Source organism: Stegostoma tigrinum, chromosome 2 (genome assembly GCF_030684315.1).
Source record: "Stegostoma tigrinum isolate sSteTig4 chromosome 2, sSteTig4.hap1, whole genome shotgun sequence".
Classification (NCBI taxonomy): Eukaryota; Metazoa; Chordata; class Chondrichthyes; order Orectolobiformes; family Stegostomatidae; genus Stegostoma; species Stegostoma tigrinum.
The window spans coordinates 76476681-76620859 of NC_081355.1; the positions used below are offsets into that span (position 1 = coordinate 76476681).

General features: G+C 39.9%; 2 protein-coding genes across 7 annotated transcripts in view; one reads left to right on the forward strand and one right to left on the reverse strand.

Moving 5' to 3' along the window:
* Positions 1-2003: 2003 nt before the first annotated feature.
* LOC125461933 (alpha-1,6-mannosylglycoprotein 6-beta-N-acetylglucosaminyltransferase A-like) lies at positions 2004-80865 on the reverse strand. Of its 5 annotated transcripts, XM_059654743.1 has the most exons (22): positions 78890-80801; positions 78715-78770; positions 78283-78326; positions 77490-78111; positions 71354-71457; positions 69305-69425; positions 66528-66900; positions 61680-61847; positions 56465-56529; positions 50716-50805; positions 46164-46235; positions 42563-42724; positions 38438-38607; positions 35041-35175; positions 33441-33574; positions 29347-29477; positions 28441-28590; positions 26459-26605; positions 24626-24742; positions 17445-17519; positions 13339-13496; positions 2004-9127 (listed from the first exon to the last, which is right to left on the reverse strand). In XM_059654743.1, the coding sequence occupies exons 7-22, from the start codon at positions 66763-66765 to the stop codon at positions 8911-8913; spliced, it is 2229 nt and encodes a 742-aa protein (XP_059510726.1). In that variant the 5' UTR covers positions 66766-66900; positions 69305-69425; positions 71354-71457; positions 77490-78111; positions 78283-78326; positions 78715-78770; positions 78890-80801; the 3' UTR covers positions 2004-8910. The 5 variants fall into 5 exon arrangements, with proteins under 5 accessions (XP_059510726.1, XP_059510733.1, XP_059510723.1 ...); XM_059654750.1 differs by lacking the exons at positions 71354-71457; positions 77490-78111; XM_059654740.1 differs by lacking the exon at positions 71354-71457 and having other exon boundaries at positions 77490-78326.
* Positions 80866-85293: 4428 nt separating this feature from the next.
* The window catches only part of fam221a (family with sequence similarity 221 member A), a 60749-nt gene continuing 1863 nt past the window's right edge, over positions 85294-144179 (forward strand). Inside the window, exons 1-6 of one of the 2 annotated variants that reach the window (XM_048563637.2) lie at positions 85294-85420; positions 100422-100595; positions 115277-115467; positions 119913-120119; positions 135536-135646; positions 138860-138945. In XM_048563637.2, the coding sequence (XP_048419594.1) occupies positions 85356-85420; positions 100422-100595; positions 115277-115467; positions 119913-120119; positions 135536-135646; positions 138860-138945 (834 nt within the window). In that variant the 5' untranslated portion in view covers positions 85294-85355. Of the gene's footprint in view, positions 85421-85693; positions 85751-100421; positions 100596-115276; positions 115468-119912; positions 120120-135535; positions 135647-138859; positions 138946-144179 lie in introns of those variants that run through there. The other variant, XM_048563644.2, reaches the window with a different exon arrangement.

Here is a 144179-nt window from a genome sequence, read left to right on the forward strand (position 1 = left end):
CTGCCTGTGGTTTCTGAATTGCCAGCAAAATATCAGCTTCATGTCTAGATAAAACAAGGGAGTGTTTTCACACACTCTAATTCAGATCTGGATAAGACATAACAGTATGCAACAGGTGCAAGTCACTTTTAAATTCTATTTGACATTGCAAAGAAGTTACCACCATATGGACTCAAACTGCAGCAGTATCCATCAGTTGCAGCATAAATACACAACTGAATTAGTCAAACATGTCTAAGTTTAATCCATGCATTCCTCCCAAATAGTGCCATAATAACAATACAATTTCATTTCAATTTACATTTTTAAAGTACCCCTGACAAGACAAACCCTCAAATAACTAAATTAGAAATATTCCTCAGCTATTTATTTCTGTATAATTTATGTTGTAACTAGGATAATTGAACATTTGGTTACACCTCCTCAGATCAGTGTAAATGTGCAAATCATCAGACAACTCATTCATTTTTCTTCAGATATTTTAAAATGATTTATAGTTACATAGCATAAAAATAATTACAAACATCCTGAAATGAATTAGCTCAACAGCTTAGCGAGCAGCTGAATCATACAGACGTTATGTGTAAATGAACTTTGGGTGGGCTTGGCTGTGTTTAGCTTGCCAATGCTTACTATAAAAGATTCATGTGAATTACGTGTTCAACGACACAAGATGCTCGGCATCTTTGGAACCGTATCCCAGCAACAATTCAATTTCTTCAGCAATCAGGAGAATTGGCAAAAGAAACTGATAATCAAAGGAAAACTAAATTCAAGTGATAAATTATTATTTTGTTTTCTGCAGTTAAGTGCTGTTAGTGCAAGGTTAAGATTTACTCTATGGTGAGGCCAGCCAGTATTTAATTAAAACAAGGCCAACTAAATAGCACCAGAGATAATGGGAACTGCAAATGCTGTAGAATCCAAGATAACAAAGTGTGGAGCTGGATGAACACAGCAGGCCAAGCAGCATCTCAGGAGCACAAAGGCTATTGTTTCGGGCCTAGACCCTTCCATCAGAGAGGGGGATGGGGAGAGGGAACTGGAATAAATAGGGAGGGAGGGGGAGGCGGACCGATGATGTAGAGAAAAGAAGATAGGTGGAGAGGAGAGTATAGGTGGGGAGGTAGGGAGGGGATAGGTCAGTCCAGGGAAGACAGACAGACAGGTCAAGGAGGCGGGATGAGGTGGTAGGTAGGAAATGGAGGTGCGGCTTGAGGTGGGAGGAAGGGATGGGTGAGAGGAAGAACAGGTTAGGGAAGCAGAGACAGGCTGGGCTGGTTTTGGGATGCAGTGGGGGGAGGGGAGATTGAAGCTTGTGAAGTCCACATTGATACCATTGGGCTACAGGGTTCCCAAACGGAATATGAGTTGCTGTTCTTGCAACCTTCGGGTGGCATCATTGTGGCACCGCAGGAGGCCCATGATGGACATGTCGTCTGAGGATTGGGAGGTTCGCAACAAATCACTGCACCTCCCAGTCACCAACCATTTTAACTCCCCCCTCCCATTCCTCAGACGACATGTCCATCATGGGCCTCCAGCAGTGCCACAATGATGCCACCCGAAGGTTGCAGGAACAGCAACTCATATTCCGCTTGGGAACCCTGCAGCCCAATGGTATCAATGTGGACTTCACAAGCTTCAAAATCTCCCCTTCCCACACTGCCTCCCAAAACCAGCCCAGCTCGACCCCTCCCCCCACTGCATCCCAAAACCAGCCCAGCCTGTCTCTGCCTCCCTAACCTGTTCTTCCTCTCACCCATCACTTCCTCCCACCTCAAGCCGCACCTCCATTTCCTACCTACCACCTCATCCCGCCTCCTTGACCTGTCCGTCTTCCCTGGACTGACCTATCCCCTCCCTACCTCCCCACCTATCTTCTTTTCTCTCCATCATCGGTCCGCCTGCCCCTCTCTCCCTATTTATTCCAGTTCCGTCTCCCCATCCCCCTCTCTGATGAAGGGTCTAGGCCTGAAACATCGGCCTTTGTGCTCCCGAGATGCTGCTTGGCCTGCTGTGTTCATCCGGCTCAACACTTTGTCAACTAAATAGCACAACCTTTTTCTGGTAATCATTGTAAGTCACTAACGGCTTTCTCCATTTAAACCTCAACATAATTTACATTTAAATATTGGGGTGAACAATTATAATAATATTTATATCTGAATATTCATCTTCAACTGCAATTCTTGTATCCCTTAAAGAGAAAAATAAGTTGCCTAAATAAATGTGGCGCTAAAGCCAGTAAATAACTGAACATACGTTAAAAAAACAGAATATACAGTACTATAATTTACTGTTTGTTGTAAGGAAAATCACTTCAGTAATCTGTTGTATTTTCTTGGGTGAATTTAGCTGGTTGTTTAGAAGGACCAATAAAGCTAAATGGATTTAAACATCTATTTAACAGAATTGTAGTAATTATAATAGGAAGTATATATCTCATAAATACAGCTTCTCCTTGAAAATATAAGAGTAGACATTTCTTTTATCTACAGGGGATGGAATGCAAAGGTTTAGACAGGTTGGCATAAGTGATTGACCTCACCGATTGCCAGTTTTGAGTGGTTGTAAGTGAAGGTGGCGGGGGCAGCATCTATAGTGCAGTCTATGTTGGAAGACTGCATATCCAGGATTTCTAAGTTAATCTGCATTTGCACTAAATCCTGAAGTTATGGTCAAATTCAGAGAGACAATACTGACCATTTGCTCTTTAAGCTCACAAATTAGTCAGAAAGGTCTGATTTGTTCCTCAACCAACCCCCCATATTAAAAGTAGTGAAATTCTGAATGTGATTCTCTGCTAGTCAAATGGGAATCTCAACAATGTTTGACAGTGCAGCTGAATCATCTAATGTCCACACATACAGTAAGGCCATTAAAGCAAAACTGAAATGGTAGTTCTGACATATTTTCTATTTCTAAACAAAAATATTGAGGTCAACTGTCAAAAACTTATATTACTGAAATTAACTGATAACAGAGAACAAAAGATCAAATTTGCAACCTTCCTGGCTTAAAAGACTCAGCTACTCTCTGGAGAAACTCATTACGCTTTTATAATACCCTGAGTAAAACATAATATTCCAATTAACTGCCCAGCAGTCACAGCAGAACAAGTGCAAGAATACTTTTAAAAAACTGTAAACAGATCCACAGTAGATACAGCAGAGTTATAGCGAAAAATAATTCCAAATATCTAATTAAATATGAAAACATACAATATTTTTAACACAATCAATATTTCCAATTAACAGAACAAAATACAATACCAACAGCAATTGATATTGGATTAACTAAGGTCTAGATTCACTTTGTATATTAAATAATAACTCAATAGTGTGCTTGAGTGTAAGTGGTACAAGAGTATCAGTGAGCAGTAATGGAACCTTCTTTGGTTTGCCTATTGACTCCTGGTCTTACATTAAAATAATGTCAATGAGGAGTAACCATAGTAGCACAATGGCTCAGTGGTTAGCTCTGCTACCTCACAGCTCCAGGATCCCCGGGTTCGATTATACCTTAAGGCAACTGTCTCCCTGTGTCTGCATGGATTTCCTCTAGGTGCTATAGCTTCCTCCCACAGTCCAAAGGTGTGCAGATTAGGTGGAGTAGTAATGCTAAAGCTAAATTGCCCATAGTATCCAGAGAGATGTGCAAGCTTGGTGGAATAGCCATGGGAAACGTGCGGTGGGGTTGGGGTGGGTAAAGAGTTCTTGATGGGATGCTGTTCAGAGGGTCAGTGAGGACTTGATAGGCCGAATGACTTGCTTCCACACAAGGGATTCAATGAAAATACTCATTGAGATTTGTTAAAAGGTCATCATGAGAGAATGTAAAATTGTTTGAAAGCCTGTTAAAATTAAATTCTGAATTCTGTTGGTTACTTTCAGTTATTAAGATGAAGGATAATATTTTAAGGCTTCATCACTAATTGTTTAGTGATTCAAAATAAGCGAAAGGTACAATGACGTCATGGATCGTTCAGATTTAAATCCTAATAATGTCGTTAAATAACTAGAATGAATGACAATCTTGTGTTGGCATGTGGTACAACTATTATGAACACAAATGTAAAAAAATTTTTAGTTAATCTAAACATAACTGATTAATACCTTATTTGCCCCTGTATATTACCACAGAAAAATACAAACTTATGAATTAATTGGTCACACTGTGATAAAGGTAAGAATTTAAAGCATTATATTTCTTATATTTCAGATGGGAGAATTTATTATCCCACATGCGAATATTACAGGGGAATTGTCACAGGAATGGAGTAGCTATTGCAGTTGCATCACAGTCAATCGTATGATACAAGGGCAGGAAGTGACGCAGGAGTGCAAAAGGCATAAGTGCATAACTCTTAATTTGTCCTGTCCTACTATCTCACACAATCTAAGTTCCTTTTGTATTGTTTTAGTGCCTGACAAATTTCAGATTGACAATAAATTATAGTTCCTGGAATTACTAAGATTTGCAAGATCACAATGTATGGCTATTATGAAGCTATCCGTAGGCAAACTATCTTTGCTAAGACAAGTGATTCGGCATACTTGGAGCCAAAGGTATAGCTATGGTGCTAAACCAACATATTAGCATCTTGAGTGAGCTACCTCAGCATGATAAAGGAGCATTGCATGAGTTCTGGTATCTGGTACATAAAGACTCATAGCAGAAAATAGGGTCAAAATGGTAAAAAGGCAAAACAAATGACTCTTCAATGCACAGAGTGTTTGGAACAAAATTAATTAATAGCACATGGAAAGGTTAATAGCTATGATCTTGCAGCCATTATGGAGACATAGTTATAAGGAAGTCAAAACTGGAAACTAAATATTCAGTGCTGTGTGATGTTTTGCAAGAACAAGTAGGAAGGAAAGAGTGGTGGGGTAGCGTTATTTTAGTATAATAGAGTAAATAGGATAACAAGAAATTGTCTTGGGTCAGATGACGTAGGATCCAAATTGATCAAGATTAGAACTAACAAGAGAAAAACGACATTGGTAGGAATTGTCTAAGGCCCCTAAACAGTAGTGATACAGTAGGATGGAGATAATATCAGGAGATAATGAGGGTAGGTAAAAAAAAGGCAGTGTATTAATCATTGGTGAATTTACTCTTCTTGTAGATTAGCAAAGTCAAATTGATAGCCATTAGAAAGAATTGATACAGTATATGAGTAGTGGGAATCAGTGTTAGGCCACAGTTAATGACAATATTTAATGAGTTGGATGACACCAGTGAATACACTTACAGCCAAGTTTGCAGCTGCCATAAAAATAAGCGGGAAGGCAAGTGCTGAAGATGATAGAGTCTACAGAGATATCTAGATATGTTAGGTGAATGGACAAGAGCTTAGCTTAATTTGGGGAAATGTGAGATAATGTACTCTGACAGGGAAAACAGAGAAACTGAATATTATCTAAATGAATAAATCCACAGAATGCTTCAATGCAGAGTTCTGGGTGTGTCCTCATGCACATGTCACAAAAAATTAGCATTTAAGCTCAACAGGTAATAGAGAAGAAAAATGGAATGTTGGCCTTAATTTCAAAAGAAATGGAGTATAAACTATAAATATATAAAGCACAAGTTAGACCACACCTAGGATACTGTGAACAGGTTTTGTCCCTTATTTAAGGGAAAACACATTGGATTGGCTGCAGTCCAAAGGTTAACTAGGTTCAGCCTAGGTCACCATGGATTTTCTTCCAAGAGGTTGAACAGAGGCCTACACTTATTGGAGTTTAGCTGTCGAGGTTAGGTTTCTCAGTATATTTAAGTTTAGGTAGACAGATTTTTAGCCAGTAAAGAATTCAAGGGTTATGGGGAAAAGGCAGGAAAGTGGAGTTGAGGATGATCAAATCTGCCAAGATCTTGTTGAATGGCAGACCAGACTCAATGGGCCAAAGATTACTTTAAGATGACAGGGGCATTCCAGTTCCCACACAGAACAGGTCAGCATGCAGAGGTATCGACTTCTTGCATAGCGACCAAATATTTTTGCACAATGAAAAAATAAACTAATTGGCCAAAATAATCAAAAAGTATGACAAAGACTTGTTTTTAAACGGGAAGGGTTGAAGTGTTCTGCAATGCACTGGCTGGAAAACTTGGTTGGAGCACATTAAGTCAAAACCTTCAAAGGGGAAAAATATCAATACTTGTGAAGATTTGCAGGGCTTTGGGAAAAAGAAGAGGTTGCATAGTTCTTTTATACATCTCACTGGTGCTGCGATTGGATTCTAATACTTTGTGATGTCTCCATTCAAATACTTGGATGGTGGAATTTTCTGGCCTGTGGAATAATTCTAGACTACCTAACCACAAATGCATGAACTGGATATAACTATTTACCTGAGACATAAATAGTGACAAAATATGAAGCACTCAAAAAAAGTTTCAATTTATCTAAGTTCACTAAAAGAAACAAAAAAAAAATCAAACCTATACTCTGGATTTTTTCAAATCTACAGTTTCATCACAGTGATGGTGCGTGAGGATGTATGTGTGGTGACTGTGGCATCTTGCACAGATCTTCTCGATCAATAGGAATATTGAGAGAGTTGTTAGCAAAGCGTATGGGAGCTTGGCTTTCATAATTTGAAGTATTGAGTAGGAATATAGGGTAATTATGCTGCACCTTTATAAAGCTCAAATTAGGCTACAACTACAGAATTACATGTAGCTCACAGCAGGAGAGCAGTTAGGTGGCTTTTTAAAAGTGTAATCTTACTGTTCTATCTTTGTGAATTTACAATAGAGAGTAGATTGGGTTCCTTTTTGATGCTTATTGAGGTCTGCCTCTTAATTAGTTGTTAAAAATATAAAACATAGGTTATGAAGTTAGTTTGGAGCAATTTTTTTTAAAAAAGAGCAGTCTGTGCTATTTTCTGGCTATGTAGGTTAAGGTGCAAAAGATGGCCTTTAGTAGAGTGATGTGCTCTTCCTGTCAGATGTGGGAGATTAGGGAGAGTTTCCATATTACTGATGATTAACGTCTGCAGGGAGAGTGGTTGTGAATCCTATCGGATTACGTGGATCAGTTGAAGCCGCAGTTAGAAGCAATGAGGAATTTACAGGAGCTGCGGGTGTGATGGATGGCAGTTACAGGAATGGAAATAAAGCAAATATACAGTCAGGTAGATGGGTTAACTGAAGGAAAGGTAGGGGAGGGAGGAAGGTAGAATAGGAGTCCCCTGTCGCTGTCCCCATCCCAAACAAGTATGCTGTTTTGGAAAAATATAGGAGATGATCAACTCTCAGGTGAATGTAGCACTGACAGCCAGGTTTCTAGACTGTGATTGACTCTAATGTAACAAGAGGTACGTCAGATTCCGAGCGATCAATGGTGATACTGGTGTTAGAGAGACAGTTCTCCGGCCCACAGTGAGACATCAGAATGGCATGTTGGCTTCCTGGTGCCAGAATCAAGGACATGTTGGAGATCGTGCAGAATATTCTCAAAGGGGAGAGGGACAAGCAGGAAGTAACAAAGAGGATTGATGATGGCAGAGCGACAGACGTGATCTATATGGACGTCGGTAAGACGTTCGACAAGGTTCCTGATGGTAGACTGGTTAGCAAGATTAGGTTACATGGAATACAGGGAAAACTAGCCATTTGGATACAGAATTGGCTCAAAGGTAGAAGACAGAGGGTGGTGTTGAAGAATTGTTTTTCAAACTGGAGGTTTATGACCAGGGGTGTGCCACATGGATCAGTGCTGGGTCCACTGCTTTTCATCATTTATATAAAATGATTTGGATGCGAACATAGGCGGTATGGTTTGTAAGTTTACAGATGACACCAAAATTGGAAATGTAGTGGACAGCAAAGAAGGTTACCTCAGAGTACAATGGGATCTTAATCAAGTGGACCAGCCAGTGGCAAATGGAGTTTGTTAGATAAATGTGAGGTGCTGATTTTGGAAAGGCAATTCAGGGCAAGACTTGTACACTTAATTGCAAGGTCTTGGACTGTGTTGCTGAACAAAGATCTTGGAGTGTAGGTTCATAGTTCCTTGAAAGCAGAGTCACAGGTAGATAGGATAGTGAAGGTGGTGTTTGGTATGATTGATTTTGTTGCTCAGTGCATTGAGTAAAGGAGGTGGGAGGTCATGTTGCAGCTGTACAGGACATTGGTTAGGTCACTTGGAATACTGCATGCAATTCTCATCTCCCTGCTATAGGAGCAATGCTGTGAAACTTGAAAGGGTTCAAAAAAGATTGCCGAAGATGTTGCCAGGGTTGGAGATTTTGGGCTACTGGAAGAGCCTGAATAGGCTGGGACTATTTCCCCTGGAGTGTACAAGGCTGAGGGGTGATCTTCTAGAGGTTTATAAAATCATGAGGGGCATGGATAGGTAAATACACAAGGTCTTTTCCCCAGGGTGGGGGAGTTCAAAACGAGTGGGCATAGGTTTAAGGTGAGAAGGGAAAGATTTAAATGGACCCAAGGGGCACCTTTTTAATGAAAGGGGTGGTGCATGTATGGAATGAGCTGCCAGAGGAAGTGGTGGAGGCTGGTACAATTACAATATTTCAAAGGCATTTGGGGTATATGAATAGAAAGGGTTTAGAGTGACATGAGGCAAATGAGAGCAAATGGGATTAGATTTATTTAGGAAATCTGGTTTGCATGGATGAGTTGGATTGACGGGTCTGTTTCCATCCTGTACATCTCTATGACTGTGAAGAACAGATAATATTGTTAAGATGCCTAATGGCAGTGGAAGACAGACTAAGTTTCAGTAGTTTCTAAGTTACCCATGATACCACATGATTGAAATAAGGCATTGAGGGAAGCGGTTTCTGGTCCATCTCTTGTCACCATTGGCATCATTATGCTGTTCCTGCAACAACACTGACAGATGGATTCTTTCATTTCAGTAAACAAGGCAGCTTAGTTATGTGCTTCATTTTTCAAACAATCCTGGCAGAAAGCAACCTGTCCTTTAACATAATCTCGACATGGACAGATTCGATTGTAATGTTCATGTGATCCTGCACAGCTGAAGAGCAAGTAATCCGACTGGAACAAGCACATGTTGTTTTCCGGGTTAAATGCTGGCAGAAACAAATCACTTTCTGTTTTTAAAGAATTGCAGTATATTTCATATCTACAAAAGAAAATAAATAATTTTCACAAATCTCATGTTGACAATTATGCACATAAATTTCAAACATTAATTTTAAAATGGGTCAATATATTTTTGATGGCCAAAAGTATTAAAGGATATCAGGCAAGTCTCAGCCAATTCATGAATGGTGGGAAAGACCTGAAGGGCTAAATTACCCATTCCCATTCCTATGTTAGCTTCATCCTTGTTCGTAGAATATCAGGAAAATACTTGATTAAGTTTCTGATAACACATGATGTTATGTCTCAGTATATGCAAGTTTTCTTGTTTCCTACAATCATACAACAGCAAACATTGAAATAAAACAGGATCATGTGACATTGACTCTCAAGATTAAATGACCTGGATGAAGGCGTAGAAGGATGGATTAGTAAATTTGCAGAGGTCACTAAAGTTGGTGGAATTGTGGATAGTGCGGAAGGATGTTGCAGGTTACAGAGGGACATAGATAAGCTGCAGAGATGGGCTGAGAGGTGGCAAATGGAGTTTAATGCAGAAAACTGTGAGGTGATTCACTTTGGAAGGAGTAACAGGAATACAGAGTACTGGGCTAATGGTAAGATTCTCGGTAGTGTGGATGCGCAGAGAGATCTCGGTGTCCACGTATATAGACCCCTGAAAGTTGCCATCCAGGTTGATAGGGTTGTTAAGATGATGTATGGTGTATTAGGTTTTATTGGCAGAGGGATCGAGTTTCGGAGCCATGACGTCACGGTGCAGCTGTACAAAACTCTGGTGTGGCCACACTTGGAGTATTGCGTACAGTCCTGGTCGCTGCATTATAGGAAGGATGTGGAAGCATTGGAAAGGGTGCAGAGGAGACTTACCAGAATGTTGCCTGGTACAGAGGGAAGGTCTTATGAAGAAAGGGTGAGGGACTTGAGGCTGTTTTCGAGAGAGAGAAGAAGGTTAAGAGGCGACTTAATAGAGACATACAAGATGATCAGAGGATTAGATAAGGTGGACAGTGAGAGCCTTTTTCCTCGGATGGTGACGGCTAGCACGTGGGGACATAGCTTTAAATTGAGGGGTGAGAGATATAGGACGTCAGAGGTAGGTTCTTTACTTAGAGAGCAGTAAGGGCGTGGAATGCCCTGCCTGCAACAGTAGTGGACTCACCAAGTTTAAGGGCATTTAAATGGTCATTGTATAAACACATGGATAATGGTGGAATAGTGTAGGTTAGATGGGCTTCAGTTTGGTTTCACAGGTCAGTGCAGCATCGAGGGCCGAAGGGCCTGTACTGTGTCGTAGTGTTCTATGTTCTATGTCTTAAGATAAAAATGAGTTTTATTTTGAATCATTTGCTTTCTGTTTTTTTTAATGTGTAATGAAATATCAAATTAGGAGCAAGAGTAGCAAAGCCCTCTTGAGCCTGCTGTGCAATTTGTTAAGATTATGGCTGATCTGACCTGACTGCGACCTTGACTTTCCTTTTGTGTCTACCCATTTAGGAGTTCCTTATTAGTCAAAAATCTATCAAACTCAGCTTTTGAAACCTTCAACAACATGGCCTCCGCTGTTCTCTAGGGATGAGAATTCCATAGATTCATGACTATCTGGGAGGACAAAAATCTTGTCACCATCCAACCCCCGTAAGTTCCAACCATGTTCCCTAGTTCTAGTTGCTGCACCCAGAAGGGGATAAGTCCTTTCAGCATTCACTTTGACATGTCTCCTCAGGATCCTATCTTCATTAGGGTCAGGTCTCATTCTTCCAAAATCCAATGACGTTGGCACTACTAGTTCAATTTTTCCCTCAAGATAAACCCTCATTCTAGGAGTTAGTTAACTGAACCTTCCTTTTCTGTTTCCAATGCAATTATGTGCTTTCTTAAATTTGGAAGTCAAACTGCACACAGTACTCTAAACATAGCAACACCAGTGTCCTACATCAGCAACACTTCCCTACTTTTAAATTTTATTTCCTTTGCAATTTTAACATTAGCAATGTTCACCAATCAATCCTCTATTCATGCAAATCTATTACCTTCTATACCAAAAATTCTTACTTTGTGTAGCAACCTTCGATGTGACACATTGTCAAATGCTTCTAGAATTCCAAACAAATGTTTACAAATTCTCCGTTATCCAAATTACCTTTCTTAAAGATTTCTAATGAATTAGTCAAACAGAATGTGTTTCATTCAAAGCACTAATTGAAAGCACTCAATTCGTCACATGAACACCTCAAAATATGACTACCTGTGTGTTATTTCATATCTCATTCAATATTCATAACAATGCTGGTTTGCAGTGGTTATAATGATAATGATGTTGCCAATGCAGCTGGAAGGCCTTACTAGAAGTATATTTTAAATAGTTGTTGCTACAATTATTGCTGAAATAAATTGCTAAAAAGTTTATTTTAAGTTGTTCTTATCACTTTGAATTTGAAACTGCTTTCTCATATTCTTTTAAAAGAAATATCTTATTCAATACTATATGCTGAGGATAATTTTCTTCATCACTTTTCAGACTGATTCTCTCTTTTTGGGTGGTGACACGATTCACTGACATGCTGTATTTAAATCCATGGAATCAACTGCTCACAAATTGAGTCATGATCAAGTCATACGTCCATATCTCGTACAGGTACTTTAGTTGGTTGTTTATTTTCTTTCTCTCATGAGAAACACAATGGTTGATTCTGTCTTTAAAAATAGCTAAATTATTTTGTTTTTATTTCTCTTCAAAATTCAATTCTGTTGTTAGCTGGATAAAATCATAAAGTTAGAATAAAATTGGTAAGTCCAGTCACTTAGATTGAAGAACGAAGTTTTGCTTCAACAGAGAGAAAAGACAAGGAGTGAACCTGAGTCCAATGTTAGAATTTCTGCCTCTGAGTTGAAAGGTTATGGTCACACAGACAAGTAGAAATGAGTGTTCTGTTCTCTGACCTGACATTTGGTACAGTATTCATGTCTGAGTACAGCTTTTGCGCAATCCAGCTGCACTTGATTTCCTCTCTTCAGCTGTTGGTAAACTCTCAATATGAAATGAAGTAAAGTCTGGTAAAACCTATCTACACAAACTCCAAATACATTTGGCAAGTAGAAGTTCAGTGTATTTGGTGCTTACATAATATTCTTGAGGTCGTTTGTGAAGCTGCCTAACTCATAGTTGGGAGGAGTATCAACAAATACCTGCATAGTCAGTTACCAGGCTGCATGGCACCAAAGGCAATTTACCCGCATCAGTGGCAGTCATCTATTTTACTGCTACAGAAAGTTATATCACTGTGTTGCTTCATAGAGTGACTAGGGGTGACTTTTGTGGGCATTTTCTCATAAGTTTAACTAATCTCTCCAAGAAATAAGGATCTACACAATTGGAAGATCTTGTGACTGTTTAAAACCAATATTCAAATCGGTGAAGCTAGAAATGATTTTATTGTGAAGTATGGATTTCAATATTTCCAAAGCAGCATCTGAAACAACCACAAGACATAATCCAGTGGTACTTAATTTTACAACTAGATTTTTGACTGTGGATACTAGTAGTTGCCATATGGTCAAGAGGCATCTATAGTCCATACAACTACTGCATCATGACATTATTCATATGGCTGTTGTATTAGTCACTTAGTGAAAATAGGGATCAATAAAACAAAAAAAAACAAACTTTCCCAGTTACCTAAATCGTGTCTTTGGTTTTATTAGTTTACTTGTCACTTACGGTACTTATCTATTTCATGAAGAACTGAGGACGGGACAGTAGCTCATTGATTAGCCCTGCTGCTTCACAGCGCCAGGGACCCGGGTTCGATTCCATCCTCTGGCGACTGTCTGTGTGGAGTTTGCACATTCTCCCCGTGTCTGCGTGGGTTTCCTCTGGGTGCTCCAGTTTCCTCCCACAGTCCAAAGATGTGCAGGCTAAATGGACTGGCCATGCTAAATTGCCCATAGTGTTTAGGGATGTGTAGATGAGGTAGGTTATTGGGGGACGAGTCTGGGTGGGATGCCCCACCGGTCGGTGTGGACATGTTGGGCTGAAGGGCCTGTTTCCACACTGGAATTCTATGATTCTAATTTAACTTGTGATAGGATAGTAAAAGCAATTTTGAATCAAGTCATTTGAATACCTGTATGCACAGTATTTCTGTTTTCTAAATAAGATTTGAGCATTAGAATTTCCCTGTAAGAGGGGGTGGTACAGTGATGATATTAAGGTTAGAGGGGAACTCTTACCTCTGCAGCTCAACTTCTTTGTTGAGTTGATAGAAGAAGGCAGGTTCACACATTAATTGCTCTCTTTGGCAGGCTTCAACACATGACTGGGAAGGTTTGGCCATTTTAACTCTAAGTGCAGTTAGCGGTGGCCATTTTTCTCTTTGACGGCAGAAATCCTGTAGTAAAGGCATGAAATTTACAAGATCAGATTCAAAGCAAAGCATTCTGGATCAACTGCAGTAAATTGAACATTCAGAATCAGAGCTATGAATTGGGATATTACAATTTTGGGTCTCTTGGCTACCGTGGTGCTATCTATTTTTATGAGCATTTTAAACTATCTTAAATACAGATGTGTGACGATACTACCCCAAAATCTAAAACAAATGTGATTACTTGAACGACCAAAATGACAGCCCAAACATTTGCATTAGGTTAACAGGCCACAGGAAATTCCACCACTGATATTGTCACATTCTGTGCAGTGATGTCAGCATCTCAGGGGGAAGGTTTGATGAAAAGACTATAGTAAGGGGCCAAAGGGGCACAGAGAAGATGATGTTTCACCTCCTTAGCAGGGAGGTATGCTGGGGACAGATTATAAATCCTACAAGCGAGTGACTATCAGTGCGTTTTTGGCTGGGTAGAAGGAACAGCTAGACTCGGTGGCTCTGAAAATGTTTTCTATAGGCCGCAAACCCTGGAATATACTTTTAAACAGAAATCACAGATGAGATTCTTGGAAGCTGCAGTTTCCTCAAGTTGAGCTGACAAGGACACTGCAAACCTGAGCATGCATGAGCACTGTGCCCCCTAGTGGTGGTATTAACAATAAATGCAGTATACAATTTGCCCCAATTTGCATCTCAGAGGGGGTTAGGAGGATGTTTTAACAATAGAACCACTTGATGATCAGAACTGAATATGACACCTTTTGCAAATGCCTTCACATAGATTTATCCAACCACTACAAACTGCAACTTGGAACTTTCAACTGCTGGTAATAGCTGCCTGAGATACTAACTGACCTGGTAAAGAGACTGGCGTGCACAATCCTGAAACAGCGGAGCAGGCAACAGATAAAGTGATTAAAAGGATATCAGTCAGTGCAGAGAATACAAGTCTTCGGGGAAACAGTATGAGAAGCAAGATAACAAAGTGAAGCTGGATGAACACAAGTGTGAGGAGCAATCTGTCTTTCAGTGATCAGATTCCAAGACTCTGAGCTTGGAGATTAGATAACGTGGGCTTCAGAGTTCAGAAATAGATCAGGGGAATTACAGGTAGCAAGTCCTTAATGGCACTCTATCAGAGAGTTCAAAATAAGGAGATTGAGTATAACTGATATTCTGCTGTTGAGGATGATGGTTTCTTTGGAATTAGTGTTAAAGACAAGTCGATGAGCATCAATGGTGGTAGTACATGATGGACAGTATGGGATGAGGATGGTCAGAAAAGTGTTGCTGATAGAGGAATTTCATAGTTTGCAGAATAGACAGCAATTTCTGTTGCTGCAGATATGACTCCAGAGTGGTATCTTGCTTCCCTATACCAGGGTGCAGGTTGCCTCTAAGTGACTTCAGAACATTCAGAAGGGGGATGATAGACCACAGGATGAACCACCAAAAGTGATGGTCCGTGTTTATGTCAACAGGATGTCAAGAGGTAAAAAGGATGATATTAGGAGGAGGAAAGAACATGCAGAGCCTCAAAATGTCAACCTCCAGATCAATTTTTTTACAACATGCTCGTGAGGAGAAACAGGAGAATAACACATGAACCAATGTCTGGAAAGATGGAGCAAAACCTGGACAATATTTAGGTTGGTCTAATAAGTGGCAAGTATTCACATTTCCATCTGGAGAAAGTCTAACCATTTCCCTTTAACATTCAATGGCACTACTATCATCTTACCTCCTAACATTAAACAACATTATTACCAAGCATGGGTCATGACAGAAATGTAAATACAACAACCAGATAAATACTGAGCTACCACAGGCTGGGTATTCTATAGTAAATAAAGCCCTAAAATCTTTGCATACTCTTAATTTATCTGGACAATCACAGCTACATCAACATCAAATATGCTCAAAATAAAAATGGGCCACAGAAACCTGCTTTATCAGCACTCTATCCACCACCTTAACCGTTCACTCCCTCCAAGTCACAGACACAATTTGTTGCAGTATGTACTATCTAAAAGACGAACTGCAGCAACTGACCGAGGCTTCTTTGACAACACCTTCTGGACTCATGACTTCAAATGCCTACAACACAGGCAGCAAGCATGTTGGATCACCAATTCCCCTCTCCTAGACACTTGGAAAGATACCACGCCTCCTCTGTTACTGGATCAAAAAAACTCAGAACATCCCTATCAAACAATATTCTGGGTTTCCTTGGACCAAACGCTGTTGCAGTTCAGGAAAATGACCCACTGCCATATTCTCCAGAGAAATTAAGAATACTGCAAAGGTTTTCAGGACTTATTTACTATAGAACACCAGCCTCTGGTAGCTCAGTATTTATGTGGCCGGTGTGTTTACATTTCTGATTGTCATGAGCAATGCTTGGTAATGAGTGTTGTTTGATGGTGATATGCAAATGACAGTAAGTCCATGGAATGTTAAAGGGAATTGGTTAGCCTGTCCTTTTAGAATAGCTAGAATTATGTGGCACTTGAGTGGTCCCAAAATACTTGCATTGTCACTAATAATGGATAAGAAATGAATGCTGACCTTGACAGCAACCTCCATACTCTATAGTTCAATGAAACAAAAACGAGGCAAATATGAATTGGACAGTAAGCACAACATAAACAGAAAAACACTCAAAGTGTCATGCCTGAAGCACAAAGGCAGAAATTTCAAAAACCATGGAAGAATCCAATCTCTGTTTGTAGAGAAGAGGAGCTCAAAAACACACAGCAGAAATGTCTGGAAAACCAAAGCATAAACTACAAAAGTATTTCACAATTACTGCTTAGGGGCAGACTGCTGGATGCTGTTCCACGGGACACTCTCTGGTCGCTTGATAAGAAATGCAGAGCCATAAAGTGACATTGCAGCTTGTATTGATCACTGCATTGTGCAATGTGCTTTTCCATGAGACAAGTTGCCCAACATTATCTCAGACAAAAAGGAGACTGACAAAACTGCAAGGATAAATGGGAGCAGATTTTAGAATTCTGATGATAACTTTCTTTTAGAATTTCCAGAAATGTTTACATCTGTAGATGTATGCTCAGTTCTATTCATAATGAACACCATATTTTAGTTTCATAAGAATATATCTTCAGGAAGGGGGATGGGGCATTGATTTGATTGATACTGACAAATCCTACTGATGAATTACAAAAAAAGCATTCTACATAATGTGACAGAGTATAAATAGAAGGGCCAGTCAGACAGCCAACTAACAGTGGAGGTAACATCTGGTTCAGCAATGGAGAACTCTTTTCTCAAGTCCAGAGCTAATCAAAACCAGACTATTAACTAGAAATGTTAATTAAAGAAGCCTACAGCAAGGAGCGTGTGGCATACTTGTATAAATGTTCCAGTTTATTTTGAGGTTTATATAGATAGTTAAATCCAGAAGAAACATGATTACATTTTATACTTTGCATATTGATTTGTTATTGGTAAAATAAAATAAAGCACCTAAGCAATTGATATCTCACCCTGCTTCGCCGAAGTATTTGCAGGCAGCCATTAGAAAAACTGATGAATCATGAGGGTATGTGCAGAAGTCATGACATCCAGTTCATTAATACACTGCGTTACAACTATCATGTAGATATTGGCAATAAGGGAACAATATGGATCCTGATTACAGGATGAGCACACAGTTCCAGTTGCAACTGGGCTAATTTTCCTCAAGTCACATCTCATAAAAAAGCTCTTACTACCAACTCACCAGAGATCTTCTAACTCGCTTCTAACTGGAAATCAAAACAGAACTTGCTGGTCTTTATGTCTTAGCTATATACTGGGTATAATTATCAAATCATTGGAGATTTTACAAGTTCTTATAAACTGTATGTTAAGCATTTTTACAACCCAGATCCATTTGGAAATATGATTTTATAATGATAATATTCTCACGTCAAATAATATACATACTTGTTTTTCGATAAAAACATTTAATCTCTCCAGCATTCCTTCACTTGTGAATTCATATGGCAAATATGGGTCAACCTGTTCGAAAGAAAAAGCAGACAATGTTGATTATGTTATCACGAAAGGAAGAAAGAAATTGCATTTGTTGAACATCATGACCTCAGGCCATGCCAAACCACATTTCAACCATTTAAGTATCCTGTGGTTGGTTGGCTTACCAAGCTGATTCGTTGTTCCACAAACGTTTCATTACCCTGTTGGGTAACATCAGTGTAGGCCCCAATAAAGCACTTTTGCGTTTTCCTGTCTGGTATTTAAACTCTGGTATCTGTTGAGCTGGGTTACCTCAATTCCAGTTTTACTTTGCAGTGCAGCATATATAGGGTCTAGCCCTGTTTGTTGATGGCCTTCTTAGTGGAAAACCAGGCCTCTAGGAATTCCCGTGCTTGCCTCGGGATCCTGGTGTTGTCCCAATCAAACTGGTGGTTTTCCTTGTCCGTGTGGATGGAGGTAAGTGAATATCGGTTGTGTATTTTTGTTGCTAGTTGGTATTCGTGGCTAATTTTCTTCCTGCCTGCCCAATGTAATGTTTGTCGCATTCTCTGCGAGGAATCTTGTATATGATGTTGGTTCAGTCCATAGTGGGTAACGAGTCTTTGGTTCAGGTTAGCAGTTGGCACAGGGTTGATGTGGGTGTAAGCACTACTGTGATGACCAGTGGTCGTAGGAGCCTTGTGGTTAGTTCAGATATGTTCTTGATGTATGGTAGCGTGATGAGTGTGTCAGGGCATGCAGTATCTTCCTGTTGTTGTTAGTGTAATAGGCATTGTCTGACCTGTTGTTCAGGTATCTGTTGTACTTGAATACTTGGATGAGCTACTACCCCAAAACAAAGTATCTCCAAGTATTCAAGGACAACAGATACCTGAACAACGGGTCAGACAATGCCTATTACACGAACAACAACAGGAAGATACTGCATGCCCTGACATCATACATCAAGAACATATCTGAACTGACAATCCTCCTACAACCACGGGGCATCAGAGTAGCGCACAAACCCCCATTAACCCAACGCCAACTACTAATCCGAACCAAAGACACGTTACCCACTATGGACAGAACCATCATATACAAGATTCCTTGCAGAGACTGCGACAAATGTTACATTGGACAGGCAGGAAGAAAATTAGCTACAACAGTACACAAACATCAACTAGCAACAAAAAGACACGACTGATACTCATGCATCATCATCCACATGGACAAGGAAAACCACCAGTTTGATTGGGACAACACCAGAATCCTGAGGCAAGCACGGGAATTCCTAGAGGCCACTAAGAAGGCCATCAACAAACAGAGTTTGACCATATGTATGCTCCACTACAAAGGAAAAACCGGAATTGAGGTAACCCAGTTCAACGGACACCAGAGTTTAAATACCAGCCAGGAAAACACAAAAGCACTTCATCAGGGACTGCACTGATGATGTTTCCCAGCAGGATAATGAAATGTCTGCAGAACAATGAACCAGCTCAGGGAGCCAACCAACCACAACATGCAAAACCCAAGCTATAAATCTACACAAAAACATTTGAGTATCTATTTGGAAAGTGGTCACCATTTCAACTGTAGAAATCCAGTGAACACTCAGCCAGGTTTGTTTAAGTTTTTAAATGTCGTTAATTGAAAGTTAACTATTGTCCAAGACATCAGACAGGATCCTCACCCATTCTCCAAACAACCAGAGAGCTTTTCCATTGTATGAAGAAAGCAGATAGAGCCTCAGTTTAATCTGAGCCAATACCATGCTTCCACAATAGTGCACCACAGTATCTATGTAGACTTGATGCTTAAAACATAAAAGCAGAACTTGAACCCATAGCCTTCTGAATGAAAGGCGAGAGAGAGGCAGAGCTCCAAAAACTGGGTCTCTATTGCATTTATAACTCAGCAATACTTCACACTAATAAAACTAAGATAGTAGTGCTATATTTGTGTGCTTGACTGACGGGTCATCCTTTAGGTAACAGTTGAATCTAGGCTCTGTCCTTTTACATGAATTCCAATTTTAGAATCACCATTTGTATTTCAGATATCTGCATGATATTCAGCATTTCTTGTAGTGTCTTCAACTTGGCTCCCATTTGTCATATTGTTGTAATGGCTGTACCAAATATTTGGTGGAGTTGGAGGCTGGAAATTCATTATCAGCAAATGAGCTGTTGGGCTGATTCACAGGCTGACCAATGCCCACCTTGTCCTCAGAACACGCAGGGTCATTCTTCTCCTTGCCGGATTTTATATGCTTCCTTCCCCCTCTGCTGTTCCACTATAGCAATTTACACCTGGTCTAGAAATTTTTTTAAAAAAACCTTTCTCATCATGAATTCGTTTTGTTTTGCACCAAAACTGCTAACTTAATCACACCTGTCTTCACCTTCTACCTTAACACAGACCTTCCCTTTTCTGTTTTCCTCCTCCTTGCATTTTTCCTGGCTCAACACTTGCTAATTATCTTTCATCAGAAGAAAAATGTTAAGTAATCATGTTGATGTGTTAACCCAGCTTCTGTCAATTTGTATAGAAGCTCTCCAACCTCTGGAGTGTTTTCCATTATTTTAGTTTTTTTGTTATAAGACAAAAACAATGTTGATATTCTAAAAATCTGCCTGTTTTACCAATGTCCTTTAAGGAAGGGAATCTGTCATTCTCACTTGGTCTGACCTTAATGTAATTCTAGACCCAGTGCAGTACAGTTGACAATTAAGTGCCCTCTGAAATGCCCTAGCAAGCCAACACATTTAAAGGCCATTAGGGATAGGTACTTGCAGTGACATCTTTCTTTTCTGCATGGATTCGATGTCAGTGGCCAGACCCACAAGCATCCGTGACCAGTTTGAACTGGCTTTGGAAGCCTTGTGAATTGAGGCAAGGCCATGTTTGAGAGGAACTGGGCTGTTAGATCCTTCACCTCCTTCACCATCAGATCAGATTACCTGACGGTGCTGGGCATATAATTTAGAATGTTTTACTGGCAGTTCGCAAGCCTATACACCAAGACAAACCTAACTGCACCTGGAGGACCAAACTGGTCAAAGATACACTGCCTCAACTGAATACTGCATACTGCTAAATTCCAAAGTCCGGGTTTACCTTCTGTGGGCCAGACTAGAAGAATGGAAGTGCAACTTATTATCAAAATGGAGGGAAACTTCAAAGTGCTTCAATGCTGAGGAATCTGAGTAACTTTGTGCATGAATCACTGAAAATTACTATGTCGGTAAAAAAGATAATAAGAAAAGCAAATGGAATTTTGGCAATTGTTGCTGAAGGAACAGCATAAATATTTAGGGAAATGTTACATAACTGTACAATTCATTTGTGAGACTGTACTTTAAGTACAGTGTAATAGGTTTGGTCCCCCTACTCGAGGAGGGATCAAGTTGCAATGGAGACAGCTCAGAGGAGATTCACTAGATTGATTCCAAAGGTGAGGGGTTTGTCATAACGAAGAGATGCAGCAGTTTAGGCTTATACCTTCTAGAGTTTGGAAGAATGAGAGGAGATCTAATGGAGTTTTATAAGCTGCTAAACAGGGGTGGCTGTGGGTCTTTCCTCTTGTGAAGCAATCTCGAACATGAAGTCATACTTGTTAGATAAAATAAAAGTAGTAAATTTGCAACAGATGGCAAGAAATTACTTCTCTCAAAGAATAGTCAATCTATGGAATTCAGTACTCCAGAGTGCAGTGGATGCTGGGACACCAAGTTTAAGGAGAAGGCCAGATTTTGAATTAGTAATAGGTTGAAAGGTTAGGGGGCAAGCTCAGGAAAGTAGAATTGAGACCGAGATGAGACCAGCCACGACAATATTGATTGGAGGAGAAGGCTCGAGTGCTGAATTGCCTACTTCAGCTCCTAGTTCCAATGTTCTCATATTAAAGCATGGGGCAGCCCCTGGCAAAGCACAGTGAAGAAAGTCCAAAAACTGATGTCTTTCTGCCATAATATACTATAAAATCTGTCAGGGTGTATGCTTGTTTTATGATGCTTGTAAATCTTAACATATTTAGCACATGTTCCAATTTTGTATTTGGTTTGAGATACCGAAGACTGCACGGTGTTGCCTGACAAACATAATATTTTACTGCACCTTTTGCAATGTTTGATTTGAATTGTTTTGTAATGTACTTAGAGATATTTTAATGAACAAAGGTATATTTTTGCAAATCAAACATTACCGAAGGGCAACAAATGCCAGTGATATTTGCACCCTATAAAAGATAAACAAAAAAAAATACGTTCTGCACTGCTGACTATATCACAATAAAGGCAGAATGGGTCAACGATTCAGAATGGTACAATGAGACCATTATCATTAAAATGGTTCTCTATTTTTTAAGTGAGAATGGCAAAAGAACTCCAATAAAAATGACATTAAAAAGTTAAATATTCCTCCAGTGAAAATAATCAAGTTAAAACTAACAGCCTTTAGAGGGAGCTACAGTACAACAATGAGTTGAGTTATTCCTGTTCTACATTAGTTACACCTGTTTCTCAAAAAGTACAGTATATTAACTTGAATATTTACAAATCTTGATTTGGAGAAAATGAAATTAATCAAACATAAGTGGTACACAACGCAGACAGTCATAATGGCACAGAGTGAGACTATACGGCAAATCCTATGCTAGTTCTCAGTAGAGCAATCTGGCCAGTGGCAACTTCATTTGGAAATCATTTATTCATCAGCTTTACTTTCACTACTCTCTCAGCATTACAATTTGCTTACAAAAAGGTTCTTTCTCACACCATCCCTGCAAATGTAGCTCAATTTTGCATCCTCCGGTTCTTTGAGTTACCTTTTACAATCAGTTAACGGGAACGACTTTTCCTTGTCTACTTTATATAATCCTGTCGTTATCACAAACATATCTATAACATAATTCCTCAGATTCTGTTGCTTCGTGTAGATTAATTTAGAATCTCTACTTTAAATTTGTAGCATCACTGGAAACATTCTGGTAAATTTCCTCTGTACCTGCTTAATGATCTTTAGATGTACTTTAAAGTGTACTGGCCATAATTCGATGCAATACTCTAGGTGTGGGTTGACACATGTAGGTAAGCATAGTTCTTTTGCTTTTGTACCCCCACCTCAACCCCAGCCCTAGTGTCTCTCTGTTCCTGTGAACCAGAATGGTGTCATTTAGTCCATATGGTTTTATCCTACCCCTTGTGCCAAAATGGCATAATCTTTCTGTTAAATTCCATCCATCACATATCAGATATATCCAATGAAGGATGAAATCAACCTACACTCAAAATCATGGCTGGTTTTTAAATTATGTAGGAGGATTGGTCTGCCTTGCTTCAGTGATTTGTTGTAGAAGAATGACACAACACAGTGGCCAATCATACTTGTGTCAGCCTTCTGAAATAGCTATTCATTTAGCGCCACTGATATTTCCGCTTCAAGTTATTATCCACTTGTCTTATCAAAGTTGTTATTAAATCTACTTCCATGGCACTCTAAGACAGTGCATTCATATCAAAGTGTTGTACAAAAATTCCTGTTCCCGATTGTGTTTTTTCCAAGTTACCTTAAACGTATCTCCTTTGGTTACCAAACATTATACCAAGAACAAAGAAAATTACAAAATAGGCCCTTTGGCCCTCCAAGCCCGCAACAGCATGCTGCCCATCACAACTAAAACCATCTCCCCTTCTAGGGACTGCATTTCTCTATTCCCTTCCTATTCACGTACTTGTCAAGATGGCCTTTAAAAATCACTATCGTATCTGCTTCCACTACCTACCCCAGCAGCGAGTTCCAGGCACCCACCACCCTCTGTATAAAAAAAAACTTGCTTCGTACATCACCTTTAAGTGTTGCCCCTTGCACCTTAAACGTATGGCCCCTTGTAACTGACTCTTCTACCCTGGGAAAAAGCTTCTGACTGTCCACTGTGTCCAGGGCCTTCATAATCTTGTCAACCTTATCAGGTCGCCCCCTCAACCTCCATTGTTCCAGTGAGAATAACACAAGTTTCTCCAACCTCTCCTCACAGCTAATGCCCTCCATACCAGGCAATGTGCTGGTAAATCTTTTCTCCAGACTCATCATCCACCAAGTCCTCTATGGTGAATACTGACGCAAAATACTCATTTAATACCTTGCCCATTTCCTCTGGCTCCACACAAACTGCCTTCCCTGTCCTTGAATGGGCCAACCTTGTCCCTGGCTACCCTCTTGCTGTTTATACATGTATAAAAAGCCTTGGGAATTTCCTTAATCCTGTTTGGCCAATGACTTTTCATGACCCCTTTCAGCCCTCCTGACTCCTTGCTTCAGTTTCTTTTGACTTTCCTTGTATTCCACCCTTGCTTCGTGTGTACCCAGCCTCCTAGCCTTGATAAATGCTTCCTTTTTCTTTTTGATTAGGCTCACAATATCTCTCATTATCCAAGATTCCCTAAACTTGCCATACTTATCCTTCATCCTTACAGGGACATGTGGTCCCGCGTTCCCAGCAACTTACACTTGAAAGCCTACCACATACCAGATATTGATTTGACCTCAGACATCTGCCTACATTCTATATTCTTCAGTTCCTGCCTAGTATTGTTGTAATTAGCCTTCTCCCAATTTAGCACTTTCAACTGACAATTATATCACTAGAAATAGTTTCTCCAGATTTATTCTGTCAAAACCCTTTGTGACACTGAGCACCTCTGTTAAATCTTTCCATAATATCATTTTTGCTCTAAAGAAGAATGACCTTAGCTTCTGTAAACTCTCCATGTAACATCAGCCCCACATCACTGACAGCATTCCAGCATATCGTATCTGCACTGTCTCCAAGACCTTGACCTTCTTTCTAAAATATGGCTTACAGAATTAGACACATTATTCCAACTGTGATCAATAAAGGTGTAGCACGCTCCTTATGTTCTGCCACCTTCAAAGCTTTGTCTACTCTATATTCCCAAGTCTCTATTAAAATTATACCATTTAGTTTATAGGCCTCTAATTTTTCCTACTACAGTGCATTATTTTACATTTCTGTGTTAAATTACTGCCCTGTCTATGTCCTCAGGTCTCTTCCAATACTCATTACTTACAGTACAATTAAGTATGAATGTGCAACAAGTGTGTACTTAATATGATTTTCCTCTTACCTTCTGTTCCATTATTTGACGCATTGTTTCCTTTACTTCACTGGGGTTGTCAATGTCAACTGTCCAAACATGGGGCTTCCCAATATAAACCTCTGCATATGGATGCTGAGATGAGAGCTGTAAATAGAAGTGAAGATTGAGTTTTTAATTTCAGAAGCCTGCTGTAATTGTCTAACTGATTTCATAATGGCCAAATTACTCTTTTTGTTTTTTAAAAAAAAAAGAATAGGGCATTAAAACCGATTTGTAAAGACATTTGAAAGTGTAGCAAAATAGATTTACAGGAAAGTAAATGGAAAATCCTTGAAGAAAAGGAAAATCTTCTCATCTATTCACATAGTTCTCAAGAAAATCCCCATATAAAAGTGAATTGACAAGAGAAGAAAGAAGTTGACATCACTGGATAATCAGATCAAGTGTTCAAGTTGAATTATCAAAATTAACACCTAAAAATTGTTTCGCACACAAGGTTCATGATTTGCCTCCTGCTTAATGACTTAAATGCTTTCTGCCTGAAGTTCAGCATGTCCCAAGTTGTAGGCTAGCTGCAAAGTCAGCTGGGAACCTAACATTCTGCAAGGCCTAACATGTCCCAGTTAGCCATCAGCTGGGGAACTTGCACTGAGCCACAAGGGGTTGTGTCTGATTTCTGGCACTACAATCCCAAACAAAGGAAACTGAACACCAGAGTAAAAAGAAGTGTCCACAGATCACAACTGCAGTTGCTCTCCTGCAGAGTGGACAAATGGAGAGAAGCAGAGACTTATTTCCACATGGAAGGTAAAATTGCTATAGTTCTACCAACCACTGGCTATTCACATATTAGAGAGATGAAATCATCATGAGTCATGTGAGGAGAACAAAGCCTCAGGAAAGGGAAACAGGTTCAGAATGAGTGTTCTTCATGGTAACCTCAGCTGACGTGGGAACTGAATCCACATTGTTGACATCACTCTGCATTGCAAATCTGCTGCGCAGCCAACTAACTGGCTCCTAGTAACAGAGGGTTATGGTCAAAGGACTAAGCAGGCTCACAACCGTTAAATGTGGCCAAAATTCCCACACTCTAGCCTCAATGACCTGACAGGAGTAACAGAAGATGCTTAATAAAATGGCACGTGGGGTGTCAGTGAACGCAGCGTGTGACATCTCCTCCCGAGCACATCACTAGTCTGCTCAATGTACCACATTATCAATCATCTACCAGCAGTTCATGCACATCTACCATTCAGATATTCACAAATTTCAGGAAGTACGTGGCAAATTGGCTACAGCAATTGATCTGGATAAGCAAGATCTCCACTCAATCTCCCTCTCTCTGACTGACAATATTACAAGCTCAAGCCTCAACATTTACAATCTTGTTTAACAATTTCTTCCCATTGAGCAATATTAAGCCCCCTAATAACTTTTCACACTTCCTTCATTTTGTATCCTCAACCACAATTCAGTTATTTCACTTCCTCTAACATTTAACCCGAAAATTTTCCTCTGACCAGAAGATCCCATTCCAGCCAGAATATTCCCTTCTTCCACCGTATCTTCAACCTACCAGCGATTCTATGTTTCTCTTCCCTTGCTAGCTCTGCATATTGGTTCCTCTGCACATTATACTTAATCCCTACCTGGTTTGTCCTAAAACAAATTGTATAGATTACCCCATGCAATATCTTTGGAGATTATACTAAATCAGTATTTCATTAACTATTTACAAAAGAAATTAATGAAACTCATTTTCTCATTGCAGTATAACATTTATAAATGACAAATTTAAATTATAATTCAACAACTCTACAACTCAAAGGTGAATGATCAATATCTTATGTACAACACCTCTCTGAATGTTGGTTTCCCTTGGAAGAAATTAGTGTTTTTCCTGCTCTTTGGAGGGTTAAATTTTGGATTCAGAAATATGCAGCCATTTGCAATTGCTTCAAGAGGTGCTGGGCCTTCATAGGGAAATCCTAGTCCTACAAAAATCTAAAGGATGAAACCATTATTTCACACATTAATACTTTATTCATCACTTTGATCATATGAAAAAATTTTTACACATTTTCCAAACATCATGCACTGACAAGTTTTTTTTTAGCAGAAATGTTGGTCTCCTTAGGGCATGGAATGAATACAACCTGAAAGCAGTGATGCTCGCAGTTGGGAGTGGGCTTATGAGTGCAGGTGGGCAAGAACTTGAGGTGACACTCATTTCTGCTTCTTCCCAGCCTCATTGATTAGTTGTTTTATTGGATGTACAGTCACCGTATATGGACCACACGACATAAAAGTTTTACAGCCATCAATGAGAGATTGATCACCATTTGTGAATTAATAAAACATCAAGGAACAACCTTAACTTTACAACTTTTATCTTGGCTAGATGAATGAGACTGTCCCTTGACGGAGGAATGTCTACAATCATTAGCAATTTAGTATCCCCAGAATATTAATAAACAAACAGACATCAGTGTTCAAACTTGCATAATCTTGAAGGGGGAAGTATTTTGTTTCTTCAATATCTACAATTTCATAGCTCAGGGTTCCTAAACCTTGGTTTGCGACTCAGGATGAGCAATGGGGTCATGAGCTCCCATTCTCCCACTCAGCAAAATGTCAATTGTGGAGATGAAATTAGGTCCTGATAGATGGAATGTGTAAAAAAAAAAGTGTTGCCAGCACTTGGTTGATATGTAAATGTGACATTAATATGACAAAAACACTCATGTTTAAAACAAAAATTCTGCACTTGTAACAGTGGCACAATTTATATCATTGCCACTTGAGCTAACTAACATTAGTTCAGTGTTGTGAAACAAACAAGTTTTTGAAGATACTGCATACTTTTAAAACGCAAGGCAAAATTTAAGTTAGCATTTGTATACAGATTACTAGCAAAACTTTCAATTATTTTAATGGCTAAGAAAATTTGATTCTCTTCTTAAGCTTTAGGAGTGTCTGTCATGTCTGTGAAAATATTAGGCTATTAAAAGCACCTTCTTTTCCCCCACACCTGCCCACCGCACCACAGCCTTAGCTGGTAAAATAAATCTCATGCACCAAGACTTTGCACTCAATCTGTGTAAAAAAAAAATCGAGGCGCTTCTTTCAATCTTCATACAGATGATGGGTCATGGAAATATATAACACTTGTATACTTCTTGAAATACTAGTGTCCTGAAAATACTATACCAAGGAAAACAAGTGATTGAGATGTATAGTGTAATGTATTGAAGAGATATTTTAAAGTCAATGATTTGTTGATTATCTTGTTAAAGATCACAACTGATGGGCATTGTTTGATTATAGACAAAGATCCAAAGACACCTGGGGTGTTCTTTGAACTGCAGAAAACTACATTTAATGGAGTGTATACTTTCAAAACAGTTTCCATTACTTCCCTCTGAAGGATGCATAATTTGCATATTTAAATTGGAGCTCTGCCTGCCTTGCATCTTTATGCACGTAAAGAATCCAAAGGTTAATAAAATAACTGGTATGGAGTACTTGAGCTCTTTGCAACTTTTTCTGTTAGATAATAACTGACATTTTCTTGCTTGGAAAGAGTTTGATTCATCCATATTTTATGTTATTTATGTTTCTTGCCATTTGATAAGGCGTAAGTTGCAATCTCATTTCTATTTGACTACCTTGGGACAATTCTTGCCCAAAGAATAGTCCGCTAGACTTTGAATTAATATTTCTAATTGAAAAGGTACATTTGTCTTCTCTCAAATGTTCCAAAGAAAATGACTACATAAATACCGACATATCCATAAAATTGATAACCAACGATCATAAATTGTTAATATTTGACAAACCTTTGTCTCTCTTAGCAAGAGATGAAGGTCATGCCCACTGAGGATCCCATGATTAATTATAAAATCAGGTAAAAGGAGATGATTTTCATTATGAAAAGTACCATGGATCTCAGCATAATTTTTGACAATATCCAGGAAAGACGATTTGTCCTGTAAAAATCAGGAAGCATAACTAGAAATAGAACATTCCACACCTTGGCTAACCAAAGCTTCTAAAACAAAACATTCTAATTAAATATCATTAATGTAACTTCACTAAGTTACAGCAAGTGTTTAGAAAAAGGCAGGTATAATTTAAAAACATTTTTGCAATGGCTTCAATCTTTTATAATTACTTAATTTTCCAAAAAAAGTCACTTTATACAGGATGTATTTAAGCCTACAAGAAAGACATTATACATTCAGAAAAAGAGTAAAGTCATCTGAAAATGGTTAGATATAAGGCTACATACTAAAATTCTTGCAAGTAGCTGCTGGATAAGAGATATGTATAATCAAGGCAATTTCACAACATTCACTCAAATGACTAGCAGGAAATGGTCAGAGAGATCGAATAGCTTGCAGATTTTCCAATCGGCTGAAAAATCCGTCTTAGTACAGAAGCTAGACACAGAAAAAATAGAGAATGTTGTTTCTGTTACGGTAAAAATCAAGTCATTCATAGAGATCTACAGCAAGTTCACTACTTCCACACCATTTGTGAATGATATAGAACAGGATACAAGAAGCATTACAAAATTTACTGATAACTTATGAACAAGTAATTAGCAGTAACAACATTGCTAGTGTTCAGAAGAAAGTACAAGTCCAAAGATTTTAGCACATGGAATAAGCAGTATGTTTTCCAGAATTAAAAAAGCAATCGAAATATCAACAGTTTAAGGGCTAAAAGAAGACAGTACATACCTTCCAATAGCCTGCCAGTTTACCATAAATCAGAGCTTTATTAGTTCTTGGTATCTTATTGAGTGTAATATTATTACTGTCGAAACGCTGCTCCACCACAAAACCCAAAAAACTGTTATCAGGTGTATGGGCTGCAAATATGTTGGAAAATACAGTAAATTAAACAGTGCTGAAGGCATTAATTGGTAACATATTAACAAATATTTATCAAAAAACCCGAGAGGCCAGTAAAGATAGGAGCTGATATCATGTGGTTACTTGAGTAGTGATAATATGCTGTGGTAAGTCCATGTTTGAAGGAAATATACCACGTAAAACTGATATCACTTGCTATCTTAACTTGTATTTAGCTTGTGACAAAAGCTTAATGAATTGGGCTGCTGTTTATTAGTGTAAATCATGAAATTCATGTTCACAAGATAAATGAATGATATTTAAGTACTTCCATTTGTCACATTATTTTTCCATTATAAATGACAAAGTCCACATTTATATTGTTTTATCAAAAATTAGTCAAAATATTTGCTCCCATTAATACTTTTTGCTCAGTAACTTGAAATGTTAAAACAAGCAAAAAACTCAAACTGCTGCACCAAAACTCTCATATTATGCAATAAAAATAACTTTTAATACATTACGTTTTTACTAATGAGGTATTTTCCAAAAGCTTGGTTTTGAATTTTTTTTATTACAACTTAATGAGCTGAATTTCAGTTTCGCAGTCTTACCATATGCCATTAATCTAATGTTCCTGGATAAATGAAAAAAGCTAAAGAACAACTGAAAATTTATATTTCATCTGAATAAAAATTAAAAAGTTTACTTTAAAACAAAAATGTGCGTGGGAGCAGTATAGTGTTGTACTTGACCCAAGATGAACTTATGATGACATACCTATGCCTGTTTCCACCTCTGCAACATCACCGGACTTTTTCCTCACCTCAATTCGTCTATTGCCAAAACCCTCATCCTTGCCTTAGTTACCACTAAATTTTGTTTCAGAACAACCCTGGCCCAAGCTTGTCCCAAATATTCTAACGTCCCAACATTCTTCAGAAAAGGAAATCTGCTTTCTTTACTATTTCGGGCCTACATTTGACACCAGACAAAGAAATTGGTTGACTCCTAACAGACCTCTGAAATGGTCTTGTAAGCCACTCAATTGTATCAAACTCCTACATTCAAGTCAAAGAATAAAATAAAACTGGACAGACCACCCAGCATCAATTTAGGAATTATAAATTACAAAGTCACACCTACCAAATCAATCCTGAAAAGTCCCCCTCGTCAGTATCAGGGAACTTGGACTAAATTTGGGAAAGCTGTCCCATAAACAAGCAATAGCCTGATAGCGACATGGTCATTGAATCACACCTTATAGCCAATATTCTAGATTCCTCCATCTCCAGCTCTGGGTATCCCACTGGCAGCATTGATCCACCAGAGGTGGACTAAAGGGTATACAGTTAGGAGTGGCATCAGAAGTTCTCAATATTGGCTCATGGAAACTCATGGCATCTGGTGAAACATGAGCAAGGACACAGCTACCTATTATCAACATGCCCACCTTTGACTGATGGAATGAATGCTCCTTCGCTTGAGCACCACTTGGAAGAATCATTGATTGTAACAAGAGTACAGAATGTACTCGGGATGAAGAATTTTCTGATCAAGCCGATCATAGTTATTATAACATACCTCTGAAGCAGATAGTACTTAGACCTAGGCCTCCTGACTCAGAGGCAGGGACACCATTACTGTATCACAAGATCTCTTAGTACCTCAGGATAGTGTCCTAACCTGAAAAACTTCCAGCTGCTTAGCTAATGATCTTCTCAACATTATCAAGTCAAAAATGGAGATTCTCAATACCATCTGTAATTCCCCGGATAACGAAGTAGTCCACATCTGCTTGTTCACAAAAAATTTCAGACCTCAGGCAAATGTTAATGGACCACTAGCGAGTTTTGAGAAGATTTGTAGCTCAGGTTGAAGTTCCAGATGTGAGTTTGCTCGCTGAGCTGGAAGGTTCGTTTTCAGACCTTTTGTCACCATTCTAGGTAACATCAGTGAACCTCCGACGAAGCGCTTTCTATTTATCTGGTTAGGTTTCCTTGGGTTGGTGATGTCATTTCCTGCGTTGGTGATGTCATTTCCTGTTCTTTTTCTCAGGGGATGGTAGATTGGCTCCAAATCAATGTGTTTGTTGATGGAGTTCCGGTTGGAATGCCATGCTTCTAGGAATTCTCGTGCGTGTCTCTGTTTGGCTTGTCCTAGGATGGATGTGTTGTCCCAATCAAAGCGGTGTCCTTCCTTATCTGTATGTAAGGATACGAGTGATAGTGGGTCATGTCGTTTTGTGGTTAGTTGATGTTCATGTATCCTGGTGGCTAGCTTTCTGCCAGTTTGTCCAATGTAGTGTTTGTCACAGTTCTTGCAAGGTATTTTGTAGATGATGGACCAGTTAATGGACCACGCAAGCAACAGACAGTGACTGTGTCCAACAAGAGGGGATTTAACCATCTCATCATTCAATGGTATTACCATCCCACCATCAACATCCTGTGAATTACCACTGACCAGAAATTGAACTGTACTATTCATTTAAATACTGTAGCTAAAACACATTGCCAAAAATAAGGTCTGAATATCATCAATGCAGCAACACTCAGGAATGTGATGGAAGTCTTCATTTGATTGGATGCATGCAGCTTCACCAATAACCAATAAATTTGATCCTCCAATACAAAACAGCCCACCATTTGTACTTTATGTACCATCCCAAACATTCAGTCCCATCATAAGCGATACAGAGTGGGTGAACACTGTACTATCTACAAGGTGCACCACAGCATCTCTTATTACAGGCTCTTACCACCTTCTAAATTTGCAACCTCTATCACTTAAAAAGACAAGGATGACAGCCAATATTAAGACTATCACCTGCAAATTTCACTTCAAGTTATTCATTATGCTAACTTGGAACTGTTCCGGAAAACAATATTGCAGAATTTCGTCCCAAACTGTTTGCTCATTTCAATGCCATTCATATTCATACAAATCACAGAAGGATCTATCTGCAGTAACAAAATTAGCTTTTTCTCTAAGAGGGGAATCTAGCCATCTTTCCCTTGAAATTGAATAGGATTATCATTGCCACATCTCCACTATCAACTACCTGGAAATTAATTTGGATCAAAAACAAAATTTGACTGGTCATTTAAACACTGCAGCTACAACAGCAGGTCAGAGGCTAGAAATCCAGCTGGAAACTCATCTTTGACACCCTAAAGCCTGTCCACCATCCTAACAGGCACAAGTAAAGAGTATGGTGGGATATTATCCATTTGCCTGGATAAGTGCAACTCCAGCAACACAAGAACCTTGACACCATCCAGCAAAAGTCTCCTTGAACGGCCCCATGTCCTGAAACATTCACTTCCTTCATCAGCAATACACAATAGCAGCAGTGTGCACAAATTCACCAAGGGTCTTTGGATAGTCATCATGATTTTGGAACGTGCTATCATCTCAATGGAGAACGGCAACAGATACAATTCCTTTCCCCGTCACTCATCATCCTGAATTTGAAATATATTGCTGTTCCTGCACTGTCATTGAGTCAAAAATCCGAGAACTCCCTCCCTAACAACATTGTAGGTGTACCTACATCAAAACAGGTTGCAACAGTTCAAGAAAGCAGCTCACTACCGCATTCTCAAAGACAGAGGGTGACAATATACGTCACCCAACCAGCAAAACCTACATCTTTAGAATGAATTTTAAAAACACAAAAAAACCTCAACATTATAAAATTTTTTTTTGGTTTTATCATGTAGAGTTTTATGTTGAATTGATCTAAAATCTAGATTTGGGTTTGAGCAAGCAAATTATGTACAAAAAAATGCAATCGACTTGCTACAAAGCATGCTTTATATGAAAATGTTTGCAGAGATTGCAAAAATTAGAACAATCTAGAGCTGCATATTATGTGTGGTATACTGTGTCTGTGTGTGTGTGCCTGTGCGGTAAGACATACTGTAACTTATTTGAAATACAAAGCCCTAGAATGAGTTCTACATGTATTTACTTACGGAACATATTGTAAAACTGCTTAGGAATTAGATTCAGTTTGCCCCAGGGGGATCCATGGTTTTTCTTCTTGGCATATTCAGCATGGTTAAATTCTGGTTCAGTTCCAAAAGAATCAAGAACCCTCAACAAGCATCTAAGAAAGGATGCAAGAGGTATGAAAAATAGTGGCATGATGATCAAAATTGCTAGATTATCAGCAAGACAATGAATGTTCTTTAAGAGTCAGACAGCACCTAAACAGACCCTTCAGTTCAACTAATCAATGCTGAACATAATCTCAAACTAAACTAGTCCCACTTGACTGCTCCTGGCCCCTATCACTTTAAACCTCTCCTATTGGAGATCTATCCAAATGTCTTTTAAACGTGGCAACTGCACCCACATCCACCACTTCCTCAGGAAATTCATTCCACACATGAACCACCCTCTGTGTAAAAGATTTGCTCGTCTTTTTTAAAATCTCTCTCCTCTCACCTTAAGAATATACCCCCTAGTCTTGAAACTCCCCCATCCCAGGGAAAGTCAACTACCATTAACTCTATTTATATTTCTCATTATTTTATAAACTTCTATCAGGTTGCTTTTCAACCTCCTACACTCCAGTGAAATAAGTGCCAGCCTGTCCAGCCTTCCTTTATAACTCAAACTTTCCATTCCCAGCAACATCCTGGTAAATCTCTTCTGAACCCTCTTCAGCTTGATAATATCCTTCCTTTTACTGGGCAACTAGAACTGAACACTATTCCTGAAGAAGCCTCACCAACTCCTGTACTCAAAAGGATTGAGCAATGAAGGCAAGCATGCTGAATGCCTTTTTAATCATCCTGTTTTCTAACCTTCCAAAGAATTGCATACCTGCACCCTAGGTCCCTCTGTTCTACGATATTTTCCAAGGCTTTACCATTAATTGTCTAAGCCCTACCCTTGTTTGTTATACCAAAATGCAATACCTCAAAAGACTGCTTTATCAATTTTGAATACTTAATTCTGAAATTGCAAAAAATGTGTGAGAATGTGGTGTAATTTAAAATTCTCATAGCATTCATGTAACTATTGAAAATGCTATGATGACAACTGTTTCAAATTTCTTCCATTGGATACACCAGATTTTGGAACAAACCACTATCCTTTATCTGCACATTTTAGTAGCACTTTGCAAAACTCTTGACTTCAAAATTACTTCACCCTAAACACTGAAAGAAGAAAGCTCAATTCAGTTCTTCACTTTATTTTTGTTGGAACTACTTGCCACCATTCAATCAACTGTGTGGTCAGTATATACTATCAACAGTATTTCAAGACTGTTTTATGAAACAAACAAACTCAAATTTCTGGAAGAATTTAGCAGGTCTGGCAGCATCTGTGGAGAGAAAGCAGAGCTAGTCTGTCAGTTCCTGTGACACTTCTGAAGAAGACCCTTGTCCAGACCTGAAATGACAACTTTCCTACTCCTCTGATGCTGCCTGGCCTGTTGTGTTCGTCCAGCTCCATGCTGTGTTATCTCTGACTCCAGCATCTGCAGTTCTTAATATCTCAAAGGTAGAATATGCTGTTTTCTATCATGAAATTAACAGAAGCATAAAGATGGTATAGTCTTACCGATAGTGGGTGAAAGATCCTCCGAGTACAGTTTGCAGTTGTTTTAACCCAACGATGTCAATGTATATTAGGTCCAATAGCTTTGGTCCCCTGATTGGACATCCATCTTTATTTCCAGTCAAGATGCTTAAGTAACTAATCAAATTAAGTAAAAGCACCGTTACATTTGGCAGATGGCAGGTGTTAAATACTGCACGATTTGAATTAACTTGCAGATTCTATGTACATTTGCAATGCCTTTATTATCCAAGGTACTTTAAATCATGGTCTTTATGACAATGTGCCCATGAAGTCAAAATCCATTTTGTGGGGAATTTGTTGCATGGCAGGCGAGAGAAAGTAGAGATAACAGGTAGGTACTCAAATTGGCAGGATGTGATCAGTGCTGGCCCACAACGATCGGTGTGTATAATAGAGGCCCTAACATTATTTGTAAGGACTTAGATAATGGCATAGAAAGTCAGATATCCGAATTTGCTGATGACAAAGTTAGGCAGCATCATAGACAGTGTATTTGATCACATTAAAATTACAAAGGAATATTGATAGATTAAGTGAGTGGGCAAAATTATAGCAGTTCAATGTAAGTAAATGTGAGATTATCCATTCTGGACCAAAAGGAGGATGGATCAGGGGACTTTTTAAGATGGTATGTTGTTGACAACATCAGCTGTACAGCCAGACTTGGGGGTTCAGGTACATAAATCTTTAAAGTGTCATGAACTGTTGCAAAAAATAATCAAGAAAGCTAATGGAGTGCTGGCCTTTTAATCTAGGAGGACTGAAGTATTGGGATGCAGAGGTTTTGCTGCAGTTATAAAAATATAACCCTGCTTAGAATCTACTTAGAGTCTGAGCAGATCTGGATATTACACTTTAGGAAAGATATATTAGTTTTGGAGGAATTACAACAAAGTTACAAAGATCATATCTGGACTTCAGGGTTTAAGTTATCAGGCAAGATTATACAAATTAAGTCTGCTTCCTCTAGAATTTAGAAGGTTAAAGGGTTATCTGATTGAAGTCTTCAAGGCATTAACAGGAAAAGACAGGGAAGACAAAGATAAAGATACACTATTTCCACTGGTTTGAGATTCTAGAACAACAGGCATAATCTGAGAATTAGGACCAGGAGAATTAAGACCACATTGTCGAGGAGAGATGTTCAGAAGCACTTCTTTACATAAAGGGTGGTAGAGGTTTGGAATTCTGTTCCACAAATGGCAGTGGATGCTGGATCGGTTGTTAATATTATGTCTAAAATAAATAAAGGTTCGTAAAGCAAAATGGGACATGGGCCAAAGGCAGATATGTACAGTTTGGCCATGAATCATCTATGATGTCATAGAATGGTGGAATAGGCTCGAGTGGCTAATGACCTACTCCTGTTCCTATGCTAGTTAATCAATCTGATTAGTTAGTTAACCTGTTAACAGGTTTTTGCCACTTCTACATCAAACTAACTTCTAGGAAACATGCAAGTAGTTTGCAGGGCATTACCCCAACTATGAAGAGCTCAGTCTTTACTGTACATATGTAATGAAATGTAAAACGAATGGCTGAATTTTAAGGTGGGGGAGGGAGGAATGCATATTGTTCATTTCTCCCTCATTTAACATTACAAAAGGCTGTTTCAAAGTGACCAATTTTAAAAAAGGGCATCCCACAGTGGTTTCACATTGTGGGTAGCTTTAATGAGCAGGAAGAGGTACTTCCCTATCAGAGAGAGAGGAATTGTTGTCCTTGATAACTACCTGCTAATCAATCAGATTAGCTAACTGCTCCAGGAGTACCAGAACCTCATACTGGGCAGTGCAGGGATGCAAGGAATACAGCAATGGATCTCAAATTAATGTTAAGCACTGGACTTTCAGGGCAGGAAAGGCATCAGGACAGACATTAAGGAATTGGAGGGGAAATGGATTGGGAGCTCAAGCAGGGCCTCAAAGCGAAGGTATTGTATCATCTTAGTGCTTGCTCCCAACCCCACACAGCACCCCATAAGAGATACACCCAACTTTCCTTCCAACTGTAGCAATATGTCAGCAGAGTAATACTTGGAACAGTTGGTTTGCTGACAAGTTCAATTCATTGTTAATTACATTTTTCAAAAGGGCAGGAAGGTTGCTTATTCTGGGGACATGGTCAGGACTGAATGGGCAGGCAGTGGACGAACCACTGATCATCTTTTATTATGTAAAATCCAACCCAAGGAGTCCATTGGGTTGAAACTGTTTCCTATCATCAACTTCATAACGCACTGGAGGAATAACATACAGCAAGACAAGTATTATTAATTTACATAACAGTATTTTTAAGAAGAAAAAAAGAATTGGAGAGTAGTGATAAAATGCATCTTAAACTTTAGAGAGGGCCAAAATGTGTTTTATGACTTATGTAATTAAGAAAAGGAGAATTTGAGGAAAAATAAACATTTTCTCTTCAATATGTGGGAGGTAAACAGTGAAGTCACATACCTTTCCATAAAAATATTATTCAACGTGTCAGTCATTAACGTTGCATTACTTTCTATACCACAGTTGTCTACCATCTGTTGCTACATTTGCTCTAAGTTTATGACAGTCATCAGAAAGCATTTCAGTGATAATTGGTTAGGTTAGATTAGATTATTTTTGTGGATAGGACACAACTGAACAACTTTCTGTTGCCAGGAAGAAGCCAGTGTAATAGCTGTCCTAAAACAACAGTTCTGGTAGCAGTTTGCTCCGAGGCATGAGTCTGTAATGCCAGATGAGATGTTGTCAGTGCATATGGCCTCACACTGTGAACAATACACTCACCTGCTTCTTAATGCCACTTTATCCATCCAACAAATAACATATAGCATGAGTATGTGTATTATAAATTTAAACATTCCATCAGTAAACATACTACGTTTGTGGAACCGCCTCAGAGTGATGAGACAACACTTTCGAACTGAGAGGAGGAGGAATTTGTTCAGCTAGAGTGTGGTTAATCTGTCAAACTCATTGCCACAAAGGCCAAGTCATTTGAGTGTATTTAAGAAATTCTTGTTTGGTAAGGGAATCAAGGGATATGGGGAGAAGGCAGGAGAATGGGGTTGAGAATCAAATCAGCCACGATCAAGTGGCAGAGCAGACTTGATGGATCGAATGGCCTAACTGTTTCTATATCTCATGATCTAATTTCAGTTATACTCTATATTTAGTCCCACATTTGTTTTTGCATTTATGTAAAGAAATAGTTTCAACTTTATTTTTCAGTGTTAGCATTCATTACATCGTTATTCACAGCACGATAATTTTAAGTTGGGGTTGTACCCAGCTGAAACATGTCAGCATATAGACAATTCTTTGATTCAGTTGTGTGTGTTACTTTTTGCCAAATATTTTTAGGAGACTTGTGCATAGCTTACCCTTTCAACTCATTTACTGATGTAGAAAGCATCATGTTGTGACCTAATAAATATATTGAGGCAATGAGGTCACTCCACTGCACCAATTCCCCAAGTGGGCCTCCTTTAAAGACATTCTCGGCTATCTTAAATCCTGACTCCTTTGTCAAAAGACCTAAATGAAGTAAAATCTGACAAAGAGAAATGATTAGCTCTTGTTTTCATGATTTTATACAAAATCAAATTTTAAAAGCATCATAGTTGTTAATGCTCTAAAGTATGAAAGGCGCAATTAGCTTTTATTTCTGTGACAAAAACAGAAGTTGCTGGAAAAGCTCGGCAGGTCTGGCAGCATCTGTGAAGAAAGATCAGTTAATGTATGGGTCCAGTGACCCTTATGAAAGTACATTAGATCTGTTATTGTATTTTGCTTACACTTGACTTCAACTGAGCATCTCTAACAGTTCACTGTAAAAGCGCACATATTCTACTCAAATACATAGACAAGACAGCTCCTGTTTGACAAAAAGGGACCATTTTTTACTTGCTTCTGGTGACCAAGCAGTGGCTTGTTATAAAACATGCAAATTTTTGTACATGGACAATACTAGATGACAACACAATTGAGATAGAACAGAAAGTACCATTTGGTTGAAGGGTCCACTGATGCTGTTTAGGCTCAAGCAAGAGGAGTAGTTGGACAAGCTAATGGCGCTTTGCTACCAGCACTGGAATTATATCCAGAGATGTAGAGTTTTAGAGGAAAAATATTTTATGTCTCTTAGTACAATAGTTCTATTGTTCATTGTGACTGTTCCTCTCCAACCAGGGTGGAGGCATAATCATTGGGCAGAATATTGTGAGCAGAACAGGCAAGAACATTTGTGGGTGAGGAAACAGATTTAGTAATTGACAAGCTTAGCCGAAACATTTTCCCCTGAGCCACAGCATTAAAAGGCCCAGGTTTCTGAGGTAAATTAAGGAAGCAAGAGGGAAATTTCATTTCTGGTCAAGGAAGGATTCCAATTTAAAGGGACTGCAACTTGTGTTTCACAAACCTACCAGCTCTTGGATGTTTGATACTGCAGCAAATATAGAAACAGTGTTCCTTGGGGGTTTCTCTTACCGTGAGGTTCTGCTGTGGGATCTGAGGGGCTGCAGTGAGATGAGCTCTCGCACAAATGGGGGAATGATGATGATCTTATTAACCAAACAAGTAGGTGGATAGAGATTGCTGAGGGATGATCCATCCAACCTAGAGATGGGATACCAAGAGGATCCTCGAGCTCAAGATGGTAGGAAAGTTGAATGGCATAACATTTTCAGTTTACAATCTGCCAACTTCTGACTTTTCCCGGGTTGTTCAATTTGGAGAGTTTTTGCTGCAAGTGGAATGATTTCACTACTTAAAATTTGAATGTTTTCCCCCTCGGAGTGTTAAGATGAAGAGGTAAGTGTTGTTTCACCCTCAATTGTCTTCCTCACATTTACTGTAGCAGCTAACAAACTCTGGTGCTTTCTGCATTCAAAAAAGCATAGCATATGTTCAGATTTTCAATCTTGTTTTTGAGATATTGGTGGCAATGACTTATAAATTGCTGTAAAAATAAGATTAATGTTGATCACTGTTATTCATACATGAACACTGTAGCAACTTTAGTTAGAGGCAGCAGTGTGGTCAAATTTGGAAATCCAAAAGTTGCAGTCTGAGTTTCACCACTCTACTCAACCCCACTATCACATATGCAAACTGAGTTTGCTATATTCCTCATCACACCAATGCTTTGAATGGTCTAAAGCTTACAGACATTAGATATCATGTCAACTTGCCAGAGAGGCTAAATCTTGTCTATTTCAGTACAAGTCTCCTTTAAGCGTTGTGTTGTGTTGTGTGTTCATTACTGCTCGTTGACCTCTGACGCATTTGCACAAATGCTAACTAGTAAAAATACCTGCACTAAGTACACATTACGAGCAAAATTACAATACCAAGCTTATTGTATCACAAAATATTGAAAGCTATAATACGTCATCTTTAATTGGCATTTGTGGTATTTAGTTGTACCAGGTCTAAGGGCAAAATATTTACAACCACGACTGGAGAACAATGGTTAAAATGGATATAACATTGTTCAGAACACCGACAATTTGTAATTATACAGCATGTCTAATGCAATAAAAAATTTCAAATTACTCCACAGGAAAACCATCAAACAAAAATTGGTAACAACCTGCATAGGAAATAATGGTAGAGATTTGAAGAAGGCTCTTAAAGTAGAAACAGAAGGAGAGAGGTTTAAGAAAGGAGTTCCAAAGCTTAGGACATTGGCAGCTGAAGTATGGTTGGAGCAAGTAAAATCACAAAGGCTCAAAGGCAAAAATATGATTCAATCTCTTGGTTTGTAGGGGTGAAGGAGATGACATGGATAAGGAAGGTAAGGCAATAGAAGGATTTTAAAATAGATTCAAATTTTAAAATAAAGCTCTTGCTTCGCCAGTCGCTCAAATCACGATGATTGGTGACCACGACTAGGTGTGAATTCGGACATAGGCAATAGAATTTTGAACAACTTCATGTTTATAGATGATACAGTATGGTAGACTGGTCAGGCAGGATTGTACTGGTCTGGATGTGAAAAACATTTGGATGAACATTTCAGCAACAGATGAACTGAGACAGAGGTGGAATTGAGCAGTGTAGAGGTGGAAAAAGTTGGTCTTAGTGATGGCACAAATGTGGTCAAAGTTCATCCCAAGGTCCAACACCAAGATTGTGAAAGCTATTTTTATTCAGCTGCACAGTTGTCAGACAGGACGATAGAGTTTAAATCAAAACACCGTGGATGCTGGAAATCCAAAGCACACACAAAATGCTACAGAAATTCGGATCTATGGAGCAAGATACAGCATTAATGTTTTGAGTCTGCTATGGCTCTTCAGGATGATAGACCTTCTGGCTCAGGTACAAAGTTTTTGATAGGGACCCAAGCTTGTGTCTTTCTGGTATTTCACTGGGAAATATTGGGAAGGCCCGCAACCTACAGCTGTTGTTCAAATGCTGTATAATAGTAATGTTTAGGCATACAGCATATTCCTAGAGATCAAAAACTTGTCAATGATCATGAAGAAGATCCATTAAGTAAGTGCAGCAATGGTTTTCATGATTTTGTCTAGTGCAAAGACAAACAATTAATTCTCTGGTTCTAATAACTCCACAAGATGTAAATTGTTCTCCATTGCTGTATTCACCATTAACAAATGACAGAAGATTGAATACTGCCACAAAAGGAGGGGTTTTGTACAGAAAAACACTATCATGTCCAGTGGAAACTCTACCTCAGGACATGCAGCAAATCCTTAAATGGAACCTCCACTGAAGACCCACGGGGGCTTACCAAGTACAAATTACAAAAATAGATTGCTATTAAATTGTGATATTATCTTTCCAAGGTCTCTATCCTATTCAAGAATGAGAAAGGATAAAACTATCTTTGGTCATTTATCCCACACTGGTCTCACTTTATTTCTAGCCTCACTGACATTTACTAGGACTTGACCTCACAACAACTAAAAACCTAAAGCTTTTCTTTTTGTGTTTGAACTTTGCATAACCACACATGTCCCATCTCTGTAACCTCCTTCAAAAGCTTCAACCTCTCTCTCTCCAAAATCCTCCTGGCCTCTAGCATCGTCATCCAATTTCTCCATCAACAGCCTCATTTGATTTCTCTCCCTGAACAACTGCTGCCCTCCACGTTCATCTTCTCCTTTAATTATATTCTGTCTTGCATTACTCATTTTTGTTCAGTTTTTTGGTACATTGTTCCAATGTCAACCAGGTGGGCATGTATATAGATTTGCACACATGCACACACACGAATTTACATTTTACATAAATGCAAGTTGTTGTATATTCCTATGTTTGAAAACAACTGTATTAATGGAAGCATATGCAACGAAACTGTATAGTCACTTCAAATGTATGCTTTTTGCCTCTTAAAAAAACTGTTCACTATATAAAAATCATATCTTTAGATGCATATGCAAGTGCAGTTGGATGTTAACCAAATTATCTCATGGGAAATGAAGTATTTTCATAAGAACAAAAAGACAAATTTTGAAGGTAACATATTTATAATGTTATACCTTTTTTTTTGGTCGATTTTCTAAATTCTGCTTCTTTGCCAATGCTTTCATATCCATTATCCAGTTCTCCTTCATTCTTTCTATTCTCAGCTTTATCCATGTGAGTTCTTTACGTTCAGCCAGCATTTCCAGCAAACCATCCAGGCTGGTTGCAACCTTGGCCTAACAATAATAGGATAATAATGATTCTGAACACCAAACAGAAAATAATGTAACAGTGGAAGAAAAAGAATAATAAAGAATTGTAACTTTCTTTGCAGGATTAATGTTGTTTCCTGATGCAAATTTTGGTTCAAATATATTCTCCCAAATACAGCACTGGTGATTACTGTAATAACAACTCTGCTCTGACCATACCCCAACAAGGGTCTCTACTATGTTACTGTACCAGACAGAATATTGCAATTTCGAGACGAAAATGGATGAACTGGCTCTTCTTTATTCACATGATCACTAGTTACAGGCAAGAAAGTTAATTTAAAATCTTGTGGATTCCCTTCTCCCAGACCCAACTAACTCACACTTTAAAAGCATTAAAATACTTAATTAATTACTAGAAGCAAGAGCAATGAGTAATGCAATGCACACAGACAAGATCATAAAAAATTGGGGAGACTAAAAAGATAAAAGTTAAAAACTATACAGATCAGTGTCTGAATTGTTGACGAAGAGTGGATAGTTGAACATTGCTGCCGTTGTAGTAGAGATTACCAGTGGCATTGATGTTGGCAGTTGACCAGTTTCTTAATTTGTAGTTTTGCGGATTCGTTGAAATTCTGTAGTTCCAATTCCTTTCAGCTGCCACTAAGTTCCAGCATTCAGGGTAAGAGAGATTCATTTTGTTTTCCTATTTTCTTTAGTGTAACTCACCTGAATCATTCAGAAATAACAGAAGGTCTTTATCTTCAATCCAGGAATGACGAGGGAGCAGTTCCTTGACAGTTTTTTTTAAGCACCCTAACGCTTGAATTTAGGCTGCTACACATGAGAATGTACAGTCCCACTAGAAAACCTCAAATGATTTGCTTGTCTAAGCCCTCATTTAAAGAAGCATTTTGGATTACAAGTTAAAATCATCCACAGTACTTCAGAATTCTAACCAGTGGTCATAACATTTCCACTGGACGACAAAATGAAATTATATTCAGTCGTATTACATTACAATGGGTGAAAAATAATTCACTATGTAAAAAAGTAAACAAACACACACATTCATCTTCTAATGTTGCAGTCACTGGAGGCAGTGTGTGTCAGGGACGTGATGGTGTAGTGGTATTGTCACTGGACTATTAATTCAGAGACCCAGGTAATGTTCTGTGGATACAGGTTCAAATCCCACCATGGCAGAAATTTAATCCAATGAGTGTCAGGGATTAAGGGTCAAATGGTGACCACTGTCGATTGTCTGAAGAAAACTCATCTGGTTCACTAATGTCCTTTAAGAAAGGCAGTCTGTCGTCCTTCTCTGGTCTGGCTTACGTGACTCCAGACCCACTGCAATGTGGTTGACTTGCAACATCCCTCTGGGCCAATTAGGGATAGGGAATAAATGATGACCTGGCCAGTAATGCCCACATCATAGGAATAAACTCAACATTATCTTTTCAGTTCTAATTATGGATTAAGCACCTGGAATCACATTTTATTTCTTGGCAAAGTGGGTGGATTTTGAGGTGATACGATCGGAAAGAATGACCTGCATCAGAATAACTTGGCATTCTGGATCCTAAAATTTTCAACAAAGTTAATGGTTTGTGGCCAGTATAGATGGTGATCTCTAAGTATCCATTTTCGATATTTATATTAAAGTATTTGAGAGCCAGTAATAAACTAACGGTTTCCTTTTATCCTGTGGAATACTTTCTTTGATTTTTTTTGGCAAAGTGCTCAATTGGTCTCTCCATTCCAGATTTGCCCCTCTGAAGGAGGATAGCCCCATCCTGATGTCACTCATGTTGGTTAAATTGATAGCTTGTTTAAAGTTTGGAACTGCAGGCACAGCCTTGTGTGTTAAAATGGCCCTCAATCTTCTAGAAAGCAGTTTGACATTGCTCAGTTCATGCAATCTTTACTTGTAACTGTAGCAGGTTAGTCAGTGGCACAGTTACTACTTTGAAGTTTGACACAATTTCTCACAAGAACTCTCACATTCCCAAAAAACAAAGTCAATTTCCTGTTTTGTTGCAGGAATGGGGAATGGTGATATAACTTCTACCTTAGTCACACTTGGCAGTCCTCGTCCTTGACCTACTGTGACCGTGTGTCCTACAAAGGTCACTTGGGCCTTAAACTCCCTCTTCTGAGACTGACCGTGAGATCAACTGACTGTACATTCTAGAAGAGGACTTCCAGTTGTTCTAAGCATGTTTCCCATGTATTGCTGTACACTAGGTGGTCAATTAGGTACACTACACAATTAGATAAATCGGTCACTATCCAGTTCATTGGCCTTTCAAAAGGCAGCTTGAGCATTTCAGCGTCTCAACAGCATGACTAAACACCGGCATAGTTTGGAGTTGGCAAGGCAGAAATTTCTTTTGAATGGGCAATCAAGGGATCCTGCCAGTTTCCCTGAGTAAGTCTACCTTGTTAACATAGGTGATGTTACCTATCCATGTAATCTTTCAGTTGGAGTATCAGGGAGGATTCAATTCTGGTCATTTATTCGTTGTCCATCTAGTGCCTTGTGAAACTGTCCAACTTGGGCACACGCACAAATAGCTGCAACTTCCATTGCTCAGCTCTGTTAGTTGGTATTCCAGCACATAATTAATCACTCCTGAACCTGGGCCAGCTTTCCTGGGACTACCAATATGGATTTTGCCTTATGGGAGAGGCCTATCCTGCATCCACATTATGTAGAGCTAGGGTGCAGCAACCAGACTTGTCTCTGCAAAGGTCTTTAAATACTGGGAACAGCCATGTTAAGTCTGCATGCTTTTCTGCAATTAAGTGAGAGAGTAAGAAGACTAAGCTTATTAGTATTTTGGTACTTGTTAGTTGGGTAGGTGGTGTTCAGTGTGGTTATGAACACTTAAGATAGAAACTATTTTAAAATAACGTCAGAAATAATTCAGGAGTAAATTACTGCAGATGCTAGAATCTGTACTGAAGATCAAAAACATGCTGAAAATCACAGAAGGTCAGGCAGCATCCGTGGAGAAAGCTCAAGCCAATGTTTCGTATCAAGATGACTCCTCATCAGGTGGTGTCAGGACGCCCGTTTTTCAGCAATTCTGCTATCTTTGCTATGATGGAGAGCTCTGCAATATGGCAGAAGTTCATGTCCAGCTTAATTTCAGTCTCTTAGCAAGGACAGGTATAGTGTTGGTAGGGAACAGAGTTTGGAGTGAGGTCTCTAGAAATAAAAAGGTTTGAGTTTCCCAATTCCACAATATTAACAAACATCACTGACAAGTGTAAAAAAATTCAAGATGCATTTATTATATTTATAGAATGACTAATGGAATGCATAAAAATATCTTGTGAACTGTGTAATGTGCTTTCAAAATATGTACATTTGAATTATACTCAAAAAAACTGCTCCCAATACATTATTTCAAAAAACATTGAAAGTATGCTAATAATTCAACTTTCTCACCTTGGGTTTTAAGGTATCATTATTAGCAACGTCATTTATTCTTACTGGAAGCATAGGGCAGAAATTCTCAATCTAAATAAATATAGACAATTAATATAGGGCATTAAAATAAAACAATATGACAGAATAAGAGACAGATTTTGTTTTTTTTCCCCTTTCTAGCTTGGAGTAGGATCTGTTTCTTTAATTCTTCCACTCAAGCTAATTGTTTGGAATATACCAAAGCCCTGAATGGCAGACTCTTCCATTTTATTTATTGTACAGTGGGAATGCCTGTCTTTTGTCATCCTTTTTTAACCACAGATGAATTCACCTGTTGCTTTTCCAAATGGCGAATTCTTGTTTATTTCCAAGTTATTGGGAATAGCATTAGTCCCAATTTTCAACAGATTTTGAACGATCCTTTCAAGTTTTTGTTTATCCTTGCTGTTTATACTAACAACAATATCATACTACGTAGGTCATCATTGCACATTTATCATTCTATTCTATTAGGAGTCCTACCTATATCACTGTTGAAGATTTCTCAGTCTTTACAAGTCTCTTTCACTCTGTCCATAGTGACTTCATGAAGAACAGTTTAAAAAAAAAATCAATATTTCTATCATTATTAATGATGACACCACTATACAGTTCAATGTTTACAGCTCAATATAAACTTTGGCTTCACTTGCACTTATTTCTTGTTTTCACCAAGATGAATGGTCCAAACCAATTAATGTGCTGTTGTGCTCAAAGTAATGCACTGACAATGTAGCAAGTTTACCAGGAAGAGAAACTCAATTTATTTGATTATTAAAATAGAATAGAATTTTGGTAATGTTATGAATATGAAACTTTATACGATGTTTTGAAAAATTTCCCTTCATTTATGGTAAAATGACGTGTTGTGAAGAGGAAAAAAAGGAATATTATGAATAGGTGATGATTTAGACTATTTCAGAATATAAAAAAAAATGTAGATAAACTGGGGCACCTGGTTAAGAAATTGATAAGAAACCCCAAAATAAGCACAATTCAAACAAACCTGGAAAATTAGTGCAATTCAAACAACCTTGGAATTAACTATAGTTAAAACAAACTTGTGTTATCTTCAAGGTCACTTTTAGAAGTTAAGGCATTGAATAACAGATGCCCTACTTCTGAGTTTCTTGGCGTGAAGGTGTCTCTGATTATCTTCTGTAAAGAGGCTAAAAAAGTTAACAATTCTGGGAGACAGGGTTGTAATTTATGGTTTAAAATGGGCAGATGGAGTTTAATTTAGATAAATGGGAGGTACTACATCTTGGAAAGGCAAATCAGAGTAAGATTTATGCACTTCATGGTAAGGTTCTGGGGAGTGTTGCTGAACAGATGCATAGTTCCTTGAAAGTGGAGTTGCAGATCGATAGGTACGTAGTGTATGTGTTTGGTATGCTTGCCTTTATTGGTCAGTGCATTGATTATAGAGTTGGGAGGTCACGTTGCAGTTGTACAGGACATTGGTTAGGCCACTATTGGAATACTGCATGTAATTCTGATCTCTCTCTTAAAGGAAGAATGTCGTGAAGCTTGAAAGGGTTCAGAAAAGGTTTACAAAGAAATTGCCGGGAAATTACAAGGAAATTTTGAGCAAGAGGGAGAGGCTGAATAGACTGGGGCTATTTTCCCTGGAGTGTCAGAGGCCGAGGGGTGACGTTATCGAGGTTTATAAAAACATGATGGGCATGGATAGGGTAAACAAAAAAGGTCTTTTTCCCAGGGTGAGGGAGTTCAAAACTAGATGGTGTACATTTAAGGTGAGAGAAGAAACATTTTTAAAAAAGGGTCCTAAGGGGCAATATTTTCAGAGGGTGGTGTGTTTATGGAATGAGCTGCCAGACGACATGGTGGAAGTTGGTACAATTACAACATTTAAAAGACATCTGGATGGGTATATGAATAGCAAAGGTTTAGACGGATATGGACCAAATGGGAGTAGATTTATTTAAGATACCTGGTCGGCATGGACAAGTTAGACCAAAGGATGACTCTATGACTGACAATTTGGCACCTGCTAATTATTATTAAATCACTTGCTTGAACTCTGCTGTTGCACTTCCTGTTTTATTTCACATACTATTCAGTGCCCAGCATGGTCAGAACTTAATCTACACTATAAGCAAAAATAACATTCAGTAATGCAAAGTTTTTCACTTTTTTCATGAGTAGTAAAATGAAGGCTACAAGTTTGAGTGGTATGATAGTATTTTGTATTACTTTATGTGAGAGAGTTTATTTCCTGAAAATTTGATCTCAGCTGGAGTAACAATAGTGTTAAATTTGACTTTAGTCATTCTAAACATGGAAAACGGATTGGATGGACCTTTGACTTAGGATTGTTGTAACTGTGCATTGACAATGGGCAAAGAAACAATCCCATTTAGTTCTGGTTTTGGAATGCAATTTGCAGTATGCTGATACATTTAAGTAGTGAAGAAGGAGACAAAGGGTGGTGAGAAAAGGAAGAGGAAAAATAAAGTCCCATTTGTTGTTATAAATATTCTAAACTAAATTAATAACATTAAATCATGTAACAAATAATTTAAATACAAACACTATAAATTAGTACTGGATGCTATGCAGATGATTTTGCATAATTACCTAAATTCTAGAACGGCCCCAGCAGATTGGAACTTAGCAAGTGTAATTTCTCAATTCAAGGTATGAGAAGAAACAAAACAGGGAACTGTACAGGCCAGTTACTATCATTAATCATGGGAAATTCTGGAATTTATTGAAAAAAATCAGAAGTCACGTTACAATCAAAATCAACATCGTTTTATAGAAGTCATGTTTGTCATATTTACTAGAATTTCTTTAGAATGCAAGCAGGACAGGAGACAAAAAGGGAATCAGTAAACGTAGTTGAATTTCCAAAAGACGCTACACAAGGACTCACTGAATTGGAGGGAATTATATTAACATGCACAGGGGATTTGTTAGTGAACAGTGAGCTGAGCAGGGAAAAATGGGACATTTTTACATTGGCAGGTTGTGTCTAGAGCCACAGCTACTGTACTTACACTCAATGTTAATGAATTAGCCTTAGAGACTGATAGTAATGTAATTATGATTATTGACAATACAAAGCTTGGCAGTAGTCTGTGAGAAAGACACAAAAATGTTTCATGAAGTATTTTTACAGATTGAGTGAGCTACATAACAGCAGACAGGTTATTTTGTGGGAGGTACAATCTTATTCACTTTGATAGTAAGAACAGAGAATCAGCATGTTTTAAACTTGAAACTTGTAAATGTTGATGTTCAAAGAGACTTGGTTGTATTTGTACAAATATATCTGTTTACCACACTGGCACAGTGAGCAACTATGAAAGCATTTGGCATGTTGGCCTTTACTGACAGAAGACAGAAGATTAGTAATAAGGAAGTCCTGCTGAGATTGTACAAGGCTTTTGCAAGGCCACTCTTGGAATACTGTGTGCAGTTTTAGCCTCCATACCTAAGGAAGCTTATACTTGTATTCAATGCAATGCATCAAAGCTTCATTAGATTCATTGTTTCCCAAATCAGACTGTTTCCCGATCAAAATAACTTGAGCTGGCACCATGCCAAGTTTAGACAAGGGCGAGGGGACCTCTTTGAAAAATACAAGGTTCTGAAGGGGCTTGACACTGTGAAATTGCTCTCTTGGCTGAAGAGTCACTGGGGCAAAGTCTCAGGATAAGATGACAATAATTGAGAACTGAGATTTTTAAATAAAATGTCTAAACTCAAAGGGTTGTGAATCTTTGGAATTCTCTAACTCATAGTTGTGGAGGTTTCATCATCATTGTATTTAAGGGCGAGATAGGTAGATTTTTATTCTTGAAATCAAACCAAGTGGTAAGAGAGTGGAGTTCATCCTAACTATCAACCAGGATTGTACCGAATAACGGGCCAGGCTTAACAGGCCTTATAATCCATTCCTGCTCACACTTCTTACATGAAGTTCACAAAGAATACATGTACTTTGTATGTGAATAGGAAATCTCTATGCAATTGTTTGGAATTTTTAAACAAGTGAGTATGGTAAAATAAAGATGGTTAACACAAGTGACATAATAAATACACAATGTAGCAAACCAGTTTAAAATAATGCAATAATAATATTTTGCTGAATTTTGCAAATCTGACAACCAAAGTCTTGCTGCAACTCAGTGAAAGAGTTGTTCGAGGTATTTCTATTTCTGTCTTAAATCTATGGCTCACCATTTGCAATGTAGAAATAAATGAAAAACTGACCTGCTTCTGCACTGTTGACAATTGTGGTCCTATGATTTAAATTTAGCCTAGCTTCTGATGACTGTTTCCATTGAAGATTATTGCAATGTCAGTACCCTCAGTCTTTTTCCCCCAAAGTCGAATGCATGAGAAAACTACGATGAAATTACATTACATGACAGACTGGCTATTAGTTATTGAAAATTGGGTGTTGCAGGAGTGCTCATAAGTAAGGCATAAATTTGTGTATGCATGGCATGTAATCCCAAAATGTTAGACAACTCTGTTTTTAAGAACTTAAAGTACGTACCTCGCTGAGATATACAATAAATGAACACACTGTTCCATTGACACCATAGTTTGCATAGCAAGGTTCAGATTTCCACATCTCTTGCATCCACTTCAAAAATAAAGCAAGAAGAAAATTATAATTGCAAGTGTTCAGTATCAATAAAATTCATAACATTCGGGTTTACTATTATGAAAAGAATCCTAACATTATGCATCAATAGAAAAAAGATCAAAGTATAAAAAGAAGTTGTTACTGCTTAATATAAATTCATCTTAAAACATGGTTTTCATTCAGCATTTTTGCCTCTGCTGCTTTGAATTATGTCACTCAGATTTTGCCATTTCATCTTCCACATGTTAGATGACCCTTAAAAACACTGCATTTGAATCTGCTTTTATAGTCAATTACTCAAGCTTACTTATGAATAAATTTGTTACCAACAAATCCATGTATATCATTCCTGGTTTGAATGCTTCAATTTAGCACCCCCATCATGACCAAACTGGTCAAATCACCATTGTGTGGGTTTCCTTCTGTGGGTCATTCCATCGTTGCCTTTCATAGATTTCTGTATTTACTTTGTTACTAACTTGATGATACTTTCCTGTTGCATCATCTGTATCTTATATATGTGACACAGCACTTATTCCCTATTTATCCTAATCAGAATATCTGCTGTGCCTCCAACTTCCATCTTTGACCCTTTTCTATTCCCAATCCAGATGTTTCCCCTCAGCAATATCTTAATAAAGCATGCAGCCAGTTTTAAGACCATAAGAAATAGGAGTGGAAGTAAGGCCATTCAGCCCATCAAGTCCACTCCACCATTTAAATCATGGCTGATGGGCATTTCAACTCCACTTCCCTGCACTCTCCCCGTAGCCCTTGATTCCTTTCGAGATCAAGAATTTGTTGATCTCTGCCTTGAAGGTATCCAATCTCCCGGCCTCCACTGCACTCCGTCGCAATGAATTCCACAAGCCCACCACTCTCTGGCTGAAGAAATGTCGTCTCATTTCAGTTTTAAATTTACCCCCTCTAATTTTAAGGCTGTGCCCACGGGTCCTAGTCTCCCCGCCTAACGGAAACAACTTCCTAGCGTCCACCCCTTCTAAACCATACATTATCTTATAAGTTTCTAATAGATCTCCCCTCAACCTTCTAAACTCTAATGAGTACAATCCCAGGATCCTTAGCCGTTCATCATACGTTACACCTACCATTCCAGGGATCATCCGTGTGAATCTCCGCTGGACACGCTCCAGGGCTAGTATGTCCTTCCTGAGGTGTGGGGCCCAAAATTGGACACAGTATTCTAAATGGGGCCTAACTAGAGCTTTATAAAGCCTCAGAAGCACATCGCTGCTTTTATATTCCAACCCTCTTGAGATAAACGACAACATTACATTCGCTTTCTTAATCACGGACTCTACCTGCAAGTTAACCTTTAGAGAATCCTGGACCAACACTCCCAGATCCCTTTGCACTTCTGATTTGCAAATTTTCTCACCATTTAGAAAATAGTCCATGCCTGTATTCTTTTTTCCAAAGTGCAAAACCTCACATTTACTCACATTGAATTTCATCAGCCATTTCCTAGACCACTCTCCTAAACTGTCTAAATCTTTCTGCAGCTTCCCCACCTCTTCAGTACTACCTGCCTGTCCACCTATCTTCGTATCATCAGCAAACTTCGCCAGAATGTCCCCAGTTCCTTCATCCAGATCATTAATGTATAAGGTGAACAGCTGCAGCCCCAACACTGAACCCTGCAGGACACCACGCGTCACCGGTTGCCATTCTGAAAAAGAGCCTTTTATCCCAACTCTCTGCTTTCTGTCAGACAGCCAATCCTCAATCCAAGCCAGTAGCTCACCTCAAACACCATGGGCCCTCACCTTGCTCAGCAGCCTCCCGTGAGGCACCGTGTCAAAGGCCTTTTGGAAGTCCAGAGAGATAACATCTACTGGGTTTCCCTGGTCTAACATACCTGTTACCTCTTCAAAGAATTATAACAGGTTTGTCAGGCACAACCTCCCCTTACTAAATCCATGCTGACTTGTTCTAATCTGACCCTGCACTTCCAAGAATTTAGAAATCTCATCCTTGACAATGGATTCAAGAATTTTACCAACTACCGAGGTTAGGCTAATCAGCCTATAATTTTCCATCTTTTGCCTTGATCCTTTCTTAAACAAGGGGGTTACAACAGCAATTTTCCAATCGTCTGGGACTTTCCCTGACTCCAGTGACTTTTGAAAGATCACGACCAAAGCCTCCGCTATTTCCTCAGCCACCTCCCTCAGAACTCTAGGATGTAGCCCATCAGGGCCAGGAGATTTATCAATTTTTAGACCTTTTAGCTTTTCTAGCACTTTCTCTTTTGTAATGCCTACCATGCTCAACTCTGCCCCCAGCTCTCCCTAATTGTTGGCATACTACTCATGTCTTCCACTGTGAAGACTGACGCAAAGTAATTATTAAATTCTTCAGCTATTTCTGTATCTCCCATCACTAGCCTTCCAGCATCAATTTGCAACGGCCCAATCTACTTTTGCCTCTTGTTTGTTTCTTAAGTATTGAAAGAAGCTTTTACTTCCATTTCTAACATTACTAGCTAGCCTACCTTCATATTTGATCCTCTCCGTCCATATTGCTCTCTTTGTTATCCTCTGTCTGTTTTTGTAGCCTTCCCAATCTTCTGATTTCCTCGTGCTCTTGGCCACTTCATAGGCTGTCTCTTTTTCTTTGCTATATTTCCTGACGTCCTTTGTCAGCCATGGCTGTCTAATCCCACCCCGGATAATCTATCTTTTCTTTGGGATGAACCTCTGTACTGTGTCCTCAATTATACCCAGAATCGCCTGCCATTGTTGCTCTACTGTCTTCCCCGCTAGGCTCTGCTTCCAGTCGATTTTTGCCAATTCCTCTCTCATGCCCCTGTAATTATCTTTATTTAACTGTAACACCATTACATCCGATTTTGCCTTCTCTCTTTCAAACTGCAGACTGAACTCTACCATATTATGATCGCTGCCTCCTAAGTGTTCCCTTACTTTAAGGTCTTTTATAAAGTCTGGCTCATTACATAGCACTAAGTCCAGAATAGCCTGCTCCCTTGTGGGCTCCATCACAAGCTGTTTCAAAAAGCCATCCTGCAAACAGTCCATGAATTCCTTTTCTTTGGATCCACCGGCAACATTATTCACCCAATCCACCTGCACATTGAAGTCCCCCATGATCACCGTGACCTTGCCTTTCTGACATGATCGATCTATCTATTTCTCGTGCATCTTGCGCCCCTGGTCCTGATCACTGTTAGGAGGTCTGTACATAACTCCCATTATGGTTTTGCGCCTTTGTGGTTCCTCAATTCCACCGACACAGACTCCACATCTTCTGACCCTATGTCATTCAGTGCCATAGATTTAATTGCATTCTTAACTAACAAGGCAACCCCACCCCCCCTGCCCACCTCCCTGTCTTTTCGATATGTTGTGAATCCTTGGATGTTTAACTGCCAGTCCTGAACTCCCTGCAACCATGTCTCTGTGATGCCTATCACATCATAATCATTCAAGAGGATTTGTGCTGTTAATTCATCTACTTTGTTGCAAATACTACGAGCATTTAGATAAAGTGCCTTAATGCTAACTTTCTGATCATTATTAGAGAGGTTGGAAATCCCAAGATGTCTTAAGCTATCCTTCCTTTTTGCTGTATTCCTAGTCTGCCATATTCTTGCATATGCCAACCCAACATCAGCAACCTTTATTTCTTCGCCACACTTCTCGATTTGGTGACTTGTGCTCCTGACTTCAAAACACAATTGTACTTGAACAGAGTGAAATTTAAGAGACGAGAAGAGTGACCTCCTTTGATACGAAAGCAACACTGAACCGAACGTAGAGCTAAGGACTTCCAACAAAATATTAGGCAAAATTTTCCAATGACATGGATTGTGACTGTTACAAGTCTTAGGATATAGCTGCAAAGTTCTCAGAGCAGTGCCTGAGACCCAACAATCTTGAGCAGCTTCAATACAATTGCAAAAGTGGGGATCTTGACTGATTATTGCAATGTTCAAGTTCCACCTACAAATTCTTAGATAATGAATTGTTCATACATGCAAGCACGAAGACATGGAACATACAGGCTAGGGCTGGTAAGGGGCAGGTGAGCTTTCATGCCACATAAATGCCAGGAAATAACCATCACCTGCATTATCAATACAGCCTAACCATCTTCTTATAGAATTCAATAGCACTCCCAACAAGATACCATCATTAAGATCCCAAAGGAAACCACTGATCTAAACATAACAGGATCAGTTACATGGCTACAAGAGAAGATCAAAAGGTCAGAAATTCTAAGACCTCCCAAAGCCTATTCTACACCTATTAGACACAGTCAGGAGTAGGATGAGCTACTTTGCACATAGAGCTGCACTTATCGAACTACAGCAGTTAAAGAGTAAGATGCCATCTCGGACAAAGCAGCCCGTTTGACTGGCATTCCATCCACCACTGTTGCATAATGGCATTAATGTGTACCATCCCAGAAGATGTACCATAATAACTCAAAAATTTATTTGACAACAGCTCTAAAACTAGTCATCAATCACCTGGAAGGTAAAGGGAAGTAGTGGCATGGAAACACCACCTTCAACTTCTCCTCCAAATCAAACATCACCCTCACCTGAAATGTTCCTACATAATGACTGGATTAACATTCTGGGCTTCCTGATCTTTAACAGCACAACGGAGAACATTTTTACTTCACAAACTGTTGCAGTCCAGGAAAGCTCATCCCATATTCTTAAGAACAACTAGGGGTGCTAACAGTATTCATATTTCAAGAACAAACAAATAAAAAAATGAAGAAAGACAAAGATCTCTATTGAACTACTTTTAAGTCATAGCACTGATGGGTGCATTGGACCATGACTTATGATTATTAGTTCAGTCCTGGCTGACTTTTGCTGGAGCCTCATTGATCACTTTATCTACATTTATGAAAAGCTCAATAGACATTAATTTTAGTAGGTTGATCAAACTTGGTATTGGAGAGGCTTCGGTCCCCAAAACCACCACACCATGCTGTATTTATTCCATCTTTAAAAGCATACTTAAAATCAGTCATCGGCAACACCTTTAGCAACTGTGATTGGTGTGTTATATGTCTGCTTGAGCAGAATGGTTGCAGCAGCAAAAATAAGTTCCTCTATGAACGGCATGTAATTGTACAGGCAACCAATTCTTTTAAAAAAAAAGAACGTATATTTGAGATGTACACATTTTCTTATCATTCTTCAGGTTCTTCAAGGTCACTAAACAACCGTTGACAAGATGGGCATCCCGCTCCCTGGCTGCAGCTGTTTGACAGAGGTTGGTGATCAGGTGCCATAAATCAAACCAGATAAGAGCATTCAAAATTCAGTTTTGCTTTTTAGTACATACACGCAAACATTTTTTAATTGTTTCAAAATAATGACTGCAAAGACACTTGATGCTATGCAGTATTTTTGCCCTATGACTATTTATAAGACCTTCGCCTGGGTTGTGACTACTGGCAGCTTACTCAATCTTGAAAGGAACTACATTCATGCAATTCTTTTTGAATTATCACTAGCCTGCATGCTAATACCACCTCAAAAGCAACTTACAACAAACACAATAAATATTTAAGGAGCAAATAAAGAAATGGTTAAGTTTACATTTTAAAAAATTGATTATTACTAAGATTAAGAAACAGTTTATTTCCTCACCTTAATTTTCTCTTCACAATGTGGAAAACCATCTATTGATGTTAAACCACACAAAGTTGAAAGTTCTGCAATGACATGAGGTTTGGTTCAGTTAATAACAAATTATAAGGCAGGAAGCAATTATCTGAATTACATACAGGGGTATGAGTTAATGTGTTTGAAGGGACAAGTGAGTGGGTCAAGGAGCATAGGTTGGCAGTGAGGACATGAAGAATCATGATTGAGTGAGTGGAGGACTGTGGGTTAGCAATAAAGATTGTAGGACATCTTTGTGATAAACATTGGAGGAACTGGATACCGGGCATCGGTTGGCACAGAGAGTATGAGGGGCAAGTGGTAATGTAGGGATTAATATGTATTGAGCATGGGGAATGGTTGGAGGTAGTGAGGAGTGAAGCTCAATTGACCATTCTCCTTAGTGCTGCAACTAAGTCTGAAGTACCAAAGTTGGCCTTTTGCTCAGGCTGCCTCACACCTGGCAGCCCTTCAACTCTGCTGATTGGCAGCTATGAACTTTCATTAAACCTGTCCACTCTACACACCCCTCCAAAAGAAGAATGTGAAATTTTGGGGTGCTTTGTGGACCTGCAAATTATGCCAACTTGGAAGCAAAATCATAGGCCAAGGTCTGGGTTTTTTTTTCTAGCATTTAACTGAGTTTTGATCAAAGAAATGTTGTTGTGTAAGTTGTAAATGTTTAATGGCTTGCTGTTTATCAATTGTGTTTTACCACCTGATGAATCTTTCCATTTTTACTAGCTGTAGGAGGATAAAAACATAACTGCTAACTCCAATGTTGGTCCTCAAGGTGTCTAATAAAGTTTTGTTTTATAGAAAATAAAGGCACATTTCAGTTGTATATCAGAATATGAAATGGAATATTCAGTCATGTGCAGAGCACTACATGTTTATATTTCATTTCAAAAGTTAGTTTGTGAAATTCAACCCTAAACTAGAATGGTAAGGGTGACCACACCTCAGCAAAGAAATAATCTGTGTTTCAACCAGTGCAGTTACAATGCCTGCATGTAGGCAATCTCTTAAAGCCATAACAGTATTCCTAAAATACACCATAGAAAGTTGTTTTGTATAAATTTTCTTCAGCAAAGTTAGCCTATTTCAGTACCATCAATTATACTAATTTTAATGAAAATATAAACAGATTTTCCCTCCCTTCCTATAAAGAGTGTTTTATTATAGACAAAAAATATGCTGTAATCTGGGAAGAATTACATTTCCCCTTCCCTTCAGTTGCATCTAAATTGTATTGTTTCAAAAGGTCTGTTTCTTTATAAACAACAGTTGGTTAAAACAAATTATTTGGCCCATCCTGTCCATATCAGCCCTTTAATATTCCAATCTTATTCCACTAACACAGGCACTCCTCTTTAAACCCATTGTGTGCCTCTATTTCAAACATTTCACTACCATTTAAACTTATGAAAAGATCAAAATTAATAGTTTTAACAGAAAACTGAGAACAATCTCTTTCAAAAGAAGTGCTAAATAGCTTTGGGGCATTTTGCACTCAGTATCTAATGTATATTGTGGAATTTTATTTCAAAGGCTCCCAAAAGCTGATTTTGAATTCATACCTTCAAACAAAAATGAACCAATAATGGGAACGTATTTTCTGGCAGAAAACAGTGTAAGCTGAAGGAAAGAAGCCAGGAAATATGCATTAAATAGCAATGACTCCCAAAGAAAAGCAATACATAAAAGAACCAGACAGACCAGGAAAGTGAAAAATAGTGCCGTAAGCCTTTTAAATGAACTTTATTAGAAGTACTTCCAACCACAAAGCTCCAGAAACAAATGTCACATAATAACGATTAAATTTGCAGTAGCACATTATTTTGCTACAGTTTAAAAAAAACTCAGGTGAAATACAATTATTTACAGTATTTTTAAATTCTCAAAAATAGTCCATGTATCTCAATTTTATTATTGAAATCGATTATTGAACAGTCAGAGATGATATTACTGCTGTGCAAAATGCAAGAAAAACTGGTTAACCCAGCAGTGGCACAAAAATTACAAAAAATCTGTTATAAGTGCAAAGCAACAAATATTGCACAAAGTGAGCACAGATTTCTCTGTTAATGAAAATACGGCAGCCAGTAAAAGAATTGCAGCAATAATAAAATTATTTTCACTATACAGACTGTAGCAGTTCAAGAAGACACACCACCACCACATTCTCAGTGATATGCAATAAATATTGGCCTTGTTAGTCACAACCATACCTCAAGAAGGAGTTAACGCAAAAGTTGTATATAATTTAAGTTTGAACTCACTTATGTACGGAGCTGAAAGGAAATGCGATTCTGGTGTAAAATGAGCATCAAATCAAAATTTAGGGAGGTTGGAATGTTGGAAGTTTTAAGAAGTTTCAGGCTTGTGCTGCCAAAATAATTAATATACAATTTTTACCATAAACTGAACACTAAGTGACTTACTATGCATGTTTATGGTATCAGTAACAAAGTAAGCAGACGTTATGTTACAGTACAATAGGTGGTCATTTGGCCTGCAACAAGGACTCCTCAGCGAGTCCTACTTACTTGTCAATTTTCTCTCTCTAGGTGTTCATTCTCCATCTATTTATTTAAATATCTTGAAAAAATGTAAAATATAATTGCCTAATAGTGTAGTATTATTATAATACTGAAAGGTGAATTTAAAATGTGGCGTTTTCTATCATTTATTTCATAATCAACCACTTGGTATATTCTATTATTAACTCCTTAGTTGCAAAATACCACTTAAAGTAACTTAGGAAAATACAATGAGGAGAAATAGAATACGCCTCCAGGACAAAGCTATCAACCTTCCATCTGAATTAATACTCAAAGGAAATCCTTTGGACGGATTTATTTCTCACTCTTCAGATTGCTTTAATTCAATTTTAAGGATTAAATTTCCTTCACAATTCTACATTTAATTTTAAGATAGCAACAGTATTTTAAAAATGGTCACACGCTGGGCAAAAGTTAGCAAAATGAAGTCAAATCCTAGCCTAACAACATTATCTGAGCAAATATCATAATCAACTACCTCTAAGAGAAATTTCAATGTGATTAGTGTCAATAACTAATATTTTAACTCCAACATTCCAACCACTGACTTATCTGCAAACTTCTTTGAAAACACAATGCTGCCAGTAAAGGACTGTGATTTTAAAATGGTCTTGCTGAAATCTGTTGCGGTCCAAATCAAATGTAACAGTGCTAGAGAATGGGATCTCTCAAATGAAAGTCAACACAAACTATTCTCAGGTGAGTTGCAAAATAAATCACCTCTACATTGTCATTATTATGTCTTATCCCAGAAGTGTATTCCTTATGACACAAACGTTTTGATTTTTTTTTTTACAGTAAGGTTCTTGGATGTTTCCCTGAGTAATACGGTAAATTTTGTGTTACTTGCTTACGTTCATTAAAAGCCAGGTTGACACGATTCAAACTCTCTTAACATAAGACATTTGCCTATCACTGTGAAGAGAGACTTTAAGCCCAAGACTTGAACACAAACAGAATACAATGACAGCCCACTGCTGCAGCCAATTATTGAGATAATCAGTATGTTCAACACCATTTAAAAAAAACCCGAGCATCGAATAAATGCTGTCCAATTAGTTTCGCTCAGTTTTTTTCCTTGCTTCGCAAAACACATTTGACAGCACAAATAAAAGGAACACTTAAATGAGGCATAAAGTAACAAAGCAAATGTAAACCCCAAGCCCCAAAAATAGATGTTTATTGCTCAGCAGATTAACAAATCAAAAAGCACACTGTTACAAAAAGCATGCATACTTAAATCTGCAGCACTGAGTAGGAAATGTTTGATGTCAGACTATTTGTGCAGTTTATTTTATGGCAATGCACAGCTTCTCAAATTTATTACGCTAAAAATGTATTTATATTTTGTTAAGAGTTGAATATATAGGCAAAGTACGTGTGAATTTTCCCAATTCATGTTTTATGAATGTTACCTGCAGCTCTAATGTGAACACCTACAGGCTTCCTCCTGTTATTACTGTATACATAACACAAAGGTCAAGTGGCCTGGAGATTTCACTGTATTTTTAAAGATGGATACCTTATTCTCTAATGACATGTTTTACTATAAAGTACTGCAGTTTTAATTACACTGGGGAACAGGGCACAATTAAGTCTGTTTCCATCAATATGCTCACAACCTGAAATATATTGAGTACAAGGTAATTCTGTATACCAATTATAAACTTTACAAGCAGACAATGTAATAAACCCCTACAGTCAAAAAAAAATTCAAAGTAAATAAAGCAAGTAGATTACCTTTTTATATATAAATAAAGAGAGGTGCCTAGCAGGTACAGAAAGTTAAGGTCTAGTCCAATACACAAAAATTTGCAGAACATTGAAAAAAATTAAGTGCCCGTCTAGGTCTTCATGAGCGAGTAAATAATCAGATTCCTTTCTTTCTAACGGCATATTGAAAAATGTCTGCGATAGCTTTAATCTGTACAGTACATTCACTGTCAGTCATTTCAAAAATCTCTGCAGCTTTGAAGGTATCAGTGCAAGTACAACTTCGAGCTTGGTGAAATGGATGGAGAATGGGGATGATGTATTATTATTATTATTATTATTATTATTATAATATTTGAAAGTGATCCTAGGATATATACTGGTAGCATACAAAAACATATCATTACTGACCAATTATTCAGCATGACTGTTTTGTGTTAACATGCAAATTCAGTGCACTTAAAACAGTTTAAAATAAACTGTAATGTCTTTAACATCAGTAAAGATATGACAACTTTAAATACAGATAAGTGGGATATAATTGTTTGGCTAGGTCATTTTTATTCCATACAACAGATCTCCTTTGACTACAAGCATAACATTTTTAAAACCCAGCCAACTGAAATAGCACTGAACCATGAGACAGATCCCCAAGGATTTGCATTCACATGCAACCTGTTCTGGTATGACAGGAGGTTGAATTTTTTTTGCTAAATTAGCTTTAACACAATATACTAATCTCAAAACTCAATGAGATTGTACAGAACACCAGATACTTACTGTACTTCAACTGGATAGAAATGCCAATGAAACCATCCAAAAAAGGTCTGTAAGATTTGATGGTTACCAAAGCAGAAAGGGAAACAAAAAAAAATGGAAAACCATTTTCTTACCCCCTGTGCAGACTTGCTATCTAATACTACCTTGAACATTCATTTGTTTATTGGAAGCTGCTGACACAGGATTGGTGCTGGTATTGTTGGTACTATTTGTCAAGCCGTTTGTAAGCATGTCATCCACCCTGTTTTCCAGCTTTCCCAGGCGCTGTAATATGTCATCAAGTAGGACAGCAATTGTTTTTTTCAGATCAGCTAAGGAAGAAAAGAATATTAAATGTTTCATATCAATCAGTTTTCATCCGACACATTTCCCTTCATCCCGAATACAAGAACTGAAAACAGAAACTGCACATGACTGCACATAAAATATACTCTCCCCAAAAGGGATTTCCTGTGAAAATACTGAAAATAATGAAAAAAATTCCTACCTTATCAGAGAGATAACAAGTTGAGAGAAATGTGTATTAAATTTATATTAACGTCCATAGATGTACAATTCAACTAACTTTTAGTAGCACCTTAGTCAAGTCAATGCATAATGCAAAGGAATTTTATTTTGCCATTTGGCATGGCTAGTGGTAACTTGCTAATGTTATCATTGTTCGTTTGACAAATCCCAATTATGATATCAGTGATGCTGGATCACATTATTGGATTCACTGTTCCTGTTAAGATGGCAACTTTGGAAGCTTCACATGATAATCACTTTAAATGAGACTACTACATAATTGTAAGGTAGCAAGTGGAGTCTGGGACGAGTGGGATGGGTGTGTGGAGTCAGATGAGAAAAAGGAGAAAAACTAACAGCACTCATTGCTCTAAGGTCTTACATTCAGTATATAGGAGTTTCTGCTATAATACAATAGTTGCATTCCTGGGCAACATTGCGCTATAGAAATAGTGTCTATGAGAAAAGCAGGGTTACGAACAGATCACCAAAAATTCTAAATCAAAATTTAAATCTAAATCTAAATCTCAAATGCTTTTGTCCGTGACGTCAAATCTGCTAGCTCAGATTTGTTCCAACAATACAGCTTGGTTTTATCTTTTCTGCGTTGTTTCTAATGCTGCATAATGTAGACTCCTTTACTGCTGTTACACGAACTATATCACATGTTCTCTCATTCTGCTCAAAACGCTTTATAACATCTAGGTCCTCTTCCAGTGTTAAAGCCTTTCTTTTACATTCAGCACCTGCAATTTTACCACCAGGACGCTTCTTGCTAACATTCTGGTCACTTTGTCCTTGCATTTTGTGGGTAAGACAGCAGAATTTGCTTTAAAAAACGGAGTACTGTAAGCCAATTCGCGTTGCTGAAACACACGTTATAGCAGAATCCCCTAGGCTGAAGACAGAGGTATGATGTCATGTTTTCAGCATCAGTTGCCACAAAGAATGTATGTGTAAAGTGCAGAAGCTTTGCTGTGGATAATGCACTTCAGAGCAGGCAGGCTACTCTAGGACAAAGGTTAATGCATGACTGATAATGTCAGTGAGGTGGTTAAACAACAAGGCTCAAGAATGCTATTAACATGGGCATGTGACAACAGGATATGAATTCAAGCAAGCGATCAAGGTGATGTTGTTTTCTGGTCTCTGGACAGATTTGGAGGAGATGTCCTTGAATATGAACCAAACAATCTTGAGAATTTACTGTTCTCTGCATAACATCGTGCAGTCACTAGTTTTGGAACTGAAGGAAGAACTAGAGTGCATTAACTCTTCAGAAGAGGTTGAAGTGACACATGAACAGGCTGAATTCGGTCGAGCTATAGCACCAGTACTGGTGCACCTGTGCCTGGAATTCCCTCAATAGGCACTATTTTGTTAAGCTGCACCAGGACATCCAATTGACCCCTCCCTGCCCCAAATACAAAACAGCTTATAATTAAAGTATTTCTTTTACAGATAGATACTGTTCTGCTTGAGACTTTGCATCAGCATCATCAGCCAGGCAGCAGCAAATTAAGCAAAACAGTAAAGATGGTGTAAACTGGGAGCTTTTACATGACATCTTTTGGATTTGGAAGGCTGAGGGTTTGCGAAGATTCCTCCACTTAACCTTTGCAGAGGCAGACCTGACCACTGGGTCATGACACAGCATGAGTGTTGAGAGGCCTGGAAGCACTCTGAGCAGGGTCCTCACTTTCACATATTCTCTTGGTCTACCTAATAGTATTCATCTGGAGAGCACTGCTGCACAGAGGGTCAAAGGTGAGGCAAGATTTTGATCAATCTTTATGGTGGTACACCGTGCAGGCTATTAGTAAGAGCCAGAATACATAAGCTGAGCAATCACATTTTACAATCCATGAAGCAAAGATGAAGGTAACATAGAGCCATGCATTAGTTGACCTTGGAGTTTTCGGCAACAATGGTAATGGACTTAGCAGGCAAAAAGAATTCAAGAATTTACTACAGTGCAACTTGTCATTGGAAAGACTAAGTAACAGGTGATGAGCTACATGCTACAGAACACTGAGCCCATGCACTAGGCTAACCAGCCACAATTACTTTTAAATGTGTTCGTTGGTGCAATGCATGAAATACAGAAACTATTTCATTTACAGCGAAGTCCCACCAACAGCAGTGAGATAGATAACTATATAATCTAGTAGTGGGGCAAGGGATAAGTATTATCTAAGACACTGGAAGGATCCCTTTTGATCATCTTTATACAGTGCCATATCACCTTTTACATGCACTTGCATGGCAGACAGGATTTTGATTCAACATGCCACAAAAGAAACATGTCATTTGACTATGCACTATTCCTTCAGCACTCCACTAAAGTGCCAGTCCATTTTCATGGCTAACTGATTAGACTCCTGCAGACACCTATACCCATTTGAAAGTAACATGCTCTTGAGCTCACCGGCAAGAACACTGTACACTCAATATCAAGTGATCACTGCGTGTACATTTGAGTGGCTTACTATTGAACGGAAAAAATACATTTCTGAGATGTCCCCATGTGGACATTACAAGCTTCAAAATTTCCCCACCTCCAACCTCATCCCAAGAGCAGCACCCTCTTCTCGTCCCCACCTACTGGACAAAATCTATTTTTTGAGGATTTGGAACAGGTGGATTTTTCCAACAATTGGCAGTGTTGTCATTGTCATCATTACATTCTGAATTGCAGATTCTTATTGAATTGAACGTCAACCATTTGTGAGGCTGGATTCAAGCCCAGGTCTCCAGAACATTATGTGGAGCTCTGGAATGATAGCAGTGTTATCATACCAAGTTATCACCTCCCGTGTCTTAGACGGGATTTTGTTCACCAGGTATTTGACATCTTTTCAAATTGTGTTACTTCTAGATATTGTGATTTCTGAAAAAAAAACAGAAGCACTAAACATGGAAAACAGAACAGTATAGGACTGAAACTGGCCCTTCAGCCCACCATATCTGCACTGACCATGATGCCATCCTAACTAATCCCACGTACCTGCACGTGGTCAGTATCTCTCTATTCTCTGCCTGTCCATGTGTCATAAATGTTGCTTCTGGATCTGCTTCCATCATCCCCATTTGCAGTGCATTCTGCACACCTATTATCCTCTGTATCTAAAAAAAATTAAATTCATTGAAGAGATGTGGGTATACATGGCCAGGCTCGCCATTTATTACCCATCCCTGATTGCCCAGAGCCATTTAAATGTCAACCACACTGCTGTGATTTGGTGTCACATGTACACCTGACCAGGTAAGATAATCGATATTTGTTTCATGGTCATCATCGGATTCCTAATTCCAGATACTTATTGAATACAAATTTCCACCACCTAAGGTAACAAGATTTGAACCTGGATCCCAGGGACAAAACCACGTCTGGATTAATAGTTTAGCAATAATACTGCTAGATTATCACATCTCACATCAGTAGCCTTGCTCTTCACCTTTCATTTTTCCTTCTAACCTTAAACCTATGTTCCCTAGTATTCAACATTCTCACCCTGGGTATGAAAAAAAAGTCTGACTATCCACATCTCTCAATTTCATATACTTTTATCAAGTTGCCCTTCGGCCTCTAATGCTCTAGCAAAAGCAATCCACGTTTGTCCAACCTAATACTATAGCTAAATTTATGGGGAGGCAACGGCCCGGCGGTATTATCACTGGATTTTTAATCCAGAGACTGGCTTGTTCTAAGGACCCAAGTTCAAATGCCACCACGAAAAATGGTGGAATTTGAATTCAATAAATATCTGGAATTTAGGGTCTAATGATGACCATGAATCCACGACCGATTGTTGGAAAAACCCATCTCGTTCACTAATGTCTTTTAGGGAAGTAAACTGCCATCATTACCTGGTCTGTCTTATGTGTGACTGCAGACCCACAGCAATGTGGTTGATTCATAACTGCCCTCTGGGCAATTAGGGATGGGCAATAAATGCCCTCATCCCGTGAACGAATAAACAAAAAAAACATACACTCCAATCCAAGCAACATCGTCTCTTGCACTTTCTCCAAAGCCTCCACAACTGCACACAGTCCTCCAAAATGGGCTTAACTAAACAGTATTAAACAGCTGCAACATGACTTGCCAATTTTAAACCTAATTCCTCAACCATTGAAGGCAAGCATGCCATGTGCCTCCTTCACCAACTTATCCACTTATTGTTAAAACAATCTGCAGCCTTGCATGTCGGTGCTTCAGTGAAAGATAGTAATGTTATTTGAAAATAAAGTAACAAAATATGACCTATCACGCTAGATTTAATTCTGCCATCTGATTTGTCCAGTAGTGATATCAGGTTGCATTATAACTGTTGCACATCAAAACAGTATACGTTCCTCCAATTAAGCTTCAGTAGCCTAATACTTGGCTAACACAATTAAAAGGTGACAGACATTTTCAGCATGATTCTTCTCGCCAAAGGGAAAATACACAACCAGAATACATGTTTTTCAGCTCTTACCATATCCTGCCATTGAAGCACCATGAGGACCATCCACTGCATTCTGATTTTCCTCTGCAAGTGCCCGGACGTATCTTTTACTGAGTTCCAGAATCTGTTCACGCAATTCTATGCTGCTTTGGTGTTTTGGATGCTGGAATGTATATCGGAGTAGTACCAAGCCCCAAATAAACCCAAAAATCAACAGCAAAACACTTAGCTTCTGAGATGGATTTCTTCTGAACAGACTTCCAAACATGATTGTCCAACCACAGCCTTTTTTTGTGGGAAAAACCAGTCACATTATGAGCATCTTAATCTTTAGAATCCTTTACGTGAGTATTGAAACAGTTTATCCCTTTAAATCTCTTTCATCTGACATTCACCTTCTGTCCTGTGAAGTGTAGAAAGAAATGCACTTTTAGGTTACAAAGTGAGGCAGCCTTGTCTTTGAACTGAAAATTGAACAGCAAAACAAAAATCCATAAATTCTTTTTATTGCTCCACAGCCAATGAAAAAGTCAAAATTAAAAACAAGCAAATAATTAGGCAAAAAAAAAGTTGACAGTATCAGTGTCAACTCCACTTTTCTGTCCCATATTTTCCCTTGATGACTAAAAGTCTATCAATCCCAGTTTTGAATGTACTTATTATCTGGCAACCATCACCTTCTATAATAGAAAGTTACAAAGATTCATCACCCATTTAGAAAACAAATTGTTCAACTCAACCTTAATTGGCCAAAAGTTTATAATATTGTCCTCTAGACTTACAGTCTCCAACCAGGGAAAACAACTCTTAACATCTACATGTCAGGGTAACGACTGTTCATCTAAACTCTTTTTTTAAAAACAAAGACAATTCTACACAATTTATCATCAGAAGTTAGTTCTTTCACACTAGTAATCAATCTAGTGAACTTTGTTTCAAGGTGTATCCTTCCTTAGGCTAGAGACCAAAACAAAACAAAAAGGGACCAAGGGACCACACAACTAGCCCAGCTCTTCCCCCCCCACCCACTGCATCCCAAAACCAGTCCTACCTGTCTCTGCCTCCCTAACCGGTTCTTCCTCTCACCCATCCCTTCCTCCCACACCAAGCCGCACCCCCAGCTACCTACTAACCTCATCCCACCTCCTTGACCTGTCCGTCTTCCCTGGACTGACCTATCCCCTCCCTACCTCCCCACCTATACTCTCTCCACCTATCTTTTTTTCTCTCCATCTTCGGTCCGCCTCCCCCTCTCTCCCTATTTATTCCAGCTCCCTCTCCCCATCCCCCTCTCTGATGAAGGGTCTAGACCCGAAACGTCAGCTTTTGTGCTCCTGAGATGCTGCTTGGCCTGCTGTGTTCATCCAGCCTCTCATTTTATTAAAAAGGGACCAAGACCTACTGGTGTGCACGCACAAATCTTTGGTGGGGCGGGCCCAGGAAGGAAACATCCTTAACTTTACAAAGTGAGAAATGAGTACAAAAGTGAGGATGTACAAAATGAAGGAGTAGAAAACTAACAAGGGTGACACCCTCATTCAAAAAGGGGGGGCAAGAAGCAGGAAAATTTAGGCTGACTTGCCTAATATCTATCATAGAAAAAAATTGGAAATGATGATTAACAAGAAAAGCAACACATTTGGAAAATCAATTTGTTCAAACAGAGTCTTCATGGCTTCATGAGAGAGAAATCCTGTCCAACTAGTTTATTAGAATTTTTCCAGGAAGTCCCAACTGTGAGCAGTTTTTGTCCCTTTAAATAAAGGACAATACCATTTAATTTGATGCAATTCTGAGAAGATTCACTAAAATAATCCCAGGTATGGAGGGATTGTTTATTAGCAAAGGTTACACGAGTTTGCATTCTACTTGATGGAGTTTAGAAGAATGAGAGGTGATCTCATTGAAACATAAGGGATTTTTAAGGGGCTTGGCAGGGTAAATGCTGACAGGATGCTACTCCTGATGGGAAAGCATAATCTCCTAACAAAGGGATGCCATTTAAGACTGAGATGACAAGAAATTTCTCAGTGTTTTCAGTGTCTCTGGAACTCATTGCACCCACAGCTGTCTGTGGCAGGGTCCGTTGCAATACTTAAGACTGAGATTTTTGATCAATAGGAAAATCAAGGGCTAGAGGGGAAAACATAGGAAAGTAAAGGAGGTTGTCAGATCTCCCATGAGCCTACTGAATGGCAGAGTAGGAATGAAGACCTGAACTACCCACTCCTGTTCCAAACTTTTACGGTCCATGGTCTTCAGGGTTTCACAGTAATTAAGGATATCAAAGGCCTTACTAAAATGGTACCAGGAAAGAAAGAGTTCAATTACAGTAATTACAGAAACTGAGGTCATACTTCTTCATATAGAGGAAATTAAGACAGATAGGAAGGGCTTTAATAATATAAAAAGAATTTGTTCCAGGTAGATGCGTTGCTAACAGGAAGGTACAGATTTGAGGCAATTTTTTTTAAAAAAATCAGAGGCAAGATGAGAAAACCCTTTTTAATGCAACAAGGTATGATGTGGAAAACACTAACTGAAAAACTGTTGGAAGCAATTTCAATAATAATTTTAACAAGGAATTGGATAAGTAATTGTAAAGAAAATCTTTACTGGGATAGAGGGAAAGTGTTGGGGATGGGAACCAAATCTATTTATAAGAGATGGGACAAGCACAATAGACTAAATAGCTTCCATCATTCTTGAGGAAAATTCATAGTTTGCTGCTTCATACCAGTGCAAAACAGTGAAATTACTGTGCATTTCCATATGTGATTGCAGTAAAGAAATCAAGATCAACTTACAACAGTTTGTTAGGAATGTCTCATTCGTAGGATTCCACTGCATACAGGAAAGTCAAGAGGAGACATTTTATTGAATTCCATTTCATTATTCTTCAGTGCTCTATGTTACGCAGCAGATTTGCTAAGGGAGAAGATCAAGGAAAATATTTTAATTAATCAACTTGTGTTTTATTTTTGGGGAAACCATTTAAGAAGTTTTACTTTCAAAAATATGTTTGAACTCATCGACTGCTGCAGCCATTGCTTTCATATCAGTGGCAAATATCTCATTAGAACATACTGCAAATTACCTTAATACCTTTTAAACTCCACAGGTGTGTTATTCTCAATGTCATGCATATAAAATAATTAATTTCACTTTTCATTTGCAGAAGCAGATTTGTTTCCTATTTAGAAGCTGATATTACACAATGTGATTAGATAACGTTTTTTTCCAGTGGCTGAATCATATGCAATCCACAAGAGGGTTTTCCACAGCCCTGCCTGTTCTAAGTCAAACATGTTGGACATGGCCCATAGCATTTTTTGCTGTTGTTGCCCATTACATGTTATTCTGTTTTTTTAGCATATATTTTAAGTGTTTGATAAATCTTGGATCCTTTGCATGCCCATTTATTTTCAAAATGTGCAAAGTCTGTATATAGGAAGGATTTACTTCCCAAAGAAAAGGAAATGATGGGATTGTGAACTTGTCAGTGGACGACTAATCCAGAGTTCCAGTTTAATATTCTTGGAATAAGGATTCAAATCCCACCACTGCAGCTGGTGGAACTGGAATTCCATTAATGTGTCATGGATCCAGAGTTGCTCTCATCAATGGTGACTGGCAAATATCATGGATTGTTGCAAAATTCACGGGATTCATTAGTGTCCTTTCAGGAATGAAATTGGCCGCAATTGCCCGGCGTGGCTAGTGATTTCAGACCTGCTGCAATATAGATTTTTAACTCTCTCAAATGGCCTAGTAGGTCATTCAGTTCAAGAGCATTTAGGAAGGCAATAAATCTGGCCTTGCCAGTGACAACTACATGTCATCAAATAATTTTAAAAATCAGGTAGAGAAAAAGACAAGTTTGAACTGTCATTGGGGTGGAGGATTAAGAGGTCTGAAACTACTTTGGGGTCTTGAGTCACAACAGTAGCTGAATGCAATGTCTTAGGAATAGCACTGCATTTCTCAGAAGTCTTCTTGTGAAACACTTGACAATGTGTTCCACCTTTCTAAGAGATTCTAAATAACCTCTGCCAGCAATGTTAAACAGATCATTTAAGATGCTGACATCTTGAGTTTTTCATTATATGATAACTGATATCATTCTGTCTGATTATTTCCAAACTAACAGCAACCAACCTGTATAGAACACATTTCTGATGCAAACAGTTTGGTTCCAGTACTATTTCAGAATTTGAGAAGTCATTTTTCTGATTATGTTGATAATGCTTTCCACTGCCAAATAAAATCTAAATGCCAAACATGCACCCCAAGATTAAAAATATGTAACATATTGTTACCGAAGGAATCCTTTCATGTCATCCCAAATGTTGGGACATTTATAATCTCTATTCAGTTAAAGCCATTAACAGTGGAACTTTTAAAGTTAACTATTTATACTACTTTTTCCCCAACCCTGACACTTGCAAACATTACGACTTAGAAGGTTTACCAAACCTGCAATTAAAAAGCAAAATACCATTGATATTGTAAATCTGAAAGAGAAACGAAACCTTGGTAGATCAGGTAATATCTGTGCAGTGAATGTGGTAGGGATAGCATTTTAAGCCTGATAAACATACCCTCTCCTCCCCACAGATACTGCTAAACCTGTTGAGTGTTTCAAAAATGCAAGGTGATCAGTTACTGATTACAAACAGTTGCACTAAAGGCAAGCAAATAATTTTCACCAAAATTGTGCATGAATTAGAATAATTGTGTGTAATCACAACTTTCCTGACACAAACTAAATACAGAAACAAAACTGTGAAGTCAATTTTTATTTCACATTTACTTCATTAAAAATCAAATTTAAAAATCAGAAGATTAATCTTAACCTATTCAGCACAGGATCATATTCCCATTAAATGCTGTAATGCTATGTTCTTTCTGGCTGATCTTCCATGGCAGTTCTCTCAGCAAAACGTTACACTGCAGGAGTCTGTCAATTCAATTACAGATATCACCATTAACAACATCTGGAAAGCAGTCTGCAATTGATTTTCACAGTGAAGTATATTCTGACTAATTCCTTCAACAAATACATGCTTAGAAACAATATAAAATAATTATTTATGAGTTGAAAACTAGGAAAATGCCGGTCAATGCAATTACTAAATGCCAGATCATAAAAGCATGCAGACTTTAATTCTTTCATAGATAGTAGGAACTGCAGATGCTGGAGAATCTGAGATAACAAGGTGTAGAGCTGGATGAACACAGCAGGCCAAGCAGCATCAGAGGAACAGGAAGGCTGATGTTTCGGGCCTAGACCCTTCTTCAGAAGTGGGGGAGGGTAAGGGGGTTCTGAAATAAATAGGGAGAAAGGGGGAGGCGGAGAGAAGATGGATAGAGGAGAAGATAGGTGGAGAGGAGACTGACTGATTGAAGAGGCGGGGATGGAGCCAGTAAAGGTGAGTGTAGGAGGAGAGGTAGGGAGGAGATAGGTCAGTCCAGGGAGGACAGACAGGTCAAGGGGGCGGGATGAGGTCAGTAGGCAGGAGATGGGGACAGATGGGAGCACGGACAGGTTAGGGAGGAGGGGACGAGCTGGGTTGGTTTGGGGATGTGGTAGAGGGAGGGGAGATTTTGAAGCTTGTGAAGTCCACATTGATACCATTGGGGTGTAGGGTTCCCAACCTGCGGGTGGCATCATTGTGGCACTGCAGGAGGCCCAGGATGGATGTCATCTGCGGAATGGGAGGGGGATTTGAAATGGTTCGCGACTGGGAGGTGCAGTTATTTATTACGACCCAAGCGTAGGTGTTCTGCAACGCGGTCCCCAAGCCGCTGCTTGGTTTCCCCCAATGTAGAGGAGGCCACAGCGGGAACAGCGGATGTAGCATACCACATTAGCAGATGTGCAGATGAACATCTGCTTGATGTGGAAAGTCTTCTTGGGGCCTGGGATGGGGATGAGGTGTAGGGGCAGGTGTAGCACTTCCTGTGGTTGCAGAGAAAAAAGTGCCAGGTGAGGTGGGGCTGGAGGGGAGTGTGGAACGGACAAAGGAGTCACAGAGAGAGTGGTCCCTCTGGAAGGCAGATAAGGGTGGGGAGGGAAAAATGTCATTGGTGGTGGGGTCGGATTGCAGATGGCTGAGCTCGTCCCCACCTCCCTAACCTGTCCTTCCTCCCACCTACCCCTCCTCAAGCCCCACTTCCATCTCCTACCTACTGACCTCATCCCACCCCCTTGACCTGTCCATCCTCCATGGACTGACCTATCTCCTCCCTACTTCCCCTCCTACACTCACTTTTACTGGCTCCATCCCCACCTCTTTGACCTGTCTGTCTCCTCTTCACCTATCTTCTCCTCTATCCATCTTCTATCCACCTCTCCCTATTTATTTCAGAATCCACTTCCCCTCTCCCATTTCTGAAGAGGAGTCTGGGCCCAAAAAGTCAGCCTTCCTGCTCGGCCTGCTGTGTTCATACAGCTCTAACATCTTGTTATCTCGTACGTCAATTCTGATGTCTGTGGCTTTACAAAAACGCCAGTTAATGGTCCTGTTCCTGTGAAGATTTATGATGTGGATACCCGAAATGAGTAATCAATACATCAGATGAGATGATGGCCCAGTGTTGTTATTGCTAGACTATTAATCTGGAGACCCAGATCATGGCAGACGGTGGAATTAAATTTAATAAAAATCTGTAATAGTTAAATAACGACTGTTTAATGATCAATTATTATAAAATCCTATCTGATTTACTAACATTCTTTTGGGAAGGACACTGCTGTCCTTACCCGGTCTGGCCCACACATAATTCCAGACAATCAATGTGGTTGGCTCTTAGCAGCTCTGTGGGCAATTAGAGATGTGCAATAGCCAGCAATGCCCACATCCTGTGAATGATTTTTAAAAAGGGTCACAGCAGATAAAAAAAAATTGAATTAGAAGGAACGATGCACAGATGTGGTGATTTAGGAACACACTAAATTATCACAAAATTAAAATATTTCAAATTGATTGTCAATCGTGGAACTGTTTTACACAGATCTGGTTCAAAATCCTATCCCATTTGAAAGCATTGTCAGGTAGAGGTGTTTTGGAATAGTTGACTTTTTAAAAGGGTACACAGGTTACAATACTAGGTAAGACTAGACAGCAAAATTACAGAACTGATCACTGACTTCAAAAAAGAACATGCGCCCAACTGCATCAACAGAACTGAGATTGAGAGGGTGGAGAGCATCAAGCTCGGAACAACTATAACCAACAACCTGTCCTGGACTTCCCACATAGACGTGATGGTCAAGAAGACACTAAAATGCCTCTTCTTTCTCAGGCAGCTCAGGAAATTTGGCAATCCCATAAAGGACCCTCACCAACTTCTACAGATGGACAACTGAAAGCTTACTGTCTGGGTGCATAACAGCCTGGTATGGCAGCTGCTTTGCCTAGGATCATAAGAAACTACACAAGGTGCTATGCATGGCTCAGACCATCATGGAAGCCAACCTTCCATCCATTCCATGCAAAGTTAGTATTTATGGAAGCGGATTTGAGTATAGGAGTAGAGAAGTCTTGCTTCAATTGTGAAGGAACTTTATTAGTCTGCACCATGAGAACTATTTGCATGTTTTGTTTCCTTTTTGCAGGAAAAATATTATTACCACTGACAGAGTGCAGCAAAAGTTCACCAGATTTTTTTCCCCCAGGTTGGCAGAAACATCTTATGGAGAGATTGAGCAAACTGGGTATTTCAAAGAATATGAGGTAATGTCACTGAAGTTTACAAAACACTCCAAGGAATAGATAGGTTTCTCCAGGTGAGGAAGTCTAGAGCCAGGGAGGACGATTTAAAAATAAGGAGGATCCACCTAGGTCCAATACAAGAGGAAATGTTTTTACTGAGAGGGTTGTCTAACTTTGGAATGTTCTACCAGAGGTTAGTGGAAGTTCAATCTTTGAACACGTGTAACGTAGAAAATGATAAATTTCTGATTACCAGTCATATGGGAGTGGGATGGATAAAAGGCATTAAGTGTATGATTTTCTGAAGAAGGGTCCCGACCCAAAACGTCAACTTTCCTGCTCCTCTGCGCTTCTCCAGCTACACACTGCATTATCTCTGACTCCAGCATTGGCAGTTCCTACTATCTCTAAGTTTATGATCAGACATGATCAATCTGAACAGCAGAGTAGGCTTGATAGCCAAACGATCACCTCTTGTTCCTATATTTTTGCTTTAACACTATTATTAGGCATGTCCCTCTTCAAAGCCAAACCGCTTGCTTCACAACATCCCTCTTCAGCATTCTCTGCTCACTGCTTCCTACCACTTCACCCACTCTCTCCTTAAGCTCACAACCCGTCACCAAAGGTCTTGCTCACAAGATAGCAAGGGTTCAGGAGAGGGAAGAGAATCTAAATATTCCTGAAAAGAAACAAACCACAGCAGGTTTTTGATTTACCCTTACCAAGACAGAAACACAAGAATGCCAAATTTCAAAAGGGAACAACAATTTATACTGCGAGAAAAAGGTGCTGATTGGTTGGCAAGTGGATTCTGATTGGCAGAGAATTGTCTTAAAGAACGCACTAGGGGAAACCTATCTCCCAAACTATTATTTGAATTTGAACTGGGTAGGTCAACAATTAGTCAAGGATTTGCTGCAAACTTACCATTTCCTAAGTTTTTACTACACGCATGGGAAATTCCAGGTGTATCATCCATGATAAGCTCACGCTGATGCATGTCTAATTAATTAACTTAACACTCAACCTCTTTACGTACAAGATAACTAACAAAAGATTTAAATTAGTCAAGTTTCCTGGGTTATACAGAAGTTGGATACGAATCACATAGCAGCTGTAACATTAATTTATAACACTGTACCAGAATCAGAGCCATAACACTTATTTGTCCATGGGATCTGAGCATCATTGCCCAACCCCATTTTCTCAGAGGGCAGTTACATCAACCATTTTGCTATTGGTCTGGAGTCACATGTAGGCCAGAACAGGTAAGGACAGTAGATTTCCTTTCCTAAATGACATTATGAACCAGATGGGTTTTTAAACCAAAAACGAAAATGGTGGTTACATGGTCATCATTGGGCTAGCTTTTTGCGGGTTTGAAATTTCATCATCTGCCATGGTAGGATTTGAACCCATGCTCCCACCCCCAAACCAAGGGCTCTGGACTTTTTGTCCAGTGACGTTCCCACTAGACCATCACCACCCCAAGTGAACGTAAGAGAGTGTTCAGAGTCTTATCGTACGTATTCTAAAATGTTGACTCTACTTCTCTCTCCACAGATGTTGCCAGACCTGATTTTCTCCAGCACTTTGCTAACTAAAGAAAACTGACCGAGGCAGTACAACTCTACATGCTAATTTGGGCCTTTGCACCTGATTTACATCACATGACAGAAATCTATAGCAAGTGCAAAGCTTAAATTAGGTTCAGATGTAAATCCTTTGCTAAGTATCTGAACAGTGACTGATCAACAGTGTGAGATCCATCAGTACGTTTAAAGCTGAGCATTATTTAAACAGAGAATATATGTAAAGAAAGGTATTATTAATTTTACAAAGAAGCAAGTCTAATCATGCAGATGTGAACTATTTCCTGGTCTAAACCTTTTCTTACCTCTTGTTAATAGATGTAAAACAATACAGTTATGTTATCAGATTTCTAACTCACCAAGGAGACAGATGACGACACAATAGATACCAATTCATTGCTGTTACTAAAAGCAAATATTTACACTGAGTAAACTGTAAAGGACACATGTAGATCCATGAATAACTTAATCACTAATTATTTTCATGGATGACTCGCTCTGGTAAATTGATTAAGCAGCTGTACTGGATTTACTAGCTTCCCAGCCATTCCAAAATTATGCCAACCTGAATTAAGCAGCAAAGAAATTAACCAACAAAGGCTTGTGTTATTTCAAGTCAGCAATTTACATGATTCTTAAATTCTCAGTTTGGATTATGCAATGGTCAATCACTGTTTCCCAAAGAAAGTCATCCACCAAGTTTAACAATATCTGTAGCAAGATTTCTGCCCCTTCCCAACATCAGTGTAAAATCTCGTGCTAAGCAAGGGGATAGCTTCGTGTGCAACATCATGATGCTAGCAAGCAGTTAGGCAGCTAATCACACTCAAGATTTTACACACATAGCACAAAATACCAAACAATTAGATATTCTGTCTATCACACAAATCAGTAATGAGGTGCACAAATTTAAGCACTGATGCAATGCTAGGTATGTAGACTTCATTTCCCAAAGACTGGCAGATTACATCAAACAGGACACTGTTCACGACAGTCATGGTCCCAACCACACCCAACACCCACGTTGGTCCTAGATGATCCAATAATAGACGTGATTTTGCCATTAGACCATATTTGCTAAGTATGCAACCCTGAGCATCATGCTGACTACAAATTTAAGACAATCAGCTGGGTTCACAGTATGGCACATACCACACATATTAATTCACAGGGCCCCGGTCTTTGCAGACGGAAAGAATATGTACATGCATCATGTCTGTTTCAACTTAAAACAGATGGCAGCCATTCTTTGGTTCATTCCTCAAGATGACATTTTTCCCAGTAAACCTGCCTGGTGTAAATTTAAACTAAACTTGGTAGTCAACAGTCATCATTTAATTTGTGCATTCACTGTAGCTTGCCTTTGTCAGAGTACAGGTGCAAATTAATCAGCATTTCCTTCTTACATGCTATAAAATGTAGTTCCCCTTTACATTGGGGAACGTATTATTACTGCAAATGTCCTGATGAACGCAAGATGGGAAGCTTCAACAAAATGTCTTTTTAAAGCAATTTTCAAGTCAGTATGCCTTTAAAAACTCAGTAACATCTTACTCAAAAATCTGAAATTGATTCAAGCACTTTTACAGCAAGACTAACACTGCAAGAGTCAAAGTTTTCATCAATGCAATTGATTTCTCATTGGTGCAGCCTGGGAGAATATTAGAGATTATACTTACCTCAGATAGAGTATAACGAAGATCCACCAGACTTATTCCTGGGTTGGAAGAATTGTCCAACGAAGAGGCTTTGCCTTTATTCTTTAGAGTTTAGAAGAATGAGATTTGCTTTCGATGAAGCACCTGAAATTCTTCCAGGGTTTGACAGGGTAGATACAAGAACATCATTTCCACTGGATGGGGAGGGCTGCATGCAATCTCAGGATCAGTGTCAGATTAAGTGGCAGTCCATTCAGGGCTGAAAGGTGGGATTTCCTCATTTGGAGACTGGTAAATCTTTGGAATTCTCTACCCTAAAGATCTGTGGAAGGTCAATCATTGAGCATATTCAATTCGAGAAACTGATACATTTCTAGATATTAAAGACACAAAGGAGTATGGCGATAATCTGTAAAATGGCACTGAGGTAGAAACCAGCTAGTTGAATTGCACAGCAGATTTGAAGAACTGAATAATGTACTCCAGCTCCTATTTCTAGTGTTAACACTTCTGTCACTGGATAAATGTAGAGTTACACACAAAATCTGAATTCACACTGGGACTTCCACATGTAGTTTCAGAAGCGTAATGGGATGAATGCTGGTAGTTTCACAGTAATTCTCACTGCCAAATCCATACAAACCTATGAATTAGAAACAATACAGCATAATGCTGGAGGAGTACAGCACATCAGGCAGCAAAGGAGCAGCAAAGTCAACATTTCAGGTAGGGACTGTAATGTAAGCCATTAGCCCTCTTCACATCAAGTCAGATCATGCCTGATCTGACTACAACTTCAAATCCACATTCTCACCTAGTCACGATAATTTTTCATTGAGCGAAGTGTTGTAAAGTTATCTGCAAAACAAAAATCAAGGACTTTGCTTACACCATCTTTTCAGGAGAAGGGTTCAAACTACTCATGAACCTCAGATGGAAAAGAAATTGTCTAATCTTTGTTTTACATGGGTAATGCCAAGTTGCTTGCAACTCGACAAAAATTAGCCAAATAAATGAAAGTTAGACAGCACTGCTCTGTAGGTAGAATTAAACTCTAATATGATCACTGACCAAGTGGGAAGTCAGGCAACGCTAGATTTCAGTTTGAACTTTGAAAATCCAGAATGATGATTGCCCAGTTCAGAGAAGAAAATAACCAGCAGAGTTGGCTTGGAAGCACTGGAAAATTAATCAGACAATGGACAGAGACATTCACAGTCAAAAAAGGGTTAAAAGAAAATTTTACCTCTTGAATAGTTGAAGCTGAACAGAAATCTCCGGAGGACTGTGGCACTCTTACAGCTGGTCTCAAGAGAAGTTTAAAAACAACATTGAAATTGCTATGTCGTATTAGAAAATTAGTGGGTGAAGTAAAACTGAGTACATAACATACGTGGTTATAAGCTAAAGTGCAAACTTACTTTTCATTCTTTTTAAAATTATTCACAGGGCGTGGATATCATTGGCTCAGCCAGCATTTATTGCCAATCCCTGATTGCCTAGAGGGCAGCTAAGATGATAATTGTGGGTCTGTACTCACACATCGGCCAGACCAAAGTAAGGACAGTGGTTTTCTTCCCTAAAGAACATTAGCAAGCCAGACAAGCTTCTCAATGACAATGGTTTCATGGTCATCATTAGATCCTTAATTTCAGATTTTTATGGAACTCAAATTCCTTGATCTGTCAAGTAGGATTCAAACCTGAGTAGCTGGATTAATAGTCTAATGATAATACCACAAGGTCACTGCCTTCCTTTAGCTCTGCTTCAACTTATTTCACACAAATTTTGTGTTTTATTTAAAGTGAAATCTTGTGGTGTAGCTCTGTTTGTTATATCAAGGATTTTGGTTTATTTTTAAATGCTAACAGCTCCAAACTTGATCGTAATACACTGCATAATATCACTGACAGTAAACAGTAATGCTACATGTTGTCCACTTACAAATTATATTTTGAAGCAATGGTCTAGATTCAGCCCATTGAAAGATAAGTGCAGTCAATGAATATCTGACTAATACTGTTTAGTATTACTACACTGTGCAAGCAGGCCATTGAGCCCATCAAATCCACACCAAGCTTCCAAACAGCATCCCATGCAGACCCACCACCCCAACTTATCCCTGCAACCCTGAATTCCCCATAGCTAATCAACCAGCCTGCACATCCCTGGACACTACAGGCAATTTAGCATGGCCAATCCCCCCAACCTGCATATCTCTGGACTGGGGGAGGAAACTCAGACAGGCATGATGACAATGTGCTAAATCCACACACAAATACAAATTCACCCCATAAATTTGTGTGTGTGTGTGTGTGTGTGTGTGTGTGTGCGTGTGCGCGCGCGCACATGCACCTTCTTTCTTCTTTCACACACATGATTCTGTGGGGTGAATTTGTATTTGCAGATACACTCTGACTGTCTACAAATTGTGTGCTTTTTGAACAAAGTCATTTGTTTTATAAAGTCCTACTTTAGAAATAAAACCAGTCTTACACCAAACTAAAACACAAAGATTCTAAACAAGGTCTCACACCTAACATGCATTGTCAGACTTAAAATGTCACCTTTTCTTTACACTGTAAAAAATCTTAGTTCTCTCAGGACCGTGACTCAAAAGGAATTCAGGGATTTACATATACAAATCAACTAAAATATTCAAACTGATTAAAGATTTAACAGCATCTTAGGTTTGTTTAGTAATTCTCATCAATGGTGTGAACGTTTGATCTTTAGTTTATAAATTCTGTGTCTGATTCTACCTCTCTCACCAGCACCTGAAGAAGGGCTGAGGCTCCAAAAGCTTGTGTTTTCAAATAAACCTGGAATATAACCTGACGTCCTATGATTTCTGAACTTGCTAAAAGTTGAGCATCTTCCCACTTTCAGCACGAGAAGGTACTCTGTTTACCTAAGTAATTTGTCACAGCGAAGTGTACGCCGACACCACTAACTTTTGGCAATGTCGCAACCGGAAATGAGGGGCAAGTAAGTGCAAGTGGGGAAGAATGATCAAAGATGACGGACAAGGCATTAAGACAGTTTCCCACAAAAGATTCCTGTGGGGAATCAGAGATCGGCATGTTCTATTTTGCCAAAATCAAACAGCTCACTGACTCCTCATGCGTGTATGTTCTAAAACCACTGGGAGGCCCAGTCCTCTATTCCAGGGAGCCAGACTTCAGTAATAGCTCAGTTGACTGAAGCACCACTATCTCACTGGGCCATCACTATCGACCCCAACTGGGTCAGGAAACCCCGCGAACACGTAAAGACCCGGGCAGTGGTTGTCCTCTGCCGCCCCTAACCCGTTGTGACACCATTCCAGTAGGCCCACCCTCACTCACCCGCTGGCCTCCGAGTTCTCACATCCATCCCAGCAGCCCCTATTCTCGCGTACTGCGCATGTACGGCCTGACTGGCTGTTTCAACCTCAGGGCGGGGCAGGAATTTGTAGAAACGGAATTATTCCAATAAAGGAAGGAGCCATTTCGCCGGTACCAGCTCTATGAATGAGTGCTATTCTCCTGTCTTTCCCCCATAACCTTATATGTTGTTTCCATTTAAATATATCAGTTGATTCTGCCCCCATCACCGTTCCAGGCAATGCATTCTAGACGTAAAACCATTTGTTTGGAAAAAAATACTTTTTCTCACATCACATATGTTACATTTGCAAATCACTTTAAATCAATGCCCACTCATTCCAGGAATGGGGACTGTTTCTCCCCATCTACTCTCTTCAGACTCTTCATGATTCTGAAAACATAAATTCTCTGGGCCTAGGTGACGGTGAGCATGAGGGGGCACAGCTTTAAATTGAGGGGTGAAAGATATGGGACAGATGTCAGAGGTAGTTTCTTTACTCAGAGTAGTAAGGGAATGGAACGCTTTGCCTGCAACGGTAGTAGATTCGCCAACTTTAGGTACATTTAAGTCGTCATTGGAAAAGCATATGGACGTACATGGAATAGTGTAGGTTAGATGGGCTTAAGATCGGTATGACAGGTCGGCACAACATCGAGGGCCGAAGGGCCTGTACTGTGCTGTCATGTTCTATGTTCTATGTTCTCTCCAAAGAGAACAATCCAAATCTCCACTTTCTCATCTCTGGAACTTTTTTTTTGTAAATCTTTTGTATGCTCTCTCCAACACATTCACATTCCTAAAAACACCCAGAATTGCACACAATACTCTGGCTGAGGTTGAACCAGTGTTTTGTATAAATTCAGTATAATGTCCCTGTTCTTGTACTCTATGCTCTGATTATTAAAGTTCAGGATACTGTATGCTTATTAATGACTCCACCTGTCTAGGAACCTTTACTGATCTATATATACACACACACACACCAAAGACCTCTACTTTGAACTCCCTTAAATATTGTGCTCCTTATTTTATATTGTCTGTCCATGTTCTTCCTACCAAAATACATCACTTTGCACTCTTCACATTGACCTTCATATGCCACCTATCTGACCACTCCATCAACTTGTCTATATCCTTTTGACCTCTGCTTTTTTAAACAGAAAATAAGCTGAGAGTAAAGCACCCTCAATACTGCTCTAATGAAACAATCCCAGGACATGTACAGCATTGGTTAGATACAGAGTATACACAGTAAGCTTATTCTAGCTGTCCCCATCAAACACTCTCAGGACAGGTACAGCATGGGGTTAGATACAGAGTGAAACTCCCTGTGCTGTTAAATTGAAAGTAAAGCTCTCTTGACATTGTCTTCATCAAAAAACACTCCCAGGGTAGGAACAGCATGGGGTCAGATACAGAGTAGAACACCCACTGCACTATCCCCATCAAACTCTCCCAGGACAGGAGCAGCATTAGTTTAGATACAGAGTATAGCCCTCCCTATTCTTTTGAAACATAAAGTAAACTGAAAGGCAAACTCATTCACCACTGCCCCTATCAAACAAACTCAGGACAGATACACTACAGCATCACATAGAGATTAAGACCCCTTATACTCTTTTAACCTGAAATTAAAAATGCCCTTACTCCTTTAAACTGAAAGCTCCCTTGAACTGCTGGGACAAGGACAACATGGGGTTAGATACACAGCAAAGCTTCCACTACTGTTTTGAACTAAAAGTAAACAGAAAATAAATGTCTGTCACCACTGTTCCCACCAATTCCTCCAGGGACGGGAACAGCACTGGGTTGAATACAGAGTAAAGTTTCCTGTATTCTTTTAAACTGAAAGTAATCTGGAAGTAAAGCAGCCCAAAACTATCCCTATTAAACTCTATTAATCCCTATTAACCTCTCTGATGAAGGATCTAGGCCCGAAACGTCAGCTTTTGTGCTCCTGAGATGCTGCTTGGCCTGCTGTGTTCATCCAGCCTCACATTTTATTATCCTATTAAACTCTACCAGGGTGGTTACAATATGGAATAAAAATACAGAGTAAAGCACTGTCTATTCTTTTAAAACGGAAAGTAAAGCTTTCTGTGCTCTTCCAGGGTAAAAAAACAGTTTCCTCTACATAGTCCCCATCCCCTGTCCAAGGATAGATACAGCACTGGTTAGATACAGAGTAAAGCTCTCAAAACATTCTGACACCTTTGAGCCAGAGCTGAACCAACTGAGGATGACTGTTTTGAGACAAATACAATCCTGCGCTCCACCAGCTGAGCTATTGAAGGACAGCCCTTTAGGACCTCCACACTGTCCTCCTCAGTGTATACAATACTTCCAAGTTTCCATCCATTGAAATTATCTCCTGTATACAAATATATGGATCATTATTGTATATCAAGAAAAGTCAAAGTCCTTGAATTGATGGTCCATGTGGAACTCTACTACAAACCTTCCTCCAGCCAGAAAAATTTCCATTGACCACTACTCTCCGTTTCCCATCACTCAGTCAATCTTGTGACCACATTGCTATTGTCTATTTTATTCCATGAACTATAACTATCATCACAAGGTTGTGTGGCGCAGTATTGATTGCCTTTTGAAAATCTACATTTTTTTTGTTTATTCATTTTGCCCGATGTGGGCATTGCTGGCTGGCCAGCATTTATTGCCTGTCCCTTGTTGCATTATTGAACCTCTGTAATCCACCTGCTGTGGATTGACCCACAATGCCATTAGGTAGGGAATTCCAAGATTTTGACCCAGCTACAGTGAAAGAATGGCAATATATCTCCAAGTCAGAATGGTGAGTGACTTGGAGGGGAACTTGAAAGTGGTAGTGTTCCCATATATCTGCTGTCCTTGTCCTTCTAAGTAGAAGTGTTCATGGGTTTGGATGGTGCTGTCTGAGGATCTTTGATGAACTTTTGCAGTGCATCTTGCAGATATACACACTGCTGCTCCTGAGCATCGATGGCGGAGGGAGCGGATGCTTGTGAATGCAGTGCCAATCAGGTGGGCTGCTTTGTCCTGGTTGGTGACAAGCTTCTTGAATGTTGGGGTTTCACTCATCCAGGCAAGTGGGGGGTATTCCATCACACTTGTGACTTGTGTCTTGTAGATGGTGGACACAAATACATCATATGAACATCATTACCACATTGACCATTTCCGTTGCCATTTCAAGACACCCCAGCAAGTTATTTGAAAACAATTTCCTTTAGAAATCTATGCTGGCTCTTCATAAACAAACCACATTACCACATCTGATTACTATCCCAAATAGTTTTTAGCAGCCTTCAAACCACAGAAGTTAAACTGACAATTTGCTAATTGTTTAGCTTCTGTCCAGTTCATCTAATCCTGATGACTTGTCAAATTTAAGTACCCATGGCCTCTCCAATGCCTCCTCCTTATCAATTTTGATACAACATTGGGGGCAGGAGTGATATGATGTAAATGATTTTGAATGTGAAGAAGTTAGTGAGTTACATTAATCTGAATAAAATTAGTTCTTTAAACAAAACAAGGCTTCAGACAGTGCAAGAACACTTGGCCCGCGAAGAGAGAGGGAGAGCAAAAAAAGTATTGGGGAGGGAGAGGACCGCAGTGGGGTTTGGGAGAGAATGGTTGGACAGAAGACGGTGTACAAGCGGTATTAGTACTCCCTGTCCTGCCGTTTGCAACAGTGAGAACAGTATGGCTGTAACAGAAAACGCTGGAAAACCTCAGCAGATCTGGCATCTTGTATAGAGAAACACCTAACGTTTGGAGTCTAGCACGAGTTATGAACCACTGCCCAGATTTTCAGCACCCGCATATTTTTCCTTTTTGATAGCATAGTTCTCTAGTATACCTAAGAAAATTGCCTCGCTCCAATTGTACGATTCATATTGTATATTGACACAACTCGTCGAGCTATAGTGTACGCATCGTGCATTGAAGGTAACAGGGTGTGGAGCTGGACGAAGGGTCTCGGCCCGAAACGTCAGCTTTCCTGCTCCCCTGATGCTGCGTGGCCTGCTGTGTTCATCCAGCTCTACACCTTGTTATCTCAGATTCTCCAGCATCTGCAGTTCCTACTATCTCGTGCATTGAAGGGGCGCCTACAAGATGTATAATACTTACTTGCGTTTACCATGCACTGTATTTACTACTTAGTGTATATTAGATTAACTACACTGTGTAAATTGTATTAAATTTACTCCACATTCTGCACAGTACATTTACTATGAACTTTGTGAATACTACGAATATATTGCATTCGGGTCAGTGTTGTATTCACTGCGTTTGTTGTAAATTGTGCGTATTGCTTATGTCACATACTGTGAATATTTATACATTGTATTAAATTTCGTGCTCCGTGTAGCACTTAGTATATTAATCGTATACTCAGTTCACGATGTACTCTGTAATAGTATCTTCAGTGCATTGTCTGTGTTCACCGTGTGTACCCTCTTCACCCTCGTGTCCTTCTGGTTGCTGGGTGATCCGTTGCTCAGCAACAGGCGGATGGAGCGGATCAGTTTGAACGAGGAGGCGGCGGCCGCTGTCGATTCTTATGTCGAATATCGGAGGTTAGAAACCGCTTGGCACGGCTCCATCCGCTTATATGTGTGTGTGGACCGGACCCCGAGTTGTGTCCAGTCCTGGCCTGAGCAAAGACGGAGAGAGCGGCCCACACTCACCACGCCCAGAGCCCAGCTCCGCGCCGTGACACGGGGGTGAAATCACTGGGAGGACGCTGCTGTTTACACGGGTTCATCCTGTGGAGCCAAGGTCCAGCCACCCGTGAAGCAAACATGTTCCGGAGGTCTTGCTGTATCTGCCCAGAATCTGTCTGTTTGGGACTGCAGTCTGCCTTTGCATAAGAGAATGTCCGGTATTGAGGTTTCTCTGAGATTGAGGTCTGCCTGGAATTAAACTCTGTCTGGGATTGGAGTTTGCCTGGTAGTAGGCTCTGTCTGGGATTAAGGTCTGTTTGGGAATGGCGTGTCTCTGAATTGGGGTCTCTCTGGGATTGGGTTCAGGGTCTGTTTGGGATTAAGGTCTGTTTGGGAATGGGGTGTCTCTGGATTGGGGTCTCTCTGGGATCAGGATTAGGGTCTGCCTGGGACTGGGTGTCTCTGGGTTGGAGTGTCTGTCTGGGATTAGGATGTCTTCAGGATTGGTGTCTGCCAGGGATTAACGTCTATCTGGGATTGGATTGTCTATAGGATTGGGATCTGCCTGGAAATTGGATATGTCTAAGATTGGGGTCTGTCTGGCATTAAGGTGTGCCTGGAATTGGGATATGTTTGGGACCATGATTTGGCTAAGATCAGAGTGCCTCTGCGATTGATGTATGTGTTGGATTAAAGTTTATCTGGGAACTTGTCCCATCTGGTATTTACATTTGTTTGGTACTTTGATTTTACTGGAATTGGGATCTGGCCAGGGGTTGGGATCTGACTAGAAATAGTTTTATCTGGGGTCAGGGTCTGTCTAGTACTTGGATTTGTATGAAACTGGAGTCTGGCAAGGATTGGGATTTGTCTGGGACTTGAGTCTTTTAGAGACTGAGGTCTGTCTGGTGCAATAGTCCCATTGGCCTGGTTTGAATCTTAGTTAGCATCATTCTGTGGCTATTGGCACAAGGTTGCATTTCAGTCCACAGCATTATACCATCAGGATAAAATGAAAAGTTAGTTCTGATGAGACAGCAGGCAGTGGCATTATATTCCCCAGACAGAGGAAGCTAAGAGTAGATTTCATAAAACATATTCAAATTAAGAAGATTTTGTGCACGAGTAAGGATAAATCCATTGTTTTGGCAGTAATTAATGAGGTGTTGTTAATTTTACATAATCTCTGAGAATGGTGGAAGGGTGACAACAAATTTTCTTATCTGGCTTGTAATACAGAATACTATGCCACAAAGGATGAATAAGCAATCAAAGTTGCACCTTTTATGGCAGAGGGCAAAAACTTAAAGAATGAAAGAACAGGGAAATCAGTTCCATCTGCATGAAAGCTTTAACGCTTGAAGATCTTTCTTATGAAATTATGTATTTAAATACATTGTTGTCGAGAGCCCAGAAAACACCAACTCCGGTTATCAGCTTATACAGAGAGTAGTCAATTCTGGTAACCTCACAAATTACTTTATTCGTGTATTTAAACAAGGCACATGTTTCTTAAATGTTTTATCTCAAAACTGGATCTTATATATTTTCCCACAAACTGAACTAGGACCTACTTATACACCCACTGGAGTCCTCTGACACTCTCTAAGTAGTCTCAGGATATAAACGCCAATATCCTATCGAGGGCTGAGGCTGGCCAGGTGCTGCACTTGATGTCATCACCACATCCTTGATGTAGGATCTGCTTCTGCTATGGTTTGCCTCTGGAGTTTTTGCTGGCTGTGTGCCCCAAGGTTTTTTCTCTTATCTCTGTCAAGTCATGCTGTCTTCTTTCCATTGGCTCAGGCTAATTCACTTATCACATGTCTCTACCTTATTGGCACTGGCCCAGAGATATAGGTGGCATTATCTCAACATTTCTCATCCAAACAAGGCTTTTGCATTATCTCATCTTTCTTACTTTTTGCAGAACTTAGTTAATTCAAATCAGTTTAAATTGGCTCAAACTAGCACCTGGGTGCAGTCCATTTTTAGTTCACAAGCTGCTTCTTTCTTCATGCCAGCACCTTTGCATTCAGTACCTCTTTTTAGCGATGTTGGCAGCTGGTACCCTTCTCACTCTTTATCTTTCTGCAACTTCTGGCTAACATTTCCCCAGGCAGCGATGCTGGCAGTTTATACTGTTCTCTCTCTTTTTCTAGCCCTCTGCAGCCTCTGGCCAACATCTCCCCTTTCTTGATCCAAAGCTACTTATCTTGGGATCATTCTTTGTCCCTTTTCTGTGGAGCATAACTCGGACTATCAGTATTCCCCAACAGATGTACCACATCCACAGTGTTCTAATCTTCATACAGTTTCATTTTTTCACCTTATAAGGTGGACATACATTGACTATGACGATTACTAATGTACATAGAATTGCTACTACAGCAGCATTCAACAGAATTCTAACTCATGGATGTATTTGAACACTGGTTCCCAATTCCAGAATCTATCCCACAACCTAGGGTCCTGCAACTACTTTCCTTTTTCAGCATCAGTTCTAATTATTTTAGTGCGTTAGGTCCATTGATGAATTATTTCTTTTGCCTCACCCACTATAATTGTCCAATCGGCTGTCAGGTGCGGGATGGGTTGTAGTTCAGTCAGAACAATCAATGTGATCTTGACAAGCTTCAAAATCTCCCCTCCCCCAATCGCATCCCAAAACCAGCCCAGCTCGTCCCCGCCTCCCTAACCTGTCCTTCCTCCCATGTCTCCACTCCTCCCATGTCAAGCCTTACCCCCATGTCCTACCTACCAACCTCATCCCACCTCCTTGACCTGTCCGTCCTCCCTGAACTGACCTATCCCCTCCCTAACTCCTCACCTAACCTCACCTTTACTGGCTCCAACCCCACCTCTTTGACCTGTCTGTCTCCTCTCCACCTATCTTCTCCTCTATCCATCTTCTATCCGCCTCCCCCTTTCTCCCTATTTTAATTCAGAATCCCCTCCCCCTCCCCCATTTCTGAAGAAGGGTCTTGACCCGAAATGTTAGCTTTCCTGCTCCTCTGATGCTGCTTGGCCTGCTGTGTTCATCCAGCTCTACACCTTGTTACATTGGATTCTCCAGCATCGGCAGTTCCGACTACCTCTCCAAATCTTGGTCTGTATTGGTATGTTAGATCATGTGGTTTTCTCTTATCACCACTCTGATTATTGGCTGGGGCAGCGTTTGTCCAATCATCAAATCAGAGGTCACATTAATAATAGCCACGTTGTGTCCTTTGAGAGGCAATGTCTTCGTCCCTTGATAGAGTTCATAGCTAATGTGGTTATGTGACGTGTTTCCACCACAAGGGCATATTGTAAAAAAGACTGGTTACTAACAGGCAGAATGAATAATAAACAGTTTTCACAGGTACTGAAACCGCAATCTCTAAGCTTCTGCCTCATTGTCTGGTCACAACAGGCCCAGTGATCCCCTCCTTGGTGACATTTTGATAAATCTACCCTTTACCAGCACCATCCATTACAATAGCATGAGCTGGTGGGTTACTTAAAGATATCCAAGTACCTTCATGGTACTTTCTCACATTGTGAACTCTTTTTAAAGGGTAAGTCAAATTATTTCCATGTCGGGGAATATAAAACACTGCTCCAGCGTAATGTGATAATGGGAACTGCAGATGCTGGAGAATCCAAGATAATAAAATGTGAGGCTGGATGAACACAGCAGGCCCAGCAGCATCTCAGGACCACAAAAGCTTTTGTGCCCCTGTGATGCTGCTGGGCCTGCTGTGTTCATCCAGCCTCACATTTTATTATCCAGTGTAATGCATCCCTTTATCATTGTCACAAGTACCTAACACCCTCTTAGTTAAAGTCAAAATTCTGAAGTGATATAGGGGTTCCTTTTCTCCAACCCACTTTATTAACTGTTATCCAATACTCAGTCTGGGACTTGGTGAGCATGCAACTGTGACAAATTAGTCCCGATCATAGTTAATACCCAGCTAGTATATCTGATACACACCTCAGCCTTATGGGCCTCCTCAAAGTATTGGCCACACAATCAGTGATTAAATTCGTTGTATCCTGTAGTGATTTTGGAAATTTAACAGTGTCCAGGGTGACTAGTGACACATCCAAGGCCACCTGGTTGATCAGAGTCTGGTCTAAATAACCTCCCCCAGTAATGATCTGCATTTTGTGCTGGAGGGATTGTATCTGACTTTCTCATTCTGCTATGTATAAGGTGTTGATGCTTGCCAGCCTTGATGCATATCCTGCCCCTGCCCACTCCAATAGTCCTCTTTTCTTTCTATTTTTGTTGGAATTAATTTCACTCCTGCTCAATTATTCATCAAGGAGGTGGACAAATAATTGTTTTGTGGCAGACGGGCAGCATTCTGGTGCAGTCATTTCAGTTAAATTAAAGATGACCTGGACATGCCGGTATCCTGGTACCAAAGTGACAGATTCTCCTGTCTCCTCTTGCACTACACCCACACCTCCCATCATGTACTGAGATTCACTTCATCCAGGTTCTGGTGTGATTTTAATCACTGGAGGATGTGGGGTAATAAGTTTCTTACGGGCCCTGAAAATTATGAAGGGCCCCAGCGCCCAAGAAAACCACTGTCTGGTACTATCAATGCCCTTTTTTTGCTATCCCCCTCCTGTATCATGGCATCCCTTGTACAACTGATGATGATTCAACCAATTTTCTTGAATTGCCTTGGAAAGCCAGCCCAGACAGTCTTTTCTATGTGTCAGTACCCCAGTCTACATTCACATTGGTGCAATCCCAATGAACCATAACTTTAACACGACGGTAAGTCCCAAATGGTTGCTCAATAAATGGACCTATAAATTGACAAATTATTTGTCCTTCTCAGATTATTGCCTGTGTCGCTTTCAGAACTCTGTTGCATGAGAAATATACCCCTGTTCCATCTCGTACACCTGATGTCTTTCCTATGCATGTCAACCTATCCACTCCTGTATAATACAGATTTTTAAGTCCCCTCTGCTTCCTTTATTAGTTTGTATTATCTTGTGCTGTGGACCAGTGGTGTTCTTGATCACGGGATATTCTTCCAGCATTGATGCTGCCAGAGGCACAAGCACTCATCGTTATGATTCCAATGCTGGTTCAGTCGTAGTTTCAAGCATGATCAGCCTAATAGTGACAAAATGTATTACTCCGCTCATCCTGGGTAGACAGGGTAGACCTGTAACATACAAGTGTAATTTCTGCTGTTATTTACAGTTTCTTTCTTATCACTACTATAAGCCTAGGTTATCCATTCCCTGATCTAAATCATCTGTCCCCTGTTTCCAATCTGTTTCAGGTTCTAACCATTTATTTCATCTGACCCACTTACTTTCTCTACCCTTTCTGTTTTTCTTTCATTGCTTTCCTTGGCAATCCTTCATATGTGGATGGCCAATAACAGGTCGCCTTCCAGTTATCTCTTTGGATATCTGTAATTGGCCCTGTCTCTGACCTTGAGAACTCAGAATATTGTTAGCATCGAACATCACATGCCGATTGTGGCTAGCTTGTTTCTCTCCTGCTAACTTTACCTGATTGATATAATACCAGCTACTCTTGCCTGGCACCATTACCTTGTATACGGATGGGCTAGCCCTATCTACTATCTCATAAGGACCGGTGAACTTTGGACTCAAGAATGAGGTTGGTTGGTGCATTCCTATCATTACTCTTTGTCTGGGACTCAATTCTATCGGGCTGGCTTTTACATAGAAATAGGCCTTCACTTTGCGGCTTCCTGTTCCCTTTTTGGTGGGCTGCTATGTAGTTTATTTCCTTTACTGTTTCTACCAACTGTTTTACAATATAATATTGTCTATCTCAGGCTCAGACAAGTCCAAACCTACCAAGCACTCCATTCCTCTCATGTCCCTTCCCGTTATGGACTTTTAAGGAGTGTAGCCTGTTGACAAAGTCACAGTGTTCCTCAGTATCATTAACACACAGGGCAGAACAACCTACTGGGTTGTCTGATGCTGTTGCACCATTTTAGCCACATATTTTTCAATGTCCGATTCATCCTTTCTACCATTTCACGAGACTCCCATCTTTAGGGTATGTGGAATCTCTGTCTGATCCCGAGAAGTGTCATTACATTTTACATTATTTGGGCCATAAAATCTGTCTGTTGGTCTGATTCTATGCTTCGTGGTATACCCCAACGAATGAATATTCATTCCAAAACGTATTTCTGGCTGTGTTTGTTTTGGTGGGGAAAGCTTCCACCCATGCGGTAAAGGTGTTCTCAGTTCCTAGACTGTACCTGTATCCTCCTGGAGTCAGAGGTAGGGTTCCTATATAGTCTATTTGTAAGTTAGTCAATGGCCCTTGTATTGGTCTAGTATGTCAGAGGGTCCCTTTCTTAATATTGTTAACGGGGTTATGCTGTGTGCAGGTCAAACAATTTGTAACAAATTGTTCCACATCACTTTTCATTCCAGGCCACCAACACACCTCCTTTATCTTATCCTGGGTATTCTCCATCCCTTTATGACTCCATAAATCATTGTATCAGTGAATTATTGCATTTTGTCCCTGCTCTGGCACCACAAATTTTCCTTCATTAAAATGACTCCGAACTGGACATAGATTCCCTTCTGTACTTTATACATGTCCGATTCTGCTCCTTCTATTAGTTTTTTTTCAATTCCCCGTCTTTCTCTTGCTCCTGTTGTAAATCTATTACCTTGACTTGTTTCTCTTGCTGACCACACCCCCCCCTGACCGTTCACCACTGTTTCTTCAATTGGTGGCTACCATTCCTGCCCTTTAACAGTGCCTTATTTGTCTAACTCAGCAGTCTCCCTGGTTCACCTGTGAGATAATTTTGAGCGAGCTTTTGCCTTCGTGACCCCACATCCTGTCCCTCGTATTTCTTCAAAGAAGTATCATAGCAGTGGAGCTGAGGGAAGAGGCTTTCCATCTGCTGAGACAAATCCTCTCGCCTTCCATAGGGGCAAATATTCTGTGAGGCTATTACAGATATACATGCTGTCAGAGTATATAACTGATCCGGGTGGAAAGAGTCCTGGGTGGCCGACCACATAAGTGATCGCTGCCAACTCTGCTGTCTGTGTACTCATGGTTCTAGGTAACTTTAGAGTGACGCTATATCTTTACTGTCCGTTCTCATCCTCCATGAATATTCCACACCCAGTTTTTCTTTCTCTGACCTATACTGAAGAGAAACCATTCACAAAAAAATTGAAGTGTGGTTCTTCCTTTCCTTTCTCCTTTGCCTCCCTGCTTTCGGACCCTATCTTACCCTGTCCCAATTGTTTTGATACAAATGGGGCCTTGAAACCAAAATGGTGGTGGCTTTAACTCTTTTTACAGTGATATCCCTCCACTGTAACAACAGTTTCCATGTAGCAATTCTATTTTCGCCAGCTGAACCATCATTAATCCTTCAATCTAATAGTAGCTGTACGGGGATATGTTCTGTTCATATTGTAAGTGGGTTCAGCCCCACTATATCGGTAAAATGCTGCAACACCCAGTAGACAGCTAGCAGTTGCTTTTCACATGCTGTGTACCCTGCCCTACTTGTGAGAGCATGCGTGAAGGGTATGCTACTGGTCTTAATTTCCAGTGCATTTCATGTAACAAAACTGCTGAGAGGGTGGTGTCTGTGGTGGCTACCTCCAATGAAAATGGTGCATTTGGATTTGGGGTTTTAAGAGCGGACACATAAGCTAATGGATGTGAGTTTGCTCGCTGAGCTGGTAGGTTAGTTTTCAGACGTTTCGTCACCATTTCCGAAATGACAGCCAGACTACTCGGACCTCTTGGCATCAGGGTAGCCCACAAACCCACCAACACACTAAAACAGCAGCTAATGAACTTAAAAGACCCTATACAGACAACATACAAAACAAACGTCATCTACAAAATACCTTGCAAGAACCGTGACAAACACTACATTGGACAAACTGGCAGAAAGCTAGCCACCAGAATACATGAACATCAACTAGCCACAAAACGACATGACCCACTATCACTCGTATCCTTACATACAGATGAGGAAGGACACCACTTTGATTGGGACAACACATCCATCCTAGGACACGCCAAACAGAGACACGCTCGAGAATTCCTAGAAGCATGGCATTCCAACCGGAACTCCATCAACAAACCTAGAATGGTGACGAAACGTCTGAAAACTAACCTTCCAGCTCAGCGAGCAAACTCACATCCAGAACCTCAACCTGAGCTACAAATCTTCTCAAAACTCGCTAACATCAGCTAATTCTTGCTTCAGAGCTCCAATGGCCTGTGTGTGTTCTGGTTTCCACTCCCAGGCCATATTATTTTTCGATAACTCCCATCAATGGAGCTGCTTTTGTAGTGAATCCATCAACATGGTCCTTTCAATACCTTAATAAGCCCAAGAAGGATCTTAACCCTTTGACATCCCGCGGGACAGGGAGTCTGCAGACCGCCTCTTTTGTCAATTTCACTCTTCCCCGGTGGCAGAATCATTTCCAAGTAAATCACTTTCTGTTTTATTATCTGTGCTTTCTTACAGAATACTTTCAGATCCAATTCATACAACAGCTGCAGCAGTTCACTTAGCAGCTAATAATATTCCTCTTTAGTTTCACTTTATAGAAGCAAGTCGTCCAGATACTCAGGTTTCGAGAACCGTTTTAACCTCTCTCTTAGACGTAGGTAAAATATGGATGGAGAATTATGAAATCCCTGTAACAGGATGTTCCACATATATTGCTGGTCTCGGAAAGTAAACGCACATTTGGCATGCTTTCTCCATTGGGATTGACCAAAAACCTGCTACTTATGTGCAATGCCATGAACCATTGCACATCTCATTTTGTGTGACTACTGTTTCTGGGCGAGTTGCTACAGTTGGGGAAGTTAATATTTTGGCCTCATTCAGTGCCCTGTAGTCTATTGTTAGTCGCCAGCTACCCTCTGGTTTCCTCACGGCACAACACATCTTCATTGGAATTGTGAAACTACCAGTGTTAGTATCCCTTGTTGCAGCAAACTCTGTATTACCTTCCCGAGCTCTTCTATGGAAAACAATACTGCTTCTGTGATTTGGGATCTGGACCCATGGTCACATGTACACATACTCCAAGCCATCTTCCCAAAGTCATGTTTATGTGAACCAAATTATGTTGAGTGCTGTACAATGAGTTGTTGCATTTCATGATCATCACGCATCTCCACGGCTTTATCCGTGTTTTCCCAACCATGTATATCTTGTTCTGATATTCCCCCACTGGGATGTGTGCAGCTTTCACTCATACCTTCAGGCATTTGCCAAATCATGCAATTAACAGGATTAAAACAGAGTCCTACTTTGGCTACTCGTCACTCCCTAAGATATGTTGTTGTTTCCTAGGTAGTTTGATAAGGACTACTGAATGCTTAATACTATGCCTCCCACATTAACTCCAGTGATACAGTTACATGTCCCACTTGCAAATGTCCTGTGAATCTGTTTAGAATGATTTTACTTTGAATTTTCCAACTTGTGTCATTAACATGGGTAGTATTGATTGTGGTTCAGGATGCCCCAGTGCCCCAAAGGAATGTGACAGAGCGGCCTCCAACCCTACCATTCACTCGGGGTCTCCCTGTTTTATCCCACCGCGCATTACATACCCATAATTGGGCGGCACGGTGGCTCAGTGGTTAGCATTGCAGCCTCACAGCACCAGGGACCCGAGTTCGATTCCAGCCTCGGGCAACTGTCTGTGTGGAGTTTGCACGTTCTCCCTGTGTCTGCATGGGTTTCCTCTGGGTGCACTGGTTTCCTCCCACAGCCCAAAGATGTGCAGACTAGGTGGATTGGTCGTGGGAAATTGCCCGTAGTGTTCAGGGGTGTGTGGGTTATAGGGGGGTGGGTCTGGGTGGGATGCTTCAAGGGGCATTGTGGACTTGTTGGGCCGAAGGGCCTGTTTCCACACTGGAGGTAATCTAATCTAATAATGGAGAAGCCTGTGACTGTCATTGTAGTTTGGGGTACATCTGCAAAGATGGTAGTATCTCCGTTACATCACACTGAGAGTTGGGTCCGTTCGATCCCTCCATTGGTAGGCACTGGCCCCCCTGAACTGCATTTTCTCGTATTGGATTTGGGTGTTCTCTTACAAAATGTCCCTCTTGGCCACAATTGTATCACCTAGACACTCCACTTTCCCCTGTTCCTGAGACTTTCCCTCTACCTCTACTACTTCCCACTGTTGGAAAGGCTGGCGGGTACCATCTGAGTAGATTTTCTCCCTTCATTTGTCTAGATTCTTGCCTGATCTTTAACAGGTGTCACTCTTACCCCAGAAGTTTACAGAAATTTTGTTGTTTCCCAATCCCAGGCTCTAACCATCGTCCTGACTACTCAAGCCTCTGTGCGCATGTCATCAGTGGGAACAAACTGCTCTAATGCCCTCTTTCTTCAGCATCATCTAAACTGTGTATTTCCCTCTGGTGACTGACCACTCGGAACAGTTCCTGAGGATCGACCCCAGGTGCGCATGTCACAATATCTTTCGCAATGTCCATCAACTGCTGTACCCCCCCAATGGGGTGAAATATACTACTCTCTCACCTTCTACCATCTGACCAGCTGCTCATAATCTCCTCTAGTGGTTACAATGGGGACCCCATCAAGGTTGGAGCTGACGGGGTCTCCGACCCTGGATCATAAGCTGGCACTAGATCCTCTGGTGGAGGCTCTCCATCATCATGACTGTACCAAGCTGTTTCGTCTGCTAAATCATCCCAATGTATATCCACTTCACTGCCTTCCTCACTTCTTTCAGATGCATAGGTGCATGTTGTGCTTCTCTGCGCGGCTGCCTTAACTTGCAACTTCTTTACCTGTCTTTGACATTTTGTGTGATCCGTGGCAGTACTCCTCCTGAGCTGCTCTCTGAATCATGTTCATCGCAGATTTTAAATCATTATATTTTTGCCTCTAATCTTCCATCTCATCTTTAGCTGTTTGGACTTCTCCCTCTTGCTTACTCCTTTCCCTAACCAGATTCTCACACTGCATCTGGTACCGATTCATATGTACCAATTCTGTGCACCCCTGTCCCTGCAGATTGGTTACCCTTTCAGTAAGGCAGGCTATCTCATCGTGAATTCTCTTACTCACTTCCTCTAGTCTTTCTCACTCTACCTTCTTTGACTTGGCTAGCTGCCAGCATTCCACCCATTCCTCCATTAAACAACCGATCACTACCACCTTCTGTTCTGACTTAAACTTCTTGTCTGACATCTTTACTTGGGCTACCTGCCAAAGGGTTGCCCCAGAAGACTTTTCCTTGTCTCCAGTGTGACCTGCGTTTTCCCATATTGTAGCCACTTCCCTATTATGCATTTGCAGAGGAGCCCCATTCAATCAGGGCAGTCCATTCTCTCCTGATTCATCATTGTATATTGGAGGCTACAGATTAACCCCAAATTCCGGTTCTGTCTGTCCTCTGCTGATTTGGTTCAACTCACGTCTCCCACCGACACAGCAGAGAGGTCTTCCCTTGAGCCCAAAGGCTCCCACTTGGTCCAACCCAAGCCTTCCGTTGAATCAACGAAGAGTTCTACCATTTGATCCGAGTCATGGCACTATAATATGTTGCCCGCAGCCCAGAGAACACTGGCTGCAGTTATCGACCTTATACAGCGATGAGAAGAGTCAGTTCTCACAACCTCACAAATTATTAGTGTGTTAAACAAGACACATGTTATTTAAATCTTTCAGCACAAAACTGGATTTTATATATTTTTCCACATACTGAATTAGGACCTACTTATATACGCACTGGAGTCCTCTGACACTCCCCAAGTAGTCACAGAATATAAAAGCTAATATCCGATCAGGATAGCTCCTGCTGCTGATGACGGCTGACGCTGGCCGGGTGCTGCACTCGATGTTGTCACTTTGTCCTTGATGCAGGGTCTGCTTCTGCTGTGGGTTGGACTTCGGAGTTTTCGCTGGCTGTGTGCCCCAATGATCTTCTTTTTATTCTTTCTCTTATCTTTGTCGAGTCGTGCTGTCTTCTTCCCATTGGCTCAGGCTAATTCACTTATCGCATGCCTTGATCTTACTGACCCTGGCCCAGAGATATGGGTTACATTATCTCATCATTTCTCATCCAAATAAGGTTTTTGCATTACTTCATCTTTCTTACTTTTTGCAGAACTTAGTTTATTCAAACCGTTTTAAATCAGCTCAAATTAGCAATTGGGCACAGGTCATTTTTAGTTCACAAGCTGCTTCTTTCTTCATGTCAGCACCTTTGCATTCAGTACCTCCTGTTAGCGATGTTGGCAGTTGGTACCCCACTCTTTTTATCTTTCTGCAGTTTCTGGCTATCAAGTCCCCAGGCACTGATGACAGCCACTTGTACCTTTCTTTCTCTCTTTCTATCTCTCTGCAGCCTCTGGCTAACAATGTTTACATAAGCAATATGAAAGGTGGAAGCAGTTTCTGAGTCAAAGTTTAGTTAATCTCTTCTTTTTACAATAAATAGAACAGATCGAGATGATTAAATATAAAACAAGATAAAATTCTGGTTCTGTACTAGGGATCGGGGAGAAGTTGGGGAGTGCAAATTTCAAATCTAGTATTTGAAGAGCAACTATTAGCACTAACATTAGTACTCTCCTTTTCCTTTGCCCTAGGCACCCTCACCATCTGTTCCACTTACTTTGTACAGATACGGCCAGACTTCCTGAGTTTCTCCGGCACTTTCTGTTTCTATTCTATATGTCCAACATCACGGTATTTTGCTTTTATATAAACATGAAGATTGGATTAGATGAATATTCTGGAGTTTTGCCAATCTGCCTACTACAAAGATTTAGCTGTGGATTAAGGAAACGGATATACCGTTTGACTGAGTAGGGTTGTAGAAGGACTAGCTTGGAGCTGCCACGTGAACTCTCTATTCCATATTTTTAAGAAAGCTTTTTTTCCCTATTGCTGCTGGTTTACTGTAATATTTTTATTTAATTCTCTTATGTGATATGTTTTACCTTGCCGATCCTGTGGAAATATATTATTTTGTATGAGTGCAGTCATTAACAGGGCAATTGAAAATCATTCCTAATACATTCAAATGTAGTCAGCAATGCTTCGGTACATTCTAATATAGTCTAAATAATTTCCTGTACGAATGAGTTACCTCTTCAAGTTTTTTGAATTAACATAGTGAATACCAGGGAAAAAACAAATTTAGCTCCTTTCAGCTATTATTACAATTGCTTAGTGGATCAAAAAATTGTGAGGCTGCAATTTATTTCTGTAACATTGCTGCACTTTGCCAAATGCAGGCTAACAACTGTTTCATTCTCTGATATCCGTTTGGGATAACATGTCTTGATCGATGGTCAGGAAGCTGTCTTTTTCTCATTCATACATGAGTTGTGGGCATCATTGGCTAGGCCAGCATTTATCACTCATTTCTAATTGCTCTTGGGTGGTAGTGGTGAGCTGTGTTTTTGAACCGCCGCAGACCTTGGGGTCTAGGCTTGCAGAAGGTGATGTCTGATTCATCAGTTTCCCTTGTTCTTCTCGGTGGTGAAGGTCACAAGTTTGGAAGATGCTATGAAAGGAGTCGTGTTGAGTTCGTACAGTATATCTTGGAGATATTACACATGGCTGCCAGTCGGCGTCAGTGGTGGATGGAAGGTCAAGCAGGCTGCTTTGTCCTGGATGATGTCAATCTTCCTGAGTGTTGTTGAAAATATATCCATCCAGGCAAATGGAGAGTATTCCATCAAACCCCTAATCTTTGCCTTATAGATGGTGAACAGGCAGTGGGGAGTCGGGCAGTTACTCACCACAAAATTCCTAGCCTCTGACCTGTTCTTGTAGACTCAGTAATTATATGGCTAGTCCAGATCAGATTCTGGTCAGTGATAATCTCTGTGATGATGATAGTTGGAGAATTCAGTGATGGTAATGCCATTGAATGTCAAGAGAAGATTCTTAGATTCTCTCCTGTTTGAGACGGTCATTGTCTCTTACTTCTATGTCACTCATTGGCTTAAACCTGGATATTATCTTGATCCTGCTGTATATGGACACAGATTTCTTCAATATCTGAGGAATGCTGGATCATCAATAAACACACAAGCTCATAACCTTATGGTGGAGAGAAGTTCATTGATGAAGCAGCTGAAGAATATTGAGCCTAAAAGACACTACCATGAAGCATGCCTGCAGTGATGTGCTAGGACTGGGATGATTGACCTCAACCAATCACTATCATCTTTCATTTGCAAGGTATGACTCCAACTAGTTGAGAATTTTCCTCCTCGTTCCTTTTGTCTCCATGTTTTGCTAGAGTTCCTTGATGCCATTCTTAGTCAAATGATGTCTTGAGATCATGGACATTCATTCCCGTCTTACCTCTGGAAGTTAGCTCTTTGGTCCATGCTTGGACCAAAGCTGTAGTGAGGTCAGGAGCTGAGTGGTCCTTGTGGAACCTCAACTGTCTGATAGGCCAATGCTCTTACTCATTCCTTTTCTGCTACTCGGTCCTGAACTCCACTCCTCAGCATGTGAAGAAAGTTGCTCAAGTTGTACTAGTAAGGTTTTTAGTGAGTCCCAACTGAATCTTCTTGGGTGGCTGAATTTAGAAATCGAAGCTGCAAATAATTTTTTATGGCAAAAGCAAAAGTTGAAAAAACTTTTCAGCTTTTTATTGTGACTCAACTATAAAATTTATATAAACAAATGGGAAAAAGACAAACATGATTCATCCTATCAATACATTTTAAAACAATTGTACTTCCTTGAGTGTCACAATATTAACAATGCAATACCTTCAATTTATTTAGAAACTTAAAATTGTTTGAATCTGTTTTCTGTGCAACTTTTTGTTGAACAATTCAATTGATAATTACAGGTTTAATTTTAATTATTTTTGATCATAGAATTGTTGGTGAAGATGATGGTGGCACCCTTTTCACACCAGAGGAGTACGAAAGGTATAAGAAGGAAGTATTGCCAATACGATTGCGAAATCGATTGTTTGTCAGCTGGACATCACCCAATGGCATTGACTGCAAATTAGTTGGTCCAGAAACACACTGTTTTTGCAGACACAGGTAGATTTTTACATCTTTTGATTTTGTTGCTCATATTCTAATTTTTGTATATCACATTTGCCCTTGGTGAATGGATGGTGTAGGAGCGTACGCCCTGACCAGAGACAGACAGGATTCAGGCAAGTGGAAGATGATTAGATTAGATTAGATTCCCAACAGTGTGGAAACAGGCCCTTTGGGCCAACAAGTCCACACCGCCCCTTGAAGCATCCCACCCAGACCCATCCCCCTATAACCCACACACCCCTGAACACTATAGGCAATTTAGCACGGCCAAGCCACCTAACCTCCACATCTTTGGATTGTGGGAGGGAACCAGAGCACCCGGAGGAAACCCACGCAGACAGTGGGAGAATTGTACAAACTTCACACAGACGGTCGCCTGAGGCGGGAATCGAACCCCAGGTCCCTGGCGCTGTAAGGCTACAGTGCTAACCACTGAGCCACGGTACTCAAGCACAAACCAATTGATGCAGGGAGAGGTCAAAAGAAACTTCCCCAAATTGGAAGGGAGATCGATGACATACAAAGACGTACAGCATTTTTGTACACTTTGTTTTACAGTAATCAAATACAACATAGTCACTATCCTTCTCTTTAATCCAAACACCCAATTCCATGGGACACCTAATCAATGCTAGGCATTCCTTGGGACAGCCCCAGGTTCTCATGATCTCACGATGTTTACCAGATATTGTAATCTCTTGTCCTTGGGATCTTTCAATGCATCCTATTAATTTACATTCCAAAAGTTATTTGCATACTCCTGGTCTTTCCAAGACCTTCTTATCTCCAAGAGCTGTTTGAATTCTGTTACTCATGGTATTATGTATGCTGCCTTTATCAAATTTAATTCTTCCTTAAGGAAGAAATAGAAGACATCTCGATATAAACTCCCCCATTGGGAACACACAGCATGAGTTCTTGAAGGGTAGGTCATGTTTAACTAATTTGGTGGAATTCTTTGAGGACATTACTTGCGTGGTGGACAATGGGGAACCTGTGGCTGTGGTGTATCTGGATTTCCAGAAGGCATTTGACAAGGTGCCACACCAAGGCTGCTACATCAGATAAAGTTACAGGTAATGTATTGGCATAGATAGAGGAATGGTTGACCAGTAGAAAGCAAGGAGTAGGGGTAAATGGGTGTTTTTCTGGTTGGTGGTCAGTGGCTAATGGTGTGCCTCAGGGATCAGTCCTGGGGCCTCAATTGTTTACAATTTACATAGATGATTTGGAGTTGTGGACTAAGTATGGTATGTCAAAATTTGCAGATGACACTAATGTGAGTGGTAGAGCAAAGTGTGCAGAAGACACTGGAAGTCTCCAGAGGGATATAGATTGTCTAAGTGAGTGGGCAAAGGTCTGGCAGATGGAGTACCATGTTGATAAGTGTGAAGCCATCCATTTTGGTAGGAATAACAGCAAAATTCTGTGTTTTAAATGGTAAAAAATTGCAGCACACTGCTGTGCAAAAGGACTTGGGTGTCCTTGTGCATGAATCGCTGAAGCTGGGATTGCAGGTGCAGCAGGTGATTAAAAAGGCAAACGGAATTTTGTCTGCCATTGCTCGAGGGATGGAGTTTAAAAACAGGGAGGCTATGCTGCAGCTGTATAGGGTCCTGGTGAGGCCACACCTGGAGCACTGGGTGCAGTTTTGGTCTCCTTAGTTGAGAAGAGATATACTAGCGCTGGAGGGGGTGTAGAGGAGATTCACTCAGTTGATTCCAGAGTTGAGAGGGTTGGATTATGAAGAGACACTGAGTAGGCTTGGATTATACTCATTGGAATTCAGAAGAATGGGGGGAGATTTTATAGAAAGATATAAGATTATGAAGGGAATAGATAAAGTGAGGTAGGGAGATTGTTTCCGCTAGCAGGTGAAACTACGATTCGGAGGCATAGCCTCAAAATAAAGGGAAGCAGATGTAGAACTGAGGTCAGGAGGAACTTCTTCACCCAAAGGGTTATGAATCTGTGGAATTCCCTGCCCAATGAAGTGGTTGAAGCTACCTCGCTGAATGTGTGTAAGGCAAAGGTAGTTAAATTTTTGAACAGTAAGTTAATTAAGGGTTATGGTGTGTGGGTGGGTAAGTGGAGCTGAGTCTCAAAAAGATCAATCACGATCTTATTGAATGGTGGGGCAAGCTTGAGGGGCCGGCTTGAGGGGCCGGATGGCCTACTCCTGCTCCTAGTTCTTTTGTTCTTATATGTACCATTGGCCCTACCGCTTCTATTTTATCTACACATTTTCTTTTAAACCTGCAATAACGTTTCTGCAGTAACATTTTTGTGACCTGCAACATGTAAAATTTGTAAATTATAAGTCTGTAACATGAGACTCCAATGAAATAGGCTCATGTTTTTGTCTTTAAATCTTTCCAAAAAATGTTAGAGCGTTGTGGTCTGTATACCCAACCATCTCCGAAACATTGTTTATAACATAAACATTAAATTGTTGTAAGGTTAGTACCAAACTCACTAACTCTTTTTCAATGGTGGAGTATTTTCTCTGATGAATATTGAGTTTCTTTGAAAAATATCCAATTGACCTTTCAATTCCACCATTATCCTCCTGCATAACACAGTTCCAACCCCTATATCGCTGGTGTCGATGCCGACTTTGCAGGGTTTCAAGGAATTTGGTGTGCCTAAAACTGGTGCAGTGGTTAACATGGCTTTTAAATTCTCTCATGCCACCTGGCAATGTTCTGTCCACCGAAATTTTGTGTTCTTCTTTGGCAAATTTGTCAGCAGTGCCACCACGCTCCTAAAATTTGACACTAATCTCTGGTAGAATCCGCACAGTCCCAAAAATCGAAGCATCTGTTTCTTCGAGGATGGTCTTGGAAGTTCCTCAGTGCCCTTCATCTTCGTGTTCTTTAGGGTCATCATTCCATATCCAATGTTGTGCCCCAAGAACATCACTTCTGCCTTTGCAAATTTAGTTTTTGCTAAATTTATAGACAGTTTTGCCTCCCATAGTATTTCAAAGAGTTTTGCCAAATGCACCATGTGATCTTTCCGTGAATGGCTAAAGATCACCAAGTCATCTATATTGATGGCACAATTTGTCAATCCTGCCACAACTCTCTTCATCAGGCTTTAGAATGTGATTGATGCACTCTTCATTCCAAAGGGCATTACTTTAAATTGATACAGCCCATTTAGGGTTACAAACACAGAAACTTCTTTCAGTCTCTCTGACTTGCCAGTAACCACTGAGTGAGTCAAACTTTGTGATATAAGTGGCTTGTCTAACTTTTACCACACAGTCATCCAGCCTTGTAATTGGCTCTGAGTCCAATTTAGTTATGGCATTGCCTTTTCAATAATCTACACAGAATTGTTCAGTACCATCAGGCTTTGGAACCAACACGACCGGCGAACTCCACTCACTTTGACTCGGCTGGATGATGCTTCTTGGATCAACACTTTCGCCTCCTTCTGTACCTGTGCGGCATTAAGACGATTAAGCCTGTAGGGTTTTTTCCTATCGGAATAACATTCCCTACTCTAACTTCATATACTATTATATTAGTTCTCCCCATTCTATTCCAACATATATCCTCATATTGCTGCAACAAGCCTTTCAATTCAGTTCTCTGTTCTTGATACAGATAACTCATTGTCGAAGGACTTCCTCATTATTTAACTTACTTTGAGACACATCAAAATCCAAATCAGCTGGATTTGCTTCCTCACTCTTGAGTGGCAGTTAACTAATGCCTGTTTTTCTGCTTCCCTGTCCCTGTCGTAGTAGGGTTTCAACGTATGCTCATGACATGCCCAATAAAGTTTTTTCCTATTTGACATCTTTACCAGATAATTCAGCTGACTTGACTTCTTCTTGATCTGATAGGGACTGCTAAACCTTGCTTTGAAGGGACCTCCTACCACTGTTAACAGCACCAATACTTTTTCCCCGTGCAAACACATGAATTTTAGATTTCTTATCTGCTTCTTGCTTCATTAGATGCTGTGCAACCTTCAGATATTGTCTAGATAATTCACTGGTTCTGTTTAATCTTTCTCTAACCTCAGATACATAATCCAGCTGTGACATCTCTGACCTGAAACCTGTCAATATTTTCTTAATTAGTTTTAAAGGCCCTATTACTCCATGTCAAAATATCAATTAAAATGGAGTAAACTGAGTTGATTCATTTGAGGCATCTCTAATGGCAAACAATATAAATGGGACGCCTTTATTCCAATCTTTTTGGAATCCTGGTAATAAGCCCTCAGCACGGTCTGATGCCACCTTTCTAATGCTCCCTGGGATTCAAGAAAGTACGCACTTGATTTAAAGTGTTGGATGCCAACCCAGTCCAAGCCCTCCTTAAATAGTTTGGCAGTAAAATTGGACCCTTGGTCTGACTGAATCTCCCTGGGTAGCCATAACAGGTAAAGAAAGCAAACAACTCTTCCGCATCCTTTTTTGCTTTGACACTTCCTATTACCTCCGGAAATCTGGTAGAAACTTCCATTAGGGTTAGCAACTACCAGTTCCCACTTTTGGCTGAGGGAGAGGACCTACACTATCAATCATAACCCGCATGAAAGGTTCTTCGAATGTGGCATCAAAGGTGCTGGTTTTATCGCTGCCTGATGCTTTCCTACCATTTGACAAATATGACAGGTACAGCAAAATTTCAACCACATCCTCTTGCAATCCAGGCCAATAGAAGTGTTTTGTATTTTAGCCTGAATCTTCCTCATTCCTAAATGACTTCCTCGCAGTAATTCATGTGCTACCTGTAATACTTCCTGCCTGTACACTGTCGGCAACACAATCTGGTACACTTAAGCCCATTTTTCCTCTGCACTAATCTGCTGAGGTCTCCAGTTTCGCCTTAGGATTCTATTCTTAAGATAATAACATTTGGGAATACATTCTCTTTCTTTTTCCGAGTAGACTTTATGATAAAGATCTTTTATTGTCTCTTTTTTTTTGTAACTCCATTATCTTTCAGAGCTAAACACCTCTACCTGATCCTCCAGCTGTTCAAGCTTTTCCTTTATCATTTCATCAGAGTGTCAGTTAACTGGACCTCAACTCCTTTGTTCCTTCTTTTTGGTTTTTCCTTCTTTCTGTAACTTATGATGGTGGGATCTTGTTCCACACTGTCTGGAAAACTTCCAGCGTATTTTTCTTTCCCTGGTTTTCCTTCAACTTCTCCACTACAAGGGACATTATTCCCACTTTTGATCCTGCTAGGTTGTTTCCAAGAACAAACTGTATTCCCTAAAGTGACACTCTTTCAATCACTCCTACTGTCACTTCCCCAATATTGATTGGACTTTCCAACCTGACCTTACACAGGGGAATGCTAAATCCCTCTTCCACAGATTACCACTCTCTCAGGTAACAGTTTGGAAGCAGTGCAATACTTTCATCTCTTACTATTAGCGACTGACCACCTCCCGTATCTTTCAATACTTTAACTTCTTTACTTTCTCCCCCTGTTCTTCCTGAGTAAACCATACCCATGCAGGTGATGTTTTTGTAGAGATCAGGCACCATTTCACTACTGAGCCCGTAATTAGGCTGTGCACTTTCCCGAAGCTTCTCGACTCCTTTTGGGATTTCCTTCACAACCTCAGCTAAAAACTTCATCTTCACCTATTTGGTCTCCATTTTCTCCTCCTTGGTCCAGGAACTCTCTATCTACGTCCATGACACCACCCAGGCCCTCCACCTCCTCCAGAAGCTCCAATTCCCCGTCCCCGAACGCTTCATTTTCACCATGGACGTCCAGTCTCTATACACCTGCATTCCCCGTGCAGATGGCCGAAAGGCCCTCCGCTTCTTTCTGTCCCACAGGCCCAACCAGTCCTCTTCTGCCGACACCCTCATCTGCCTAGCCGAACTTGTCCTCACCCTCAACAACTCCTCTTTTGATTCCACCCACTTCCTACAGACAAAGGGGGTGGCCATGGGTACCCGCATGGGCCCAAGCTATGCCTGCCTCTTTGCAGGTTACGTGGAACAATCCTTCTTCCGTACTTACACTGGCCCTAAACCCCACAACTTACTCCGTTACATTGACAGTAATGGCGTCGCCTCGTGCTCCCACGAGGAGCTCGAAAGTTCATCCACTTCACCAACACCTTCCACCCCAACCTCAATTTCACCTGGACCATCTCCAACACATCCCCCACCTTCCTGGACCTCTCTGTCTCCATCTCAGGCAACCACCTAGAAACCGATGTCCATTTCAAGCCCACTGACTCCCACAGCTACCTAGAATACACCTCCTCCCACCCACCTTCACGCAAAAATGCCACCACTATTCCCAATTCCTTTGCCTCCACCGCATCTGCTCCCAGGATGAGGCATTCCACTCCTGTACATCTCAGATGTCCTTGTTTTTCAAGGACCGCAACATTCCCCCCTGCAGTGGTCGAGAACACCCTCAACTGTGTCTCCTGCATTTCCCACAACTCGTCCCTCACACCCCATCCCTGCAATAACTGCCAAAAGAGAATCTCCCTCGTCCTCACCTACCACTCCACCGACCTCCGGATCCAACGCATCATCCTCCGACACCTCCGCCATCTGCAATCCGACCCCAACACCAAAGACATTTTTCCATCCCCACCCTTGTCTGCTTTTTGGAGGGACCACTCTCTCAGTGACTCCCTTGTTTGCTCCACACTGCCCTCCAACCCCACCACATCCGGCACTTTCCCTGCAACCACAGGCAGTGCTACACTTTCCCCCATACCTCCTCCCTCAACCCCCGAAGATGGCCCTAAGAAGACTTTCCACGTCTAGCTGATGTTCACCTGCACATTTGCCAATGTGGTATACTGCATCCGCTGTACCCGTTGTGGCCTCCTCTACATTGGGGAAACCAAGCGGAGGCTTGGGGACCACTTTGCAGAACACCTATGCTTGGTTCGCAATAAACAACAGCACGTCCCAGTCGCGAACCATTTCAACTCCCCCTCACATTCCTTCGACGATATGTCCATCCTGGGCCTCCTGCAGTGCCACAACGATGCCACCTGTAGGTTGCAGGAACAGCAACTCATATTCTGCTTGGGAACCCTGCAGCCCAATGGTGTCACTGTGGATTTCACACGCTTCAAAATTTCCCCTCCGCCTACCACATCCCAAAACCAGCCCAGCTCGTCCCCTCCTTCCTAGCCTGTTCTTCCACTCACCTATACCATCCTCTCACCTCAAGCCGCACCCCCATCTCCTACCTACTAATTTCATCTCGCCCCCTTGACCTGTCTGTCCTCCCCAGACTGACATATCCCCTCCCCATCTCCCCACCTACACTCACCTCTACTGGCTCCATCCCTGCATCTTTACCTTGTCTGTTTCCTCTCCACCTATCTTCTCCTCTATCCATCTTTGACCCGCCTCCTCCTCTCTCCCTATTTATTTCAGAACCCTCTCCTCCTCCCCCTTTTCTGATGAAGGGTCTAGGTCCAAAACGTCAGCTTTTGTGCTCCTGAGACGCTGCTGGGCCTGCTGTGTTCATCCAGCTCCACACTTTGTTATCTCGGATTCTCCAGCATCTGCAGTTCCCATTATCTCTAAACTAATGGTTTAGCCTCTTTTACCACATCCTTTTTCCTAGTGCCTTTCTTCAGCCACCAGCACTGTGACTTTGTGCGCCCCAGCCTATTACAGTGAAAACACCTGAGGCCTTTCACTTTCTTTTCACCCTGTTGGGTTTCTTTTTTCACCTGTTGCAAACTGTTCCTATTATGATCTTCATTGAAGGATCTCCCTTTTTCCCAATTTCTGTCCTTCACAGAATGAAATTGCATTTGGAAGAAAAATTTTGATTTATGCACCAGTACATATTTTTCTGCCATCTCGGCAACTCTTCTTGCTTAGTTAATTTACTCTTCCTCGATATGAGTCCTTATCATCTCTGAAGTAAGATCTTAAACTCCTCCAGCAGAATAATCTCTCTAAAATCCTCATATGTCTTGCCTATCTTTAATGCACTCACCTATATATCCAAGTTGCTGTTTAAATCTTTCAAGCGCAACATAACTCCGACCTTGTTCCTTCTTCCTGCTGTCTATATGCTTCTCGTACTGATTTGTAGGCTCTCAAAATAATTTGTTGACACTTCATCGACACCGCTGCAAACACCTCACTAGCCCTGCCTACCAACTTGGTCTGAATTAACATTACCCAAACAGTCTCTGCCAATTCATCTGCCTAGCCAGCTTCACAACAGAAATGAGAAAGGTTTCTACATCATTTTTGTTGAATTTTGGTAATGTTTTGACATATTTGTATATATCCGTCACATGCCTTTGGCTGCAATGGTTTTGCTCATCATCACTCTTCTCCTCATTAAGCCTACCTGCTAACTTAATTTCCATTCTTTTAAATTTATTTTCTTCTCTAATTAGCAACTTCTGAAATTCAAACCGACTGTCCTTCTCCCTCTTAGATAACAAAGTGTGAAGCTGGATGAACACAGCAGTCCAAGCAGCATCTCAGGAGCACATTATCTGTGATACGTCTTTCTCCCTCTCTTCTGTCTCATTTTCTTTTTGCTCAGCTAAGAACCTACTCACCCTTTCTTTATCTTCTAATTCCAGTTGTCTCATTTGCAATTTAATTTTTCCTAACTCCACTGCACTTGCCTGCTTATCTGATGTACCTAAGTGCTTGACCAACTCCATTACAATTTCAGCTTTCTTATCCCTAGATAAACCCAATTCTAACCTGTTTGCTAAATTAACAGTATATCCTTCCTCTGTCTTTCTAAACTTTCTTGGCAAATTTGGGATGCATCTTCAAATCCCAGAACCTTTTTAGCAATGTTGAGCCATTTCTCTCATTTTTAATTTAACCAACAACAAGTAACTGAAATTAAATAGATTTTTCTCACTTAAGTTTTATTTAAAGATCTGCGACACTAATTCCCAAGTCTGCTTAGATTTATCTAAGTCTGTTTTGGAATCTGACCAAGTTCATGCAGAATGTGTCTCCCAGAAAATTCTGTCTTCTCTGTTGATCATCTATCACGAACATCTTCTGTTTCTGCAGTTCTCTTTATAATTTCTTCTTAGAGGGCTTTGAACTAAAAATGCCATTGTACCTCTGATGGGGCTTTTTAGAGTGCTTAATGATTTTGTTTAAAAGCCAGGTTTATGTCTCAGATAGCAGGATTTGGTTTCACTTCAGATGGCAGTTGGCTCTCCTCAGATGGCAGTTGGCTCTCTGCATAGATACCCTCTTTTTTATACCCTTGATGACCTGTCCATTTCTTACACTAGGGTTGGTCCCAGGTTGTCAACACCATCGGATTTAAATACAATTTGCTTTCTGTACCGAGGACCTGGTTTAAGTTAATTGGCTCAATTCAAAAACTTGTTGTCTTGGTATAAATTCTGGTTTGCCTACTAACAGTATACATGTGTTTCAATTCATGAACTCTCTGTGCAACTGCTTGCAGACCTTTTCTGTTTAAATCTCCCAAGCTTAGAAAAGCACTCTATCTCTTAAAGGGACCTTGCATTTTCTCCCTCCTTACTTTTACAAACATATTCTAGCTTCCTGCCTTTCAATTCATGAGTATACTACACAATTTTGCAACACATTGCCAAGCAATGAAAAATGCTAACCATAAGCTGGGATTTATTTCAAGGGGTTAAGAATTCTGAAGTACGAAAGTGATGTAAAACTTGTGTAAGACCTTAGTCAATTTGCACTGTGCTCAATTCTGTTTACCCTGCAGAAAGAACATTAAAACATTGGAGAAAGCACAAAAATGATTTGCAAAGTTGCAACTAGAATTAAATGTTGCAGTGACTGGGAAGTTTTATTAAGGTTGGGGCTTTTCTTTGTTAGTCAGGAAAAGTGTAGAATTGATCTGACAACATTTTAAAAAGATTTTGACTTTAGCATGGATAAGGAGGTTCCATGATACGTCCCTTCTCCATAGCATGGCCACAGATCCTGCAGTCCAACTTGTCTATACTGACCAAATATCCTAAATTAACCTCGTCCCATTTGTCAGCGTTTGGCCCATATCCTTACAAACCCTCCTCATTCATATACCCATCCAGATGCCTTTTTAATTTTGTAATTGTATCTGCCTCCACCACTTTCTCTGGCAACTCGTTCTATACATGCACCACCCTCTGCATGAAAAAGTTGCCCCTTAGGCCCCTTTCAAATCTTTCCCCTCTTACCTAAATATGTACCCTGTGGTTTTGGACTCTCCTACACTGGGGAAAAGACCTTGGCTATTCACTCTATCCATGTCCCTCATGATTTTGTAGATATCTGTAAGATCACTCCTCAGCTGCTGACGCCCCACAGAAAATAGACCCAGCCTATTCAAACTCTCCCTGTAGCTCAAACCCTTCAATCCTGGTGATATCCTTGTAAATCTTTTCTGAGCCCTTTCAAGTTTCACAATGTCCTTCCTGTAGCAGAGAGACCAGAATTGCATGCAGTGTTCCAAAATTGGCCGAACCAATGTCTTATACTGCGACAACATGACCTCCCAACTCTGATACTCTGATGAATAAAGGCAAGCATACCAACCACTATCCTATCAACCTGTGACTCACCTTTCAAGGAACTATGAACCTGCACTCCCAAGGTCTCTTTGTTCAGCAACACTCCCCAGGACCTTACCATTAAGTGTACAAGTCCTGCCCTGATTTGCCTTACCAAAATGTAGCATCTCACATTTATCTAAATTAAACTCTATCTGCCAGTCATTGGCCCATTGGCCTATCATCCCGTCTGAACAAGGTCCTGTTATACTCTGAGGTATTCTTAGCTGTCCATTATACCACCAATTATGGTATCATCTGCAAACTTAGTAATTATATTTTCTATGGTCACATCCTAATGATTTATATAAATCACAAAAAGCAGTGGATGTGAGAGGAAAGTGAGAAATTTTGTGACTGAAGGAGTATTTAGATTATGGAACTCACGAACAACAGGATGTAGATAAGTGATAATGGGAACTGCAGATGCTGGAGAATCCAAGATAATAAAATGTGAGGCTGGATGAACACAGCAGGCCCAGCAGCATCGCAGGAGCACAAAAGCTGACGTTTCGGGTAGACCCTTCATCAGAGGGGAGGGTAACTTCTTCAGGTTAGGCATCCCTGGAAGAGGCTTCGCAGTAAGGTTAAAATTGTATCAGTGATAATGGGAACTGCAGATGCTAGAGAATCCAAGATAATAAAATGTGAGGCTGGATGAACACAGCAGGCCCAGCAGCATCTCAGGAGCACAAAAGCTGACGTTTCGGGCCTAGACCCTTCAGGATGTAGATAACATAGCTACTTTCAGGAGAGAAAAAGGAACAGAAAGACACACTGAGGTTAAGATAATGTAGATGGATCGGAAGCAGAATAGTTTCTATTTGGATATTCTATGTAGCATTGTACGTGATTCTTTCTTAGCTACTGAATTACTAGAACCATATTTTGCTGCTTGGTAAATGTTTGAACTGTTGACTGTGAATTTGTTCGTTGAACTGGGGTGGTAACTCACAGTAGGTGATACATTCTGACAAATAAGACCTCTTGTCTATTTGTAAGCTGTGTTATTATAACATTGTCTATTTTTAAATTTCTTTTCACGGCATGTGTGTATGACTGGAAAGACCGGTATTTATATGTATTGCAAGATCCAAATTGCTCTTGAGAAAGTGGTAATGAGCAGAGTACTTGACCTGTTGCTATCTGTGTTTTGTCAGGAATCCCACACTACTATTTTACAACCCCAGTTTATCCAATCTTGCTGCATAACAAAGACTTTCTAGCTCAGGCAACATCCTGGTAACTCCTCTGGACCCTCTCCAGTAAAATCTCATCCCTCCTATAATGTGGATTCCAGAACTGCGCACAATACTTTAGCTCTGACCTTACCAATGTTTTATAGAGTATGAGCATAATCTCGCCAATAAAGACAAAAATGCCATATGCCTTTTTAAACGCTTTATCTACTGTCCTCCTACATTAAGGGATCAGTCGATATGCGCACCAAGGTCCTTCTGATCATTGGTGTTTCCCTACTTTGCCTTGTTTGTCTTGCCCAAGTGCATCAGCTCACATTCATCCAGATTGAATTCCATTTGCCATGGATCTGTCCATCTGACCAACCCACCTACAACCTCCAGTAGTCTAATGCTATCCTCCTCACTATTTACCACCCCACAAATTTTCACATTATCCATGAACTTACTGATCAACCCTCCTACATTCAAGTCTAAATCACGCATAATAACACAAATAGTAACGGCCCCAAGACTGATCCCTGAGGAGCCCCAGTGAACACAGGCCTCCAATCACAAAAACACCCCACGACCATTGTTTTTTTTTCTGAAACTCGGCCAGTTCTGGATCCAATTCGCCAAACTTGTCAAAAGCCTTGTGGAAGACCAAGTAGACTAAATCAGATGCATTGCCCTCACCTACACAGCTGGTCACCTCCTCAAACAATTCAAACAAGTTGGTCAGACATGATGTCCCCCTAACAAATTGTCCAGGCATGCCATTTCCTATTAGTACAATGAATGGATCATTAATATAGATATAGATTTTAATTAGAATCATTTAAATGCAGTCTTGGTAGAAATAGGCTGAGCTAAATTTGTCACTTTTAAATATTTATGCCTGTACATCTAATTGTATGTTAGTGCCTATTATGTGAAACTTGAAATGTTTTTAAATGTTTCAGTATGTATGTATATCTAGAATTACCCAGAGTCCTTGCTCAGGAATCTCTAAAGAACAATGAACAAGGGTAACATACAGGTTCAGTTGGCAGGTAGGAAGACAAATGCAATGCTGGCATTTATTTCAAGAGGACTAGAATACAACAGCAGAGATGCTCTGCTGTGATTGTATAATTCTCTGGTAAGACAGCATTTGGAATATTGTTGGCAATTTTGGGCCCTATATCTAAGGATATAAATTTGAGAAGCTGAGTGTTAGAGTTGAAAGAGAATGACATTAATGAGCGTGAGTACCAGGCAGTAAACTGGGCCCTATATCTAAGGAAGGCGCGTTGGCATTGGACGTAGCCCAGTCAAGGTTTACAAGAATGATCCTTGGATGAAGGGCTTGCGATACGAGAAGCAGTTATGGATTCTGCGTCTGTACTCAATGGAATTATTTCTTAGGCCAGAGGATGGTGAATCTGTGGTGGACAAGTCATTGAGTGTATTTAAGACAGAGACACATGGGTTCTTGATTCATAAGGAAGTAAGGGGGTTATGGGAAAAGTAACATGCCAGCCATGATGAAATGATGGAGCAGGCTCAATGGGCCAAATGGTCTTTTTCTGCTCGTCTACCTTATAGCCTTACCCTTCTCTTGCCCTTTCTAACCTAAATGCATATTAACCTTGTTTGTGTTATGTATCTCTGAAATGACTCAACTACATTACCTAAAGTAAGTGATCGCTTATTGTATAATGAAGAATAAAGAACATTCTAAATTAGCCTCTCACCAATTTTTCTATATAACAATGTCTACACTTTAAAACATTTGCCTGCTAAGCACTTTGGAATGTCCCAAGGTCGTAAGGAGGTGTTTGTCAAATATTTTTCGAGTGTGATCCCACGTCAAAGAGTCAGAATTTTTGAGTGGAGGATGGGGTAGGAGAAAAGGTGGTGGTCTTCAATTGTTGAGTGAGAGTAGGGAAAGCATCAAAATTGAACATAATAGCAAGGTAGTAACATGTAGTTATTTAATTATTGAAGTTCATGCTTTGGATTTTACACATACCAAAATATGTTCTGTGTGTATAAATTTAAATCAATTGTGAAAATATTATCTGAATCAAAATATTATCCAATTTCAACCCTTAAATTTACAACATGACCTCCCACCCTACTTATTTATCTTCCAATCAGGATTCTGTTCATTGGTGTGAACCTGTCATGCATGGTGTCATCTGAAGATTCAGTCTCTTTCACATCCCCTCTTATTAAAATATAAACCAAAAATAAAAAGCCTCTACTGAGGGAGCATTTGCATGTTTGCAACCCTCAACCAAGTGAACACCAAGCTGGAGAAAAATATTGTGTGCACATATCATTGTGCTGGTCCCAGGACTTCCTCAACAAAGTTGGTGCTCCACAGCTGCTGTACAACCTCTGAGTTCACTATTCCAAAGTCTCTTCCTGTGACCCAACCGGAGATCATAACCTATGGTTAGAGTTTTATGTTGACTCTGATGCCACTTTGTAAATTTGATCTATCAAAGTTGCACATTGAAGTCCAAACAATGTGTAGTTAAGTGAAATATGTTTCCCAGAAGATGTTATATCCACAGTTCTACTGGATAATGCCTGTGTTGCTTTGATTATTTTATGTCTGCCTCCCATAATAGCCAGTACTGCACATTCAGGATGATGGAGGTAGAGAAAGGCAAGACTTTACAAACAGTTTCTACTAAAGCTTACTATGTCTGCATTTTTTATGGTAGAATTGACAGAAAATGTGTACAGATTGAAGATTTTTTAGTTATGTTGGTAGATACTTGGACATGTGAACACAGGAAGTGTGTTGCAACACATGTAGAACTGAGCTGTGTAGTACAGATTTTTAAACCACGTAACGCTGAAACCATGTAATATAACTTTGTAGAATATATCTGTCTTACAAATGTGCACATAAACAACTTTTTTGAAAATTGCCACATTTTGTTCTAACAGATATAAACAGCACAAAACAGATTTCAAAGAAATTCCAACAGAGCGTCCAATCTTGCTCCCCTGCAGAGTAACAGGTTGTCGGTGTATCTCCTACAATTATGTGCCACTGAATGGAACTCAGCCAATTCGTTGCCGGTGCAAACATTTTGCAGATGATCATGATGAAATGGTACCATATAAATGCCAAAAATGTGAGTGTTTGCATTATTGTTCTATATTAACAATAATTTTTGTGTCTGAGTGAAGACATTTCTTGTAACTTCTTCAATTCTTATTCTCCCTTTAATTATAATCTTGTCTTTGAGATAAATTTCTTTGAATATGTCACTGAGGGGCAGTACAAAGATGGGAAATAGTGGGGGTCAAGAATAGATCCTTGAGGAATATTAGAAGCAAATATATTGTAGATATGTGTAAAATGATTGAAGGTATTACTCTGGGTTATGGTTGGATGGATATGAACGGAATGAGGCAAATGCAATCCCACCCCGCCGGATGATGGTAGTGAGCTGCTGGAAGAGTGCGGTATGATCAACAATGTCAAAACCTGCAAAGAAGAATAATATAACTTTGTGACATTGAGAAGTGCCATTTCAGTACTGCAGCTACAGCAAAAACTTGATTGGAAGAATTCTTACATGGATCTTTACAAAAGATTTGGATTTGGGAAGTAGCAACAAAAGGCTTTGGAGAGAAAAGGTACTTTGGAGATTAAGACCTAGTTGGCAAGAATGGTTGGTTGAGGGTTTTATTTTTTCAGAAGCCGAGTGTTAGAGTTGAAAGAGAATGACATTAATGAGCATGAGTACCGGTAAGTAAAGTTGGATGGTCATTCGTTTTATGTGAATAATATCAGGACGGTAGAGGTGACCCTTATGGAGAAGTTGAGTTCTAGGAAGATATGGGTGTGATAAAGAGGATATAGAAGAAGCTAGGATCTCTGGGATAGGATAGTGGGAGGTTTTAGCAAAACTTTGATGCAGTGGATAAGGAAAGGGAGTGAAGTAACGAGTGAATTGTTCTCATTTTTAGTGTAAGGATGTCCATGAATACTTTACACTTATTGTTGGAGGCAAAGTTGAATAAAGCAGAGAAGAGGGGTCAGTTTGCTATAGAAACAAAAGTGCTTGGAGATTTTCTCTGTATTTAAGGATGATCTTAGAATACTAAACAGTTCTAGCATTTGGGAGCAGGACCTGATAATGCTTTATGTGGTCAAAGAAGGTCTGGTAGTGAGTGCTAAACCAGTCACTGCCATGTCTGTTCCATTCTACATCCCTTGGACTTGAAGCAGCAGAGATGAGAGTAATGGCCAGGTTGAGAGAAAGAATAAGGGGAACTCTGGCATCAAAGATAGCAGTGAGAGTAAAGTTGAGCAAATTTTAGCTGCAGAAATGTTAAGGTGAATGAAGGGCAAGAGGCTAGATAGTTGGGATTTTGAAACTGCAGTTATAAGTGAATTGGGATTAGATTTTGTCTGAAGCAAATATGTAAGATTGAGAAGTTGATGAGGGCTGTGCGTAAGACAGTTGCAACATATGGTCAAAGATGGTCTTAGTTGTAATTAAGGTTCTATATTTACTCAGTGGTTATGAGTTAAACTTGTTGTGGAAAGTTAAGTTCCAGTGTAAATGCTGTTTCATTGATAGGATAAGATTTATTTATTGCCTACCAGCCTCTGACATTGAAAAATTAACCCCTCAAGTATGGACTCTCATTCCTTCAGGAATTAATTGCCAAAGCTTTAAAGTATATAAATTTATTGTGTAGTTTTTAAACTTTTTCCTTTTTAGTCCCTTCTTTAATTTAATCACTCTTTCTCTCACTTTATTTTCCTTCTGCACTTGTTTTGCTATTGAATTCACCCACTTTAATTTACACTTCCTTCTCAGTCCTTGGATTGTTTACTTCTCAATTGTTCAAACTAATTGGTGAAGGAGATTCAGTGTTTGCCCTGTTCACTCAGAACCCCAAGATACCCACTTTCCCTAACTCTGCTGCTTTGTGGGAGACAGTGGCATAGCGATAATGTCACTTGGGATCTCAATTAGCCTAAGGGTGTGTAGACTGCCTGTCACCTTCCATGATACATCTAAAATGACAGCATTGATGTGAAGGCGGCAGACATATCACTACCATGCAACTCAATTTTACAAACTCTTTCTATTAGATTTAAGCATGCTCCTTGGAGACTATAAAATCCCAGCTCTTAAGTCAAAATGTGATAGTATACCTACTAGTCAGTTGAATTGGTGGAACTCCAGTAAAACTCAAATTCAACAGCAATTAAGAAAAACAATCCAGTTAATTGGTGTCTCAACCCCTGGATTAACTATACATTCGGGCATTGTGCCATGGTGGCTCAGTGGTTAGCACTGCTGCCTTACAGTAACCGGGACTTGGGTTCGATTCCACCCTCCAGTGACTGTTTGTGTGGACTTTGCACATTCTCCCTGTGTCTACATGGGGTTTTCTCTGGTTTCCTCCCACAGTCTAAAAATGTGGAGGCTTGCTGGGTTGACCATGCTAAATTGCCAATAGTGTTCAGGAATGTGTAGAATAGGCAGGTTATACAGGGTGAGTCTGGGTGGGATGTTTTGAGGGTCAGTGTGGACTTATTGGGTTGAAGGGTCTGTTTCCACACTGGAGGCATTCTGTGAAATTTATCATGTAAAAACCAGCCAGAGTTGCAGATCATGGAGATGTATTGACGGATTAGGATGCAAGCCACTCATTGTACCCAGCAATCCCATCCAGCAGTCATAAAGATAAGAACCTGGAATTTCCCACAGTTGCTCCAGCTCTATCATAGTACTATATGACTGGAATTATGATTGACATAGAAAGGTAGAAGATAGGAGCATGCTCTGTCATTCACATGAACATGGCTGGTCATTGAACTCAGTACCCTAACCCTGCTCTCCCCCATATCCCTTGATCTATTTAGCCAAAAGAGCTATATCTACCTCCTCCTTGAAAACACATAATGCTTTGGCCTCAACTGTTTTCTGTGGTAGTGAACTCCATAGTCTCATCATTCTCTTGGTAAAGAAATTTCTCCTTTTCTCAGACCTAAAAGGTTTATCCCTTACTAAACGTTTACTGAATTGATTCCTAAAATGGTAGGACTGAAGAATGAGGAGAGATTGAGTCAATTAGGATTGTATTCGCTGGAGTTTAGAAGAACAACGGAGATTGTATAGAAGCCAATAAAATTCTAACAGCTTTAGGCAGGTTAGGTGCAAGAAGGATGTTCATTAAGGTGGGGGAGCCCAGAAGCAGAGTTCATTTTTTTGAAAGTAAAAGGCAAACCTTTTAGGTCTGAGATAAGGAGAAATTTCTTTTGTATGACTGGCATAATGATTAACGTAGAAATGTAGAAGATTGAAGGCTGCTGTGTCATTCACATGATCATGGCTGATCATCAAGCTCAATACCCTAACCCCGCGCTCCTGCATATCCCTTGATCCATTTAGTTACAAGAGCTATATCTGATTCTACCACAGTTTTCTAAGTGCTCTGCTATTAAACCTTTGATAGTGGACTGTAGCATCTTCTCCACTACTGATGTCATATTCACTGGTCTGTAGTTCTTTGTTACCTCTCACCCACCCTTTTTAACTAGTGCGATTACATTAGCTACCTTCCAATCTGTAGGAACTGTTCCAAAGTCTAAAAAATCTTGAAAGAAGACCACTAATGAATCATTATTTCTTGGGCCGTTTCTTAAGTGGTATGGGATGTAGGCTATCAGGCCCTGGAGATTAACAGCCTTTAATCTCATCAATTTTGCCACCACTGTATCCCTACTAATACAGGTTTGATTCGGTTCCTCCCGCTCACTATTCCTATGTTCCCCATCATTTCTGCTATGTTATTCATGTCTTCCTTTGTGAAAAACTCCATTAAATGCTTAAGTTGGAGTTCCATAACATGATCAACAAAGTAACTACTGTGGATTGGAAGCAATTCCAAGGAACTTTAAGCACTTATCTTTATGGTCTCTGTCTGATGTTGCCACAGAATTAATACTGCCCAAAGTTAGTTTTAGTGTGCCCTTAGAATTGGTATGAATAGGAAATGATTCATTTATCAACAAGCAATACATTTTCAGCTATGTCTCAGAGCTGAAAAAAAAGTTTCAGTTGACTATATAAGCCACAGCTTCCATTTATAATAATTATGTATTCTAATTAATTTCACTTCACCAGCATGTTGTTAGGTCAGACTAATGATCTGTGGTTAAGTCTGCATTGCTGATATTGTGTAACTGAGGAAGAAAATGTAAACAACTGATTTTGTACTGTTGTGCCTGGCAGAAATCTCCAACAATATCTTCTATGATGGTGGGCTGAAATTAGAAACTTGATGCAATACAATTCACATGCCTAAAAAAAACTGTGTATTACTGTACCTACAATTTGATTGCTTCCTACTGTTGTCTCTGTTTGATCATTAGTGTCTCCCTTTGCTCGATGTGGACTACAGTGTGGCAGGATAAAGGGTTGAAATTAAATGCATTTATTTATTCTTCATGCAAAATTTGTGTAACTGTACATTTTTAAAGTTCTTTTCCTCTTCTGTAGTACTTTTACACTTGATATTGCATGCATAACCTATAATTTGTTTCTTACAGGTGCAGGATGTTCTGGATTTCACAGTTCCTTTACCTGTGGCTGTACCCACCCAACATATGCTCATACAATGATCGTTGAGACTAAAGAAGAACGTTTGGCTCGAGGACGATCGGTAGGACCAGATGTTCCCTATGCCGCCATGGGAGGACTCACTGGATTTAATGCATTAGCAGAAGGATATATGCGACTAGACTCAAGTGGAATCGGTTTGTGTGCTTTGCATATAATAAAAATAGAATAGTGGATACTATAAGTGGAGAGAACTGCAAGATTGTACTTTGACTGACTGATCCTTGGGGTGTCATGTACAGTGAGGCTTAATATCCTTGCTAGCTATTTATTGCATTAAGTAGTTCACTAAATGTTTTAAAAATTGCACATACAGGATTGTCTACTTGCTTATTGCATTGTACAATGTGTGATGCTGAGCTGTATAGAAAAGTCCCAGTTTGATCCTGAAATAGCTGGAATAATCATTGACATGCAGAGGTTGAGTACAGCAGTCCTGCACTAAGAAGGGAAATAATCTGTTAAGAGTTAACATTCTTACGTTGCTCCTTAGTAAGTCAATTTACGTATAGCTCAGGAGAAGACAAAATCGGGATTGACTTAGAAACAGGCTATGATGGAGTAACCTGACAAGACCACCATGGATTGTACTCCACCATACTGGCAGATGTCAAGCTGTATTTTGGCATTAGAACAGACCTTCATAAAAGCGGTGAGGAGCAATGAGTTAGGAGGAAATGAAAGCTCAAAACAAATCGATGGGTGAAATCTTGTGAAGCTGCCGGGAGCAGAAAAAAGGCAAGCAGGGCATTTAAGTGAGCAAAAGTCAAAAATGTCAACTTCTTGACGGTAGAATGAAAGTTGGTAATATTTTGGTGGATTGTAGGTAGGTTATGCTTCTCAGCAGCAAGCAGCAGGAACTCAGTTTTAATACATTACCATGTCGTGCACACTTATTAAAACCAGCTTCACCAGGGTAAACGAGACATTTGGCATTAAGCGTACAGGAAAAGACTAAATCATGTTTTTGCATTTATGATTAGTTACAGGTGGTGTGCAGCAAGTGGATTTGGGCTGATTGACAGCTGGTTTTTTTGAATGGGGAGCTTTGTGAACTAGGGAAGAGGAGGCAGCTATGAACAGGGATAGGGGCAGTGTCTGACCATGAGAAGAACTGTAGTACCAACAATATGAAAGATTATGGGAAACAGAGACAGGAAGCTGAACTATGCAGGGAAAGTGAGTGTCTACAAGTGTGATTGGTGAAAAGTCAGAAGTCATAGAGGGACGGTCAATGATGAGGATCTGAGAGTTACGGGTAATAGAGGGCAAGAATGATGGAGGCATATTCTAGGATGTTTGATCGCAGGTCATGGCTAATAGTTTGGGAGGCAGTTCCAGTGTGTTGGGAGACTGATCAGTGGTGAGGGAGGGAAGCTGTGGGATAAATGATCATTCATTAAGGGTTATTGGTATGCTGGGTCAAGCATTCCTGGCAAAGATGATGGAGTGAAGCACCAGGCAGGCCAATGATATCTCATTGCATTCAGATTTACAGAAAGAGACTGGTCAATCTTCTCATGAATTAATACAGTGTAAATTCTGGTAGATCCAGGAATTACAACTGCTAACAAACAACCAGACCAATGCAGTTGGATGATAAGACATATCTGAGTGTCATTCAAGTATGGCATTCAAATCCTTGACTGAGTCAAATAATGGAGGAACCACCAATTACCTGTCCATCCCTGCTGCATGATAGGCAACAGCTTTCACCTCTGTGTATCTAATTACAGGCCACCATGTGATTAATACTGGCCAGTCACTCCACTATTGTATATCACTACATTAGTAAGATAGACATTGTTACAAAGACCACAAAGAAATCTCGTCAGTAGATCTGTCTTCCTCAAGATCCAGAGAAGTTCAGCCTTTCTGAATTTCAGACATCATCAGCTTAATACAGTTTTAGTATTACTCTTTCAGAATGATACCTTTACAGAACATCTCCCACCACGCATTTCCCCAACAATTAATTTTTATCATTCATGTATATAATTCTATTTACCACTAGCCCATTTTCCTCAAGTCCCTGATTTCACAATTTTGGGCTTTCTGGAACCTTCACTATTCCTCTTGACCATATTCTCTTCAGACTTGGAAGATTGACCAGTCTTCGGGTGGAAGGCTTTTGACTTTGATTCACTTCTTGATCTAATGAGGTTCAGGAAGTCTCTCTACACAGAGGAACCTTTTATCTCTCAGGTGTCTTTTGTAGTGGATATTATTCCTTTGAACTTAGCAATTGCTCTATCATCTCACCTGAAAGATTTTTAATCGACTGAATTTCCTTTATACTGGCAGTCTCTCGTGCTGATACATGTAACTGTCCCATTATATCATCTGGGGACCTTTAAACTACTAGATTTATGTTATGGAAAATGGATGCCATGATGAAACAGGTATTTTCTTTTTACAACTTCTTGGATTTCTGAGCTGGAAAATTTCTTATTGATAATCTCCTGAATCCCCATGCCACATAGTTTCTTCTTACCTGTATCCTGAATCTGTAGACTTTCCCTGAAGTCTTATGCAACCTATCTTCAATTTGTGCAACAAAATCTTTGTTTTTACCTTGCTGGCCAATCTGTGCTAAAGAATGAAAATTCTATGCATCAACTTTGTCATTGGGTTAAGTATTTGTATTCATATCTTTGCTGGTGAACTCGTTATGTTCACTTCCTTAGTCATGCTTCTTGTGGATTGCTGTTTACTTGGCATGATCTCTGTTACTGGGATTGATCATTCTTCTTTGGAAACTGAAGAATTGAAATGTTTATAATGGCCTGGCATCATCTCATCACCTGACATCAAATTCAAATCTGCTATAACATTTTTGCCAGGCTGCGCTGCATCTGAGCAATTTCATTAAAGGTTCATCAATAAGCTCAATGGATCATATTGATCATTATCTTCCTCATCTTCAGCGCTTTTTTGCCATCTGGACATCTTTCAGTATTGAGAGGAGTGGAAAACATTTTTGACAATCTTCTGTGATTGCAGATTTTCATCTTACTGTCCATATTAAACAATTCTATTATATCTCAAAACCTTCTGTCTTCTTCTCCTAAGTTTAGACAGATCAACAAAACCCTCTGTGGGTTTTCTCTTTTCCGGTTGTTCAATGACTAACATTTTCTTGACTTAATTGTTCCTTGAGTAGTTGCTGCTTGCCTGGCATCTCTTTGAACAGATCACACATGACTGTCTTTTGGTTCGTTCATTGTTGATTATAACAAGTTGAATTCCTTACATCATTTAAATAAGGTTGAAGTCAAGACAGGTATTCATGCAAAAGAATGAGCACTCTTGATTGTGAAACACTTATGCACTTTCTAATCTGTGGTACCCGTTCTATTGCTGCGTTTCTTGTAGGATGCCTTTAATCTTGACATCTATATCTCCTGGACAATGCAGTTTCATTATTATAGCCTGTAATCTGCGGTCCTTAATCCATGAGAAATGATCTGTTAATATATCCACATTTGTGCCAGTCTCAAGAGCCAAAAATTAATTAAATGTCTGAAGACATAAATCTGCCTTGTCAAAATGAATTTTTCTTACAAGTACATTGGATATCACTTATTTTGCAGCTTGCTGTACCTCATTAACATCTATATAAGTATAGCTATTTAACCTGCACCATCCTTGTAACTGTCCTACTTCTGCACATCTTCTGATAGTGACATCTTCAGATATTTTACAGATATAGCATTTTTGTTTTAATAACCAGGTACTGCTTGTGTCTGTGAAATTTTCTTGTTCCTCAGCACTGACAGTGTCTGTTAGCCTCTGCTGTCTGGCCTACTCTTTACGTTGACTTGTTGCATGTGTTTTCAGGTTTTTGACTTTATAAACTGAATGGTTTTTGCAGATTTCTTGCAATAGGGTTTACTTTTGTAGAAATCATAGAACCCCTACAGTGTGGAACCAGGCCAAATAGCCCATCAAGTCTGCACCAACCCTCCAAAGACTATCCCACCCAGACCCAACTGCCTACCCTGGCCCTGTATCTCTGCATTTCCCATGGCTAATCCACCTACCCTGTACATCTTTGGATTGTTGGAGGAAATTGGAGCACCTGGACGAAACCCTGCAGACACGGGGAGAATGTGCAAACTCCACACAGATTTTCACCCAAGGGTGGAATCAAACCGGATTCCTGGAGCTGTAAGGCTTCAGTGCAAACACTGACTCGCTGTGCCACCCTGAGTTCTCTCAGAGATTTCCTCTGTAGTATTTTTCAGATTTTTGCTTCCGACATCATTAGAATGGCTTTCCTCAAAGTCAAATCTTCTCTGGACTGTAGTAAATCTGAGAAAAGTCCATAATTAATTCCAGCAATAATTCTGTCAAATGTAAATTCTGCCTTTAATGCTCCACAGTCATATTTTTCAATGAATCTGTAGAGACCATTCATGAAATTGTGTATGGGTTCCCTTGGATACTGGATGGCATTTGCAAATGAATTTTCAGTTTCTGCAACCTAAATACTCTCTGTTATAACTGCAACTTCAGTGATAGATTTGCCACTCTTAATGTAGCCTCAGTAGGCTCCTTCCTTTAATTTTCTGTTATACTTCATTTGCTTGGGCTTCTAAATTATGTCTTTTCACATCAACTCTGGATTACTTTAATTCTCTGGCCCTTGATTTCTCTTATTGTAGTCTTCTGGCAGAGTTGCAAGTACAACTTCTCAACTTTTTATCTTTATAGCTTGAATCGACAATGTTTACTTTTTAAGGCTTTCTCCTTGCCTGCTGGGATTATATTTTTATTTCACGGTCTCCAATGTCTGTTCACTTTCTATGGTTAAACGTCTAATTGTGACTGTACCTAAAGTTATTTCGTTTCTGATGCCATCTGTAACTGCCTGGCAAGTGGACCTGTTCCATGTGCCTTCTAGCTCAAACTTAATACTGTGCTTCTCTTATCAGGTCTGAAGTGCTTTATTCCTTAACTATAGGTTCTGCTTTTTTGAAGCTTACCATGAATGTGTCCACTTCTGGATGTCTGCCTGAGTTGTTCATAAATTTGTAACTGGAAATTTCTTCTGAGTTCTCTGGAATTCATTCTGTACAGGAAAATTGAAATGCAATCTGCACAGCTCCACACCATGTTGTGTGGTACAGCTAAATCAAATCTTATGGGCCTTCTGTAGTGCAGTGGTACTATCTTTGCCTCTCAGCCAGGTGAACATGGGCTCAAGTCCTACCTGCTCTAATCATCTCTGAACAGGTTGATTGAAAAATATCTAAATCAAATCTTTACAAAGACTGCAGTGTGGTTCAAGAAAGCTCACTATCTCCACCACCTTCTCAAGGACAGCTTGGGACAGGCAGTTAATGCTGGCCTACCCAGCGATGTCCAGTGAATAAACAGTTGCTAGCACCAGCTCATGTGAGCATGTCAAGGCATCAACTGCCAATATCTGTTTGGGTAGATAGCTATATCAACTCATTTTTCTTACTGGATCTACAGGGCCTACTTAGTCTAAAATGGTAGAGTAAAACCACTAGCTGGTCTCACAAGAAGAGACTCTTTCTTCAACAAGACATATTTATTCCATGACAGTAATCAAGTAAAAGCTACATTAGTAAAATAGACAATGTTACAAAGAGTATGAGGGAACCTACTTCATAGGCCTGTCTTCCTCAAGATCCAGAGGTCATCTGTCTCTGCACCTCAGTCCTTCCAATGTCATTCGATTGGTGGAGTTTGATGCATTCTTCAGCAATAACTATTTCAACATTGTTTCCTTACTCAACAGCAATGTTGTGAACATGAATTAAACTTTTGAAATTTTAAAGAATATTGAACATTCAAAATGCATATATTTTATCCTTCATTAGTTTGTAAAATAATTTTCTAATGCTGAAGAGATGCATCGATAATAGATTATCTTTTAAAGCTGTACCATTCCACTAACTGTTGTTAGCACTTAGATAGTTTTCAGAGGATTTCTGAGCATTTTTTAAAAATGCTTTTATGTGAACTGAAGCTGGCCATACAGCACTAAACTTGTCAGGCTTTTTCTGCAAATATGTGGATCTAACCTGCACTGCTAGTCTTAATAATGTCAGGTCAATAAATGCTTTTCCCAGAATATGTCAAACATAACATTTTTTTAAAAAAATACCATTTAGAATGTATTATCAATTTGCAACTTGGACATGGGAAGAGCAGATTGTATTGGTCACAATTCTGAGGTCATTTAAAATTTTCTGTGAGTTTGATAGTGGTTTGTGATATTATTTCAATTAAGCAATATTTTAATGTTTAAAAAATGCAATGCAGTATTTTTTAACTTTTGTGTTGCTAGCTATGATTTGCTTGATCAAATTCCATTTTATTTGCATACTGATGAGTAACTATTTATGTATGTATATTAGCTAAACTTGGAATAGATAATTCAGTTGAATATTCTAAACACAAAAGATAGATTTTCAGGTGGTTGTTTAGTGATTTTGTTTATATCTTAGGACCACTAAAAGACATTTGCAGAATTGGAAACTTGTTGAAGGAAGGGGACAAGTAAAGCTGAATAACTGAAATTTTTCTGAACAGGATATTGCATCCTCAGCCAACCACCTTGGTGATTGCAGCAAATACAATCTAGATTAAGATCAGGAAAATAATTCATTCATTGAATGTTATTATCGATAGATAAGGGAAAGCTGTAAAAATGTGATAACAATGTTTTGGAGGATTTGAGTTATTCACATGTTGACTGAGAAAGGAGGAGATAAAAATCTCATGGAATAACATATGTTTGGTAGATGCTAACTTGCTTAGCTGTTAGGCCATGAATGTGATTGGAAGTTATTCTCGATCTGATCTTTAAGCATTGCAAATAAAGCACATATACAGGAGCGATAATCAAAATACATTTAAACTAACTGCTCAAGATAGTGTGGATAAAGCACACAGGTGCACAAATATAAAAAAAAATTAAAAATACAACTTTGAAGGAAGGAGTTTGTACAACCTAATTGCAATACTATAATGGTTTGCTAATCTGCAGTAGTAGACTGTGAACGGTTTAAGGTATTGCCAGCAATTCTTCAATCAGTTGTTAATGACTAATTTGTAAAAAGGGCAACGGAACCAATGCAATTAAGGAGCAAAGTTAAAAAAATGATAAGCAGCTGACTTTGGAGTGGCACAGTCGCTCAGTGGTTAGCGCTGCTGCCTCACAACCCCAGGGACCTGGATTTCATTCCAACCTTGGGTGACTGTCTCTGTGGAGTTTGCACATTCTCCCTGTATCTCCTTGGGTATCCTCCGGGTGTTCCAGCTTCCTCCCACAGTCAAAACATGTGCAGTTTAGATGGATTGACCATGCTAAATTGCCCATAGTATCCAGGGATGTGCAGGCTAGGTAGAACAGCCATAGGAAATGCTGGGTTACAGGGATTGGCTAGGGGATGCTCTTCACAGCGTCAGTGTAGACTCAATGAGCCAAATGGCCTAATTCCACGCTGTAGGGATTCTATCTATCTATGAAACCAAAACCGTTTAAAGATGAACTCATTCACCTTGACAACTCACATGACATCATTTAACCTTCCTTCGTGCACTTCATCCACGTCTGGGTGGTACGAGTTTGCCTCCGGCAGGGTGTTTTACCTGCCATAACAGAAGAAACTGGGTGTAGATAGCGTGAAGAATCCAACAGATGTTATGTTATTCTGGCACGTAAGCGTCTGGACAACATTAATTTTTCTCTTTACAACAGAGCAACATGAGTCCAGAAGAGTGCTATGGTTTCAACTGATCTAGGACAAGATAGGTATGAGACTTTTATACCTTAAGATTACATATCAAGACACGGTGATGCTATCAAGAGCATTTACCTCAAAGGTATATGATTATTTGTCACAAACATAACACAACATCCTGTTTATCCCCAAGTTAAAAACTTAACTGTATATAACTGTTTGAGATTATACTTAGGCTTGATTTGTCAAATCAGTCATTATACTAACAGGTAAAACAGAGTTTAAATGACTAACGTTTCTAACTTCAACTCTTGGACGTTTGACAGCTTATCTTGAACTGATAACCGTGCACCCATCTGGAGAGATATGGCGTTGTTTTCTGTTGCATATGTGTGAAAACTTGATTGTCATTCTGCTTGCTATTGTCGCTTAATGTTGGCACACAATCATCATATTGCAGTGTTCTTCCTCACTCTCTTCCAACATGATTGGCATGCTGTACATTGGACTGACCTAGCTTTAATTTCTGGCTTCTACAATGATCAATAGTGACATTTGTATGGGCTAGTTGCATATTTTAGAAACCTTTCCTGGTATTAACTATCAATATTTGACTTTCTAACTGACACTCTGCTTAGTGCACACTTTTTGGTAGTATTCTATCTGTTCGCTCATTTTGTATCTCTTTCATTCTGCTGTGTACTATGTTTTGAAATGGTTAGACAATTAGTTGTTGGGCAATGTTGTTTGTACTTGTCTTTCAAGCATAAATTGTGCTGAGGATCCATTTATGTTGCACGAAAATGTAGCGTTGAAATGTGAAAATCTTTCTTTGTTATTCAACATCTTAATGGTTACTGATTTGATAGTATTTATGTTTGATCATGTGACATGGGTCACTTACCACTTAGTATTGATACCTTGAAATGATCTACCAGTAAATGGCAGTCCATTGTCAGTCACCAATGTATTTGGGATACCAAATAAACTGCTCATCGTATCAGCAATGGTTGCACTTAGTGTGTTGTTAAATTGTTGAACAAGGGAAATTTAGAGAAGTAATCTGTCATGAGATTGTAATCTTGCCAATGCATTGTGAATAGATGAGTTATTATTTTTATTCTAAAAGTGGATGGAAAATTCAAGGATATAAAGGATCCCTCTGCTGCTAGGAATGGTACATTTGGCACACCTCGCATAAATTCATGAGCCGTTGAATATCCTGATTCATTTCTGGCTAGTACACAAATTCAGGTGCTAGTTCTGTTGTGCATTCGGTGTCTGTGTGTCCCTGATATAACATTGACATGGTGCGCAGAATTTTTTTACGGGCCTCAGTGACATGGGCTATGGCAAGATTTGTGCAGTATTGGATAAGCAGTCTGGCAAGACCCGTCTTGATGCCGGGAACAATTCACTACATCATTATGCTTTTGCTGAGCAGCAAGACAAGATTTTCGCTGGGCAGCAGCATGTTGCCATTTAAGGGGGATCATTGCTTGTTCGATGTCTTACGAATGGCACGACTCATCTTATTAATATTTAGCTTGCTGTCTTACCGAATGTGGTGAGGAAGCTAGATGTCAAAAATTCTCAACATGGAAGTCAGCACAGGTACCTGGCAACTTCAACTGATCATTTGCTCCAAAGTACTTCTATGTTGGATACTGGGTACCAGCATCTCAGGGTACACTCTATAGACACCAGCCACATGCACCATAAACATTGGTACCCAGAATGCGCCAGCCTCTAAGAACTCTTATGGGACATTTCCGATCCACGTACAGGATGTTTCTGCACTTCAGCGATCCACTTCAGCTGCACCTGGAACTATTATTGTAATGCTGCTAGAAAGACCCTGTGTATTTAGAGGCAGACACTCAGCTAATTGATTGGACCACGCTGCATCTCTGATCTGTTGGCTTGCTGTTATTGTGCTCACTCACTCTGATCCTACCTGAATACTGACACTATTACTGCCTTGCATTTTTAGATTTGTCCCCTTGGCCAGAGATATTAGGCTCACAGAACTGTTGTATTGCAGTGCTGTTTAGTGCAGATACAAAGCCAGGAAGTTTGCATATCTGGAGCCCTTAGTGAAGTGAAGGGATCTAGCCTTCACTCAGGGGAGTCCCAGCACAGACTGCTCTGACCCAGGTGGCAGTTTGGATCAGGTTGATATAGTGTGGTGCCTAGCGGCCTCCTCTTCTGGCCCTGGGTTAAGAGAATTCCTGGCTGTGTACCATCTCATCCAGTAGGACCTCCACATCCCTGCCGACGAAGCAGATCAACAACTTTATCTTGTCCACATTGTCCAGGGCAAATTTCAGGACCCATGACAAGTCTTAACTGACAGGGCTTGTAGAGTTGCACAATCACCTTTTAAAGATGATGCTGTGTTAAGGCTGCCAGTCAATTCTGGCCTATCCCAACACTGGTGAGTTGTTCCAGGAATGGCATGTGGTAGTGTTGGGACTGGGCAAGAGAGACATCATAGTGGTGGAGTAGGTAGTTAATGGAGCAGATTTGGAAAGAAATGGTGGGAAAACTCACTAAGCAAGACAGAGAATAACGTGCGCAAATCCTGATGTCTCTGCTACTTAACCAAAAGAACATAAGATTCATCTCAATAACTTGACATAATGCTTTTTGGATTAGATCCTAGCCATTGAAAGTGACTTGTTGTGATCTGCCACATTGATTTCAGTGTGATCAAAATGAACAAATCTTTCAGATATGTCGACAGATATTGGAAAATGTAAAAACAACAGGGTTGGTGCAGTGTGTGATTTTAACTTCCCCTATATCAACTGGGACTTGCTAAATGCGAGGGCCTTGGATAGGAGTGATTTTTGTTAGCTGTGTCCAGGCTGGATTTTTCTGAAACAACATGTAAATAGTCCAATTAGGGTAAGGGCCATAAAAGATGTGGTGTTAGGGAATTCGTCCAGCCAGGTGTTTGAAGTTTCAGTGGGGAAGCATTTTGGAAATAGTGACTATAATTTTCTAAGTTTTAAGTTACTTATGGATAAGGATCAGAGTAGTCCTCTGGTGGAAGTTTTAAAGTGAGGGAATGCTAACTGCCATAATATTAGGTAGGGAACGAACGAATGTAGCCTGGGAGTAGCTGTTTGAGGGTAAATCCAAATCTGGCATTTGGGAATCTTTTAAAGGCCAGTTTATCAGAAATCAGGACCAGCATGTTCCTGTGAAAATGAAAGCTAAGGAAGGCAAGATGTGAGAATTTTGGATGACAAGAGAATTGAGAGCTTAATCAAAAAGAAAAGGGAGGCATATGTAAGGTTTAGGAAACTGAAAACAGACGGAGCCCTCAAAGAATACAAACATAGCAGGAACTCAACCAAGGAATAGCACTCAACCAAGGAATTAGGAAGGCTAAAAGTTCCTGTGCTGTACTGCTCCTTGTTCCTTGTTCTCAGTTACTTCTTTAATACTGTCAGACTATCCCTGAATAAAAGCCTTTTACAATGCTTGCTGATCATCAATAGTTGCCAATTGAATTTGTTCACATTGGCCATGGCTAAGGTGCAACTGATTAACACTGTGAAAGTCCTTGGCTTTGTCGTCTAGGGCATTAACATGTAAATGAAAAGGAATATCTTGGTCTTTGTGTGGATTTGGTGATCTGTTCAGTGTGTCAGATCATCCTGGTATCTGGCTTATAACTGATTTCAAAATCACATCCTTTCACCTTGACAAGTAGATGCAGAAAAGCGATGGTGTTCTCGTTGGGTTGCGGCATATTATTTCTTATGGTTTATGATCAATGGTGAATTCCTTCAATGAAGAAATGTGTTTAAAACTTAATGATGTCGAGTAAAAGAGCTAATGTTTCACGCTGTATTTTGGAATAGTGGCTTGTACATATATCGTGGTTTTTGATGCAAAGGCATTTCTTCTTGCAAAAACTCATGCCTTGGCCATTTAGCACTGTGCTCACAGCAGGAGCAAGAATCATGCCTTTGTTAGATTGAGGTATTGCAGAAAGCAAGATATTACTGATTGAAACAAAAACAGAAATTGCTGAAAAAGCTCAGCAGGTTTGGCAGCATCTGTGCAGATAAATCAAAGTTAATATTTCGGGTCTAGTAACCCTTCTTCAGAATTCTCCTCAATCCTGAGGAAGGGCCACTTGTCCTGAAACGTTAAGCCTGATTTCTCTCCACAGATGCTGCCAGACACACAGCTTTTCCACGATTTTCTGCTTTTGTTTCTGATTTCCAGCATCTACAGTTCTTTCGGTTTTTATTTTGTTACTAACTGAAACTGCTTGCGTGAATTGACTTTAGGTATTGGTGGTCATTAGGACTGAAATTGAAAGAAATGTCTTCATCCAGAGATTGGTAAGCCTGTGGAATTCATCACCACAAAAAGGAGTTGAGGTCAAAACATTATGCGTTTTAAAGGAGGTAGTTCTTGTGCCTAAAGGGATCAAGGGATATGGAGGTGAGGGCAGGCTTAGGGTATTGGTCTCACTGATCACCAATGATCATTATGAATGGCAGAGCAGGCTCATGGGGTCAAATGGCCTACTCTTCTTCCTAACATTTATATTGCCCTGTAAAGGGATTATCTTCTCAGGCAAATCTCTTGGCAGAAATACCTTGTCTGTGAAATTGGGAAGATCAGCAAGAGGAAGTTTCAAAATCCAGGGCCATGTCATAGATTCTCTTTATCCCACAGGATTGGCATTTGTTTGATCATCTTCAGTCTTCCCTTGATTGGGACAAATTCCATGGGCAGAATAAATGGATCCAAAGAAGTTTAACTGGCTGATATTGACCTGGCACTTTGAACTGTTTGGTATTAATTCTTGTCATCATGAGATTGGCATTAGTCACTGAAGGTTGTGATCATGCTCTCCTTTGTCTTATTGTTGCCAATGCAAATATAATCAGGTATATTCATGGTTGAGGCCATCTTCATGGACGCAGAACTTGGCTATCAGTCTCTATTCAGCAATTCTGCATTGTTGTGTATTCTGAAGTCTGCCTTGGAGGACACTTCCCGAAGTTCGGAGGCTGAATGTCCTTGACTGTTGAAGTTTTCCCTGAGTGGGAGGGAACGCTCCTGTCTGGTGATTGTTGCATGGTGTCCGTTCATCTGTTTTCATAGCGTCTGCATGGTCTCACCAATATATCATGCCTCGTCGCACCCTTGTCTGCGATGCATGAGATAGACAACATTGGTGGAGTCACATGAGTATCTGTCGTGCACATGATGGATGATGTTCCCACATGTGATGGTAGTGTCCATGTCGAAGATCTGACATATCTTGTAGAGGTTGCCATGGCAGGTATTGACCTGAAGGTTGGGTAATTTGCTGCGAACAACGGTTTGTTAAAGGTTTGGCGGTTGTTTGACAACATGCACAGAACTGGTGATCCATTATATACTGTGTTATGGTCTCTCACATGCTGTACCATGAAGTGCCATTTACTAATGCGCATGTCCTTCAGGATTAATCATGGTAATTTGTTGGCAGCTTTCACATCAGTTTTAGTTTCTGGTGTGTTCCTGCCTTTTCATGACATTTGGTACTGTATTATATTGTGAAACCTTCTGATTGCCTTATAAATAAGTGTGTGACCTAGTGTGTGAAGTTGACAGTATGGAAATGGTGGTCATCTTCTGAAATGTGCCTTTAGTTTATTTGCCATTGAGTCTCACTGCTGTGTTTGCATTTGTGCATCGTTGTAACACTTTTATTGCTGCAGTGTTGTAACGTCTTGTTGTGGGGTCCAGCTGGCCTTTGAAATCAGATTTCCTGCACATGCATGTCCAATATCCTTTACTACCATACGTTTTATGATATTCCGATGTTATATGATATTTTAGGTAGAATCAACAAATCACATTTGTTACAGATTTTGATGTCTTGGTGGGCCTTGCTGTCTGTAGCAAGAGTGTTGGCTGTACCTAAAACATGTAACCGTTGTTGACCTGCCAGTATGGCTTTATGTTTGTATCTATCTTCAAGCATTGCATCAATGGTATAGCTATTATTTCTTGTCCAAGTTGGTGTAGAAGCAATAGCTAACTCAATGAGCCTCTCTGACAGTCAGAAAAAGTACATCTTGGGTTTTGCTGCAACGGCTTCTGACAAATTGGTCAATGGACTCGAGAGATTGTTGTACCTGAATTGAAGTCTTTAATCCTGAAATCAGTTCTTATTTTTAGTTGGTCTTCAAGAACTCTCCAGATCTTTTCTGGATTTTTCTGATCACCCATGGAAAGACAGGATATGTTAATTCCTTGAAATCTCGCCTTTTCAATGGCATGCAAGATTTTTGGAATTACTTTTTTCAGGACCATTTATTGTCTGACCAATAAAATAGAATGGCATATGTTATTTGAATAGTTGTAATTCAGTGAGGGTTTTACTGGATGCTGTCCAATCCAGAGTGAGATTTCTGCAGTCCACGATTCTGCCTTAATTGTAACCCTTAAAGCCATGCAATCCTAATTATATATCAGTGCGATTTGAAAACTGCTTCTTCTTTAAGGCAAAGGCTGTAGCTGCTGTTGTTCTAAGAAGAGTTACTTCTGTACCAACTGCTTAGAACCAAGTATATTAGTCTCCAGCTACTATGTGCCATTGCACTGACTTTGTGGTGCTGCTCAATAGTGCATCCTTTTCTTCCCTTCTCTAAATTAATATAATCTTTAAAAAATCTTTTATCCTCAAAGAACATACATTACAATCAACAGAAATTAGCTTTGTTTTATTGGAGATACATATCCAATCTACCAATCCGAACAGCTTTCAGTTCTCAGAAAAATCAAGGCAATTGAAAGGTAAGAAGCTGTCTCTTTGTCCAAAAGATATAGTAAGAATTGCCTATGCTGGTGTCAGAGATAACACAGTGTGGAGCTGGAGGAGCACAGCAGGCCAGGCAGCATCAGCGAAGCAGGAAAATTGATGCTTCGGGTCGGGACCATTCTTCAGAAGTCAAGGGTCCCAACCTGAAACTTCAACTTTCCTGCTCCTCTATACTGCCTGGCCTGCTGTGTTCTTCAAGCTACACACTGTGTTATCCCTTTGCCCAAAATACCTGTTGACCAAAACTCGTGTCCAGTTTGTCCTTAATTATTTTTCCCAAGTAATTGCCGCAAAAATATTCTAGCATTTTTACCACTTGTCACATGTCCACCACTTTTTTCTAGCAGGGTATTCTATTTGATGTGTCTGTAAAATAAAAAAAAAACACAAGTGTGGGTATAGTGATGCAACAGAATCATACAGACATTTATTACAGCTAATTATTATTTACAAACTTTACATTCATCAGACACATATATCTGCAGACTAACATTAATCTAGTAGTGCCTGCTAGAGAATCATGCTTGAAAGGATCTGAGATAGGATGGAGTATGAGACCTTTATTCCCTTAGGTCACATATGAAGACTGTGTCTCTTAAAGGTATATTCGCATACCCACCATGAGACCTGACACCACACTAACAGAAACAAATGAATGGAGAGTAAGATATCTTTTATCAAAGATGCCAACACCACTTGTCTAACTTCTTACAAACATACTACCCCACCACTTTCAAGGGTGCAGGCTGCATTTAAGTAGCATTATTGACTCATAAGATCAGACCTTTGCTGATCTATGCAATCAGGACAATCATTATCCATTTGTTCACTGTATGCAGCAATAATATAAAACATCAGGAAGTATAAATTTAATATACTGCTTTGCACAATTGGTTAATTCCACATTGTGACTCCAGAACCAGCTTTCAGGTGTTATCCAATATATGTTGGAGTCTTTTTCCATAAAAAGTTTTATTAATTATTTCAGGGTCACCAAGTAATGAAGTTCTTGATGCACCTTCTACTTCGATGGATCATCCTTTTCTGAGAGCTTATGGACCGCAAATGGATGCAATAAATGCTGGACGCTCTCCAGATGGTAAGAAATAAAGGAAAAGGCACAATTCTAGCATTTTACATTATTTTAATTATGGACAATTGTGACCTTTATATTAAATTACACAAAATAACTCTTTTATTATACACTGCAGGATTTCCCATGTAAGTGAGCAAAGATTAATCCAAATGTATCTTTTAATTCTGCCTAAAACATCCTGATATTATAAGAATGAGTGTTTAGATAAATTAATAAGTACCATTTTCTACTGCCTGTATTATTTTATTTCTTTTTCATATGGAAAAACATTGTAGCTAAATTGGATTATGACTTCATGCTGGTTTGTGCAAAAGGAGTTTGCACAAAGTGGAACTGAGGAAGCTCAAAGCTCTCTATTCCAAAATAGAAAAAAAGACTTGAGGAGAAGGGAGGGATGTGAAATACAACTGAACAGATGACCTTTGTCTTTATGGCAAAAATGCCAATGAGCACTTGCCACTTAATGTTAGAAATGAGATTAGAGGATGCTTAGGATGTTTGTTTAAGATAGTGGCATGAGACAGGGAAAAGGAGGAGGTTATCTTTGTTTTCCAGCACGTTCTTTGAATAATAGGCAGTTTTAAACAAAGAACAGCGGAACCAAAAACAAATCAATATTATAGCACAACATGAAAGTAATTCGGTCGTCATCTTCACATAGGCACTTTGCTCAATCAATTGAGTGTAAGTTCAATACTTTTACATATCTAACATTAACTTGTTTCTCAAACCTTTGAGAGTGGGACTGGTTGGGGAGGTTAGTGTTGGTGATGAGAGACTTACTCACCGATTAAAGAACAATTGAGAATCCATGTGCCATGCTTGCAGGAAGAGGATGATCACCATATTAGATGCTTACTAGGTACTGAACTGACCAGTGTCAAGCCTTCTCAAACTAGTGACCAACAACTTTACATTGCTGACAGTAGCAATGGGAATGGTTGTTGCTGCTGGCTATGTTCAAATTGTTCACCCTTTGATCATGTGACAAAGTTACACAAGTAAAAGCAGAGGCTGGTTAGTTGAGCTAATCAGTGGCAAATGGAATTCAATCAAGATAAATGTAAAATGATGCACTTGGGCAAGACAAACAAGGTAAGGGAATACATGATGAATGATAGGACCCTCAGAAGCACCGGGGGACCCTGATCAGCCAATCTAGCCAACCTGACTACATCCTCCTGTAGTCTAAGGCTATCCTGTTCATTATTTACTACTGCACCAATTTTTGTACATTTTATTCAGCCATGCTAGATGAGGTGAAATTGTTGCTGTGCTTTCTGGACAGGGTACTAGAGGGCCTGTTTGATACAGTGGCACAAACAGGCGCCTTCCTCTTGCCCCACACCAGCAGTATAGATGCCATAACATTAGATCATGCCAGCTGGTTGAGGTTTCTACCCAGGTTAATACAATCTCAGCCATCTGGAAATCTGCCCAGCACTGGAGGAAGCAGGCCACAGTTCCTCTTGGTGTGTATGCCCACCACTTAAGGTATCAGAACAAGTGGTTAAGAAGGCATATGGGATACTTGCCCTTACTAATCCAGACATTGAGTTTAGGAATAGGAAGATAATGCTGGAATTATTAAAAAAAAATTGGTTAGATCACAGTTAGAGTGTTGTGTACAGCTCTGGAATTCGCATTACAGGAAGGACATGATAGCACTGGAGAGGGTTAGAGAAGATTCACCAGGATGTTGCCTGGCCTGGTGAGTTTTAGTTATAAAGGGAAAAATTTGAGGTTGTTTTCCTCAGAGCAAAGGAAATTGAGAGGTGCCATTATCAAGTTGTGTAAAATAATGAGGTGCATACTAAGTAGACAAGAAAAACTTTTCCACTTGTTTGAGGGATCAATGACAGGGGCATAGATTTAATGTAAGGGGCAGCCGGTTTAGAGGAGACGCGAGGAAAAATATTTTTTACCCAGAGCATGTTGGGATCTGGAACGCATTGCCTTTAAGGAGGGTAGAAGCAGAAACTTTCACAACACTTAAGAAGTATATAGATGTGCACTTGCGATGCGAAGGCATACAAGCTAAGGGCCAAGTGCTGAAAAATGGAATTAGAATAGTTAGGTGGTTGTTTCTGATTAGTGGGGACGTAATGGGCTAAGGGTCTTGTTATGGTGTTCTCTATGACCTCAAAGACTAAATGTAATTAATCGAATCTAAAGTATTTCCAATGTCCTGAAGAACCGACAAAGTACTGTGAAAATATTTTAAAATTCATTTATTTGTTGTTCTCATTACTGTAATTATGCCATCTAGACTTTGTACAATGATTCGAATATTTATAAGCCAAGAGGATCAAGAGCTCTTCCCCACCTCAATGTGGATGGGGATCATAGCCATCTCTGTCTCGCCCCCAAGCCCTACATTTGCGATAACGTATGTCCCCTCACCAAATGTTTGGGAGAACATCACCTCAACCTCCCAACTGACTCCAGCCAGTTTCAGAGCTGCCTAATCCCAGGACCAACTCCAGAGTGCTCCCCATTGGCTAGAAACCATGCTTGTCAGTCAGCTTGATCTCCAGGCAAGGGATTCATTCAGGCCAAAGGACTAGTAAAATTCAACAAGATGCGTTTTCTGTCCAAAGTTTCACCTCCCTCCCCATTGCTCTACCAATGTAAGCCACAGCTGTTAATACTCAGGCCACGATGTTAGTCTATCATTTTTAATTTTAAAATTCACAATATCATATAATTCCTATTATTTCAGGGCTCTAATTATCAGCTAGTTAGGTTCAATAACTGTATGATAGTTTTTTGGACAGTTGTAATGTAGACAAGTGTTCCACTGGTATTCTTGAGGGCATATGATAATAAAAGCACATGGGCAATATTAAAATGTTGTCAATATAAATAATCACCTGTAAAATATATAAAACATTTTTTCAGGAGAAATGTTGGTCTACTCGTATCACTCAATTGACTGAAAATTCCTGGTTCTTTCAATAAGAAATTATATTGCCACACATGGTAATAATCTGAAGCAAACATTTCTGAACAGCTGTAATTGAGTCACTTTTCTCTCAAATTCAAATTTTCTGATTGTTGGCAGGTGTATGTAGTTTTCAAACACATAATTTCCATCACTGGAAAATATTCAAATATGCATACCCAGTACGAAATTTGTAAACGTTAAATAAATTATTCTGACTATTGAATATGTCAATGAATAATTATTTAATGAACTCCATGATGTCTCTGCAGATGTTTATGGTTTAAGTCGATTCGCTCATCTTCCCACAGCTGAGGAACGAGACATGGCTTACTTTGAAAGCCAGTATCAAGAACGGGTATGGTAACATCATTATATTAAATGTGAAAAGAACCTCTGAAATATTTCATGGATTAACGATTTTTTTAACTTTTAAGTTTTCTAAAAATAAAAGATGTTTTTGAAGTGAGACAAAGTGCAGATAATAATAACAAACCGAGTTACCAAACAGGACAGTTGAAAAAAAAACTTGCAACCGATATAAAAATTAACACAAAACACATTTAAAATTAGTAATAACAAGATGCACTGTAGAAATTCACCAAAGATCTTTAGACAGCACCTTCCAAACCCATAACCACTTCGACCTATAAGGACAAAGGCAGCAGATACTTGGGAATTCCATAATTTGCAAGTTCCCTTCCATGTCACTCACCATCCTGACTTGGCAATATACCATTCCTTCAATGTCACTAGGTCAGAATCCTGGAATTCCCTTCCTAAGGGGATTATGGTTCAACCTCAAGCACACGGACAGCAAAGGTTAAAGAAGATAGCTCTCCGCCAGCTTCTCAAGTACAACTAGGGACAGACAATAAATGCTGGCCAGCCAGTCACATTCTGACCCACAATCAATAAATAAAAAGTTCAGTATTCTCTACACAATTTCTTGCAATTGCTGTGTATAACTAAAGCCACACAGTTATCACTATAAATGAATTTTGAGTTAGTTCGAGATAAAAAAAATGTAGTTATTGATTTTTTTTTCAATTTAATACAGCACAGGAACAGGCCCTTCAGTCCACCAAGCCTGCACTGATTCCTAATCCTTATTGGAGGGGAAGGCAGTGGTGGAGAGGCATTTTCACTGGACTATGAATCCAGAGATCCAGACAGCATTCTGCGGACACTGATTCGAATCATAAGAACATAACATAAGAATATAAGACCCAGAAGCAGGAGTAGGCCATCTGACCTCTTGACCCTGCGCTGCCAATTAAAAAGATCATGGCTGATCTTTTTGAGACTCAGCTCCACTTATCCGCCCACGCACCATAACCCTCAATTCCTTTACTGTTCAAAAATTTATCTAACCGTGCCTTAAAAGCATTCAACAAGGTAGCTTCAACTGCTTCACTGGGCAGGGAATTCTACAGATTCACAATCCTTTGGGTGAAGAAATTCCTCCTGACATCTGCTTCCCTTTTATTTTGAGGTTATGCCTCCGAGTCCTAGTTTCACCTGCTAGTGGAAACAACTTCCCTGCCTCCACCTTATCTAATCCCTTCATAATCTTATATCTTTCTATAAGATCCCCCCTCATTCTTCTGAATTCCAATGAGTATAAGCCCAGTCTACTCAGTCTGGCCTCATAATCCAACCCTCTCAACTCTGGAATCAACCGAGTGAATCTCCTCTGCACCCCCTCCAGTGCAAGTAAATCTCTTTTCAAGTAAGATCATCAAAACTGCACACAGTACTCCAGGTGTGGCCTCACCAGGACCCTATACAGCTGCAGCATAGCCTCCCTGTTTTTAAACTCCATCCCTCAGGCAATGGCAGACAAAATTCCATTTGCCTTTTTAATCACCTGCTGCACCTGCAATCCCAGCTTCAGCAATTCACGCACAAGTACACCCAAGTCCTTTTGCACAGCAGTGTGCTGCAATTTTTACCATTTAAAACACAGAATTTTGCTGTTATTCCTACCAAAATGGATGACTTCACACTTATCAACATGGTACTCCATCTGCCAGACCTTTGCCCACTCACTTAGACAATCTATATCCCTCTGGAGACTTTCAGTGTATTCTGCACACTTTACTCTACCACTCACATTAGTGTCATCTGCAAATTTTGTCATACCACACTTAGCCCCCAACTCCAAATCATCTATGTAAATTGTAAACAATTGAAGTCCCAACACTGATCCCTGAAGCACACCACTAGCCACTGACTGCCAACCAGAAAAACACCCATTTACCCCTACTCTTTGCTTTTTACTGGTCAATCAATCCTCTATCAATGCCAGTACATTACCTGTAATACCGTGCAACTTTATCTTATGTAGCAGCCGTGTCGAATGCCTTCTGAAAATCCAGATACACCACATCCACAGGTTTCCCATTGTCCACCATGCAAGTAATGTCCTCAAAGAATTCCACCAGATTAGTTAAACATGACCTGCCCTTAATGAACCCATGCTGGGTGTTCCCAATGGGACAATTTATATCCAGATGTCTTGCTATTTCTTCTTTAATGATAGATTCAAGCGCTTTTGCTACTACCAAAGTTTTACCTGCTTTTTGTCTACTTCCTTTTTAAACAGTGGTGTCACATTGGCCATTTTCAAATCTGCGGGAACCACCCCAGAGGCCAGTGAATTTTGGTAAATAATTACTAGCGCATTTACTATTTCTCCCATCACCACTTTTAGCATCTGGGATGCATTTCATCAGGGCCAGGAGACTTGTCTACCTTTAGCCGCATTAGTTTGCCCAGCACTGCCTCCTTAGTGATAATGATAATTTCTAGGTCCTCACCTGCTATAACCTTCTTGCCATTAGTTTTCGGCATGTCATTTGTGTCTTCCACCGTGAAGACCGACACAAAATAACTGTTTAATATCTCGGCTGTTTCCTCATTCCCAGTTATTTAATTGGCCTTCTCATCCTCCAAAAGACCAATGTTTACCTTCGCCACTCTTTTGCAATTTACATAGCTATAGAAACTTTTGCTGCCTGTTTTTATATTCTGAGCTAGTTTATGCTCATAATCTATTTTACTTTCCTTTATAACTTTTTTTGTGGCTGTTGGCCCTTAAAGATTTCCCAGTCTACTAGTTTCCCACTACTCTTTGCTTTTTTGTATGTGTCTTTTTTCAGTCTGATACTTTCCTTTATTTCTTTAGACATCCATGCCTGGCTCTCTTTTTTCCCCCCACAGTTCTTCCTTATCACTGGAATATACTTCTGCTGAGCACTGTGAAAAATCATTTTGAAAGTCCTGCACTGTTCCTCAATTGACTCACCAAAAAGTTTTTGCTCCCGTTCTACCTTCGCTAACTCCTCCCTCATTCATTCGAAGTATACTTTGTTAAAGCACAGGACGTAGGTACTGGATTTAACCTTCTCACGCTCCATCTGTATTTTAAACCATACTGTGATCGCCCCTTCCAAGAGAATCCATAACTGTGAGATCATTAATTATTCCTGTCTCATTACACAGGACTCGATCTAGGATAGCTTCCTCCCTTGTAGGTTCCATTACATATTGTTCAAGGAAATTATCGCGAATGCATTCTATGAACCCTTCCTCAAGGCTGCCATGACAGACCTGGTTTGACCAATCGATATGTAGATTAGAATCCCCCATGATAATTGCTGTAGCATTTTTACATGCATTAGCCCTTTCTATGTTTATTGCCCGCCCCACCACGATGTCATTATTTGGTGGCCTATAGACCACACCTATCAGTGACTTTCTCTCCCTGTTATTCCTAATTTACACCCAAATGAATTCAACGCTTTGTTCAGTAGAACCTATATCATCTCTCACTACTGCCCTGATATCATCCTTAAAAATCAAAGCAACACCACCTCCCTTACCTTCCTGTCTGTCCTGCCGAACAGTTTGAACCCCCTGGATATTTAACTCCCAGTCATGACCATCCTGTAACCATGTCTCTGAATCCCACCATGGCAGCTGGTGGAATTTGAATTCACTAAAATATCCGGAATTAAGAATCTAATGATGACTAGGAATCCATTGTCGATTGTCAGGAAAAACCCATCTGGTTCACTAATGTCCTTTTGGGAAGGAAACTGCCATCCTTACCTGATCTGACCTACATGTGACTCCAGACCCACAGCAATGTGGCTGACTCTTAACTGCCCTCTGGACAATTAAGGATGTACAATAAATGCTGCCTGGTCAACAACGCCCTCATCCATTGAATGAATAAAGGAAAAAAACAAATTTTGACCTGCTACTTGTCGTCCATTTGCACTTTCTGTCCCTCTGTTCGCCTCCCGTTCTTGTGTCTATGAAGGTACACTTTAAACATTGCTCATATGCCTGCTTTCACCAACTCCATTCCAGGCGCCCACTGCCCTCTGGGTGAAAAGTTTCCCCGCGCTTCTCCTCTAAACTTTCCCTCTCTCACATTGAATCTGTGCTATCTTGCAGTTGACCTTTCCACCTTGGGATAAAGCCTCTGACTACCCACCCTATCTATGCCTCCCATAATTTTGAAGACCTCTATGAGGTTGCCCCTCAGCCTCTGTCTTTCCAGTGAAAACTATCTGAGTTTATTCAACCTTTCCTCATAATTAAAACCATTCAGACCAGGCAACATACTGGTAAACCTCCTCTGCATCCTTTCCAAAGCATCCACACACATCCTTCTAGTAGTGTGGCAATGAGAACTACACGCAATATTCCAAATGTGGCCAAACTAAAGTTTTATACAGCTGTGATGTAACTTGCTTTTATCTTTGATGCCCCAGCCAATGAAGGCAAGCATGCTATTTACCTTCTTGACCACTTTATCCACCTGTATTGCCACTTTCAGGGATCTGTATTCCCAGATTCCTGTGTATGCCAATGCTGCTAAGGATTCTGCCGTTTATTGTGTCACTCGCACTTGAATTTGATCTTCCAAAATGCATCACCTTGCCATTGTCCGGATTAAACTCCATCTGCTATTTCTCTGTCCAAATCTTCAATCTGTTGATATCCTGCTTTATCCTTTGACAATCCCGTTCACTATTTGTAACCAGGTTCAAAGATTTTGTGTTGGAAAGTAAAGCTGCCCAAGCCCTGGTGATAGTAGAGCAAACTCTGTCACTAGAAAGTTTTCAGGTTGGCGCATAAGAGGTATTGGATTGACTGTTGGCATTAAAGGCCCTGGGACCAGATGATGTGCATCCAAGGATATTGAAGGAAATTGCAGAGGCAGTGGCAATAATCTTTCAATCCATGGACTGAGGGGTGGTGCCAGTTATAAGGCTAAGCCCTGCAATTACAGACCATTTCGTTTAATTTCAGTATCAATGCAACTGCTTGAAACAATAATTCAAATGTAATAAATCACCACAAGGGAAGAGGGGAAATCTTGTTTATCTATCTTGCTGAAGGTTTTGAGGAAGTAACATAGAGGATCGATGAGAATGACGCTTTTGATATGGTTCACATAGACTTCCAAATGGTGTTCAATGCATGCCACAGAAGAGACTTGAGAGAATATTCTAGTGCATGGAAAAAAGGGGACGGCAACAACTTGGATTCAAAATCAGCTGAGGGATAGTTATT

Excerpts from the sequence above, each read along its gene's own strand:
- LOC125461933 (XM_048551338.2), bottom strand. The coding sequence starts at position 66,765 with ATGTTTGGAAGTCTGTTCAGAAGAAATCCATCTCAGAAGCTAAGTGTT. Across the intron at positions 35,176-38,437 it reads TCAGTAAATGAGTTGAAAGG|TTACTTAAGCATCTTGACTG; the intron begins GTAAGCTATGCA and ends TAATTTGATTAG. Across the intron at positions 17,520-24,625 it reads GTCAAATAATGGAACAGAAG|GTTGACCCATATTTGCCATA; the intron begins GTAAGAGGAAAA and ends TCTTTCGAACAG.